This window comes from Haemorhous mexicanus, chromosome 11, assembly GCF_027477595.1.
Source record: "Haemorhous mexicanus isolate bHaeMex1 chromosome 11, bHaeMex1.pri, whole genome shotgun sequence".
In the NCBI taxonomy this organism is placed as follows: Eukaryota; Metazoa; Chordata; class Aves; order Passeriformes; family Fringillidae; genus Haemorhous; species Haemorhous mexicanus.
The window spans coordinates 12193999-12329146 of NC_082351.1; the positions used below are offsets into that span (position 1 = coordinate 12193999).

The 135148-nt window shown below is 48.6% G+C and overlaps 3 protein-coding genes and 1 long non-coding RNA gene across 11 annotated transcripts; 2 read left to right on the forward strand and 2 right to left on the reverse strand.

Moving 5' to 3' along the window:
- Nucleotides 1-1314: 1314 nt before the first annotated feature.
- FLNB (filamin B) lies at nucleotides 1315-71968 on the forward strand. Of its 5 annotated transcripts, XM_059856473.1 has the most exons (47): nucleotides 1315-1678; nucleotides 24852-25100; nucleotides 26104-26201; nucleotides 27088-27235; nucleotides 30318-30436; nucleotides 31165-31242; nucleotides 31826-31988; nucleotides 33275-33472; nucleotides 35167-35304; nucleotides 36439-36565; nucleotides 37101-37237; nucleotides 37609-37802; nucleotides 38121-38234; nucleotides 38738-38881; nucleotides 39220-39343; nucleotides 39597-39757; nucleotides 40297-40387; nucleotides 40625-40794; nucleotides 42815-42932; nucleotides 43644-43906; nucleotides 44527-45124; nucleotides 45347-45520; nucleotides 45888-46050; nucleotides 46436-46596; nucleotides 47275-47442; nucleotides 48038-48127; nucleotides 48934-49057; nucleotides 49317-49473; nucleotides 51046-51235; nucleotides 53032-53279; nucleotides 55029-55103; nucleotides 55810-55912; nucleotides 56773-56913; nucleotides 58444-58572; nucleotides 59028-59201; nucleotides 59355-59513; nucleotides 59887-60090; nucleotides 60652-60804; nucleotides 61118-61240; nucleotides 61783-62049; nucleotides 62281-62418; nucleotides 62509-62624; nucleotides 64426-64558; nucleotides 65560-65736; nucleotides 68098-68316; nucleotides 69272-69475; nucleotides 70180-71968. In XM_059856473.1, exons 1-47 carry the CDS (start codon nucleotides 1330-1332, stop codon nucleotides 70365-70367), a joined length of 7959 nt encoding a protein of 2652 aa, XP_059712456.1. In that variant the 5' UTR covers nucleotides 1315-1329; the 3' UTR covers nucleotides 70368-71968. The 5 variants fall into 5 exon arrangements, with proteins under 5 accessions (XP_059712456.1, XP_059712460.1, XP_059712457.1 ...); XM_059856477.1 differs by lacking the exon at nucleotides 68098-68316; XM_059856474.1 differs by lacking the exon at nucleotides 55029-55103.
- LOC132332313 (uncharacterized) lies at nucleotides 66439-68795 on the reverse strand. The gene is made up of 2 exons (XR_009487872.1): nucleotides 68658-68795; nucleotides 66439-66610 (listed from the first exon to the last, which is right to left on the reverse strand). It is a non-coding gene; the product is annotated as an uncharacterized LOC132332313 (long non-coding RNA).
- Nucleotides 71969-80510: 8542 nt separating the features above from the next.
- Nucleotides 80511-86187, reverse strand: DNASE1L3 (deoxyribonuclease 1 like 3). The gene is made up of 8 exons (XM_059856479.1): nucleotides 85961-86187; nucleotides 84392-84480; nucleotides 83667-83759; nucleotides 83282-83394; nucleotides 82673-82785; nucleotides 82197-82354; nucleotides 81257-81353; nucleotides 80511-81030 (listed from the first exon to the last, which is right to left on the reverse strand). The coding sequence occupies exons 1-8, from the start codon at nucleotides 86096-86098 to the stop codon at nucleotides 80902-80904; spliced, it is 930 nt and encodes a 309-aa protein (XP_059712462.1). The 5' UTR covers nucleotides 86099-86187; the 3' UTR covers nucleotides 80511-80901.
- A 7079-nt stretch (nucleotides 86188-93266) lies between these two features.
- Nucleotides 93267-108344, forward strand: ABHD6 (abhydrolase domain containing 6, acylglycerol lipase). Of its 4 annotated transcripts, none has more exons than XM_059856482.1 (10): nucleotides 93267-93348; nucleotides 96717-96786; nucleotides 98472-98619; nucleotides 101879-102035; nucleotides 102436-102549; nucleotides 102778-102910; nucleotides 104138-104295; nucleotides 105061-105115; nucleotides 105558-105658; nucleotides 106505-108344. In XM_059856482.1, the coding sequence occupies exons 3-10, from the start codon at nucleotides 98501-98503 to the stop codon at nucleotides 106679-106681; spliced, it is 1014 nt and encodes a 337-aa protein (XP_059712465.1). In that variant the 5' UTR covers nucleotides 93267-93348; nucleotides 96717-96786; nucleotides 98472-98500; the 3' UTR covers nucleotides 106682-108344. The 4 variants fall into 4 exon arrangements, with proteins under 4 accessions (XP_059712465.1, XP_059712463.1, XP_059712464.1 ...); XM_059856480.1 differs by lacking the exon at nucleotides 93267-93348 and adding an exon at nucleotides 96350-96589; XM_059856481.1 differs by lacking the exon at nucleotides 93267-93348 and having other exon boundaries at nucleotides 96621-96786.
- Nucleotides 108345-135148: the final 26804 nt, after the last annotated feature.

Genomic DNA, 135148 nt, shown 5'->3' on the forward strand with positions numbered 1-135148 from the left:
AAGAAAATAATTGGACATCTGTATTCTAATTTTCTAGCTGAGAATGACTATAGTGATTTAATTAAATAAGACTTTATTGACTGTATTTTAATGGATTTGTTTTCTCTGACAGACGCTTGCACCTTTCAGAGTGGCAGCCTTGATGTAAATTGGTACACAGGCACACACTTCGCTTCAATCAGTGGAGCAGCTCCTGGTAGAAAAGCCAAGACCGTAAGTGCGTGCTGGGTGAGCAGGTGGGCACAGCCTTCCCTCGGGATAGGAACACTAAGGGACACCTCACCGCAGCTTTCGGGGACCCTGTAAGTGTATTGAGATATCTTGGCAACGTGCAAAAATTCAGTTTGCAACAAGGCAGCTGGAGTAGTTCTATTGACTCTGCTGTCATCAAATGAGTCAGCGGCAAGTCACAGTCTCCCATGTCAGCAGGGAGTGGCGCGCCAGGAAATCAGTCACCAAAGTGGGGGAAGAGCAAAGAACCCCCCCAAGAATTCGAACCGTAATTGACTGCTTTTAGAGGTTTCTATTATTTTCAAATGGCCGATAAAATCGTGTGTGTCGGCGAAGAGGTTGCCGTCCCGTTGCCACATCGCAGCCCTTGTGAGCACCCTCAGCCTCTCCCGGCACGGGCTGTGCAGAATCGAATCCCCCAGCCCAGAGCCCCGGCTCTACTGGCCACCCTGCACAGCTCTGCAGGCCTGGAGAGATGTCACCCATCCGTGGCTGCATCCACCCACGGCCGCCACACGGCTGGCGGCCTGACCTGCGTCGCCTGAGTGGCTGTGGTGGGGTTGTGCGGGTTGCTCGGGGGCTGCGCTCTGTTCCTACTGCGGGTTTTATTTGTCTGTGGGGCGAGGGGGCTGCACCCCGATCGGGCACTAGTGCCAGGTCAGCTGCGCTCCTGCCCGTGCCTGGGGGCCGCGCCCCAGCCCCGCTCGGCACCTCGACAGGTGAGTGTCGGCCCAGGGTGGTCCCCGGTCAATCAAGGGCTCTGCCAAGCCAGGCCAGGCCAGCCGAGACGAGCCGAGCTGAGCCGCGCCCAGCCCATCCCATCCCAGGCCGGCCCCCGCGGGCCGGTGCGGCGGGGCGCGGGGTTGCTGGGGCGGAGGGCGTGCCGCTCCCCGTGGATAAAGGCCGGGTGGCGGCACGGGGCCGCGCAGACCGGGCGGTTTGGGTAGTGGGGGAGGCGGCAGCAGTGAGAGCAGGAAAAGGAGAGGGGCCTCTGCTGAGCGCGGCGCTCTTCACTCTCTCCCTCCCTCCCTCCCCGCAGGCGGCCGGGCGGGGCGCGGGCGGAGCGCAGCGGATCTAGGAGGCGGAGCGGGGCTGGCCATGAGCACGCAGGCGCGGGGTCAGGGCGCGCGGAGAGCGGCCGATCCCGACGGCGAGATGCCCGCCACCGAGAAGGACCTGGCGGAGGACGCGCCTTGGAAGCGGATCCAGCAGAACACCTTCACCCGCTGGTGTAACGAGCACCTGCGCTGCGTCAACAAGCGCATCGGCAACCTGCAGCATGACCTGAGCGACGGGCTGCGGCTGATCGCGCTGCTGGAGGTGCTCAGCCAGAAGCGCATGTACCGCAAGTACCACCAGCGGCCCACCTTCCGCCAGATGCAACTGGAGAACGTCTCGGTGGCCCTCGAGTTCCTGGAGCGGGAGAGCATCAAGCTGGTCTCCATCGGTGAGTGCGTCTCCGGCGGGCCGTTTTGTTGTTTTCTCGTTTAATTGTGTTTTCCTGCGCTGCACCTTTGCCTGGCGGAACTATGACGGGGCTCGGGGCCGTGGGGGCTGCGGGCTCGGAAGCTGAGGGGCTTCTGCTGCTTCTGTTTTTAGAGAGCTGTGTGTGCCGTGGGGCTGCCCCACAGCCCGGCTGTCGGGGCTGGCAGTGAGCTCCTGTCCTCCTCAGCGTCCCTTATGATCACTACTTCATACGTGAAGCTTTGCTTCCAGGTCTTTCCTGAAGAAACCTAGTGCCGGAGCGTGTTTTCTCCCTGTGCAGCCAGTTCCTCCAGGCACTGACCCCTCCCGCAGCCCGGCAGGGGTATGCGGCAGGACGATGCCGCTCTAGCTGTGCGGGCGTACCTGGGCTCCGGCGCGGTGCTGGAGCCAGACTCTCACGGCTGTGCAGAAATAGCTGCAGCCGTAGGTAGTACAGGAGAGTGGGGAGACTTTGCTCACCACAGCCCAGTAGATGATGCCAGTGTTCAGATTAGCATTGATGCCTAAGCACAGTTGCAGCTTTTGAATAGGATTGCACTTTCTCCTCAATCTTTCTGCTGCGATAAGTTACGTCAGGAAATGTTCAAGGAACCGTGCTAAGCCCAGGCAATGGGTGCTTTGAGCTACTGCCCCCCAGGCTGGCATAAGATTTGCCTACCCGTGCCATACTGGGGCTTGCAGTTGGTTGATAGCTGGTGGTTTGGAGACGAAGGCTGCTGGCATGCACGTCGGACTGCGGATGATCCCTCAGGAATGCATTCGGTGACCGTTTGGGGAATAGCTCAGGTGTGGCCATAACGTATTGTGTAAAGCAGTAATTTGAATGCCTGAGAGATCTCTGGGAAGGAATGTGAATGCCTTTTCTAGCTCTTTGCCAGATAACTCTAACTACTGCTTCCTGATGATTCTGGCCTCGATGAATTGCACAGCTGAATTTGGGTGAGTGTAGCTCTCCCCAGTTGTCCAAAATGCTTGGCCAAGGTAAAAGCTGTTTCTCTTCAAATGCTTTAACTACAATAGCAAGAAAATAGAAACTTCTCCAGTTTGGGGGAGACCTGACCCTCTCTGGAAACCTGTAGCTGGGTATCCTCTTCTTCCCCTGTGCTAGTATGTAAAAGAAGCTTTGGACAAGAAGTGAGGACTGTTGGTCCCGAGTGGCTGATTGTCCTCCCTGAGCAGAACAGCTAACTTGCAGCTGGGAATGAAGCTGGTGCTAATTATTTACTTAGAGATGGATTCCCTTTGCACTCTGTGGGGTTCAAATTGCAGCTGCTGATTCCTGGGCTGAGCTTTTGCTAACATCACAGCTCACCTTTCTGTGCCAGGTGTTGGACTAGCTCCAACACCAGGCCAGCATTCCCCTCCTGTTGTATTGTTTCCCTAGAGAAATGTTGTTGCTCCAGCTGCCTTCCTCTTTGTCTGTGGAACTTCCCGAGGGTGATGGGCTTGGGAGATCAAGGCTACTCCAGTCAGGTCTGGCTTTCAGTGACTTCCGTTCTAGAAATGCTGCTGCAGCAGCACAGCTCCTTTACATAGTTAGGCTGAACTGCAGGGTATCTGTAAGCATTTAAGACCTGTCGATTTGTTTTACAGCTTACTTGTTTTGTGTTGGTTATTAAAAAACCAAATAAAATTAAAAAAAACCCCAACCACGATAAGACATGAAGTTTTGAGAGAATGGAATGACTATGACTGCTAATGCTTTTGCCATATCCCAGCCTCTGCATGAAGGAGTGTACAGCTCCATCAGTGCTCTGCCACCTGAGCTGGAGCCAAGGAGTAGCACAGGAGCCCTACTGTACAGTCCTGGATAAACTGAGCCTGTCCTGAAAAAACATTCTGAATGCCCTTTCCAAAAAAGACATTCTTAGTGAGCCTTGCAGTGCTCTGCTGGGTTGAAAGGCCAAAGCCCTTGGCACCTGTCCTGTAGATGCAGTGTCCAGTGGGATCACTACCTGCTCCTGGTGTGTTTTTCCCTGCAGGTTCTGAAGAACTTGAGGCTTTTTTTTCTTCCCTACTGTTTAGTCTCTTTTGTGTTGTTGAACAAAACCAGGGCCATTGCTGACCCTGGAGCTGAAGTGAAAAAAAAAAACAACTAGTAAAGGCTCTAGGTGGAGAACTTTTATGACCAGGTTGGTCTTTAGGGCCTGGGGTGTTTAGGGCCAGCTCTGAGCCAAATCAACTGGGGAAACCTGACAGCTGCGCCTGCTGGATTTCTGGCATTAATAATGCCATCAGACCTCTGCTAAGTGGATGCAGTGCCTGTTCCAGTTATTATTTAACTTCCAGGAACATTTTGGAAGCCATGTGTTATAGCTCAGCTACTGCTGCTGTACTACAACCGCATTTCAAAACCTTTTCAGTAGCAAGGTTTTGACATTCAATGTTTGTCTATTTAAAATAAGTCTGGCTATACACAGTGTTTGACCACAACCCTTTCTGGATGCACATTAGAAGCCCAACCTTTCCTGCTGCTGTTACCCTTGGTTTAGTCTCTGCTCAAAGTCTTCTGCTAGTTTCAGGAAGCTTTTCTTGTAGGCATGAACTGTCTCTACTTCAATGCAAAATTGACTGCATGTATGATCTACTGTAAAAAATAGCATGAAGCACATAGGTGCTTTGTGCCATCCAGCAAAGATGGGAGTGAATGCTCTGAAAAAGCTGCTGTGGGAGCACGTGACTTCATGGAGTCCTCTGCTCAAAGTGAGGTGGCTGCTGTGCTGCTGAAGTGTTAACAAGTGTTAAGTCTAGCCTTTTTCAGTGTCTGCTAGACTGAGATAATTGCAGATTCCTGGGTGCTGAGTGGCATGCTGCATGACTGGCATTGGGAGTAGGATGCCAGGAATGTAGAGCATGAGGACTTTCTCTTGGTTGAAGGACCTGATCAACTCTACAGATTGCTTAGCAGAGAAGGGAGGGGAGTTGAAGCTAATTTGGCGTTGAGCTTGTCCCTAGAAACCCTGGTAACTGGTAATAGGAGTCAATTCATGTAGCTTAGAAACAGAGGCGTTTGCTGACTGAAGCCTGGCAAATGGTTTTGGGGTGAGACCTGCCAAGTAGCACCCAAGCTTGCAGCCAGCAGGTCCTAGGTGCAAACTCGGCTGCTCAGTACCTGTTGGCAGTCTTCTCATGGCCACTGCTCCTCCAGCAGCCTTGTGTCAATGGTAGAGGGAGGACGGATGCCAAGCTGCCTTGTTGAGTAAAACTGCTGTCTTGGGCTGCTACAGTCAGATTGAATAAACTGAAAAATGTGGTTTCTCTGCCAGGTTGCGCTTTCACCAGGTAAGTGAGCTGACCTGGCTTGCTTCACAACGGCAGGATGTGAAGTGGCAATGAAAGTCAATGGATGGGCAGTGCCATGGCAGTAGGATCCACTGCTGGCCGTGTTGTGTGATTTGTTTATAGATTTGTTTCTGTGATCTTCCTGTGTCCTGCTGGGAGTTCAGGGAGTACAGCTATGCCAGGAAGGAGATGGGTTAGGAGAGGATGGGGTTATAATCATGGTCTGTTGGTACTTGCCTCATGGTGAGTTTGGTGGTGGCATGTCCCAGCTGCAGAAGTACTGACCAAACCTAACCTGTGCATTGGGTGGGGTTTTGACTAATGATCAAGTACTTGATGCACACATTGTGGTCTGTAGTGTGCTTAAGGTAAAGGTATCATGACCTGTGAGTCTGAGGACCTTATAGAACTCTCATTTTAGGAAAGTGGTTGAAAACCAACTATCTTCCCTATGCTGCTGATACATTAAAGAGTGACAAAACAAACCATGCATTTCTAGAGGGAAAACTAGTTTCTTGTAAAACAGTAAATGTGTTGTCCTGTAACGCTTAGAGCTAGGTCCTTGAAAACTGAAAAAAGATGTGTATTCAGCCTGTGTACATTTAAGGGCTTTTATGTCTCACTCAGTGTTCTATTAACACATCATAAAGGCATAGTCAAAATACACTTGCATTTTGTCTGCCACTTATCTGTGACTTCCCTGGATGCTGCATTCTGGAAAGTATCCAGTGTGCCTTGGAAGCAGATTTCTGCTTCTTGGAAATATGACACTCCTTCCCCTTGAAAATAATTTTTGATAGATGCGCAGTGGACCTCTTTGCTGGAGGTGGCTTCAGCTTTGGAAGGTGCTTGGTCTCCTCAGAACCTTCTGTTTCAGTAGTTGGACTGCTGGTCTAATGAAAAAGTGTCTTTGCCTGAGCTATTGAGTTCCAAGTTACAGGAGACTTTAAGGTAGCTTACACAGACTGTTCTTGCATTCTTTTACATATGAGCGGAAACTTGTAAAGTGATCAAACTTCAGTAAAATTACTTAGGGCCAGCTAGACTAATGTGCTAAACAGCTTTTTCATTTAAGGCACTGAAGGCTATGCCAGCTATTCAGGATGGACCGAACTCTTAACTGCTCCATATTCTAATGCCACGTCCTGTATTGACTTACATGGGGATGTTTAAATCTAAATGGGTTAGGATAACTCTTTTCTAGCCTACAACTGTAACCTAAGAATGTGGTTAGCCTTAGTGTGTGGTCATGCTGTGATGTTGCCAGCATTGTTCTGTGTCTGCTCCAAGCAATGGGAAGTAAAACAATGGTCTCTGAATCCCCCAGGCTGCAGAAGAATTCTGTTTTCTTTCTGCTGCTCAGAAAAAGACTTTGACCAGCTAGTTTGGGTCCTGAACAAGGGTCTGCTAACTTTAGACCACTAATCCATGTTTAGCAAGCACACCAGAGCAAAAGCATTTTGCTGGTTATTCTGGAGTGAACAAACCTCTGCCATACTGTGATGCTTACCACCAGGTCCCTGCCACCAGCATCAAGTGGCCCTGTCTTCCTTGATTGCCTGGCATGATAGTAAGCTCATGAATATGTCACTTGAGTCATAAGTCATTACAGTATAAAAGACACAGAGCTCAGTGAACTGGTGTTTGGCTGTGTCTGGTGTGGTACCAGTGTGCCTGAAGAGCCTGTCACAGTGGCTCTTGCTTACAAAGCATTGAGCGTGACTCTGGCTGTTGGTGATGTAGCCAGGCTTCCTGTAGAAAAAATGTAGGTGCCTGTGAGATTTTCTTGCTTTTTTGGTGTTCTCTGATAGTGCTGTAGGTCCTGTTCTAGAGTACCCACCCATGGGGAGAAGGAGTGCAGCATGGTAGTGATGGTGAGTTGAAGTAGATGGGGTGGGTAGCTGCAATCAACTTGGATGTGGCAAGAAAAACGAAATTGGATATACCAAGTGTGTCTCTGCCAGAGGAAGGAAATGCTGTGTAGCTGAATGTTAACTGCTGTTAGAAGACTCAAACCCAAAATACATGTAGAAAAGACTAGGGGAAGGTACCACCTACCCTTGTTAGGAGATCTGAGCAGCGTGGTACAGCTTTCACTATATGGCACTGCTTAGCTTGCTGCAGGCTGAATTCCTGCTAATGGTCAAAAGTGGTGGGGGAACGGTATGTGTGTTTAGGTGGTGTTTGGAGGAATAAGAGTAGCAGTTTCATGAAGATACTGTGTCTGTGAAACTTGTGCTAGCTGCTTCTGTATCTTCTGGGTTGCTGTACTTGTCTATCTGTGTGCGTGGTAAAAGTGGATACTCACCGGACTCTCCTGCAATCCCCCCGCTGGGTGGGGTGAGTAGAGCTACCCTTGCTCTTCCTGGGAACTTGACCTCGGGTTCAGAGTTGAGTCAACTGAGATCTGAGGTTCTGTGCAATGGGTTAAGCAAGCTCTGCCTGTTTATTTGGATTTTTGCAATGAAACTCTAGTGAGTTTTTCCCCCTAGGTTCTGCTTCTGGGGACTTGGTGAAAATTTTCTTTCCCCACAAGGCAAAAGTTTGTGTAGTTGCACTCCTGGTTGTTTGTGATCCTCCTAAGGAAGAACTCGTGCTCTGTAATCTGTTAGGGAGGACTTTCTTCTAGGTCATCATTAGGAGATAAATCCCAGTTCAGTACTCAAAAGCCTTGCAGTAAGTGTATGCTGTATCTTAACCAGATGGTTCTCTAGGCTCTGATTGTGGTCTCTAACCTCTCTGTCAGCCTCCCTTGGCTCTCTGTCCCTCCTGCAGCTAACCTTGAATTTTGAAGATGCCTCCATAATATCTGGTACATCACAGTGAGGATTGGATCTGCTGTGGTGGGCTTTGAATTCACCTAATGGATTGCAAATCCTTGTAAGCACTATTCTGCTGTAAGCAGTTGAAGTCTAACATCCATAGTTGTGATGTATGCTATGCCTAGTTCCTACTGTGCTTGTACATGGCAACTGGGATACAACCACTGCAAAAATAAGCTGGATTTTTTGTCAGTGAATACAACCTAGGCCACTTCAAACAGCAGCCAAATGAAGCTTTGCCCAAGTTCCTGGGGAAGCAAGGGTTGCCTGGCACATCCTCCCTTGTGGTAAGTAAGGCAGCAGACTCTGCCCTGGGCTGCCTGGGAGTGGGCAGAGGGTGGAGTAGCTGAATTCTGTTTCCCCTGGTGTGATGGGTTGAATTTCTTTGAACCTCCTGCTGATATTGCCCTTGAAAGAAAACAGCCATGTCTCTCTAAAGTGTCTGAGAAGAACGGCCACACAAGTAGCTGCACTGTCTAGTTACTAGTGGGATGCTTCCTCTGAGTCAGCTGATGGCCCTTTGCTGTTCCTTACAACCTGGAGAAGTAGATAACTAAACTAATGGGAAGGAACCAGTAAATACTTTAATGTGTAAGTTCAGCAGATACGTCAGAGTTAGTTTGTGTGGGTCACTGAAATATAGCAAGTTTTACTGATCAGACTGTTGAGTTGGTAGTGGCAGAGCTTTGACCATACAGTCTGTGGCCTTTCTTGCAAAGGGACAAGCTGTTTTCATCTAACAGCAGCAGCAGGTTGCATGAACTCTCCTGCCAACGTTACCCAGTAACAGCACAAAAATGACTGTGGGCTGCAATGACATCATGGGCTGTGGCTCCCTTCTCCCTTGCTTCAGGCCATGCTGTAAATCATGACACATTTATTTGTCAGAGCATCGAATTACTCTGGCATGAGCTGGCCAGGCTGTGCGGCAGCACCATTCTCAAAGGATGGCTCCTCTGAGGGCGAGGTGGGCACAGACTGCCACGCAGACACTCAGCCTGCTGAGAGGGGCAAATTGGGCAATGCCTGTTGCAGCACATCCCACTGTCACATTGCTGCGGTTGGTTCTGGCATGGTGTGGGTGCTGTGCTGAGCAGAGGCTGTCAGCTGCCCTCTGCTCTCCCCGTGCTGCTGGGGTTGCTCTTGCTGCATCCTGCTTGCCTGGGTGCGGTGCAGGCATTTGCAACACTGGCTGCAGTCCTCTGCATGGCTGCTCTGCTGCAGAGCAGCAGCTGAAAGCACTGGAGGCAGCTGTTAGTCCACAGCTGATGTGCTTCCACACGCTTTTTGTGCTGAAACTTATGTGATGAGCTCTGGGCTGAGCTATTAAATGCTGCTCTGAAATGCCAACTCCTGTCTTTTGCATTGGTGCTGTGAGCGTGTCTGGCCCTGGGGGCTGCCCCAGCCTGACCTGGGAGTAGGAAGCTGGTGGCTGCTCTCCTCTGCATCCCACAGCCCACAGCAATTTCGGGCTACACTGTGTGCTTGTGGCTGCCTACTGGTTTTGATTAGTCTGTGGCCTCTCTTGTAAGGAGACAATGTATTCTGCATTTCTGAGCCTATATAAAATGCACTGTGTAGTTGGTGGGCCCAAAATGAGCAAGTGGTGAGCTATGTTATGTACACTATGTTTTGTCTGCTCTATGGCCCTGCAGCAGAAGACACAGCATGTAGAACTGTGCTGAGCAAACACCCATGATATGTGCATTTGAAGGTTATTTAAACACAGAAGAGGAAATGCTGTTCCCCTTGGCTAGATACTGACTTGCTCTATCTGTGTTTCCTTTAATTGGTGTAATTAACTGTTTTGCATTCCCTCTTCTCACAACAACCTTGCAGTAGTAGGTGCAGCAGTTTTAGTGGACTTTCCATAGGCAAATACTGGCAAGCCAGGTCTTGGAACTAGTTTAAATATCAGCGCTAAAACACTGCTGGGTACATCTTGGAGGTGAGCTTTAGCTTTGCACAGATCCTCCCTTTGTTGTAAGGTGAGTGATAGGAGCAGGTTTCTCTAGTCTCAGACTACAGGAACAAAGAGCCTGAGCTGCGGTGTATGTGCAGGGTCCTGCATTTGTCTTGGATGCATCTTCCACACTGGGAACCAACAGTATAAAAGATACACCTTGTATCTGTCTGTCATGGTGAGAGACACAAATCTTGGATTTATCTCTCTGCTTTTGATCCTTGCTACAGAACAGGAAATGCTGGCTTGCTAACAAAATTGGTGTATAACTGTCATCTCGATGGTGCAAGGAATCATATGTTGCCTCACCATCACAGCTAGACAGTGAATGTCTGTAGGGGTTCTCTGCAAAACTAGAAGTAATTCTGCTTGTTGGTCTCCCAAATAATCTGAAGTCCAGGCATCTTTGAGCCTCCTTCAGCACCTGGACGTTCCTGAAGGGCTGCTGTTTGCTGATGTCACTGTAGTTGCAATGGCTCTCTGAGCAGTTGTTGCTTCCTCAGACATGGTTTGTTATCAAATTCCCTTGTGGGGGACAAGCTAATGTCTGAGCAGACTTAAAATACCATCTGTGGGAAGACTTGGGATGTTAATCGTGTTGTTTCAGTTTTGTTCCGGCTGTTGATTACCAGTGTGGTTGCATGCAAATATCCTATAGCTCATGTAACCGCTAGAACAAGATCAATGATCTAATTAAAAGTCAAATAGAAACAGCTTTAATTGTCTCTGGGGATTATTTCTTTTGGTAACTCTTTTAGGCATGTAGTAAAAATGCAGCTATGAAGAAGCAGAAAATCTAGGCTGGTGACTGCCAGGAAAATTTGTGGTGATGCTTAAAAGGGCAATGACTGCTGGTGCCACAGCTGGAGCTCACCAGTGCTGGACACTGCTACTGTCAGAAGTCAGGACTAAGACATGGAGGGTTTTAAACCAGGACTGGAGGACCCTCTATGGTGGTGCTACCTTAATGCTCTCAGTATTTTGTGATCATGTCTTCCTGTGCTATTTACTGCTGACTTGCAGCATATGTGCTGGAAAACTGAACACTGACATTGAACTTGGGTGGCCAAAGTGGGGAGGGTAACTTGCCACAGCCCAATACGGCTTCTTGGGAGAAGACCCCAGCTTGAAGAGGTTGCTGCATGTTGATAAACCAGCTCCTGTACTAATAGTACTTCTCTGGCCTAACCTGAGTGCTGAGCAGGAGCAGGGATTGCCAGATCAGTCAAAGTGCCGGTGACCAAGTGAATTGTCTGCTTGGTGGGAGGCCACAGTCAGGTGACCCAGGAGTGCCTGCAGATCCCTAAGCTGCAGTGAGCCTGCAGCTCCCAGGTGGCCAGTTATGTTTTTTGCATCCAAAAAACATAGAAGAGCCTGAGATAGTTCTAATGGTCCAGATTCTCTCCAAATACATGAGTGAAGAAACAATGATTGCGTTCAGCTCACAGCCACTGTACAGCGGGGTGGCTCAGCACTGCCCTTGGTGCTGTCACACTGAATGATCTGTGGCTGCTCAGTGAGCATTGCTGAGCATGCTAATGACTTGCAGACATCTGCAGCTACAAGGATAGTAGTATGTGCTACCCCTGGACAAGGGTATTACAAAGACTTTGTCCCACAGAATTAACTGCTTTGCCATTGGGATTCTCACTTCAGTATATCTCAATCTACTGCTTTCTTGAAAGAGGCAGTTTGGAGCTACTCTGTGAGGGTTGTGTCATGGAGAAGGTTTGCTTTGCTGTGAAAGCACAACGCGCAGCAGACTTGAATGAGGAGCTGCTAGTTCAGCCCCTGTAAACAGTGGAGATGTCTGGGATTTCCTGGGTGGAAAGCTCTGTTGATTGACTCTTGACTCAAACAGGGAAGCCCTCTGAAGTTAGAGGCATAAAGCCCTACTTCAACACTTCAAATTTTGCTGTGGTTTTGTAGCCTAGCTCTGAGTTTGGAGTTTGAGTAAAGAAATATTTCTTCTGATATAGATAAATAACTGAATAAAACTATGTCCCTTTGAACGGTTTTAATTGGAAAGAGGAAAAAATTAGCTGCTTCACACATAGTGCTGCAGCTATTGGTTCAAAGCACTGCCTAAGGCAGAGGAAGTGCAAATATTTAAATTAACCAGCTTTATTACTTAAACATAGGCTTTAACAAGCTGTAGAATATTTCTTATTCTACCTGTAAGAAAAGTAACTCAGACTTCTGAAGCAGTACCTTTTTAGCAGCAGTATTTAAACTCAAATGTAAAGCTGAAAGAAGACGCTCATACTTCCTCTGGGAGTAAGATAAACACCTGTGGGACTCTGTTGTGGCTGGATGGAGGTAACAGCATGCCAGTAAACATTTTTCATGGTGAAATGGGGGAATTGCTAAAAGACAGTGTTGTCTAATGCTGCATCAAACCTGGTAGGTACCTGAAAGAGGTATGGGAGATCAGACAGAGCAATTTAGCTTGTGAAGTTGCTGCCACTATTTCTTCCAGCTCTAGAAAAATTGCCTCTAGAGCCAGTGCTCTACATTTTTAGTGTTGTGTTAAAAATGTGAAATACAATAGGCTTGCAAATGTGAACAATGTGAGACTGCAGATTAAAAATGGGATCATGCAGCTGGTGAGGATTTGGGTAATTGCTTGCACCCTTCTGGGTCAGCATGTGTGTGATGGAGTGCTGTTCCTGAAGCCTAGGGAGAGATCTGCAAGCTTGTGAAGTTTGGAAAGACTTGCGTGAAGCCTTTAGTTGGAGGATTTGAAGTCCAGCTTCTGGAGAGGAAGGGTAGTATCCCTCTGAGCGCTGGCTAGTTTGGAAACCGTTTGCAGCCGGAGCCTGTTACAGCTGAGCAGCTCCTGACTAAGTTGGGTTAGGCTGATGGTTTCAGCTGGGCAGACCTGTCTCTGTGTTTTGCTAAGAGAGTGGCAGGATGGCCCCTGAGCAGAGCCCTGGCATGGCACAGGAGGAATATTTCTGGGGCCTGGGGCTGGTGAGCCTGTGGCAGCTGGGCTGAGATGGGGACTTGGACTATTTGGGGCCATGCAGAACCCACACGTTTGAAGCAAAGCTTTGCTGTGCAGGGAGTGAGTTTGAGTGGGAGGTGCGGGTGTATGGTTTGCATGAGCGGGTGTCGCACAGCTGGGGCTAATGTGTGCTCAGGCTGTGCCATTAATCCCAGCTGGTCCTCTTTAAGGTGCTTGGAGACCACCCGTGCACACTGTGCCTCCGCAGCTTCAGCGCTGTGTTCCGGTCATGAAAGCTCCTCTCAAAAGAGGTCTGTCTGTCTGATAGTGGCTGCCACAGTTGGATGAATTATCTGGGCCTCAAGCCAAGCGTCTCTTCCTTATGTTAGCGGCTTGTAGCTGAAACTGTATAAACACAGCGCTGTCGTGTGTGGGGTGTTAAACACACAGGGCTCAAATCCACACCGTGCAGGGGAGAGCCTTGTGTGATGTGCAGATGGAAGGAAGTGTGTTTACTGTGTTACACAAGCATACAGAAATGTGTTCGAGCTTCATTGTTTCTCCAGAAAGTGGGGAGAGCATTTTTCCTTCAAGATACAGCACACAATATTGTTTACTTAAGAATTGGAATTTCAGGAAGAAAGCAACCCCATTCCTTCTTGGAGAGTACTAGTCATGGTTTCTGGTGGAGGATAGGTGTCTGTATGTGAAAGCTCATGGGGAATTAAATCTGGCTGACTTATGCACAGAAGCTTGAAGACACCTTCAAAATGGTCATGGAAAAGCAGCAATACTTTCCAGGCCATGCATGTGTTTGTAGTGACTGTGTCCTGCACATCCTTGCTCAGTGTGCAACTGCAGAAAGTAGCCTGGCTGTGTGTGTCACCCCCTCCTGCTGGACGCTCACATGGCAATGCTGTGGTGATGGCTGGAGCTTGAAGATAGGGTAAGGGCTCATTTTGGGTATTTGACATCATCACAGCAGTGCTGAAGGGCAGTGGCCTGGTGAGACAGTTCTGGTGTTGGGGTGTGTGGGTGTTGGATGACTTTTGGTGCTATGTGTTTGTGTTGAGTGAGTACTATGTCTGAATGTGAAAATAAACTGATGAAATTCAGATTTGGGAGGTAATTCTAAAGTGTCTGTTCCAATCTACACTGAAGGTATGATTGCACATGTCATAGTTTAAGCCCAGCCAGCATTTCAGCCCCACACAGCTGCTCACTCACTTCCCTGCTGTGGGATGGGGGAGAGAAGTAGAAGAGTAAAACTGGGAAAACTCGTGTGTTGAGATGAAGACAGTTTAATAAGCAAAGCAAAACAAGGCATTTATTCACCACTTCCTACAGGCAGGAAGGTGTTTAGCCATTTGTCACATGTAATAGTTACTGGGGAAGACAGGTGACATCACTCCAAATGTCCCCCCTGCTTCTTTCTTCTGGTTTTGTGCTGAGCATGGCATCATATAGTATGGGGTATCCCTTGAGTCATGGGGGATCTGCTGTCTCCTCCCAGTTTCTTCTGCATCCCCAGCCAACTCACTGGTGGGGTGAGAGGCAGAAAATGCCTTGATTCTATGTAAGTGCTGCACAGCAGCAACTAAAACATCCTTGTGTTATCAGCATGGTTTTCAGCACAAATCCAAAATCCAGCCCTGTTCCAGCTACTGTGAAGAAAATTCAGTCTATCCCAGCCAAACTGAGCAGAGTGAGTTAAAATTAATTACCTTACCTGTTACTTCTCAGGGAAATGGTTGGACAGTGATAGCTGGATTAACTCTCATTAAGCTGCAGAGGGCTGCGAAGCATCTGTAGGATGGTACTTGGGTTTATATGCTTCAGAACAAGCCCGCGTAGAGCAGTGCTGTTAGGTGCTTAGAATCAGAGATGATCAAAACTGAGAAAAACCACAAATCTTTTGTAAAGCTAAAGTAACTGGTAGGTTACTTTCTGATGTGTTACTTACCCCAAACCACAAAATGTGCTCCAATCCTCAGTGCTTTGGTGCTGCAGTGTGGAGTGGAGATGGTTTGAGCTGTGCAGGGCTGCATGAATGGGGATTTCCTTTGAGCAGCCCTGTGCACAGTGAATCACAGTCAGTGTAGCAATTCTGGTTTCAAATGGAAAAATTGAATCTTGGTTTATGTTGTGGCCAAGGATTTCCCCAAACAGTAATCAGTTCTGATAATTTCAAATGTGTTGGTTTTGGCTTCACAAAGTCCATCCCTTGCAGCTTTTGTGCCTGGCGTCTGTTACACTGGAGATGTTAGACAGCCCTATCTGAATAGGCTCATTTATCTCTGCAAGATTTTACATACTGTTTCATCTAACTATCTTGACCTACCCCCAGTGTGAATAAACAGGTTAGTAGCACAGAGGTCACTTTGGTGCCTGGAAACCTCTGCATTATTATATTGCTTCTTTGGTCTTGCTGAGGCAACTTTTTTTTTGTAGCCCTGTATTCCAATTATTTTCTCTCCAGTGCCTGAGGGTGGACCTTCCTGTTGTCCCCTGCACTGAAGATTGGTAACATTAATTCATTAATGTGAGATACAGTACAGCAGTAAAGACTCTGCCAGCCCTTGGGAGGTCTCTGCAAGAACTAGACAGGTTTTTGACCTTGATGAGACCTGAAGTAACCTGAGATTTAGGATTACCTTAATCCTACAGAGATGGTTGTTACAGCACTCTTAGACTTCAGAGACTGTAGCTTTGTTGTGTCACTTGCACTGTTCTGGTACTAGAGTTGTTTTTTTCAGTTCAGCCTTTCTGATAGAGGCTTGGCTTTCTAGTTGTGCATGCACAGGTTGTGTTGTGAGGACATGCTTTTTTTGTTTGCATATGTGAGTGAAATAACCTTGAGTTGATTGGACTCCTAGGGAAATGTTTTTTGTGAGGTGTAGACAATTATACGTTTGACTAAAATTTTAATGTCTTGCTTAATCTGAAACTCCTTTCCTGTGAATTGGCTAGCAGTGTTGTTCTCTGCTCTGATGGGAAGGTGAAGCCTTCCTGTGCCATGGCAGTAAATGTATTGACTCCTGGGGAGCGCAGACCGGGTCTAGGATCATTCTCTCATGTCTCATGACTAGAGGAGGGAGGTGTAGTTTGTGTCATGTCACTTGGTTTCAAAAGTTTCTCAGCTTCAGCCAAGTGTTTCTCAGCAGAGTGTAATGAAGGCAGGAGGATGCCTTCTTCCCCATCCCTCCATCATTTAGCAGAAGTCCAGTTCTGGCATGTTCACTCCCACTGCAGGGACTTTCCTTCTCAAGTTATTCCTGGATGATTAATTAGCACTTGGACTCCTTGTGCTGTGCTGTCGCCATGGCTTCCTGGAGCCTCCCTTCCCCCACCTCTGAACCTGGGGCTGCCATCGCTGAGTGTCCATGTGAGTGCTGTCCTGAAGCCCTTCTCTACAGCTCCATCCCATGCTGCCAGGTGTTGTCCGGGGGCTTTCCCAATCTGCCTGTTGTCTGTGAATCTGATGCAGTCTTGCCATGCTGCTGGCTGTGCTGTCCTGGAGGATGGGGCACTGCTGACTCGAGCCCATGGGGAGCAGAATTGTCCCATGCAGCCTTGGGCTCCTTTGCATAGTGAAGCATGAAGGCTGGCTGCTTTGCCACTCAGCTTCAACTCATTCCTCCCTGGAAACGTGGATCTTTGCCATCGAAGGGGTTGAATGTCACCTGCTGGTTCGGTGCAGTCTGTCCGCAGCACAGGCATGTGGGAGCTGCGGTGTCCCAGCCACTCCTGGGGCCGGTAGCAGCACCGGAGGGGCGTTGGGATGAGCTCAGCAGCAGGGAATGTGCTGTGCTGGTGCAGGGGCCGGGCTCACAGGGCCCATTGTGGGGTGGTTTTGGCAGTGATGCCGTGGGTGGTGTCGTGCTGTGGCAGGCCCAGAGCCTGCTGTGCCGCTGCCCAAGTATGGGATGGGAGCTGCAGGTGGGGCACGGGCTTTCAGGACTGGGGAATGCCCTTGTGGTGTCTCCTGTCCCCCGGCTGCCGGGGCTTGGCTGTGCCAGTTCTCGAGGTGAGCCGGGGTTTTGGGGTTAGTGTGGCGCTGGCGCTCTGCCCCCGCCAGGCTGGCGAGGGGCTCGCTGGCTGCGGACAAAGCAGCACTCATGGCAACTTGCTGCTCTACAAAGGCAGAACATTCAGACGCCTTCCTTTGTTTACCCCCCCTCAGATAATGGGCACAGCATTCCTGTATGCTGTTCAGCTCCGTATCTGTGCTGCAGTCCTGCAGCTGTGACTGGGGACCTGCTTGGACGGGAGCAGCCAGGTCTGAAATAGCCACAGTGAATGGCAGCTCTTATTGATCTGTATTGCATCCTTGCTCACTGCTAATCCCACCCCAGCAGCATGCCAGCAGTGTGGAGCCCTCCTGGTGCTCACAGACAGTATTCACAGCAAGGGTTGGATGTGCACTAACACCTGTCTGCAGCTCTTCCTGGATGTAAGAGTAATGTGTTTACCTTCTCATATCCTAACTTGGGATATGGCACTTAAGGCAGCAGAAACCTAGGTGTGTTCAGACTGAAAGTATTAAGGAATTTGATCATAAGCCACCCACAGTTTGACTATTTTCCCCAGCTGCTTAAAATTCCTAATTTTGAAATTCTTGACTTCTCATTCAAGCCCCCTTGGGTGATTTCAGTTTCTCTTGGAGAAGCTGGGTTGGTTGCTGTTGCTGTTACACTGCTGGCTTAAACTTGCTTTGTGTTATGCCTTTCTCTTCTGGATTTGAGACATGAGTGGTCTCTGGGTACCTATTAAGAAGTTGGGCAGAGCTTTTTTAATCTGTACTTTGCTCCTGAGAGTTCCATTGGTTTGATTATTTTTATTCTGTACTGTATTAAAAATCTGTGTGACTTTTTTTTTTTTGCCAAACCTACACTAAAAGGACTGGATTTGAGCTTATTTTTTCAGTTGCCAGCTCCACCTAATGAGATCCTTTCTAGAGGCCCAACATGGACCAATAGGCGGTACAGGGTGATGTATGCAACAGTGGCCTGAAGTTCTGACATAATTGGTTTCAAATCCAGTTGAAGTAAACACTACTTTAATAATTTAAAACCCTCTTTAGTGTTTAATATCTCAAATATGAAGATTTGTCTCACAAAGGAATCTTACTTTTTTTTTTTAATAACCAGTCACCCTGATAAGCCTAGAAGAAAATGGTTTCTGCCTCTTGCAAAAAAATAAAACCCTGTCTTGTTTTCCATCCTGCCCATGTCTAGATCACCACTCAGTTACTGTTCTTACAACCCTCCAGTGAAAAGTCATTCCTCCTCTGGAAAACCTACCTTGTAAAAAGCTTAGTGGCTCTCTGAGTGTACATGGTGTATCACTTAGACTTCCTGAAGATACATTTCCTCAGGTGATGGAATCCCTGAGCCTCATTAGTGAAGCTGAGGAGTGGCTGTGCCTTGGCAGGGTGTGGGTGCTCAGCTGGGAGCCAGTGAGCTGAAAGCCTAGGGAGACTCAGGTAAGCTGCTTGCTGAGGATCAGCTGTCCTGGGGGTCACAGTACCACCTGCAGATGCTGCTGAGAAGCAGAGCTGCAGTGGGACAGGAGCACTGGCAGTTAGAGGCTGGCAGTCACAGCTAGGTGTCCACAAACCGGCCCTGTGCGATAGGCGCAGGCTGTGCCTCGGTGGGGTGAGTGGCTGCACGTGGCAGGGCACAAGCCATGTGCTGGCCCTGAGGAGCTGGGATGTGGACCTGGGCTTAAGGGACACTGGAGGAAATGGTTGCAGTATGTTCTCAAAGCACAGAGGAACCCCTGTAATTGATTTAAAGACATACTATCCCTACAGAGGATGTTGCTAATGTCTTTAGCAGACATGGTAAGCCTGTGAACACATACTGTATGCTTCAGCAAAGAATTTCCTTGGGCAGCTTGCTCAGCTCCATCTCATCTGCATACTTCTGTTTGGCATGTGGCTCCACTCAGTGTGGTGTTTTCTTTGTTCCAGAAGATTAAGCCCTAATCATTGCTTAATTTTTCTGTCCCATAGCTGCTATAGCTATTTAGCAATAAGTGAGAATAACCAGAAGTGGGGAAATGCTCAGACACTTAAAGATGCTAAGATCTAAAATTCCTACAGTCTCTTCATAATTGATCCATAATTACTATGAACTTTGTGTGTGCTATACAAAATTCCTTCCATGCTTGGAAATAAGGAGTAAGGGCTGTTGGTGAGACTTCTCCTTTGTTTTGTATTGAGAACCATGGATTTGGTTTCTCCCTACATACAATGCATAGAACAAAAGTTTAAATATGGAAGACATAAAAAATGAAGAGGAAGACCACTTTTTAGAGAAGGTGGATGCAAAGATCAGTGCTGGTTGTGGTTTAACTTTTCAGCATGAAAATCAACAGCAAAGCTTCTGAGATGCCTCTGAGATAGTGAACAAGATGTGTTGACTGCAGCCTCAGCCATGAAACTATTTTAAAAAATAAAATTCACTACTCAAAAGCTGCTTTTTCAGTCCTTCGTTTGTTTTGCAATACTTCCACAGGCTGTATGACTAGCTTGATTTAGTAAGGAAGCTGTCTGCCTCGGTAGCTTGTTTCCACTAATTGTCCAGCAGAGAATGACTTGCAGCTCTGCTGTAGGGCAGAGTTCAAGGAGCACTGCCACAGTTTGGGTAGTACTTATGCTTAATCTGAATGCAGAGCAGAAGATACTAATCACAATGAGCAGAAGATACTAATCACAAACTTGTTTATAATGCTTTTTTGTTGGTTTTTTTTTTCTAAATTGTAGAATTATAGACCTAATAAAGGTCATATTGTTCAAGCCATGTGTTCCAAGTAGAATTTAAGGAGTTCTAATGGAGTAGATAAATGTGCAAGCTTCCAACCAGTGCCAAGTTTCAGTTCTTGCACTGGCTCCTGGGGCAGCTATAAGCAGAAATGTAGAGGACCAAGAACTGGCAGTTTTTCACTTGGTAGGTTGAGTTGGGAAGTTTTTTGTGGCCCAAGCCATAAAAATGACACAAATTTGTCTCAAAATGGTCACATTGCTGGCTCAGACAGGTCACACTGCTAGCTGAAGCCCTGGCACTTGGACATCTTTCTTTTTGCTTTGAGGAGTGTGATTTTAGCAGTCCAAGTGTAACATATCATATTAGTATTTTAGTATAGAGCAACCGTTATAAATCAGTTTGAGCAGTTGAAAATTGGTTCCTTTTCAAGACTGAGACTGGTGGTATGTACTGCTGGCCTATGGAATTGCCGTAATCCATATTTTGGGCTGGTTGCCACTTAGTTAATAGGATAATAAAAGTGGAAGAATTACAATCTAGACTCAGAGGTGTGATGGAAGCAAATGAGCTCTGGTTCAGCCTGTTTTCCTGTTCACCCTACTAGACAGCCGCTTAATAGCTGACTAGGAAGCAGGATACTTCTACATAAAACTTAATGTTGTAGGCTATATATAGGTGCTTTTTTTTTTAAAAAAAAAAGAAAGAGTATGCTTGCTTATTCAACACTGTTGTTGATTCTGCAGAAGAGCTTAAGTCTGGCAGGTTTTCTCCAGCAGTCAGCATGTGTGTCATGTTGAGATGCACCCTGACAGCAGGACCTCAGCAGTGGGCTGACAGCAGCTTCTGCCTGCCTGCAGCTGAGTGGGGGCTGCGTCTTGCTGATGGCTGCTGCTATTTTGTTGATGTTGGATTGTCATCAGGTACTTCTAGAGGAGGAAAGCAAGTTGGAGAGTTGAAGTTAAAATGCACATTGAACAGTGTAGGTGAGAAGGAAGGTTTGTATTAAATCCGAACTTAAACATTTCTGTGGTTTTTGCTTCTTGCTGATTTAGGACAGTATGTCTAGGTATAAGAACTTGCAGACTGTCTGAAGGTGGTCACCTTACAACATTCAAAGTTTGAGTCCACGGCAAGAGTGGCAGGAGAACTTGCATGTCACACCCACAAAATTCTTAGTTCTAATAATAATAAAAAAAAACCCAAACCCACCAAAACCAACACAAAACTCTCTTTCCAAACCCTTCATCCATTGGCTCTTCTAGATGGCATCTCTAAAGTTGCTTGTTTCCAGTTGAGCTAAAGTCCTCCCAAGTACTAGTGTTGAAGCAAGTGAGAGGGCCTGTGACATGGATTCCTGCTTCATGCCTGGGCTTCCCATAAAAATGTGCCCTTTGAAAGTAGAAGTCCAGTGACTGTCAGCAAATATGAGTCAGCTGTGCTGGGACTTTGATCTCCAAAGCACACATCTCCTGCTGGAAACCAGGGAACATTGCTCTCTGACTCACCTGTAAGGGCATCTTGCAGAGGTTAACATAAGCACTGTGACATGAATAATGCAAGTTATGCAGATGATTATGCTGTCTCCAAGAAAGGTTACATTAAAGCTGTCTGCAGTGATGCTGTAAAGAGTTGGTTCAGCCCTGCTAAATGATCTTGGCAGATGAGATCCAGCAGCTTGCCTCCTCCAAGCCACAGGAAGGCAGGGACCAGTGGCTGTCTCCTGTACAGAGAGGGCTCCTTTAATCTGCGGAAACATGGCTGGTGCTATGGAGTAAACGTGCTCTCACAGCTGAAGGCAGGCAATTTGTTTCTGTCCACCTAACTCATTGAAGCTGAAAGCCAAATGCAGCTGGGGCTGGTGGAGATGAATTGTCAAGGGGCTGGGCTGTTGGTTCAGCAGCACTGACACAAGTGTGCATCTCATGTTGTAAATTTACTATGAGTTCCAGTGGAGCAGTTGAGAGTCATGACTTTAAAGGTTCTGTAAAGCATTGACTCTCTGAGTAATAAGTATGCCTAAAAGTAATTTGTAGGAAAGGAGTGGTGGAATTCTGCTGTTTATGTAATCTGTTTTCCAGCCTGAGATGGCCAGAAAGTGTCTTGAAGCAGACCAGGGAGCAGAGGGAATTCAGTGGCAAGCCAGCTGAGCTGGGGTACAAGCAGGGCCTGCAGTAATGATTGTATGTGCTTAAGTGTCATTGGAATATATTACTGTGAATTTGGTTGTACTAAGTGTTCATGGTGCCAGCTCTGTGCTCCCTGTACAGGATCTGAATGGATGCATGTCTTCCTGGTTGCCACTTTCATCTTAAAGCCCAAGATGCACTGAATGTTTTTAGTCAATTAAAGAAAAATGCAGCACTAAAGCAGAGGCTCTTCTGGTGAGGCTGAGTGCACACTTTACAGCAGTGCATGGAAGCTAAGCCTGCTTTGAGCTGGACTTTGGTCTTCTCTTGAATGTGGAGGGTTCTTTTATATAGTGATAGGGATTGTGAGCCAATGCTGAGAGTGGTGTGCTTGTGAGAAGCACATGTGGGCAGCTCTGCAGGTGCTGATAAGGTCTCTTGTCCTGCCCAGGAGTTCTTCTCCCTGCCTACTTCCCACCCCAAATGAAAGCAGACAAGCCCTCCTCCTTAGCTTGGAAAAAATTACATCATGAGATCTCTATGCCTGTCAGGAAGCTGGGAGGCTGTGAGGGCTTGCTAACTTGCTAACAAACTGCAGTCGTGGCAGTGGCACCAACCCCAGAGAGGAAGAGCTGTCCTGTTCCTGTGATGACCTTTTCCTGTCATCAGGGCAGCAGCCCTGTGCCCAGCCTTTCTGGACGAGGCTGGTGAGATGGGATATTCGTGCTCTTGCTGTGACGCCTGTACGGGCTGTTTTTCCCCAGGTCAAGAGCCACAGCCCAGCTGTGCCTTTGGAGAGGGCAGTGGGGTGCTGGGGGCAGCTCTGAAGACACAGCTGGTTGCTGCAGTAACCACAGTGCAGCCACATATAGACATTATTTATGTGCTATAAATACAAAATGAGCCATTCTTTATCTCAAGTAATGTGTGTGTAGCATTGTACTCAAGGTGGTTCTGTCCTGCTGGCATTCCTCCCTGGAAATGCTGGATAGTTTTCTGAAATGAGCTTGCTTCTAGCATACTAAATCATGGCTGTGTCCCTCTAGTAAAAATGCCGATGTCAATATAAATCTGAAACTAAAGCTTGGAGGCATTTCTGGAGCAGAGGTGGGCTGGCCATTGGTGTGCTCCAGCACCACAGTGTGACCTGGTAGTTGTGCCATGGAGTGGGACGAAGGAGCTGCTGGCACAGGGGGAGGGAAGGCACTGACTTGTTTGTAGCTCAGCTGGAAAGAGGACAGAAAAGGGTAACAGTAGGGCCTGTTTAGTTGTTGCTAGGAGACCCGCTGTTTGTGTGATGTAGACTTTTACCTTGGAACCTGTAATTAAAACTCAGTAGGGCTTAATCACCTCATAGCTGTCTATTGTGTATCTTGGACTGGATGTGTAATCAGAAGCAAGCAGTCAAGTGGCAGACACATATCGTAATCCTGTAAGATTAGTCAAAATTGATGTTAAAAAATCCCATGCAAATAAATCTGAGTAGAAACCAGACACTAACTACCCAGAAAGTCCAAATGCCTTTCAAGGTCTTAAGTAACAGCATTATCTGTTTAGGACATATTGCTCTATTGTGAAACCATGTAAAAATTAACTGCTTTGCCTGAGCATTGGGTTAAAGGGTGATTACTATTCTTGATCACTATTCTGTATAAACATTTGTTTTGAAAGGTAGTAGATCTTTTTGCACTGATAAGATGGTGCTGGATTGCTGCTCTGATCTCTACAGCTGAAGAGGAGCAGGTAAGGCATGCCCAGTGGGTGTTGGGCACAAGGAGGGTCATCTTGGAGGACTTTGCCTGTTGAGATTCTGGATGTGAACTGGAGAATGCAATCCAGTTAGAGAACACTTTTACTTTGCTGGCTAGGACTCTGTAAGATTTCTGTACAGTAATTCTGGTGGCACAAAAGGGAGTTTATACAGCTCTAATTGTCTTTACTCTAGCATATGCTGCAGAGCTGGAGAGTAGACAGAAGTTTCCAGGTCACTTGTAACTTCTGTTGACTGAAAAGGGATTTCTGTAGCAGTTTGCACTTGAAATGGAGGAAAGAACAAAAAAATGCTGTGCTGTAACATTCTGCTGGGAATAAGAGGAATTGTCAGCTGAGAGCATCCTGAAACATTGCAGAAGAGCTCTGACTTGTGTGAGCTGGAAAAACTGGAGCTGTTAGCATTGTAATACAGCCTTGAGTAACAATTACAGGCTCAGAGGGAGGGAGGTGTAAGAAACTAAGCCCATGCCTCAAAATTTCAAGAGTTTAATAAGGGAACAAATCAATAAAGCAAAAGTAACAGTGATGATTGTAACAGTGGGCATGCAGTCTGTGACTCATTAAAGCTAAAGCAACTGGCATGTGAATTCACAGAGCTGTAGTGGTCACTTCACAAGGCCAAAGTGATGCAGAAAGGCATCCTGCCCCTGCAGACTTTGCTTAGGAAAATCTGATCTTGATATCCAGCAGCCCTAAACTAAGCTCCATAGTGTGTCTTAAAGCAGAACAGCAGCATGGCCACTCTGGTGATAAATTTTTCTTTAGCTGGAGCATGATATAGAAAAGCCAAAGCTGGCTCTTCTTTTCTGTAGCTCTGAATTTGTAGTGTGAAGAGATGATGTGTGATGGTGCAAAGGATTGTCCAGGCCGCTGCCCACTTTGCTGATCATTCACAGATTTTGATATATCCGATACAGACCAATTCCAAACTCTGTATTTGCTTGTCTTCACTACATAGCAGCACTTTATTTTATTTATCAAGGCAAGTTATTGATGTATGTGGGAGACATGTTTCTGTATATAAATGGTGTTTCCTAAATGCTGCTTTTATCTATGCCCTGGAGTGTATCATGCCTATTGGGATGCTGGTTTTGTGACCTCCATCACATGCTGTTTGGTCTTTTTCATAAGATACAAATGCCATTACAAAATATGAGATGGTACTTATCCAAATCAAAATACTAGAGATCTTAAACTGCCACTTCTCCTAAGATCATAAAGCTGAAGGGCAGGTGACAACTGGAGAGCACTGAGTCCTTTGATTCCTCTCTTTTTGCCCTGTCTAATGCTTCCTATGAGGAATGGTGTCTCTACCTGAACAAATGCCTGCTAGTGGCCTGGGTCAGTTTTCTTGTCCCTGATTACCTGCATGAGTACAGGCACACTGTTTTAAAAACACACCTCTTTTCTTTAGAATGGCAGGTAATCAGTTGCATGTATTTTGTCTTCCAGATAGTAAAGCCATAGTTGATGGAAACCTGAAGCTGATCCTTGGCCTAATATGGACCCTTATCCTTCACTACTCCATTTCTATGCCAGTGTGGGAGGATGAAGGTGATGATGATGCAAAGAAGCAGACTCCTAAGCAGAGGCTGCTGGGCTGGATCCAGAACAAAATTCCTTACTTGCCAATCACAAACTTCAATCAGAACTGGCAGGATGGCAAAGCACTGGGTGCTCTTGTTGACAGCTGTGCTCCAGGTAAGTCCTTTGTTCTGATGGCCAGTGTTTTCCTTGCTTGTTGTCCTTGTGGCTGCTCTTCCTATGGGAGGAGGTTTTCACTGCTGAGCTTGAGACTGGAATGAGGCTTTCAAGAAAACCAAAAGAGTCCAAAGAGACCAGCTGCAGGAAGCAGCAAGTTGTAAACTTCTTGGCCAAGAGATAGTCTGGCCTGTAGCAGAATGTGTGATTGCACAATGGGAGGCGCCACATCTAAGCTTTGTATTAGGTGCAAGGGACAAAGGCACAAATGCTGGCTCCTAAATGGAAGAAAGGATTGTTCCCACGGCAAGTGCCAACAGCCTTTCAACTTCAGGGTGCAGTGGGAGACTTCACGTGTTCTCTTGAAGTAGGTTTGCAGAGGGAGCACATAGCAGCCAGAAGCTGCACACTAACTGAAACTTCAGTGTTTAGCAATCTGAGACTGAGCTGCTTAAGGCAAATAATTTGATGTAGTGTGAAAAAGGCAAAATTTCCTTTTTTATAAAACACCCTCGCTAGGGATTGCAGATGCTCATCCAATGCAATCTAGGCTGCTGTGGCAAACGGTTGGAGTGTTCTTTACCAAATACACTGCAAGAGAACCAGTGAAACATAAAGGATGGTAGATGTATTTGAGCTAAATTTAGAGTGGTATCTTGCACAAGTTACCTAGAGAGATGGTAGATGTCCCATCCTGGGAAACATTCAAGGTCATGTTGCACAGAGCTCTGTTGAAATGTCACTGCTCATTGCAGGGGGGGTGTCAGTCTAGATGACTTTCAAAGATTCCTTCTAGCCTAAACCATTCTATGACTCTACACTGTTGCCTTACAGTTATTTGAATAAGCAGCCTGTGCTTGTCTTGTTTTGGCTACTTCTGCAAAACTCTGAATGTCTTTCTGCAAAGCAGTGTAATGCAAGGGGATCTGGAGTTTATACTTGATTTCTTCAGCTAGGGAAGCACCGTGGCAGATAACACACAACCACTGAAATGTGCTTGCAGGTTTGTGCCCGGACTGGGAGACCTGGGACCCAAACAAGCCCGTGGACAACGCTCGGGAAGCCATGCAGCAGGCAGATGACTGGCTGGGTGTGCCACAGGTAAGGCCACCAGCCTTGGGCTGCCTGTGAGGAGCACAGTGGCCAACTTTGGTCTTGTGACTAGCTGGAGTTTGAATTGAAGAAAGCGGGTGAAGCTGCTTGGGTGCTTTGAAAAGTTACTCTTAACTCATGAAGAGTTGCCTGAGAAAGGGTGCCCTGTAATGAAACACATGATTACGTTTCAGAGCTCTGGTTGTATTTGTGTAGGTGTCTCTGCTGAAGACAGCTGCTGTTGCAGCATGTAAGGTAGGAGGAAAGGGCCTATATGGTGGTGCCTGACATGTTAGTCCATGGAGTGAATTTGTTTTCCTGCAATGAATTCCACAGAAGAAAAACTTTACTGGCGTAGGAAATCACCTGCGATGATAGCATTCAAACAGAGAGCAATGTATTTACAAACTAGATTATTTTCATGCTGATAAAGTTGGACAGAATTCGAGAAGTCTCTGAGGCAGCTTGTATTGTGGAAGCAGGAGAAGAGACTGGTCACAAGTTTTACTTCGCAAGCCTTGCGGCTCAGAGCTGTTGCACACAGGATTATGAATTACTAACTTTTTCAGTATCGATTATCCCCATGTCACTTTCCAAGGGGAACATAACTGCTGTTCTCTTGCCTTGGTACCATTAAGCTTGTTGCAATCTCCTGAGAACCCCTAGTAATCAAGGCACAAAAATCCCCCAAACCACACTTGGATAATAATGAGCTTCTTGATTTTCTTGCCTGAGATAATAAATGATGTTGTGTGTATCAAAGGGAAAATAAGTGTAAGAAATCCCATTAGCATGTGGGAGTTTTGAAATCTAAGTCTGTGTCATAGTTCTGTTTCTGTGTTGACCTGCGGTAACCAAGCACTGGTACAATATGCTTAATTGCACTGTCTTTCAGGTTATTACCCCTGAAGAAATTATCCACCCTGATGTGGATGAGCACTCTGTGATGACTTACCTGTCCCAGTTCCCCAAAGCCAAGCTGAAACCAGGAGCTCCTTTAAAACCCAAACTGAATCCAAAGAAAGCAAGGGCTTACGGCAAAGGTAAGGACTTGGTGAGCTGAAGCTGCATGGAGCAGTAACTCTTCCGAAAGCTGGGTGGGGTTTTCTGCTTATGTTGAACTTCAGACCTACTGTAACTAACTGACTTCAAAGTTTCACTTGTATACTCTTGGTGTGGTGCCTGGTTTCAGAAATACATGGATATAGTCCAGAAGGCACTCCTAGTTCTAACATGTAAATTTCCCAGTCTGAACCTGTTCTGCAAGCTGTCAGCCTCCCATCCACAGCTGGAAGAAGTAGCCTGATATGGGGCTGAAACAACCTTGGCGTGGAATTCAGGCCAGCAGTATTGCTGCAGATGGGTGATGATCTAGCAGTGAATGCTTCTCGTGATAAAGCACTCCTTAAAAGAAGAAAAACTTCATCACCTCACTTTCTCTCTTGCAGGCTCTCTGTAGACACAGTTTTCCATTTCCCAGGCTTGATGTGTGTTAGAGTGGGGTAATTCTAAATTTCTTACTTGAATTGATTGATAATGTACAAAGATGGGTTGGTAGCCCTTGAGGCATTAAATAGTGCTGAGCTTTTGTTAGAAAGGCTGTATTTACTGATTGGAAGGACTGAAAGCTGAATTTGCTGATTATCCATAGATGCTTAAACAACTGTAGATCTATGTAGGCATTCTTATTTTTAACTGACCTTAAAAATTGATAATTCCATATAGCTATTGATGAGGTTCTATTCTAGATTGGTGCACAGTCACGACTGAATAAGTAACAGATTTCTACCTTTAATATGGTTGGCATGTTGGAAAACATCTCTTCAGCATTACAATTGGCTCTCCATTCCACCTTAATTTTTTTAAATTTACATCTCTGGGCTGCTGTTGGTAATTCAAGATTTTTAGAATGAGTGTGTTTCAGAATTGGGTGTACAGTAATGAAATGCAAAGAAGCAAAACTTTCCTTTTTTTTTTTTTTTTTCTAGTTTTCTTATTTGCCTGGGGTTTTTTAAACTTGATTTTTCATTGAAACATAACTAGTGGAATGAAGGGACATGGACTTTATTTTATACAGTTAAGAGCAGTTGCTACAGTCAGAGTCTGTTTAGCACCTATCCAGCTTGAGGTTGATGTTCTTTGTTGGTGCCTTCCACAGCAAACCACAATACACAGACACATTTTTCAGGCCCCAGATGTGTAAATGACTGATCAGCCTGCCTCAGTCTGTCAAGTCTGGCTTTAGTCATGTTTTTATTCATTCAAAAACTGGAATTACTTTGTCTGCTTTCATGTGTCTCTGGAGCCTTTGTAATGAAAATTACTTTAGAGTGAGTGGCTCTTCTTGAAAGATTGATGTATTCATTAAGTTAATTGCCAAAACAGAGTCTCTAAATATACTAATTGATAATTCTGACTGCTAAGATAGGTCAGAACTGGAAGGTGACTCCAGCAGCAAGGGGCTCAGTCCTTGACTGATCAGGGTCTTTTGGACAGGTGAGAAACAGGTTTTCAAGCTTCCAGAAAAAGATGACTGTTGAGTGCAAAGTGGGTCAGTCTTAGCTCTTTTTAATATCCTTTTTCTTGTAAGCTCTTCATAAGCTCCCAACAAGCGTCTTAGCTGTAGCACACCACCCTGAGCACCGTGAGGGTTTGTGCCGAGGGCAGCCGTGTGTAGAGCTGGTGTGAAATGAGCCTGCAGAGGGGATGTACAGAGTTGTGTAGGTCATCAGTGGTGGACTAGGAGTTCTCATTTAACCATCCAAAGCAGGCCACTGATAAGATAGTAAAATCTAGAAGATGAAGCCTAAGAAAGCGGTGTAACTAATGATGTCCTGGCTGAAATTGTCTTCAGAGGAGGATAATCAATCCTTGTGCTTGCAGAAGGCATGGTGCTTAACTTGAATGCCATATCCTAATGCTTGTGGGATGGACTGGAGAGACACAAAAAATTTGTAGCAGTTTCAGCTAGATGATAATCTAGGGCTTAGTTTGAAAGAATGAATATGTCAATTGTTAACACCTTATCAGAATGCTCAGATTTCCTAGCAAAAACATGGTCTTCCTTGCATTACTCTCAAGTTACTGTTTTCTGAAGATAAACAAGTTCAGGAATTCTGTTGTTCACAACCACTTCCTTTGTAATCTATCAGACGTTGCACTTTCCACTAATTGTGCTGTGGAGCTGTAGTGCCCACGGTTTTATGAATCAGCCAAGGAGTAATTGCCTTGGATGGAAGGGTATGGATGTGCTTGGGCTAGTCTGGAATCAGCAACTTTGGGAAATTCTTCCACCCACTCAGTCTGACACCACCATGACAGATGTCATGACCTGGGACTGTGTACAGGGAGATGATGAAACCCTGCTGGTAAATGCATGCTGTAGCAGGCCGTGTGCTGGGGAATAAGGAAATTGATTAAAATTTAAGTGGAAACCACATGGAGTGGCAAGATTTTTACTGTTTTAAGAGGTTCCTGCATGCCATTTGTACAGTGTACACTCTGGCCAGGTAGTCTGAGCAGATTTCAAAGATAGTAAATCTGAGCAGTATCTGTACTGCTGGATTTTGAAAATGGAGTAAGATGGGGCAGTGCAGGTAAAAATTGTCTTGCTTAAAGTAAGTCTTTTACTCTTGTCTCTATAGTAATGGCTTCACCTAAAGTCTTCCCAAAAAATCTCTCCTGCCTCTCTAGTCACCTGTCCTGTGGTGCAACACACTTAAACATTTAACTGTGTGAAGAGAGCAGCTCATGCACATATCCCACTTGCTGTCAGCATCAGCCCTACACTTGCCAGCAGTGGGAGTGACCCTCAGTACCTGTCAGGGTAACTGGTTTTTACCTGAATCCAGATAGCAGCTGGGTTCCTGACTTGGTCAGAGATTGTAAGATGAATTGAGTGCCGATGATTCGACCAATTTTTAAAAATACTTGTATTGTAAGAGAGGGCCTTATTGTGTGCATCATGCTCCGGGCAGAGGGTCAAGATATGATGTGCAGAAGTCTGGGGAAACTGATTCTGATGGCTTGCAAGGGAGAATGGGTTGGACAGCCTTTGGGTAGCCTCCAAACTGTCTTCCAGGTTTGTGGCAGCAGCTAACGTGCTGTTCTGTATCTGTCTCACAGGGATTGAGCCTCATGGGAACATGGTGAAGCAGCCTGCCATCTTCACAGTGGACACCATCAGTGCTGGGCAGGGTGACCTGATGGTCTTCATAGAAGATCCAGAAGGAAACAGAGAGGAGGTATGTACGTTAAGTGTCTTATATGGAAAAGTCAAATTGGTCTGAATGCTGTAGTTTTTGTGGTAACCTTCATCTTTCACAAGTGAGTTCTTAACAAATAAGTAATCTGAAAAGAAATTGCAAAATATCATTTATCTAAAGTGCAAGAAGTCTCAAGCTTTTCTTCATAATTGCCTTGAAAAACAGTCACTACCTGCAACTAAGCTCCAGTGTCCAGTAGTTGCAGAGCTTTAGCTTGACTGGCCAAGTACACTCTGACCTGCTTTTAGATAACATACATCAGTAAATCACTGTCTGCATTTACTCATTCTGCAAGAATGGCTAAAGCAACTATTTAGATGCCATGAATCATTTTGAGTTAAAATGCTGGTTTTAATGTTTATAGAAACTTCTCATCCAAGTGTTCCACTTGATCATGTTACAACATTCCAGAGAAATACAGCTGTACATTGGACTTACTGTCTCCTCACTTTTGGCCTGCCTCAATACAGCAATTAACAGCAAAGGAAAGGGCTGGGTTGGGGAGAAGGTAGCTTGCTTCCTCTCTTGTAAAGACAAAACCAATGGGATTTTTTTCCCTGTGAGAAGAGGGGGGATAGCAAGGATCCCTGCTCTCACAGCAACAAGTGTCTAACAGTGCTGAGTCTGGAAGTAGATTGCAGTATCAGTAAAGGGTTCAGCTGGTGTGCGTAGGCACAGCTTGACGAGGGATGTGTTTTCTCTCCTAGGCCAAGATAACACCGTCCAGTGACAAAAACAAGACCTACTCAGTACAGTATGTTCCAAGGGTTACTGGACCTCACAAGGTGGGTTTTGTGTCAATAAACAGTATTTTCTTGGTAGACACACTGCTCTGCTGGTTGTGCAACTTACAAAGCCAGTTTTGTGGGTTGCCACAAGAGATGCAGATGAAAACAGCAGGTTGTTTCTATGAGGTATCTCTTTGCTGATGGTACTGTACACTGTAGGGATTTTGCAGAGAAGGATTCCCTCCCTTTGTCCTTGGATGCCCATAGTCACAGGTTTATGATGGGTGATCCTGTTGCTTTGACTCTTCTTAGGGTGGCTGGTCCCCACAGCCAGCCTGAAAAGATAAAATGCAAGTTCTGCTGCCACTTTATTGCTGGATGGAGATTTACTTTATATTGGCACATCCTGATTCAAGCTTTCATGCTGGTGTGCCTGATTCTGTAACCAAGAGAACTTTAAGAAGGTGGCCAGCAGTTAGCATGGATCTGGTGAGGGTTGTGGGATGGATAGTCCCTCACCTCTGAGGGAAAGAGTCTTTGTGTTAGAAATGCAGGTGCTTGACCCTGTGCTTGGCTTTAGGGTGGTGATCTGAGCTCTGCCTCTGCCTGATGGGTCCAAGCTGATGCTGTCTGTCCCTAGGTTTCAGTCCTGTTTGCTGGGCAGCACATCTCAAAGAGCCCATTTGAAGTGAATGTTGACAAAGCCCAGGGAGATGCAAGCAAAGTGACTGCAAAGGGACCAGGACTGGAGGCAGCAGGGAACATTGCCAATAAACCTACGTACTTTGACCTCTACACAGCAGGTAAGCAGGATGAGTGATGATGGAAATCCTGCAGTTTCCTCAAATGTGAGAACCTAAGGCCTTGGAAAAATAGCTGTAAAGTGAATGTGGATTTGTAGCCCCGGATGATATAATAGCTGGGCTGCTCGGAGGGCTTCAGCTGTGTATGAAATATTTGAAGTGCAGAGCCGAGCTGGGGCATAAGGGTGCTAAGCCTGACCCAGAAATTTGCCATGAATTTGCTGAATGGCAGCAGTCAAGTTCTTGGCTGGTTTCTTTCCCCAACTCATTTTGAACAAGAATGTGACATGTTGAAAATAAATGTGAAGGATAAACTGTGAGCCAACTGTAAACGTGTAGTGTGTTCTATATTTAGCTCTACAGAAAGAACCTGCTGCAGTGCTACTTTGAGTTCATACTTCAATGATGAACTGGTTTCAACCTCTATTGTAATTATTAGAGGGTTACTATCTTCATTAGGGCATCTCCATCACATTATTTGTTACCTGCTATTAGGTCAATGCTGTAGCCTAGAGGAATGAGTCAGTAAGATGCTACAAATGTTAATTCATTTAGAACAATGTGAAACTACTTAGGGCAGTTACTTGTAGCATTTAAACACCAAAATATGCTGAGTAGCATATTTGAAATTGCCTTCTGTCTGAGGGAGTTTAGGAATAAAATTAAATGTAGTTATAGTGAGGCAAGTATTATGTTCAGCCTCTAATTGGGAGAGGGAGTGGTCTGAATCATGTAAAGACATGTCTGGACTCTGAAAGTGTATAGAAAACTGTTTTTGTTGTATGATGAGTTGAATAAGATGTGAGAGGAGCAGGTGTCTGAACAAAAATGAATACGTATAGTCCAGCAGTGAGGATCCTTGTCAGACCAGCATTCATTTGTCCAATCTCCTAATCTAAACCACTTCAAAGCTTGAGAGATTGAACTGACTGGTAAAGCTGTGGGCTGATCTGCGATAGAGATGCTGCAGGGTGGTGTCCATAGGGTAACCAGGCTGTATGTATATTCAGTAATCTGTTGTGAAACCCTGTGGTTTCTTTCCTTTCCCTCCTCTGCTGGAGCAGCAGAGCCCTGTCAGTTTGACTTCATGGAATGCCACCATGCTCTCTTGCCCACTCCCTGCTCAAATGTTTGATTGCTGTCAGCAAAAGCTGAACGTAGAGGCTGTGCCTAGAATTGGCAGCAGAGGATGGCTGGCTGAGCCCTGACAGCTGGTAGTGGTCTGAAAAAGGGTGCCTGCTGCTGGTGGGAAAGCCAAGGCTCAGCTGGGCTTGTTTCCTTTGCAGGTGCTGGTGTGGGTGACGTGATTGTGGAAGTGGAGGATCCTCAGGGAAGAAGCCTTGCTGAAGTTGTAGTGGAAGACAAAGGCAACCAGGTCTACCGTTGCACCTATAAACCTGTTCAAGCTGGTCCTCACATTGTCAAAGTGACTTTTGCTGGGGAGGCAATTCCCAAAACTCCTTGCACTGTTCTCATTGGAGAGGGTATGTTTTTTTTTAAAATGCATATAAATGTAGATGGGCACTTTTCTCCTTGGATGTGATCACAGAATATGCTTGGATCATGCCTTTTATTTTCTCTGTACCTTTCAACATCTTGGTCCTGTTTCAGTGGGTCACCTGAGTACTCTCAGGGTAAACCAGTGCTCTCTAACAGTAATATGGCTTTTGTTGCTAGTTTCCTTTCTGCCTAGACTTACAAATGTTAAGCTGCCCTTTGAGGTTTTGGTTTTTTTTTTGAGTAATTTATCCAGCTATGCAGTGTCTTGCTATTTTCCACCCTTGTTCCTCAGATGACTATATTTACTGTTTTCCTCCTTAACGGACACCTAATTTGCTTTCTGTTCCATCCTTACGTGCTCCTATGCTTTTAGATCTCTGCTCATCTCTCCTGAGCTACCCTCCATTTGTGGAATTTTGGACTTCACTGCTAATGGCTTCATAGTTGGTAAGAGGTGTGCAGGATGCTCCGTCATATTTGCTCTTTGTAAGCTTCTAACCTGCAGCTTGTCCCAGCCAAATGGATTTTTGGTTTTGTTGGGGTTGGGGAGGAAAGTTGCAAACGAACTGAAGCTTTGTGTGACCCAGTCAGTGAAACTGGCTTAACCACAAGCTGCCTGACGCAGCTGTGTAAGTGCTCTGCAAGCTGTTCCCACTCCACATCAGCCATGCTCCTGTGTGTTCCCACTGAGCTTTCAGAGCGGGCAGATGGCACACAGTCCGGCCGCTGTAGGACACGGGGCAATGTTGGCTGCTGCAGGGGTGAGAGGAAAACCTGTAAGCTGTTGTATAATGAGTGAAAACCTAGCAAGCTGCTTGGCAGACTTGTGCTCCTGCTGTAAGCACGGCATGCTTGAGGAAAATGCGTGTTTGGTTTACAGTGCTGGGAAGCTGTGGTTGTTTGTAAGTCTCTTCAAACCTCTCAGGTCTTTGGCGTTGAAAACCTCATGACAGCTGGGATTGTGTAATGAAAACTATTCCTAAGTGCGCAAAATTTCTGTAGCCACTCTGCAGGCCCAGAAGAGTGCTCGGAGTAAAGAGGCCAAGATAAGCCTAAACCATGTGTAACCTTCCTGCCCCACCCTGCTTCAGTCTGCAGAGGGCTTGGTGACTATGCTTCTGTGAAAGTGTGAACTGTGACAAGCAGGGGGGTTTGATGTGACATCTTTTAACGAAGCACAGGCAAAACTCAGCTTTGCTAATAGCACTTATCCCAGTCATGTGCTTCTGAACGACCAGCAGAATAATACTGTTCATTGGGGCTTATCTGCAAAAGGGACCCTTCACCCTACACTGCAGTGGGCCTCAATGCAAAAGGCATCTGGAAGGTTGTGTCTGTGGCAAATATCTCTCCATGATAGCTGTGTAAAAGTCTTGTATTGATAAGTGGCATTGAATTGGAAAGCAGAAGGGCTTCAGTGTTTGCAGTCATTCTAAAAAATGGTCTTGGACAGGGTAAGTGTTGCCTGGCAGCACTGACTGCTACTGCCTAAAAGCCGGGGGGCATAGACAGCAGCCGGGCAGACTCAACGTCTGTCTGCCTTAATGCTATAACCTTCTGCTGAAAGCTAAGCTGTGGTTGCCCTGAGTCAGTCTTAAACTGAAGGTTGTCCCAGGCTGGCTAGGCTACCTGTATGTTGAGATCAGAGACAGTAGTAATGCCTGAAGTTCCTTTGCAGCCTGCAACCCCAGCGCGTGTCGTGCCACTGGTCGAGGTCTGCAGCCCAAGGGCGTCCGCATCAGGGAGACGGCCGATTTCAAGGTTGATACGAGAGCAGCAGGGAGTGGAGATCTTGGAGTGACTATAAAGGGACCAAGTGAGTGCTGGGGTAAATCTGTGCTGTGCATGTGTTTTGGAGAAGGGGGAGGAGCAGAGCCTGGGAAAAGGAAGAGCAGCAAGGAGATGGTGTCCTGATGGAACTGATGGGATCTGTATAAAAAGTCAGACTTCAGAGTGGTTTATTGGTACTTTGTGTCTATTGGGGAGGTTTTGGTCTGCAGGGCTGGGTGAGATTATATCTGGTTTTAGTTCTTTCCATTTTAATGCGTCAGTTAGCAAAACTGAGCTATTCCATGCATCTGCCTGCTGTGGCCTCCAAGCTTTATGGGTACACATTGCATCTTCATCCAATCTGTGGAAGCAAGTCACATGCCATGGTCTCTGGCATGATGGAAATCCTGCTCTCATAAAGCTCGTAATGGCTCAGAGCGGTATTCCTGGTGGCACTAGCTGCTTAGACACACAAGCAGAGGAGGAAAGGAACCCACAGGCTGACAGAGACCACCTATGAGGCTCCATCCCCAGGTCCCTTGGTCCCGAGCCCTGGATGTGGCCCTCTGCCTGGGAGGATGGGAGCACAGGGGCCGCTGGCTCATGTGGCCGCCAGCAGCAGTCCCTGTGTGGTACTCTGAGCCCGCCACCTCCCCCCTCCTGGGGCGGCATTCAAAGGTGCATTGTATTGCCTTCACCTCCTCCACGCACACAGACCTCTGACTGTGTGGCTTCATGAGGCTGGGGGGGAAAAAAAGGAACAGACATATCAATGTAAATTTTAGCATATTAAGCTTTTCTTCCTAAATTCTTCATCTCGAAGAAAATGAAAAGTAGGCATTCCCTGCATACTTGTGGTTACAAAGTCTGACAAATGTTAAGCTTTTTTGTTTTAACATATGACACGCATCATACTGCAGACTAAGAAAATAAAACACAAGGGAACTTATTAAGTCTGGTAACTTAAAATACTTTCTGCTGTATTTCTTCTGGAAGTGTTTGCTGTCTTTGTCCTAGAGGGCAGCTAGAACTAACTTCCCTTATAACCTGACCTTTTTTTTTTGATGGAAGAAATTTATTCTTGCAAGCTAAAATAAATACTAGAAAACATGAACTTGTCTGAGTAATTGAAAGCAGGATGGAAACTGTTAAGTTCAATGCTGAATTGATCTTTCAACAGAGGGCTTGGAGGAGTTGGTGAAACAAAAAGGCTTTATGGATGGTATATATGCATTTGAATATTATCCAGCCACACCAGGGAAGTACGTTGTCACAATTACATGGGGTGGGCAAAACATCCCAAAAAGGTGAGTCAAAAGTAGCTTTTTGGGCATTTTTATGTCCTTCAGTGGGTTGTGTAGTTGGTGGGCTTTTAAAGCAGCGCTGACCTTTGAAGAAGCACTGGGGAGAGAAGTTAGTGGCAAATTGTTGTTTTAACTTTTTATTTTTAACAGCCTGGTTTTGGGCTGCAGCAGCTTGACAAAGCTCTGAAGGGTGATTTGCATCAGTCTTTCTAACGCAAAATCATGAATAAAAAACCTAAGAAAACATGGTGGATTATGCAGCTTGGACTTTGCTGTAAGATTTTGAAGGACTGTTATTTCAGTGTCCACAGCCATAGCAAGCAGAGCAAGTATTTGACACTCAGGATTTGTGGTGGAAGATGGTGATGGGTTGGATGACATCTCTGCTAGAAAGATGCTGCTGGGCACTGTTCCACCACATGATGGCATCTATTAATTTGGAAAATTCAATGTAGAGCCTCATTAAAATGCCTGGGGTAAAACATAGGTGCTGTATTTGTCCCCATTTCTAATACCGTGCTTTGTTTTTCTCTGGTAGCCCCTTTGAAGTTCAGGTGGGTCATGAAGCAGGTCCTCAGAAAGTGCGAGCCTGGGGGCCAGGACTGCACGAGGGAGTTGTGGGCAAGTCGGCTGACTTTGTGGTCGAGTCCATTGGCACGGAAGTTGGCTCTCTTGGTACGTTACTTGACTTAGCTTCCCTGAAATATTTGTATCTTGCAATGCTAGCAGCGAACTCATGAGAAACAACAGGTTTCCCAACAGTAAAAAACCATGTCTGTAAGACATTGTGATCTAAACACTAACATCTCTGAGTATCAGAGGCATGTCCTACAGACAGGAGTGTGCGTGATGGAGAGTGTTAATCTGTGGTTTTGTGGGATGAGATCCAGAAGGGAATGATGGATGTATTATCTCCTGTATTCCTGAAGAAGGGTGACTGAGAGACCAGGCATGTTTAAGGCTAACAAAAAGCTGTTTGTGGCAGTGGTGTTAAATTAGCGGCCACCACAAATCTAACGTGAGGAACCTACTTGTTCGTTTTTCAGGCTTTGCAATAGAAGGCCCTTCTCAGGCTAAAATTGAGTGTGATGACAAGAACGATGGCTCTTGTGATGTGAAGTATTGGCCCAAAGAGCCTGGTGAATATGCTGTGCACATCATGTGTGATGACGAGGACATAAAAGACAGCCCTTACATGGCCTTCATTCGACCGGCTTCAGGAGACTTCAACGCGGATAAGGTGAGGCACAGGAGTTCACCCATGGCACAGCATGTCTTGGATGTAACTACAGTAGAGATATTTCTAAAGGATTCTGGTAGCTGACTCTTAAACTGCCTCTGCTTAAAGCTCTGAATTTGCCAAGATATTACCCAGCCAGATACTCCCCAGCTTTTTCGAATAACACTGTTGTGGTTTTGATTTAATGTAATGAAAACTTGCTGAAGTAGTATCACATGCTTCATGGGGTTTGTGGAGGGGCGGGTCTTCATGCATAAATCACTTAGTTTTGTTTCTCTTTCTGAACTGCAAACTAATATTCTTGAGGTGCTCTTTTAGGTGAAGGCTTATGGCCCAGGCTTGGAGAGGACTGGCTGTATAGTGAACAATCCTGCTGAGTTCACAGTTGAAACCAAGGATGCTGGGAAAGCACCTCTGAAGATGTATGCCCAGGTAAAAACCCAGAGGCAGCTGTGTGAAACTGCAGCAAAAGGACTGTAATACTGTTTAGAAAAATGCCTAAAGTATTCCTACTCACTTACACACCACTTCATTCTGGGCATGTGTAATTCAAGTCAAAGCTCTGTGCTTTGATCTGTGTAATGTAGTCAGGCAACAACTGAAGACAAAGTGACTGCTCTGAAGTATATGAAGTACATGGCTTTGCTTCCTTACTTGGAAGCAAAGCAAGGTGTAATTTCCTTGAGTTGTTATTTGGACGCACTGAAGTGTCTCTGAGCCTGTGAATTTTCTACGTGTTGTAGGATGGTGTATGAATGAGCAAGTGTTAGATGAGGAAGAATTGCAGGAGTGTAAATTGCATGTTTCTTCAGTTTTTCTGAACTGCAGTTCTGGAAAAAAAAAACCTGACACATTTTGGAACAGTCTTGAGCTGTTCAAACTATGCAAACATTTTTGAAGCTCCTGAACCTTCTGCTTGTGTTACTGCTTTTTAGGATGGAGAAGGAAACCCTATTGATATCCAGATAAAGAGCAAGCCTGATGGTGTGTTTGCCTGCTCCTATGTGCCAGTTAAACCAATCAAACATACAATTTCTGTTGTCTGGGGAGGAGCCAATGTGCCCAATAGCCCATTTAGGGTAAGTACAGAGATGAATAGTTCTTAGTTCTAGCCAAGTAGGACATTGGTGCTCACAACTACTTGTTAGTACAACTAGGATGATAAACCCCTTCTGTGGACTTCAAGGTGGTGTGCCCTTCTGCTTCATTTTTTTAGAAACCTATCCACTTGTATAAATCTTTCTGTTTTTACAAGTTCACATGGTGGTCTCCTGTCAGCCCAGCTGCTTCCTGGGCGATTTGAGGCCATTCATTTGTGTCTGTTATCCTGTAGCTCCTCTCCAAGCAATGCTCTGACTTGGCTGTGATCTCAAGTGTGACAGAGATGTGTGATTCTCACCCTTGTGAATTTGTGTAGGTCCTTATAGGTCAAGGGAGTCATCCTCAGAAAGTGAAAGTGTTTGGACCTGGTGTGGAGAGAACTGGCCTGAAGGCAAGTGAACCGACCCACTTCACTGTGGACTGCACAGATGCAGGAGAAGGTAAAAGCAGGTTGGGCTATTCTGTGGTATTAGAATCACAGGTCATGCAAGGAGGGGATAGTGTACTGTTCCATGCTGGTTTTCCTTATTTAGTAGAAAAACCTTAGGAGGCAGAACATTGCAGTGAATTGTGATCTGATCTGTTACGTTAGTTAACAGGGTGACTCAGACAGCTAGAAGTGGGAATGGTCTGGCTGTTTGGCTGGCAATGTCTGTGCTGTCCAGTAGCAAAACCTCCACTTGCTTTTCCTAGGTGATGTCAGTGTTGGAATTAAGTGTGATGCTCGTGTGGTCAGCAGCGAGGAAGAGGACATAGATTTCGACATCATCCACAATGCTAATGATACATTCACAGTGAAATACTCACCACCTGCTGCCGGGCGCTACACTATTAAAGTGCTTTTTGCAGGAGAGGTTTGTAATCTTCATTTTGCAGCCTGATGTTTCAAGAATCTCTTTCTCTGCTCTTTGATCACCATGCATTTGCCAGTTCATAGCTGGCTCTTTCCACATCAGCTCACATGCACTTGGTTTGGTCGCTGTTTCTATAGCGATGTAAAAAATGGAAACTTCTTTTGTAATACTTGCATGTATGCAAGTGAGAGAAGTTGGTTGGGGACACTGAAGTTTGTGTAATATGTTGGACTGGCATAATGAGTGTGGTCTCTGTGGTAGGGTAAGGCTGCCTTCTAAAGGTAAAAAACCTAAGTGGCTTTTCAAGGAAAATGGGTGAAAATTTTTTCCTTAAAAATAAAAAACAGAGACACAAACTTCCAGCTGTTAACTTTGCCCTGTATTTTGAGTTATACTGATCAGTAAGGCAATGTTTAAGTGAGGTGAAATTTTACTCAAGATACTGGAATTAGAGCAGAATTATCTTAAAACTATTATCTGTTTAATTTTGGCTAGTGAAGAATGACCTGGTTATTTTTGGAGTTATGTTTCTGTTGCAGGAAATTCCTGCCAGCCCATTCAGAGTTAAGGTGGACCCCTCACATGATGCCAGCAAAGTGAAAGCTGAAGGACCCGGGCTGAACAAAACTGGTGAGACCTGGGTTCATGTAGTGTGACCAATACTGGATCCTGAGGAACTGTTGCAAGATGGTCACAGCCTGGCTGAGCATTGCTGGGAGGCAGCAGCAGGGTGGGGTGTCAGGCAGTTGCAAACAATGCCTCTCCCTTGATATTTTGCTTGGCTGGGCTTTATTGGTACTGAATGCTTCTTGAGGAGAGTTTTTCTGTGTGAGCTGTTTGTAAATTAGAATGAACATTTTTCTTCAGGTGTGGAAAGTGGCAAACCAACACACTTCACTGTGTTCACCAAGGGAGCTGGAAAAGCACCACTGGATGTGCAGTTCAGCTCCTCAATGCCAGGAGAGGCAGTGATGGATCTGGATATCATTGACAACTATGACTATTCCCACACTATTAGGTACACACCCATACAGCAGGTATGTCCAACTCCTGTAGTGGTACAGGAGTGAACAACTTGTGTTGCTGTAGTGCAGTGACCTCCCTCCCTAGTACCTGTGCACAGTGGAAAAAGCCGAAAAAACTTGCCAGATTCTTGTTCCCCAGAATCCCTAATGTCTGCAGTGTAGTGGGAGTTGGAAAGCAGTAATGCGGTTTTTCTGATGTAGTTATTTATAGCTTGCAATTGTTTTCTTTTCTGTGGCAAGGAGAGATACTGATGCAGTAGCACACAGCTCACATCATCATTCCATACCTTATCAGTTGAAGAAGAAAGGTGGCCAACCTTCCCAGACTCCACAGTCTAGCTGACTGCTGCCCCAGCTGCCGCTGTCCTGCAGAGCTGAGGTTGTGGTGTGCTGCCTGTCAGCAGGCTGCTGGTGTCAAAGGAGCTGGAGTGCAAACCAGAGCAGGGACAAAAAGAATAGTTTGGGTGATGCATTAGTTCCCAGTAGACAAGTGATGAAGTTGGTGCCTTTCAAGCTCCTAATAACTAGAAGTATTTTTCCTTACACTGTACTTGTATGTTTGTAAAGGGCCACTAAACACCAGAATGCACAGATCTCGTATTTCTGATGATATAGGTGCTCTGGTGCTGAGATGAAAGTGCTTTGCTACTCTTGTTCTCCTGAACAACCAAATGTACTACTAGGTCATCTGCCCCAGCTTCCTTGAGTGGAGCTATGTAAAAGTGAACTGATAAGGAAAACTGCAGTATTGTTTAACTGATAGTGCTGGTTCAGAGTTCTTGGAAGCACCATAGAGCTAACGTTTGTTTTTTGATAAAGCAGTTGCATGATCTCAGGATGTGGCTGGCGTGCCTGTTTGGAGAGGCTTTGGCTTGTTTAGTCAGGCTTGGTATGTAGAAGGGAGCACTCCTCTGTACTCCATGTGTTCATGAGCAGTACCAGATTTCTTAGCTTCACCTGAAAATCACTGGTGAAACAAGCCAGGATGCCCAAACCAGGTTTTCCACTTGGGTCTTCCATCTGGAGAAGTACCATGGGTCATGTAAGCACTGTGGGCTTATGGGAGATGCTCATGGATAGCAGTGGCAGGAGAGCAGTGGTTAAGAGATGAAAATAAACTGCTCAGTAATTAGAGTAGCCTTGTTGTCCCTCCATGCTGTGAGCACATAGGTCTTTCCTGGACCCTGTCCTTCTCAGGTTCCTAAGCAGCAGCTTATGAATGAGACTGTGGGCTCCTCAGAGCAGGGAAAGGATGGAATAGGTAGTTAAATTCCTGAGGGGCAGCGTCAGTTGCAGAGCGGCCTTGGTTTAGTGCTGTTTATTTGGTCTTATCTATCTTGTGGTGTTGCTACAGCTACCCATGTGTATGTTTTCTAAAAACAACCAAAAATAATCATGGAAGCTATTCACTAGCTTGCATGAAACATCCATGATTATTTCACTTGGGAGCAGAACTGGCCAAGAGTGAAAAGTAAGCAAACAGTGAATATAGCTGAAATATGGACTGCGGTAGGAGAGAATAAAAGGAACACACATCATGGGCTGGAGCTTGCCGTGGCTGTGCAGCATTCCAGCCAAAATACACAAGAGCATTAATCTTTCTGACTTGTAGAGCTTAAACCACTGGTATTTCAGATGCTGTAATAATATGGCCTCTTTGCAGTCTTAGCTTTGGCCTCTGCATGTGGTGGAAGGGGATACCTGGTCTGGAGCAGTGGGACATTCATTCAGCTGTCGGGTCTGAGTGCCGGGATGGGGTGGGAGCCAGCCTGAACTGGAGGCTTTGCCAGGCAGCTTGAATATAGTCTTAACTAAATGTTGGAAACAACTGTCTTTTTTACGCTTCCTGTATTAAATAAAAACTATTTAGTACTTAGAAGGGCTGCAGTGGTGTGAGCTTTAGTGTTCATAAACCAGTAAGTTTGGCTGTGGCCAGATAAAATAGATTAGTTGATGTGGTTATGTACTGCTTGGATGTTGGTGTGTCTGTGTGAAGTGGGGAACTGAGCTAACATGTAAATTCTCCACTTAGGGTCCAATGAAGGTTTTGGTAACTTATGGTGGTGATCCTATCCCTAAAAGCCCTTTCACAGTGGGCGTTGCTGCTCCTCTAGACCTAAGCAAAGTTATAGTCAACGGACTTGAAAACAGTAAGTACCTGTGGGCTGGAAGCCTCTGAAGGGTCTCAGGAGTCTGGGTGATAGCCAACATATCCTGCTGGAACAGGAGCAGGCAAAACAATCTCCTTTTTAACTTACTACAGCTGGGGATCAACTACCTCCAACTTTAAAACTTGACCACACTTATTTAGGTGGTCCTCTTGAAGGCCAAATTTCAATTTCGATTTTTTTTTTCTTTTTTGCTAAGATTACAAGGTACTGTTCAGAAAACATGTGTTTGGGCTTTGGTTATTTGTGGTGAACGGAGCTGGATGCTTCACCAGTCTGAGCACTCACTGATGAAATCTGTTTCCCTGAGGGCTAGATGGCTGTTCAAATGTATCAAACTCTTACAATGCACAGTGTCATTCATACAGTCTTTTTGTTTTCCAAAAGTGGAAGAACTTAAGGCTGTGAAGTATTGTTGCTTTCCTGAAATGAGCCTCTCTCTGATACTGTCAGACCACACCTTACAGGCTTGTTTTGCCCTGTAGCTTTGTAATGTCAATTAATCAAGGCATTTGGTTTTGGTTGGGTTTTTTTGTTGTTGTTTGGCTTGGGAGGTTTTTTTGCCTGCAGAGGAATGCAGACTGGGTATGGCTCTGCCAGTACCTGCTCCTGCAGTGATGTGTGCATGGGAGACTCTTTGGACTGCTGTCTGATGTTAAGTAAGTAATGTAATATGGGTTTTGTCTTTTTCAGGAGTGGAAGTAGGGAAGGATCAGGAATTTGTAATTGATACGAAAGGAGCTGGTGGGCAAGGTAAACTGGAGGTCAATATTTCCAGTCCTATGAGGAAAGCTGTGCCATGTCTGGTGGAGCCAGTTCTGGGTAAGGAGTGCAGCACTGCAAAATACATCCCACGGGAAGAAGGGCTGTATGTGGTGGATGTGAGTTATGATGGCAACCCAATCCCAGGGAGCCCCTACACTGTGGAGGCCACATTACCTCCAGACCCTTCCAAGGTGAGTGAACAGTATAGGGCTGTAACAGCAACTGATACCTGAAAACTGTATTGTGGGCTACTGCATGAGACTTGGCTTGGTCTTGGCCAAAACATACCCAGGAACATCCCTACTCAGAGTGCTCAGTGATTATTTTAGCAGCCTCTATGACTTGTAGAATTCAGTCCTGTAACACTGTATTTGAAAAAAGTGTCGAACTAATCAAAAATATGGCAAATATCCTGCATAATGTAGCAAATTTAGGTATCACTCCTAATGTAAGAGAAGTCTGTCTGATAAGCAACCCTGATGTATTAATATGCTCTTTTTCTAAGGAAATATATTTCAAGAAAAACGTGTACAGCCATCAAATATTTTAACATTTCCACCTTTTATTTCCCATGGCTTTATAAAAACAGCTATGGTGAGATTATAAATATCCTTGCCTAGAAACCTCTTTGGAGGAGAAGTACCAGCTTTACAGTAAAAATGTGGGGCTGAGTGGCAAAGGAGACACAGTGCCTTCTGTGTGTTTTTAAGAGCCTATTAATCGAGTCCCACATACAAGCAAGTCTAACTAGGAAATCTTCTGGCAGTAACATGTAAAAAGCCATGTGGCTCAACTGCATATTCTCTTCTAGGTAAAAGCTCATGGTCCGGGTCTTCGAGGAGGCCTTGTTGGAAAACCAGCCCAGTTTACAATAGATACCAAAGGGGCAGGAACTGGAGGTTTGGGTTTGACAGTGGAAGGCCCGTGTGAAGCTAAAATTGAATGTTCGGACAACGGCGATGGAACCTGCTCTGTGTCCTACCTGCCTACAAAGCCTGGAGAGTATTTTGTAAACATCCTCTTTGAAGAAGTTCACATTCCTGGTTCGCCCTTTAAGGCAGATATAGAAATGCCGTTTGATGTCTCTAAAGTCATTGCCACAGGCCCAGGTCTGGAGCGTGGTAAAGTCGGCGAGGCAGGGCTGCTGAATGTCGACTGCACAGAAGCAGGGCCTGGGGACCTGAGGGTGGACATGGTGTCAGATACTGGCTCCAAAGCTGAGGTCCAGATTGACGATAACAAAGACGGGACCTATGTCGTTACCTACGTGCCGCTCTCAGCTGGCATGTACACAATCAAGATGAGATACGGAGGAGAGCAAGTGCCTAAATTCCCAGCCCGGGTCAAAGTGGAGCCAGCTGTGGACACAAGCAGAGTTAAAGTGTTTGGACCAGGAGTCGAAGGAAAAGGTGAGACTAACTGTTGTTATGGGAATTTGTAGGACTTGCAGTCCTTTCCGTGTATTCTGAGCGTTGAAAGTTGTAAAAGCCGTGCATGTTTCCATGGTGATCCTTGGACAGACAGGAGTCTCTTGTTCCCATACAAGCTGTTTATCGTGCTGCTTCACCAAATGTTCTGTTGTTGCAATGTATTGCACTTCTTGAAGTGGCTCTTCAAAACGTTTCCTGTAGATGTCTTCCGAGAAGCTACAACTGAGTTCACTGTGGATGCTCGACCTCTAACGAAGGCTGGTGGTGAGCACATCAGGACACAGATCACGAGCCCCTCTGGCTCCCCCACAGACTGTCTGATCCAAGACAACGCGGATGGAACATACTCAGTGGAGTACACGCCATTTGAAAAGGGTAACCTCGGGGCTTGTTTTCTTTTACTTGAAAGGGGAAAACCAAGAGCAAGCAGCTCTTCATTTGGCAAACCCCTCAGGTCTGCCAGTAACTTGTTGGCATCTTTGCAAGAGGTCTGCCAGCAGAGGAGCTGATTCTGCAGGAAATAGCTCTATTTTAACTTGAAGAACTGGCTTTTATGGTAACTTATCTTTAGAGGAACAGTTTGTAGATGGAATCTCAGTTACAAAACATTTGTGAAGTCTTGTGAAATGCAAGAAAAAACTCTTATCCATATACTGACATTTAAGTCTGTAGCATCTTGTAGAGTTATGTTAAGTCATGAGCATTTTTAGGGAATTCAGGAGATGTTTGCCTCTTTTAACAGGTCCACACACAGTCAGTGTGACATATGACGGTGTGCCTGTGCCAAATAGTCCCTTCAGAGTGAATGTCACAGAGGGCTGCCATCCATCACGTGTGAAGGCACAAGGACCTGGACTTACAGAAGCTTTCACAAATCAGCCCAATGCCTTTTCAGTTGTCACCAGGTGATGGAGCCGGTTTGATCTTGAAGGAATATGTGGGAGGGGAGGAGTGTAGTGGTGTGTGCAATGCAGGATGCTAAACTCAGTACAAATATGTATAAAAAGGCCAAGCTGTGTCCAGCTGATGACTGTGTGTGCTACCTCATCATCTGTTCTGCTCAGCAAACATTCGACATTAGGGATTGATAGTTACTGGGAAGAAAATTCTAGGAAAACTTGAGTGAGGCAATGCTGAACAGCTTTGCATGGCAGCACATGCTGAAGGCTGAACATTGGAAGTCAGGATACCACATTGCCAAAAAGGATGAAAATGCAGCCAGAGCATGTGAAGACTACAAAGCTGATTTAGAAGCAGGTGATTCTAACAATGTGTGTTTCTGTCTTGCAGAGGGGCAGGAATTGGTGGCCTTGGAATAACTGTTGAAGGACCTTCAGAATCTAAAATTAGCTGTAAAGATAACAAAGATGGGAGCTGCAGTGCCGAGTATATTCCTTATGTTCCAGGAGATTATGATGTTAACATCACGTATGGGGGAGAGCATATTCCTGGTAAGAGCTCTTGCTCAGGTCTTTCAGAAGAGGGATGAAGTCAAACTATAGGCTCAGAGTTCTCAGTTGGCTGCATCTCCCTTGTGCTGTGGGATGTTATGTGATTTTGGCTTTCTGCTTTTCCTCTGAATTCAGGCAGAAAAGGCAGTGGCATTTGCTCAGATGGGTACAGATGAGTGGAACAGGAAAAGGGACACTAACCCTTGAGAAATAACTGGTATTACATGCAAGTGGTGTGTAATACTTAAGGTTATGAAAATAGCCCTTTGGTATGTGGATGCATTAAAGATCCTGTTCTGCAGTAAAAGGGGATGTTTCCTGTTGCACCCATTCTCTTTGTTGACATACTGAACACAGTAAGATAGAAGGAAATGTATTGCCTCCATGATGCTTCATTTGCACTTTTGGTTTCTTTCGTGTTGTTGTTTTCCTGAGGTGTGAGAAGTAGATGGGTTACAGATGGTTGACACCACTTCTGTGAAACTGTAGAAGTACCATCGTTACACTTCTGGCTTTTGCAGAAGCAGAGGGATAGTGTGGAGGCTGTGGGGTTGTAATTCCTGCCTGCAGCAGAGGGATAGTAATAAAAAAACCTAAAGAAAGGTAGAGAAAAAAGACCTATTGTTCTCTGTAACTGTTAACCTTTTGGTGTTTAACACTTACCGTGTCAACTTCCAGGCAGTCCTTTCAAGGTTCCTGTGAAGGATGTTGTGGATCCCAGCAAGGTGAAGATAGCAGGACCAGGTCTGGGTACAGCTGTTCGAGCCAAAATCCCCCAGTCCTTCACTGTAGACACCAGCAAGGCAGGAATAGCACCTCTTGAAGTGGTGGTGACAGGACCCAGAGGTAAGAACCGAAGTATTCCATCTGGCTGTGCCCATATCCGTGTTTGGGCAGGTAACATGGTTCTGGCCCAGCCTGCAGAGGTGGTGATGCCACTTGAATGAGCATTTTCCTCTGCTCCTGTTCATCTGTCGTGTGCCCCTTGGCAGCTGACCCACATCATGCTGTGACAGAGAGCTGTGTCCTAGGTAGTGCTGCTTTGGACAGAGTCTTTGATGACTTTAGCCTAATCTCCAGGGCTGGGAGAAGTGATGTGAGTAACCATCACCGGTGAACAATTGTGTGTTAAGTTTTAGATATCAAAAAGTAAATCCAAAATCTAACATGTGAGCAGTGACTTGGGAAGCCTGAGTCAGTGGATTGCAGGAGTCTCTGAATAATGGTGAAATTGCTCAGTGGTCCCCAGAGAGCAGCAAGGCCCTTCAAGTGATAGCATTAATGGCGTTTGCATTAGCCTAGAAAGCCATGTCTCAGTATCTTGTCAGTGAGCACCTGTTGGCTGCAAGTCTCACCTTGCTGGGAGGTGAGAGCTGCCCCCGCACTGGAGTGTCAGTCTGGCTGTGCAGGTGCCCTGCAGGTAACACTTCTTTAATTCTAGTGGATGGGACGGATTCCCAGGGATGGCGCTCCCCATTGAAAGCAATTTCGGATTTCTTTAAAGGTGGTCCAAAGGGTGACACTGAGACAGGTTTGAACTCTCACTAGCTACTGGCAGTTTTGGTTCTTGGAAATCCGGTTGGCAACAGCAAGAATCATCTGCAGGAGGGAGTGGGAACCAACGGTGTTGCTTTTAGGCTGTGCATGGCTGCTATATACATTTCTTTTGTGCTTGCTTTACCACTAATCCTTTCTGTGTTTTAAAGCCAACTTGTAATTGTAGACTGCTTTGTGTGTTGATCTGAACTGATATGTCACATTATCTGTTGTAGATTTAGCTTAATGCAAATTGAAATAATTGATCCTGCTTTCTTAGGTCTTTGGCAGCTTGCAGGGTGTTCTTGCCTAGGCAGCAAGCCTGCCTTTCTAAACACTTGATTGTGAAAGACTCAGCTGGTGAATGCTATACACCAGCTGGCTTTAGAGCTCAATTCTGTGCAATGAATCCCAGCAAGACGACGTAATCTTGTAAATGACAGTACAGACAATTATATGCATTACTCATTTTCTGTCTTGAAAGATCTTCAATACACCTTTAGCAATTGCTCTTGACCTAGACTGTACCAAAAGGCTGATCTCTCACCAGTATTTTCATGCTAGCTTTTGTTTACAGCAAGAAGATGGGAGCCCAGAGAGCAGTGGATAAAAAAAATCTATCTCAAGTCAATGGCTTTGAATATAAAATAAGGGAAACTGATCATTGATCCCTGCCTGTTGCTTTCATTAAAAAAAAAAAACCTGAAATTTGTTATAAATGAGCAGTCCATCTTGTAGCTTTGTGCAGTAAATGACTATTTTAATAGCATATCTGAGAAGAAAAATGTGTTGCCTTTTTAGGAGTTGTGGGACCTGTTAATGTGGTAGACAATGGAGATGGCACCCACACGGTGGTGTACACCCCTATGCAGGAGGGACCCTACATGATCACTGTCAAATATGCTGATGAAGAGATTCCTCGAAGGTAAGGTGGTAAGGGAAACTTTGCAGAAGTGAAGATTTAACAATCCATTGGTGTTCTCCCAGCACATAAGCACCATTTACAGACTGGCTGTGGTCCTTTTTACTTAACCAGTGCAGCTCCTTGCATGACTTTGGGATTCAGTGGTGTTTTGAGTCCACTGCACCTGCAGCAGACAGTGTAAGAGGGCTGTATAACATGTACTGCAGCAACTATCAGCCATTGACTTGGGAGGAGGGAAAATAATGGGTTTCTCTTAAAGTCCCTTCAAGGTGAAAGTGCTTCCTACATACGATGCCAGTAAGGTGACAGCGAGTGGTCCAGGGCTCAGTTCCTATGGCATTCTAGCCAGCCTGCCTGTGGAGTTCGCTGTGGATGCTAAGGATGCTGGGCAGGGACTTCTGGCTGTACAGATCACGGTAAGTAACAAAACCAAGCAGGACAGGAAACTTGTTTTCTAGATGAGCATGAGTCTCTCCTTTCATAAGTGTCCACAGCTTTATCCTGACATACCCAGTGTCCTGGACATTGGGCTGCTGACTGGACAGTAAGGTCTGGTACAGGAAAGTCTTGCACTCTGCATTTGTGAAGCTCTTGAAAGTGCTTTTGTGAAACTCCTGTCTTAAAGTCATCAGATATGCTCTGTTTGGCTCTTGCCTAACCTTACACTGCAAATGCCCAAAACGAGAGAAGTAATTTCTTGTAAGATTATGGAAATACTGGCATTTGAAATGGAGGCAGTTTTCTAGCAGTGTTCAGCAAGGCTGTGAGATAATGACCACTCTGAGCATCACGTTATGATAAATTAGATCACACATCTCCCTCAAAGTTGCCAGAAGTCATAAGCTGCTTAAGGAGATAACTGCAGGAATGTTTTGATTTATCTTTGTTACTACTCTTTCCAAAGTTTCTGGTGCCTGGACTCTATGGCCTCAGCAAAAAAGTGTCTGGTTAGTGGACCATAAAGCACATAGCTGAGCTCTGGCATGCCTAGGTCATGGTATGCCTGGTTGTACTTGCCCTTCTGCATTCTTGCTCCTGTCCTGTCTCAATGCCTGCTCAGGTGCACCAAAGCAGTTGCCATTAATTCTGGTGTGCAAGTGTGCTCTTAAAGGATCCAAAATGCTTATCAGGGCTCCCAGCCTGCCAGGGGCTTTGAAGATCAAGTTCCCTAAGTCCTGTGTGGTAGAAGTGCATTAGGTGATCCTTCTGGCAGCATTTGTTTGCTCCTTATTCTGAGCTGTTGAATGTCAAATGTTTCACAAGCCTTCCTGAAAGAAGTAAGCTCTTTTGTGCTGTACCTAAAATCTCAAGTCCTTTGCAGCTTATACTGTACCTCAGGTAGCATTAAGTCATAAAATACAAAATTGAGTCAACATGTGATTCCCTATAAGCAGGCTTGGAAGACTTTCTAAAATGCTTTGTGCTTTGCAGCTGATGAGAAGTGGTAGTTGCAAGGGCTGCAGAGACCTGCTTTTACTTGTAGACTTTGCAGTGTGCCAGCAGCTGGATGCTTCATGCAGGAGGGTTGACAGCAGACTCCAGTAATGCTTCCCCCGCCCTCAGACTTTTCAGCCCAAGGCTACCCAGTGCTTACTCAGGACAGAGCTGCACAGTGTGACTGCCCGTTTGTGCCTCAGGGAGCAGGGAAGTGTTCTTAATTTCCAACAGCAGTTTGACAGTGAAGCGTGAACTTCTTACAATTCATATAAAGTTCATTAAAATGGCTTGTTGGTCTTACAAACATTCTCATATCAGCCAAAGAATAGTTAATAATAGTACTGTTTATTTTGTAGTGGTCTGATATCTTTCTGCTCCTAATACTCTGTTCTTGTTACAAAGTCTTTGAGTAAAATATCTTTAAACTTCTAAAAGCTGCAGTTCTCTATCTGTTTGAGACCACGTAAGTGTGGTTTTGAACAGATTTGATGTCCAGCTAAGGAAATTCAAAACCTTCCTAGTGCTTAAATCTTCTGGTTTGCATTCCTCAGGACCAAGAGGGCAAACCCAAGAGAGTGGACATCCATGACAACAAGGATGGCACTTACACAGTCACCTATGTCCCTGACAAAACGGGCCGCTATACGATTGGCGTTAAGTATGGTGGAGATGATATCCCGGCCTCTCCCTACAGGATCCGGGCATCTCCAGCTGGGGATGCCAGCAAGTGTTTGGCCACAGGTGAGTGTTCGACTCCTCTCTTTGCTGTTGTTAGTTCTGGGTGTAAAGCTGCCTTCTGAGCATGCTACAGTAGATGTGATGGGTATAGAAGACGTGCTTGAGACCTGTGTAGTCTGGTTGCTCATAGAGAAGGGGTGTTTCTAAAGATAAAGAAGTGTCCATCCTGAGGGTGAGCAGGGATCTCTTGCAGCCTCTAGCAAAATCTATCAGACTGCCTGGGCTGTTATAAACAGCCAGATGCAACTGTCTGGTGCTTATTTTGGCAGCAATAAATCTAGCTGAGAACTTAAGTGAGGTTGATTTAAAAATAATGCATATGTGTGTGACCACTGCATCTTTTCCTTGCACAGTGAGCATTGCAAGCTACAACAGAATTAATTCTGAGGATGTAAATAGCTGGTCATGTGCAAAGCCTATTCAGGCTAGGTGTTATTAGTGGAGGCTTCTGCTGCTTTTCTGTGTGGTCAAGATTGGGCTGGGTCTGAACAGGATTTTGGGAAGAAGAGAACCTAAAGATTAGATATTACTATGACTCAAAAAATCATTGCCTTGGTGTAGGGCTCTCTACATTTTTTGCTGTAGGAGCACACAGCTTTTAAGGATGGGTGTTCATCATGTGGCTTTGGGTGGTCACTGTGGCGTGCTCCCACCTCCCAGGAGGCCATGGCAGGGAGCAGAAGTGGCAGGAACTAGTTACAAGAATACCATTGAACATTAAGTCCCTTGATTGTAGAATAAATAAATAAAGTAGGCAAGGCCAAATTGAACAGGGAAACCTAATCTGTTGTTGTAGACCTGTGAGAGCGTGTGGGCATTGTGCAGTTAGAGTGCACCTGAAGCCTGTCCATGAGCTGGCTGCTATCAAATTGTTCTAAACAGAAATACATTCCTGACACAATGGGAGAAAAAAAGAGATATAATCAAAAAAAGAAGAGATATCATCAAAGTTTGTTTAAAATATGCCTTAATGGGTAAATCTGATACTCTTCCAAGTAACTCAAGTCACTAACTATTGAAAGTAACTGAGATGGAGATTACTGCCAGATGCCAGCTAAAATTTCCCATTTCCAAGAAGTGCTTCTGATTCAGTGCTGTAAAGCTGAAATGCAGTCACTGTAGGAGTAAGTGCTGGAGTACTGCCAATGTATTAAACCAGCAGGTTCATTGCCAGTTGAAAATGAGCCATTTACCTGGTAACAAGTGAGGGTCAGAAGCAGGAGTACTCAATATGTACTACTGCAAATAAGACATAATAGTTCTCATTTAAACACAGTGTTCTTCAAGCTAGATCTGATTGCTTCAATTTTGGCATTGTTGCATGGTGTTCTTTTTTTGGGATGTGTGGCAGAACAGTAGAAAATCTGGTGTGGATAATGGTGGAGAAAGTGTGGCCATGGCTGCTATCGTGCCCTTTTATAGCTGCTTACATAGAGAGGTTTATGTTAAAGCAGTGCAGCTGAGTTGCTGGCTGAAGAAGTGCTTTTGGCTCTGCATAAAGGAGTAGGATGATAAGAGTATGGGTTTAGGCATTGCTTTCTTCAAACTTAGCTTTTTTCCTCTCTCTTCCTATCCAGCCTCTCTGATTGCAGAGGAGAAGGAGAACTGGTAGCCAGCTCTAGCATACCACTGTGCTGACCAGTTTTTCAAATGTCCCTTGTTGTACATCTGCTCCCAAAACCACATCTGTGGCTCCCTGTGACCAGTGCCTTGGTGCCATGCTCCCCAGGCACCTCACAGGCAGTCCGCCTGGGAAAACTGTCCTGTGAACACTTTCTGTAACTAAAATTGCCTTGTAGGTCCTGGAATTGCACCCACTGTGAAGACTGGTGAGGAGGTTGGTTTTGTGGTAGACGCCAAATCAGCAGGGAAGGGAAAAGTGACGTGCACGGTCCTCACGCCAGATGGGACAGAAGCTGAAGCAGATGTTGTTGAAAATGAGGATGGGACTTACGATATCTTCTACACCGCTGCCAAACCAGGAACCTATGTGATTTATGTCCGCTTTGGTGGGGTGGACATTCCCAACAGTCCTTTCACCGTCATGGTAAGCCAGTTCTGCTTCAGAAGTACCTCCCACTCAGATCCCTGCTGCCGTGTTTTATTTAGCAATAGGTTAACTCTGTGTGTAAATGTTCAGATATTTATTAGGCTAGCAGGCACTAATGAATCCTTGTTCCTTGCAGAGCTTATTTTGAGCAGGCAGAATGGTTAAATAAAGTGGGATAGAAACCATCAGAGGATGAAGACTTGGCTTTTCAGAAAAAATTGTTTTTCATTTCCTGACCATGTAGTTCTTTTCCTAAATGGTGTAAGGGTGGTTGTAATCAGCTTCTACAACTAATTATGTTGGCCATTGTCAGATACAGTGCTCTGCCTTCTCTGTCTCTCACTTTTTATTAAGATGATCCCAAAATAAGGAACGGTCTGCTGACAGATCCCATGGAAGCAGACTGTTAGCTCACACTTAAAAATGATTTGTAAGTGCTAGTTAAACTGTTATAGCCAAATTTTCCCTCCTTGTAATTATCTTCCTTCCTATGAGCAGTACTCCACGTTTAGCAAACAATACCCCAGTCCCCTAAGAAGCAGACCAGGTGCCTCTCAGGGCTTACAGAAGCCTTTCTTGTGAAGAACATCTCTCTATGTTGGCAGAGCAATTCTCAGTCTTGTAATCTCAGCCCAAGCAGCCTCTGGTGCACCTTGGTCCCTGAAATCACAGGGCTGTGCTTGTACTGAGTCCAGATGGAGCTCGCGGGCAAGTCCCTGGGGCCAGTAACTCTGGCTCTTCCTACCTGTCATCCTGGCAGATTGCTATGGGTGTCTGAAGATTTCCTTGAGAGAAATGACTCCCTCAGTCGCTGCTTAAGGTTCACCACAGGAAATGCCTCTCGAGGTCAGGGAGCCCAGTCCTGGCCAGCCAAAATTCCCACTTCCTAGCTGACTGATACATTATGTGTTTGACTTGGGTGTCTCAGCTGGGAACAGAGAACACTGAAACAGCAGCATTTCTGTTTTGCATTGGTTTTCTCAGTGGAGTCCATCCATGCAGAAGTTTCCAGTGGGTTATTTCATTAGGGTGGTTTGCAGTGGTGTAAATCGGCAGGAGGGGCTGGGATGGCTGAGCCTGGGGGAGCTGCCTGTGTGGGTGTCAGTCCCAGCCACTCGTGTTGGGTTAATGGGAGAGATGGGAATTTGCAAGTCGTGCTCTTGGCACACTTGGTGAGAAGAGCGGCTGCGCCAGAGGAAAACGCATTTGGTGCCTTGACGACGCAGTCCCAGCTATGAATCAGAAGAAAGGCTTTGCTGCTATGGCTGGATGTGGGCTGGGTCATTCACCCAAGTGCATGAACCTGAGCAGCCTTCCCACACCAGCTGGCCCCCCCCTGCCTCCCAGCTGGCATGTCATGCTGCACAGGAACTCTCATCTTAGGTTTAAACCTTTCTCTTCCCTCCCTGCATCAGTCCCATAAGAAAGCAACTCTAATACTCCCTTCCACCAGTGTTCAGGCATAGCTTTCCACTTCCCTCTCAAGCATGCAACAAGGGCACGTACTGGCTTTGTCCCTTTGCTGTGCCATTGGTGCCTTCCTCCAGTGCCTATGCATAAGGGCAGTTTCCCAGCTTCCCTGAGTGGATCTGGGTCTTTGCTATGGCAAGAGGACTGGGAGGGCTACACAGTGGGAGGAAGGTGTTGGACTGGAAGGAGCAGTGTGTTCTGAGCTGTGGAAGGTGGGAATGCCTCCATGCCAGAATAACAACTAATAACATCTAACCTGCCTCTACCCCTGCCCAGGCTGTAGATGCAGATGATGTCGCCGCACAGTCGCAGGAGCCAGTGGGCACTTCCCCCCCCGGATTCCGCCCTTGGGTACACAATTTTTACATTTTTCAGCTCCCCATCTGTGTTCCATTTCAGATGACAGCCTGCTTCTTGGGACTGCTTGATCGCTCTGGTCATTGTGTTCATTCTTTCTGTTTCATCAATTGTTCTTGGGATCCAGACCTTGTTTTTTCTTTGCTGCTTGAAGGGAGTCTCCAAATAAACTCATGTAAACATGAAGAGGATCATTGCACCCACAGCTTCCACTTCTGAAATGTCTGCTGTTGGCAAAAGCACCCTGAGTGCACTGCTTTGTTTTCCCAGTAAAATCACAGTGTCTTGAGTTCAGAGTCGCATTGTGAAACTCGTTTCTTTTGTCCATTTTGTGTTGCAATCATTCTGCCCCATTTAAAAATCACTTTCTCTTCCAGGCCTTAAGCAACTAAATCCTTTCAGATGGAGCCACTTTGGGTCTTGTGTGCACTACATTGTCTTCCATCCCTTTGTGTTCCATTTTTATCTCTTCCTTTTTTCCAGCATGTCTTCCATCCGTGCCGTGTTTGATTTGCTCTGCTCTGCGGTGTGGTGTTGTAAAGGAGAGCTTGGCCGGACACTGCTCTGGTGGAGCCCAGTCCTTGGCTGGCTGCAATAATCATTGCACACTCTCTTCTGCTTGTGCTTGCAGTGGAGTTGCTCAGTGCTCATTTGGCTCTACCAGCCCTTTTGAAGTGACCCATCTTTTTGCTTGCTTTAGGTTACAGAAGAAGCTTACGTCCCTGTTGGAGACATGAACGGCATGGGGTTCAGGCCCTTTGATATGGTTATCCCATTTGCTGTAAGGAAAGGAGAAATAACAGGTACCTGGAGTGCCTCTCAGGGAGATTCATGCTTTGTTAGTGTGTTTATCCATTTGCAGCTAACAGACTGGGTGGTCTAGACCACAGTGTGTGTGGGAGGTTTGTATCCTGCCAGCAATATAGCTGTTTAATTTCACATTGAGTGGCACCCGCTGAGGATGAGTAGGATATGCCCCTTGAATGGTTTGAGTTTAGTGAGGGGCTTCCTGGTGTGTAGCTGTGGCCTTGGTGCTAGGCTGTGAGCTACTGCACTATAGGGCCTATTGATGCTTTTTCCCTTCTGGAGCAGCTACATGCATCCTTGATAAGCTCCATTATTTGTTTTCTGCAGATGCTATAAAGCAGTTAATTCTGCAGTCCTGTTACACATGCCTTCTCCAAAGCAGGTGACCCCTCTTCTACAGGTCTGGCAGCTGAGAGCATCGCTCCAGTAGCACCCAAGGCCCGTGTCCCCTCTGCCCTCTAGCTGAGCAATCCCAACCACCCAAGCCCTGGCCTGTCCCAGCTTGAAGGAGCAGTCAAACTTTGCTTTTCAAAAGTGCAGCAGAAGAGGGAGCATCTTGCTACGAGGTAGATCAGTGCTTTTTATGCAGCTTGCTGTGAAAAGCTCTGTGGCTGCAGCAAACAGCCCTGCCTGTAGAGTTTGTAAGGTCACAGGACTGTTTGCCAGATGTCTACCATTGCTTTGTATTCATGTAGCTTAAGTAGAAAACATGTCTGGTTAGTGTTCCCATTAGTCTCCTATTTGTGCCTGTGGGTAAGGAATTTAACAATTTAAAATGGCTAGACAATTCTCTGTGGGTGGGAGAGGGGAAGCAGGCAGCTTCTCCTTCTGTAACTCCTATGGTGGCCTTTTGTAGGTGAAGTACACATGCCCTCTGGAAAGATGGATACACCAGATATCGTGGATAATAAAGATGGCACAGTAACAGTGAAATATGCTCCTACTGAGGTCGGGCTGCATGAAATGCACATAAAATACATGGGAAATCACATCCCAGGTAAGTCTGACAAAGCAAGCCATGCAAATGTGAGTGCAGAGTCCTGCTGATGCATCTGGTTCCTGGTAAGGTTCTCTAGCTAAGTCATACATGCTGTGGAAAGATCTGCCCAGGATGTTTTATCATTCAGCTGCCTTTTCCTGCAAGCAGTCCAGAAAGAACTAAAGCAAAGGAGTAAGTGCCAGCACATACAAGCTTCCATTGTGGTTTAATAGTACCAGCCAGGCTTAAAATGGATTTTGGTTTTGGAGAAACTAGGTTTTGTGGCGTTTTAATATGAAGAAGAAACATACAATTTTCTAACTTCTAGTTTTTCAGGTTGAAATTTACTGCCATGGTGCTCAACAAAACTACTGGTTACAGTGTGTGTTTATCCTTAAAACTGCACTGGCAAAAAATCTCAAAATTGTGGGGAGAACTGGTTGGTTGAAATACTATAGTTACTGTTTCCATCTGATTGCAATAAAATAAAACACACATGCATATTATGCTGTAATCTTTCTTTCTTCCTGGCTGCTGCTTAACAAACAGAAACCACTGCATTTCATTCCATTTCTCTTTTGTCCTTGCTTCACCAGCTCCCCAGTGGAAGCACTGCCTCGCCTGGAGGCTGTGGCTGCCCTGTGGTTCTCCAGGCATGCTGGCTTTGGGGGGCTGGGCAGAAAGGGGCAGACCTGTAGAGGGATGTGTAGGTATGAGACAAAATGCCTTCAGCACTCCCTGAGAGAGACTGCTGGTTCTGTTTGTACAGAAACACAGCCTAACTTAGGCTGAAGTGGGGAGCTCAGTGATGTGATGTGTGGTGCTGCTTCAGTCTCTTCAGCACTTTATGGGTATCACACCCCCATAGGTGCTGACCTGTCTGCTGTATTGGTTCACCAAGATATAACCCTGTGCTGGGATAGAAATATAATGTGCCATAATGTTTCTTTCTTGAAGGTTGTCATGAATCAAACTTTTTACTGTCTCAGCTGCAGAATCTAACTTTGGACTGAAGAGCTATCTGTGCCTTTTTTGGAAACCATTATTGGTATTTAGTGACTGTGCTTTTTGTTCTTGTGCACTAGCTTAGCTAATCTGAGGCTGGCAAATACATTCTTGGATACCCTTCAATTTGCTAGTTCAGGTTCATTGAGTCAGACAATGTGCTGTGCTAGTTCCTAATTCTGTGCTACCAAAATTCAGAATCAGTGCCTGAACTGAAAGCTTGCTTCTGAGTCATGTTCTGATTTAATGTGCTAAAAATAAATTTGCAGTGAACAAGACCCTTTACAACATCATTTAAGCTTATCTCTGGTAACTAGAGTAACACTTACTCTTCCATGACTGAATGTGGCATAAATTGTGGAAAAGTGTCTTTTGAGGATGGAAACGGAGGCTTATTTATTTTTTTTAAGTGCATTTACAGTCACAGTAAGGTTTTTCAGATAACACGTAATGAGAAGGGCATTCAGGAACATGGGTACCAGTTCTTGTAGTCCAGACCACTTATCCTCAAAAGTGCTTCTTTTTGGTTTTTTTCCCCTTTAGAGAGCCCTCTGCAGTTCTATGTCAATTACCCCAACAGCGGCAGTGTGTCTGCTTATGGGCCTGGCCTCATCTATGGGATTGCAAATAAACCAGCAACTTTCACCATTGTCACAGAAGATGCAGGAGAGGGTAAGTCAGTTCTTTAAACCCATCCTACCCTAAGCAAGGAACTTCTTGGTAGTGTAATGCACATTGGCTTTGATTTACATTCATCTGTCCAGCTATGAGTCTCTGTGATGGGACACAAATGACTTACGCAAATATCAGGCTGTCACTTGCAGTAAAAACTGCTTTATTATCCCTTCCTGAGAACAGTAGATGTACCCTGTGGTACTGGGTGCACATTATTTGTTCAATTAAAAATAAACTGAAAGCAGCTTAAATCTAAGGGACCATGACTGGGTGTGGAATCACTGTTCGGGAAATCTAAAGACTGAATAGAACTGTGGCCTTAGTGGGTTGGTCTGAGCTGGTTTTGCTGCTGTCCTTTGAAAGCTCCATTTTCAGTACCAGGTACTGGATATTTCACTTTGGACCTGGTGTTCACAAAGATTTACAGAAGTGCCACTCTACTTTTTTCCTAGGTGGGCTGGACTTGGCTATTGAAGGACCTTCTAAAGCAGAGATCAGTTGCATTGATAACAAAGATGGGACATGCACAGTCACATACCTGCCTACTCTACCTGGGAACTACAGCATCCTGGTAAAATACAATGACAAACACATTCCAGGCAGTCCATTCACAGCCAAGATCACAGGTATAAAGTTTAAACTTCTGGAAGCACTTCTTATTAAAAATTAACCTCTGGTACCATGGGGAGCCTGGTTTGTGGCAGGAATTTGAAGTCCTCTGACTTGTTCTGTGCTTCACCATGTAATGTTTTGTGACTCGTTTCTCTTTTTGTATTCAGATGATAACAGAAGACGGTCTCAGGTTAAGCTTGGTTCTGCTGCTGACTTCATGTTGGATATCAATGAGACTGATCTCAGTCTCCTAACAGCCAGCATTAAAGCCCCATCTGGTCGTGATGAGCCTTGTCTTCTGAAGAGGCTGCCCAATAACCACATTGGTAAGATCCGAGAGATTGCTGAGTCTTTACTCCAGTTTGCTTTGCTTTGTAAAATGACTGACTTCTGTGCTCCTTCCCAGAAGAGTGTTGTTGAACCAAGTAGTTGATACTGTTTGCTACAGTTGTCCAAAGACAGAAAAGTATGAAGAGTGGCCTCTTGTCTTTGCTTGCATATGTGATGTGCCAGGTTGCAGTTGAAGTGGGTTGTGTCAGCATATATGAATGGCCTTGTGGTCCACTTGGGAGCAGCCCTTCAACATGAGTAACGAGACTGCTCTTCCAGTATTTCATTCCTTGGTGTGATTAAGGCATTTAAATGAAGTATAACACAAATAAAAACTGAATAAATTTCTCACTTTTCTCTGCTTTGTAGGCATCTCATTCATTCCACGGGAAGTAGGAGAACATCTGGTTAGCATCAAGAAAAATGGGAGCCATGTACCAAACAGCCCTGTGACAATCATGGTGGTCCAGTCTGAGATCGGGGATGCCAGACGGGCCAGAGTTTTTGGACGTGGCTTGGTAGAAGGACGAACCTTTGAAATGTGTGACTTCATTGTAGACACGAGAGATGCTGGTTAGTTCCCTCACAAAGGGACCCTGAGATGCTATGAGCTATATATTGACTCTACACAAGAGCACTGCCTCCCTCATCATGCAACCACCAGGTCACAAGCTGCAAAGCAGCAGCTGCCATTAAGCACAGTCAGTTATTAACCACAGACAGTGCTGTTTTAGAATATGCTTTGTAAGGTCCTGGCTCATGTCTTTGTTACAACCAACAGGGGCTGTCACTGAGGTGGTGCTGGCTTTAGTGTCATTTGGTATTGCAAAAAGGAAATGAGGAAGATAGTTATTTCCCTGTTAGTTTAATGTGGAGCCTTGGATAACATTTTATCTTGGTTGATAACTTTTCAACATTATTGAAAGAAAAAGGGATAGAGAATTTTAGGAGCTGAATGCATGCTGTGCCTCTGACTGATTACAAGTACAGAAGTGCCATTAAGGCATTGTGCAACTCCCATGTGCCCATTATGATTCAATCCTACCAACTAGCACTTACTATGGCTTTGGGCTATTTTATGTCAGATTTAGATTAGAGCTTTGGAAATCTGAGGCTAACTTACCTATATTGTAGGTTATGGTGGGATCTCACTGGCAGTTGAAGGACCCAGCAAGGTAGAGATCCAAACTGAAGATCTAGAAGATGGAACTTGCAAAGTGTCGTATTTTCCAACTGTACCTGGTGTGTACATTGTGTCCACTAAATTTGCAGATGAACATATTCCAGGTAAGCAGAAGTGTTGGGCAAATTTTTGATTAGTACAACAGAGGTCTTATCTGGCTGACCAGTGCTCTGGAACTGTGGGTGGGCTGTGTGACCCGGCTTGGACCATAAGTCCCAAAGATTTGAGGAGGTTCTTCCCAGGCAGCCAGCATCCAAAACTGTTCTGGTTACGTGCCTGTATTTGACTTGGGCCTGACTGTTAGTTGGGTATCAAAGTTCCCCTGTGATTCCCTGCAAGTCAGAGGAAGCTTTCATTTCTGCCCTCAATGGTGTGTGTAATAAGCAGAGGAGGATTTACTTGCTGTGATACTTACAGGCAGCCCATTTAGTGTGAAGATAAGTGGTGAAGGAAGAGTTAAGGAGAGCATCACACGAACAAGACGAGCTCCTTCTGTTGCAACAGTAGGAAGCATATGTGATCTGAACCTAAAAATCCCAGGTAAGCAACAACATCCTTATCCCCAAAACCACAACTTGCTACTTGTGTAGCATGGGGTACTTGAGAAAGGGAGAATACTAGCTTAAGTTTTGTAAGTACATCCTCATAATAACATAGCTTAGGGAAGAAACACTGGTAATGTGTCTTTTCAAACATTTAAAAATAAGCATAACCATGATCAACACATGAAAAAATAAATACTGGCAAGGTCTTAATTTATTCTGTGTACAGCAGGCTGGAGAATGGGCTGCACAGCTCACTTTAGCTCCAGGGCTTTGAGATCATGTTGGCTGTTAAATGTTTGTATTGCTGTCTGGAAACTGTGAATCATGTAGGCCAGGCTTAGCTGGCTGCACTTACCCAGCCACTTCATCTGCCTCTGTAGCACCTGGGAAGCTGCAGCTGGCCAGGTTTTCTGCTCAGAAGCACACAGATAGCTGCGTGCCTCTTTTGTTATTTGTACTGGGTAATCACTTGAGCTCAGTCCTGCTTCCAAAACCCTTTGTCACTTTCTAATCTGCATTTTTTTATTCTCTTGCTAGAAATTGATTGTGCTGATATGACAGCTCAGGTAACCAGTCCCTCTGGTAGAAACTTTGATGCCGAAATTGTAGAGTGTGACAAAAACACCTACTGTGTCCGCTTTGTGCCGCAAGAAATGGGGGTCCACACTGTGGATGTCAAATACAAGGGGCAGCCAGTGCCAGGCAGCCCCTTCCAGTTCACCGTGGGGCCACTGGGCGAGGGAGGAGCCCATAAAGTGAGAGCTGGAGGCCCAGGGCTGGAGCGTGGAGAGACAGGTGTTCCAGGTGAGTCCTCTGCTCTCAGTGGGCTCCAGAATCTGCTGGGTGCAGGTCTGTAGTGCAGTATTTTGGCTAACAGGAGCCTCTGAAACTGCTAAGCAGTGTCTCCTGGGATAATGGGATGAGTTACCATTCTTCAAATATGCTCAAGTGGGGAACTGAACAGTCTGTTATGAGGAAGCTGCAACCCAGCAGCAGCAAACTTACCCTTGTGTGTGCTCTCGTGTGCTTCAACAGCTGAGTTCAGCATATGGACACGGGAAGCTGGAGCTGGAGGACTGTCTATTGCTGTAGAAGGCCCAAGTAAAGCAGAAATCACCTTTGATGACCATAAGGATGGATCTTGTGGTGCATCATATATAGTTCAAGAGCCAGGTATGTACTGAGACCAAATCACATGGAAACAGCGCTGATTGTGACTTTCAGAGAAACTAAGAACATTCACTGCTTCTCTTCTCTCTGCAGGCAACTATGAGGTGTCCATAAAGTTCAATGATGAGCACATTCCTGAAAGCCCCTACCTGGTTCCTGTCATCGCCCCCTCCGATGATGCTCGCAGGCTCACTGTCACTAGTCTTCAGGTGAGACATAAGGGAACATCTCTACAGCTTACCACAGAGACTGATTTCGTCCTTGTTCTCCAAGACCAAAATGGTTGTCCTTTCTTCTAAGTAATAGACTTGTCTTGGTTGGTGCTTGTTGTCAAGCTCAGCTTGCAGCCAGAGAGATTTTTGGCAGCTGGCCCCTGGGTAACTCTGGCTAGCCAGAGTTCTAAGGCAGAAGGCTCAGTTGGGATAACACTTGGGAATTAGGAATAAGAGGCTCCAGAAATAGCATTGGAGGAGCTAACACATGTTTCCCATGCCATTAGCTAGGGCAAGGACAAGGAGAACTGAAATTTAGAGGTGAACCATCAGTGATCGTGCTGGTACCAAGTTCCTCATTTGGTACATGCACGAAGAGCTGCATTTCCATGGGTGAGGTAGCACAGGGCTGCATGGCTGGGACATCACTGCAGCCTGGCCAGGCAGACAGAGGTGTCCCCACCATGAGGTCAGGGTACAGAGTTGCTCTGGCTGATGCCACAAAACCACAGAGTCACAGCTCAGATGATTCATGAAAGGTAGTGAACCTCAGAGTGAATCACAGCTTTGTAGCTGGTCTGGGCTCATCTGGTAACCTCACCATGTAATTTGTGTATATGTGTGGTTACAGGCATTAAAATACAAGTAACATTAAAGGCCTGACTGAAATCTCCAAAGCCAGAAGCTTGGACGTGAGACTGAGAATCTGTGTCTAAATATACTGTACCTCAGTCCTCCTTGAGTAGTGATTAGTACTTCAGTTAAAGCTTTTTTTGGTTATATCCCAGCTGTGATCCCCAGGAGTTTGCCTGGGCTGCAGGAATTCTCCACCTCGGCTGTGGAAATGAACCATGACAGCCTGATCTGGTTGTATCTTTTCTAACTAGGAGTTACAAGGGCGTTAATTAGTCACTGTGGTATTGATGTTTGCCTTGTGTTTCATTTAAAGACTCTTTGACAGGAATACTCACTTCAATTAAGTCCTGGAGAGGCAGATAAAGCTGAGTATTCTATAACAGAGTCCATTGTGCAGCATCAGCCTCCACTAAACCCACATCAGGGACTTGTTTATACATTGTACCTCAGTTCTACTCAGTTGCATTTATTTCCCTCTTCAGGATTTAGTTGAAAACTAAATGAGGTAAAGTATGTTACGTGTGAGATATTACTGCTGCGTATCTGCATGGGCTGTGCTGATCGAGGACCACTGTGGCTCAGATGTGGAGCTGTGGAGCTGTCTCACCTTCCACCAATGGCCTGACAGCACAACAACATCTGGTTTCATGTTTTAAATTACTTTCTTATGTTTGAGACATCTTGTGGTGATGTTCTAAATGCAGCCTCTTGTGGCAAATATAAACATGCATATTACTCTTTCAGACATTTGGATTATCAGAGGCTTTTCCCTGAATTAATCTGGAATGAATGAATGGGCTGAAAATGGAGCTATAGCTTAAGCATCCTTTAAATCAAATGCCTGAGTACCAAGGACTGCCCTCAGTGATAATGGGTGACTAGTATTGTAAAACTGCCTCTCTTTAATGTGGCACAATTGTCTGGCTTCCAAAAACAGTCTGTTACCATGGGAAAGTCAGCCTAGCCAGCGTGGGTGACTCCTGAATCAGCCACCCCCTAAGAGGGAGAGAGCATCTGATTTGAGAGTTAATGCAAGTCACAACTTTATGCCTTTTGTTAAAATCAAAAAACCCTCATGCTGAAGTGGTTATTTCCCTGCCACGGATCTTGTGCTGTCTGAAATGAAAGTTTGAATTTGATAATCTGACTGTTGCGTTCTCAGGAGTCTGGATTAAAAGTTAATCAGCCAGCATCCTTTGCTATAAGGCTGAATGGGGCAAAGGGCAAGATCGATGCCAAAGTCCACAGCCCCTCCGGAGCTGTCGAAGAGTGCCATGTGTCTGAGCTGGAGCCAGGTGAGCTTGGTGATGATCAGAACAATTGCATGACCTCCAGAGCACTTGCTGCCACATAGGGCATTTGGTTCCTCTGGCTTGCGAATAGTGTGTCCCAAGGATGAGCATGCTGCTTGGAAAAGGACTTTTTGGTGTCAAGAGCTGTTCAGTCAGGGTTATGTCCATGTTTTTCCGTGAACTGACTGAGCCCCAGCTTGTGTAAGATAGAGGTATTTAAGTCTTGGCTTGCCAGTGAAGGTACAGTGACATTAGTAATAAATTAAATATGATGTGGTTGTTGAATCTAACCAGGGGAGAAGTTTATTTCTCAAAGCTATGCTTCGATCGTTGACTAAGAGTTTATGTTTAACTCACAGTCACTCCTTCACATGAAATGTCAAGGAAGCTGTCTATAAGCAAACACTACAGAAAGCTCAACACCTGTTTCAGCAATGAACTTTTCTTTTTCACTTGAAGTTTGTATGAGTTATGGTCTGTACTATGAACAAACAGCAGCTGTCCAGCTGGGGGAGATCAGTCCCGCCTCTGAGTTAACATGCAATCAAAAATGTGAAATATCAGCAAATTGCTAAATTACTTCATTAGATAAAGGTGTGGTGTCAGAGCAGCGCACTCAGCTCGCTGGTAAGGTTTGGCTTGCTCTGACCAGCTGCTTTTCTTCTCCCTCAGCTGCCGACAGATTGGGCTGTGATTCAGTTCTCATGTTTAGTGTATGAGTGAGGCAAATAATCCTCAGACTAGATGACAGTTGAGATCAGGTCCTAGTGAACAAGGTGAAAACACAAGCTGTAAAACCTTCTGTGAGAAATACAGCATTTTCCTGCTTAAATACAAGCTTAGCAGCTCATGTAGCTGAGTTCACTTAAACTGGGACCAAAATATGTCAAAGGCTTTCAGAAGCTCGGATTGCTAAATCAGCCCTGTGTTGGGTCTAATTGGTGGTTTATGGTTGAGTGGTTGCCTCTGGTTTGTCAGAAGAGCCCCTTGTCTCTCTGTTGCAGATAAGTACGCCGTTCGGTTCATCCCCCACGAGAACGGCGTCCACTCCATCGATGTGAAGTTCAATGGCAGCCACGTGGTGGGCAGCCCTTTCAAAGTGCGCGTGGGCGAGCCCGGCCAGGCGGGCAACCCTGCCCTTGTCACAGCCTACGGATCCGGCCTGGAGAGCGGCACCACGGGTAACCCTTCTCCTGCAGACTGCTTGCACTTGGGCTTTGAGGTGTACAGAACCTATTTCTAGGCATACTTTTACATGACTTCACCTGCTAAGGCAGCTCAACTAACCCACATTCTCTTTTGACCTGAGTGCAGGCTAATTTTGCTTTCTAGCATGCTCCTCATATCTTATAACCATCACTCACAAGTCTGCAGCCTATACTGAGCCTTAACAAACTTAAAACTTACGTAAATCAGCAACTGCAACACGCATTCACTGAACTGCTGGTTAGCAGCTGGGCTACAGCTCTGCTGGTTAGCTTAGCTCCACGTCGGTGGTCCCTCGAGCTCCGGAGATGCTCTGGCTCCCTTCCACACATGAACACGATGTCTGAGTTGGCTGTCTAGAGATGAAGGAATCTTGTTTAACTTGTGTTAATTAAATGGATATGAGGGTGTTACCTTCCCTGTTAGCTTCCCTTTGGTGCTTGCACCTCTAAGAAATCTCAAGTGAAATGCAGTAGGATATGTACACCCTAGGGAGAAGGTGGGTTTTCTGTTGGTAGTGTGCTATTCATGCTCCAGATGCAGCGTGAACAGTCTTCTTGGAAGACTCTTGTTGTCTGCTGTGGCTGCCTCATCTGATAGTTCTCAACTCAAGAATGTAGGGTTTAGGGTTTGTTTTTTCATTTCTGTGATTTGTGGCCTTAGTAAGTATGAAAACATTCCAGGATACGCACTTTCATTTATTTGTGTTCTTGCTCAGGCCACACACACAGGTAAATAGCAGAGTAAAATGATTTTTTTTTCTCCTTTTGTAGTGTAAGGGAATAGCTAGTTTGTTTTGTCCTATCCACTGCTGTCTCCTGTGGATTCCATCTCATACCTTTTTTCTCCCTGTGAAAAAAAAAAAAAATACTGCAGTTACTCAGTCAAAGCTTCTGCTGTTCTGGAGGAACCAAGCAGTTGGTTTTGGAAACGTGTAGATACACTCTATAAAATAAAGATGTAGCTTGAGCCCCTTTAATAGGTGGAAACAAAAGCGCTCATTAATACCAGCCAGTGATGCATCAGGGACAGGGGAATATTTCTTCATCTATAAAGGTGCTTGGGGCTGGTTTTAATCTAAATAGACTGTTTAATTTCAGCAAAGCTGCTCTGTGCCCCGTTGTTGAATCCTGGCCACTGCCAAAAGCACAGTGCCCTGGGAGCTGCTGAGCAGCATTTCAGAACAATGACCCAGTGTAGGGGTTTCAGTGGCTGAGCACCTGAACCCTCCCCCTGGGAGGCCGAGCGTCTGCAGCCTCCAACAATGCGAGCCTTCATCTGGGGCACAGCAGAGAGCAGTGCCTCTGAGCAAGAGCTCTTAGTGAGAAGCTGTGAAGCTTGCTGGCTTTGAGAATTAACTTCTCTCCAGCTGAGCAGGGCATTGCAGGCTGATGCTTGGCCTCCCAGGCTGGTGGGATGGGCTGCTGGAGCTCTGGAAACTGGCATAATCCTCTGTGGGAGCTGGGCTCTTCCAGTATTGCGACACAGCAACCTCTTTTGTGGGGAGGCTAGAAACTTCTCCTGAGTTTATTCCCACGTCTTCATGCTTCCATCGCAGCAGCAGTAAACTTTCCCATGGCCATCCTGGTTTTGAGTGTGCCTGAGCACTTTATTCCTCCTCAACAGCGTCTCATGCAACAGCCCAAAGATCATAAATATTTGAGGCCAGAGTCTGACAGTAAATTATTTGGGGGCTGAAAGCCTTACTTAATTTTTTCTTGTGTTGCTGGCATTGTGTCATTGGCTTAGTATTAGCAGCAATAATTCAGCTGTGTTAACCAGATGCTGTAATTAAACAAGCTTTTGTTTCCAGAAACTGCTTGGAGTGCTGTTGCCGAGCAGTTCAAACACACATCTCCTCCAGGCCATCTCCTGCCCCTTGTCCTTCCTGCTTTCTTGTGGGCTCTTCACTGCTGATTTGCAGTCCAAGCAGCGAGACAGCTCTGAGCTCTCCCAAACTTAGCCGTGCTGGAGCTGTGTGGGTGTGGACTCTGATGCCCAGCAGAAAAGCTCTTGTTTTCTCTCTAAGCCAGTTTTTTTGATACCAAATAACTTCCATTTGAGTCCTGAAGGGCTGTCATGACCCCTTCTCCCACACAGTCACATAACCTAACTGGAGGAGGGAACCAGGATGAAGCTGGGGAGGCTGCCAGGGGTGCAGAGCTCCATTTGGGGCTGGTCTGAGCAAGGCTGCTGGGGTGGATGTGGTGCCCCTCCCTGCCTGAAGCCCTGGGAGACTGATCTTGTGCCGAATTCCCCCATATTGAATGCCTGAGGCTGCATGTGTAACATTGGGTGTGAGGAAGAGTGTGTCTCACTGTGCTACGTCTTTCTAGGACTGCAGTCGGAGTTTTTCATTAACACGACCAAGGCTGGTCCAGGTACCCTCTCTGTTACAATTGAAGGGCCATCAAAGGTGAAAATGGACTGCCAGGAAACTCCAGAAGGTTACAAAGTCATGTACACACCCATGGCTCCAGGAAACTATTTAATTGGAGTTAAATATGGTGGACCTAACCACATAGTGGGCAGCCCTTTCAAGGCAAAGGTTACAGGTAAAAAGCTAACTAGTATTTACTCTGTGCCTGAAGTAGGTCATGTCATTCAGCAAAAAAAAATCCTCCCGAGACAATGTGGTATTCTGGTCTAGATGCCCAAAACCATGAGAAGCAAAACATTTCTCCCCATCACCTCCAAAGCCTAGATGCGGGGTCTCAGGAGCAGCTACAAAAGCAGTAGTCACAGAGCTTAGCAGCTTGACTCAGTAATGGGCTATGTAACAGCTTTATGGGGTAATACTAAGTCTTGATCTTGTGCTAGGGTCTTGCATGGGTCTCAGGGAAATAGGACTTATTTACCAATTTCCCCCCACCCTCAAAGCCTGAAACCTGCTCACCTGTAGCATGTGTTGCCTCTCGTGGTCTCATTTTGGTGCAGGTATCACCTAGCCAGAGGTCAGTTATGCCTGGGAGGCTCCTAGGTGAAGTCAGGAAGGCTGGTTTAGGAAGCTTGTTCTCTCTTCAGCACTGTGTTTAAGCACAGGCTGACACTCATCTCTACTCCTCCCCCTGAGCTTGTGAAACCCTCTTGTGGTGCCCATAGTGTGGTGATGTTCTCGGGAGAGGGTGGCAAGGACTGCGCTCCCCCAGGCTGGGACACGCTCTGCTTTCAAAATGGGTTATTGCAAAATTGCACCTGCTTTTCTGCCAACTCAAGTCATTTTTGGCATTTGGTGATTGGAGCACAATTAACTCTTCTTAAGCAACCTGCTTTGCTTAATGAATCCTGTAGTTCCTGTGGTCCTTTAGCCACTTGAGGGCTCTGGGATGGGATTGTTGCCAGTGGTGCTGGAAGATGTCAGCTTAAAAATCTAAGTAGGAAATTGCTCCTCTCCAAAAATGCATTTTGGATGCAGAATGCATGCTAGTCATTAGGAAGGTTTTGAAACCTCCTTCTGAATGCCTTTCAGATGGGGCAAATCTGAATGTTAGAAACCTCTTCTGTTTCCAGGGCAGCGACTGGTTAGTCCAGGCAGTGCCAACGAAACCTCTTCCATCCTGGTAGAGTCAGTGACAAGGTCATCGACTGAAACTTGCTATAGCGCCATTCCCAAATCCACCTCGGATGCCAGCAAAGTGGTTTCCCGGGGAGCAGGACTCTCAAAGGCTTTTGTGGGTCAGAAAAGCTCCTTCTCTGTGGACTGCAGCAAAGCAGGTATGGATACAGGAACCAGATGGGTGTTCAGGATCAGTGGTTTAGCTGAGCATTTTTTTCCCTAAACCAACTGGCTGAGTTAAAATTCAGAGCTTGAGGTTATGATCTGGTACTAAAGAAAAATGCTAAATACTATATTGTGCTCACCAAGTCAGTCCTAATACAGAGGCTGTAAAGTTCCTCTCCAATGGCTTAGTCTGAGCCAGGTGCACCTGAAAGGACAGGATTATGGCATGAGAACAAACAGGTTGCTGAACTTAAGCAACCCCTGTGGTGCATTGTAGCATGTAGTGCACGGTGTTCCTGTTACCTTTTGATGCTCATCATCATCACTGTCTGGGAGCTCTGCGGTGGGTGGATTACAGGCCAGCTGTGTCCACTGGTCCCTGCTATTAACTTCTGATGAAGTACTTGTAAAGCAATACCAGCTTGTTTTCACAAGCAGCATTGGTGGCTCCTGTGCTCTACTTAGTGGTAACCTGTTAGGTCTGGCAAATAGCACAGATAAACCCTCACCTCTATGAGGTTGAAAGCTTTTTAATATAAAATTCCTTCTTATACCAAGTTAATCTGAGGTATGGCTCAGCTACCACTCTGTAAATTAAAATAGCAAAATCCATGTGTTCCAGAGCCAATATATTTTGATAGAACCACGCTGCCTTGTTTAAGCTCAGGGACACTAACATTTTTGTGTTTTGCTATAGGTTCCAACATGCTGTTAGTTGGCGTCCACGGACCTACAATACCGTGCGAAGAGGTGTCCATCAAGCATTTGGGCAGCCATCAGTACAACGTCACTTATGTTGTCAAGGAAAGGGGGGACTATGTCCTGGCAGTGAAGTGGGGTGACGAGCACATTCCTGGGAGTCCCTTCCACGTCACCGTCCCTTAGACGCGCTGTCGGGTGCTCTCTGCGTTCACAGTTCAGATGCAGAGCTGTACTGGGTGCAGTCGTGTTGCAAAATGCAGTCCCTAGATACACACGGCTCACATTTCAATAGTCAGACATAAATTCTAACTGTTTTTACAAGCATTTCACTTCTATCCTACTTACCAACCTAATGTCAATTATTTAATATCTCCTGAAATTGTACCTTTGTAGTACTGTCCGGGTCACTGTTAATGTTTGGAGAATCACGTGGATGACTAGACACTAATTTCCCTTGCGGATGTTAAAGACTTTAGATGTTAATTGAAAACTGGAATTTGTCTTTGTAATTGGGTATCTTAACTACTGATTTTATTTGACTGGAGACTTCACATTTTAGTTATGGAATATGACTTGGGCTGTCCCCAGTTCAAATTCTTTTCTGTAAAGAAATAAGGTAAAACTGGTACTATAGTAGGTGCCTTTGTATACTTGATCAATTTTAACACTTAACATTATAAAAAGCTATTAAAAGTAGCTTTACCACTCAAATTTAAAATGTTTCTGAAAATGCTTTGCCAATGGTTTACATTTAGAAAAAGTTTATAGCAAACCAAAAGCAGATTGAAAATTACTTCCTGTAAGCTTTCAGCCTCTCTATGTTAAAGCTTTGTAACTCTAGAGACAGATAGCTTTTTGGCCAAAATGCTAGTAATGCGGTTTTTAATGAGCTTGGGATGCTGGTGATGTTTCTTCAACTTTACAGGTAACCCCCCCACACTCTCTTTGATTTAAGAACAAGCCCTGGGTTGGCTGGGTTAAGTATAGCCCCTGAAGTTGCCAAGCCAGGCATGGCTGTCAGCTGTGTGGCCCAGAGTCACTGCAGTCCAGAGCACCGAGGTGTGTTGAGAAGATGCCCATTGGTTTCCCTGGAGGCTGCAGGCCAGGCCAGTGTCTGAGATGAGGCAAAGGAGCCATCCTGGGAATGGGACCCACATCTGCAGTGGGACACAGGGTAGGTCTGTGAAGTTACCAGTGATAGCAATACCAATAATAGCAATATCAATGAACAAACCCCTCTTTGGTGCAAGGTGCTTTATTGTATCTCAGTCCAAGGATATGCCTGAAGCAAAGTCATCTCTCCTGTATTCCCCTTTGTGCTGCAGCAGGCATTGCTGCTGAGGGTTAGGGCGTGGAAACTTCCTTGTAACTTGTCTGTTTGTCCCGGATTACTCCTTACTACTTCCCAGGTGCATATCTGAATTGCTGCCAGCTTCTGGGGCTTTAGTAAACTCTCCTGATGAGCTCAAACTCTGCAGTTTGGAGAAGGTAGGATTTGTGGAAAACCTGTTGACATGTCACTGTCCCTCAGGAGAAGTTCATGCTTACGGTTCTGTAATTATGTGTGGATGTACTGCTCTCCAGCACAGTTACTGGCAAAAAAAGGAAGGTTGGGTTTTTTTTTACTGTGCTTTTTTAGTGCCTTAATGTGAAATGCTTACTACATTGTAAACTAGAAAGTAAAAACAAAATAAACTGGAATAAAATGCAGGATTGTAAAATTGTATCTTATAACTTATTAAATAGAAATGTTTGCTTCATTAAAATGTGCATGTTAAAAACAACATCGGATTCTTTTCATATGTAGTCAGTAAAGTTCAGACTGAAAGTACACCACACAGCAGCTTCAGGCAGACCAAATAGCCTATGGGCTGTGCAGGTAGCCATGAAAATTTGGGCAGAACCTCAACACCATTAACTTTTTTCCCCTGAACCTTTTTTTTTCCCCAACAACAAAATGGTAGAAGTTTAAGCCATAGTTCAGGGTGCAGTGGGCACAGTGTGGCTGGAGCATTACACAGCTGTGCTGGTTTGCCCCTGTGCAGACCCCAGCACGGGGCAGTGCTGAGTCCCTGGAGCTGCTGTCTGGGCTGTAATTCCCTGGGATCCCTGGGGTTGTTTGCAGAAGGTGTCTCCCTGCACCTGGAGCCAGCACCTCCAGGCACAGCCATGGAAACCAGCAGATGTTTTCCCAAACACTCTCCTGCTGAAAGCCCCCGTGAAACCTGAGATGCAGTGGCTGCCAAGGACTTTCCTGCCCCAGCTTTATCAGATTATTTTCTTTTTATAGTTAACTCATTAGCCTTGTGGTAGGTGTGTCAGCGTGAGCCTCCTATTCAGTGTTTTTAAGCAAAACAAGCCTGGATACAGCTGTCGGTGTGAGTAAACCTTGAGAGCATCTCACCTGCATAACTCTGTCCCAGTCCACCCTGTGCTTGCCTGGCCTTCTCTTGCCTGTTGCCCCTTGTCTTGGTTTAATGACACTGGCTGAAATTAGCAGGAGTTGTCTGTGAGGCTGCTGGACCCTGGTTTCTACCATTCCTGGGGTTACCTCCAGTAACAGCTGAGCTCTTCAAGTGCCCAACTCTGCCTGGCCTGGGCACTGACAGCTGTGGAGTGGCCACAAAAATGACCTTGCTAAGGACAGCAAGCACCCAGTGGTGGTGATGAGAAGAGCTTCTTGGCAGGGTTGATTTTTGGACAACAACATTCAGCTACCTCCAGCGGATCTGCCAGCTGAGGACTGACTGTGTTGGGCACAGATCCGTGCTTTGGGGGACATTCTGCTCTGGTTTTGCCACCCTGACAAGGGTTTCTAAGTGCAGTGACTACCCTTAGCAGGCTGGGTTGTTGTGTTACTGGTGTCCCAGTGCCTCCTGCTGGGCAGACTTGCAATGGTACAAGATGCACTTTCTTTAGGATAGGAAGAGGACTAGCATCAGTTTTTTGCCTTTAGGTGTGGAAGTGCTTTTCTGTCAATTTGGTTGACCTCAAGTTCTTCTTTTTACTTCGTTGTTTATATTTCCTTCTTTGTTTATAGTCTCTCTCCTTGGTGGTTTGCAGTAGGATTTGGCCACTCAGTACCTGTGAGTCCCACTTGGAACTTCATCCTTCCTTAACTGGCCTGAGCTGTCCTGTGAGCACAGCACTAGATCTGGCAGTGTCCTGGTGGCCAACATGAGCTTTTCCTGCTGCTGGCAGTGACCCAGGGCAGGGCACTGCCACATGGGAACACATGCTGCACCCATGGCACATCTGGGAGGCTCACTGGGTATTCTGGTGGGTGCTGGAAGGTAAGTCCCTGCAGCACAGCAGTTGCCATGGGATGGTAACTCCAGAGCATTCCAGCCCCTGCCTGTGCTGGTGGGATGCGTTTGTACATCTCAGTGGCCAAAGAGAAGGGGTCTTTGGAGGTGATGTCCTGGAGCTCCTCACAACCCATACACTCAGCCTGTCCTTTTCATCCTGCAGCTCAAGTCTGCCCTGTAGCCAACCCTGAGCTGAGCTGTGCTTGTTCCTGCCATACCTTGGGATCTCTCTGTTGCCCACTGGCCTTCTCCTTTGCTTTGGGGAGCTGTTGGAGTTCCCTCTTCAGACGCATCTGGCTGTCCATGACCTTGGCTCTGTTTCTGATGTCCATCTCTGCAGCCAGCATGGCAATACCTCATATACTGGGGTGTTGCATGCAAAACTGATAATTGAATTTTGCCTTGTGCAGCTGTGAGTATCTCTAATAAATGGAATATGTGCATTTAAATGATGTTGATAACTTTAACTTTTAAATATTTAATATTATTTAAATGATTTAAAACATTCTATTTATTTAATGATGTAAATTATTTAATCTTTAAATCTTTATATAATTCTTGAATCATTATACATATGTGTATGTGTGTGTATATATATATATATATATATGTATATATATGTAATGTGTAAAGGTGTTCTAGTATACTTAATTTTTTTGGTCCATGTTGCTGCAGTGGTCAGTCTCCAGGCCTGGGCCTGTACAGAGCACTTTGTGTGTCCAAGCTGGATCTCCCTTCACCCCCCAAAAGCCCTGACCTGCTCTGACATCAGCTGGGTGCATGGACAATGTGGGTGCTAGGGCTGTTGCTTAGCAGGGCTCTGGGTTTGGTAAGATCTAATTGTCTGTTGAAATTGAGATTGTGACATTTCTAATCCAGAAACTTTTTTTTTTCCTCTACTCACTTTTAGCTTCTGTATTTATTTGTTTTAAATTTATTTGATTATTTTTTCCTAACTAATTTTTTACTCCACATTGAAATGTACTTGCAGTGCAGACAATGCACTTTTTTCACCTGAAAAAAAGGGAACTATGTATAAATCACATGGAATAGCCTATCCAAAGTGATTACAGACATTGCTTGACAGAAACTGGGAAGGAGTTGCATGAAACTTAATTCAGGGAATGGCACAATGCAGTGTTTTTATTTGTTTGAGGAAAGACTTTCCAAACCATTTGTTATTATGACAGCTGGCTGTGCCATGCTCTCCCATGAGCCAAATGAAACTGGTTGCCTGGTTGTCCTCTGCCAGGTCAGGGACAGCTCTGGCACACAAGGAATGGGGCCTTGCAAAGCTGCTGGCAGCATCCCCAGGTGTTTATCTGTGCTTTGTGCCAGCTGCCTTGGAGGATCTTCTTTTTCTTACCTTTTCTCCTTATTTATTGAATCTCCTGTCCACATCCAGAGCAGCAGAAAGGAGTATCTGGAATTTTGCTGCTGACAGCAGAACATGCACTGGAGCACCCAGCCTTGCTGGGACTAAACCCACTGGGTACCTGAACATTTCAGCATCAAACTCCTCTAAACAAATGTTTATTTTAAAAGTAGTTTTATCTTGTGTTACAGTAACAGAGATATTCCCATCTCAGGTGCCATATCTTCACAGCTCCATCCGAGCTGGAAAAGCAGCAGGGAGAGCTGCAGCATTTTTTTCCTCCACAGCCTTCAGGAATGGTTGAAATTCTCAGGTCCCTTTCACTGAAGGTTATCAAAACAGCCCTGCTGCCAGGCCCCCCCTCTTGTGTGGGGCTGCTTCCCCAGGGCCTCCTGAGAAAAGGCTTTTAAATGGCTTTTCAGAATTTCTCAGACTTTCAGAGTTAATTTTCATAGTTGTGAATTTATATTGCATGCTTAGAAGAAATATTGTCACTAAATCAGGCTGGATTTATAGCTCCTGTCTCTGTTAATTTGACTGAGATTTAAAGCACATTTTTTAAATGACATGAATGAAAGGCTAGTATATATGATTTTTAAAAAAAAAATTAATAGGAAAATATGATCTAGCAGTACCTAGAGGTATGTTTGACAGCTCTTTCCTGTGCTGAGCTCCCTTTCTGTAAGACCTTGGTACTGCAAATATTTACATCCCTGTTGAGTTGGAAGGCTGAGTCCTTTGGGCCCCATGGAGGAGCTGGCCTTGCCAGGGTGGATATTTCCTTCTGACAGTGATGTCCAGCTAGGGTGTTTTGTTTGGGGGGTGGGATTTTGCATCTGGCTTCCCCAAGAATGGCTGGGGTCAGGTTCTCCTCCCAACAGAGAGGCACAGAAGGCATTCATATCTCAATGCCAGCATTTGCAGAGCTTTTCAGGGAAGGTTTTTTGTTACTTTGCCAATATGGAAATTAATTCTTATAAATCTGTCTTCTCTCTACCAGAAAATTGCCCCTGCAAACAGTGACAGCTGAGACTCTATATTTAAAATTACACACAAAGTATTTAATCTTGTTTTTCACTCTGGCTGGAAAACCAGCCTGCAGAGAAAGGGCACTTGTGGTTTTATACCAGGTGAGAGTGCAGAGGTTGTGTCCCTGAACTGGCAGGATGATGGAGAGGAATGTGAGCTAAATTCAGCTCAGGGAGGTCAAGGTTGGATATAAGGAAAAGTTTTTTCACACAGAGGGTGGATGAGCACAGGAAAAGGCTCCCCAGGCAAGTGGTCATGGCCCCAAGCCTGTCAAGAGTTCCCAAACCTTTGGACAATATTCTCAGGCACATGATGTGAATTTTGGGGTTGTTGTGTGCAGGGTCAGGAGTTGGATTCAATGACTTCTGTGGGTCCCTTTCAACTCGGTGTCGCTATCAAACACGAAAGAACCAGACGCACACCACTGCTCCAAGGTGAAGAACAAAAGAGGAGGTTTATTTTCTGACTCCAACATTTATAGTTTTCCAAAAGTGACAGTGGATTGGAGGGTGACAGTGCCACCTCTCCAAAGCCACTGGGCAAACCAACAGTCCATCAAGTCTCTCCTCCTCCATAAAGGAATGCAAAACAATGTGTTATCTCCAGACAGTGTGTGATAAAGTTCTCCACAAGGAGGTAAACAGCAGAAGGCTTAGAAAATCCTAGAAAATAAGGGTGACACTCGGGATATTCTGTGATTCTGTGGTTGCAGAAAGAGCCTCTGATCCAAATCGATTGCAGTTTCTCCTGGCACTGGAAAAGGGATTGGTGACAAACCACCAAAGAGGAGAATCGCAGTCCCTAGGAGACATCCCAAGGGTTGGACCGGCAGGAAAGGCTGTGGTCACTGCTGGCCCCAGCCAGCTGCCCTTGTGCTCCTGCTGTAGGTATGGCAGGGACACCAAGGGGCCCCAGGGGTGGATGTGCCCTGTAACCAGCCAGCACCTGGTCCTGGGAGCTGCTGCCGCCTCGTGAGGCTCATCTCAGCACATTTCCTGGTTAAATAACTGTGGGCAGTTCATAGCCAGACCTCAAGCCAGCAAAGTGCTCCCTTCTCATTGCAAAACTCCTGTAGAAACGCGGTGGGCCCAGGGACTCCTTGGGGTCAGCCACGGGCTCTCTGCAGTGAATGGAGCCGTCTGTGTGGAGATCATGGGGTGGTGCAGATCCATGAGGAGGGTGAAATTCCCTTTCTGCTGGCCGTGCTGAGGGTCTGGGTGTGAATTCCCGGAATCCCCGGCCGGCAGGGCCGTCCAGCGGTGCCACCAGAGGGGGCCCGATGGTGTCCGTGTGTGCCCGGCTCCGCTCTCAGGGGCCCTGGGCACGGGAACCGCCCTACTCTGGGCAGGGAGCTGGGGGGAGCTTGCAGGGGCTTTTCACCATCCGTAGGTGGAGGGCGAAAAGTGGTTTTTAAAATCGTTTTTCAGACGCAGGAGAAAGGTGAGTGCTGCCCTCACCACCTCCTCCCCATCTCCCAGGCTTGCTTGGCAGAGAAAAGCCCCGGCAGGAGCAGAGAGCTCTGGGCTGCAGGGGGCTGAGAGAGGCTCCCCTAGAGAGCCACAGGAGCACTCGAGCCCCAGGAAGCCCCTGCTCCACTCCAGCTCCTATTCTGTGGCAAATGCTTGGTCAGAGAGTGCCCAGCCCCAGCCTGGGGCACGAGTGCTCCTCACAATCCCTGCAGAGGCTGAGGGAGCCTGGAACGGCCGAGCTGGGACCAGCTGCTGCTATCACACTGGGAGGCTCTTTGATTTTACTGTCAGTGCCAGCAGCCCTGCTGTGTGACAGCACAACACAGCCCTTGTGGGGGCTGCAGCTCAGTTGTTTGCTGCACATGATGTGGCCAAACATCTGTACATGTGTACACCTGGTCTGGGACACAAGTTTTATGAGGAGTAGCTGGGGGAGGTGGGGTTGTTTAGCCTAGAGACAAGGAGGCTCAGGAGGGACCTTATCACTCTACAGCACCTGACAGGAGAGTGTAGCCAGGTGGGGAATGGATGAGGAAACAGCCTCAAGATGCGCCAGGAGAAGTTTAGATTGAGTATTAGGTACAGACCCTGAAAGAAGAGTCCAGGTGGGGCCCTGTGGGGCTCTGTACCAGCTCTCCTGTGTCCCCATTGCTGCCAGTAGCTCAGAAGAGGCAAAAGGAGCTAGGCAGAGCCTGGCTCTGGGCCCTGACCCTATGGGCAGGCACAGAGGTGTGGGTTAGTGGGGAGCAGTGCCAAGGCAGGGGGGCATCATGAACCCTCTTCAGGCGAAGGTGCAGATGGATAAGACTGTCCAGCAGAGATGATTGAGGCTGTAGAGAAGAGGCAGTCCCGCTTTGGTCTGCTGCTGTGGGCTCCTGAGGGTTTTCCTGCTAAGAGACTTACACCCCCAGGGCAGTAAAAACCTTCCTTGCGTGGGTTTCTGTGGGGTGAGGAACAGAGAGACCTTCTGTAGGCTGGGCAGGGGTCTCTCTCCAGGGCAGGGGGAAGTGAGGATGCCTCCAGTACCATGCATTGGAGAAGGGCTTCCCAAGGACCCCAGCCTGAGGGATTTGGGGTCTTAGCACTTTTTGTTCAGCTGAACCCCCTCTGCTCTGTGCTCTCTGTGAACAGGGCTGCTGGGGAGGAAACAGTTTTCCCCTTCTGAAGAGCCTCTTTGTTCCTCTCCCAGCCGTGATCTGAGGTCTGTCTTGCATGAGACAAAGTCTCTCCAGGAATTTTGGATTCCCAGTGAAAAACTTCTGTTTGATCATAAATAAAGCTCAAGAAGCCTTATTCATCAAAAAGAGAAACTTTGTTCTGGCTGCAGAATATATTGAGGTTCCTGCAGGCTGGAACAACTTAAATCCCCTTTGCAGTTGGGACAGCTGGGTAATGATCCCCGGGGAGGGGGAAATCTAGAGACAACATGAACTGTTAAATATTTTAGGATGTAATTATAATATTGTCTAATGAATATCTAGAGAGACAGACTGTGCTGACAGTAGGAGTTTGGGACACCTCCCAGCCTCTATCAAATGTACAGTGTGAGTGCAGATGCCCTCTGCTGTGAATCCCACAGAACTGTGTCCCAGCTCTCCATGGAGGAGCATCATCTTGCATTAAGATGTCTCTCTGTTGGTCAGAAGCTCAGCATCTCTGCAAGATGAACCTTTCTTCTCCCCTGAGGTTTGAGTGCTGAGCAGAATTCCATTTGGAGTGGGGTGTCCCTTGAGTCAGTGCTGCTGTGGCTGCGTCCTCTCCCAGTTTCTTGTGCATCCCCAGCCAGCTGACTGGTGGGGTGAGAGGCAGAAAATGCCTTGACTCTGTGTAAGTGCTGCACAGCACCAACACAAACATCCTTGTGTTATCAGCATGGTTTTCAGCACAAACCCCAGACACAGCTCCATGCAACTGCCGTGAAGAAAATTCCCTCTATCCCAGCCAAACCCAGCACACTGCTCTGGACCAAGAGCCACTGCTTTCACTCCCCAGGCTGCTCTCTGGCCACGTCCCTTATTCCCAAGTGCTGGATAAAGGGCTATACCAAATATTGCAAGTAAGGACAAAGATTTCCAGTAAAACTTAGGATTAATTGTATATTTTTCATGACTGAATGTGTCCATTATTGCTTTTCTGGAGGGTGATTTCTTTCTTTGTGTGCTATTCCTTTCTGAAAGCCAGGAGACAGATAGAAGCAAGATGTGAGGCCAGAGACTCAGACTGATTTCAGCCTTCACATGAACCATCACTGATATCAGCCAAACAGTGGCATCTCCATAAAAATCCCAGTGTAAATATTTGTTCTAAATCAGGCTTTTTCCTTTGTGTTGTGTGAGGGAGCATATGAAATGCTGTATCATTTCAAGTTTAATTGCTACTAAAAGTTGGAGGATTTGTTGCCCTGAACACAACCTCCTGGGATAATTTTCTCTTAATTTAGTTTCTTTCCTCAAATTCTTCTCCCTGAACAGTGGGTTTCACAAAGGCCAAGCTGTTTTCCTCCCCACAAAGCCTCTCTCATTCACCTGCCCTCCCCGCCCCTTCAGCAGGCAACCTGGGTGCATTGAGAAAGGGAAATGAATATTTGTCTCTACTAACAGTTGGATTATTCCCACTCCCCAGATGCCATCTGTGTGACAGGGTTTGGTTTGCATTAAATACTGCCTGTGGGCTGAGCTAGGAAAACAGATTGCTGTACCATTACATTAAATAATCTTCATTAAAGTCTGGTTCATCAGAGGACTTTGGGCTGCCATGGAGATTTTTTTTTTTTGGAGGGGGGATGCAGTTAATTTCCATGTCAGGATGCTGAAATCAGATTTTGATGTGAATTTTATGACACTATTGGCAGCAGAGTCACCTGAGATCCCTAGGGCATCTCACCTGAGGTCTGCAGGTGCGCAGGGGTGAGAACCATCAGCTTCCAGCTGCCTGAGCTGGGGCAGTGCAGAAAGGGGGTTCTTACTGCCTGTCCCTCTGTCCCTTATGTCTTTCCCAAATCCCTGGATGCTGTGACCAATTTAAACCCCTCACTGAGAAACACTCTAAATTCAGCAATATTCTACATTGCAAACCATCAGGTACAACCTCATGTCCACTGGTTGCAGCTCTGAAGCATAAACACACACACAAAGACACAGACACATGATGCAAAAAGGTCCTTTTTAGTCCTTCTGCCCCTGCAGAGGAATGACAGAGCTCCAGAGCCCATGGGAACATGTGGAGCTCCTGCCCTTCAGGTGTGGCAGGTAAAGCACACAGAAATATTTTAGCCCTGCAGTAGCTCCTTACATTTGTGACCAGTACAGTAAGTACAGTGTGCTGCTTCTAGCTGATTCATTTCTATATACAATGAAGAAAAAACAGCATGAAGGCCTTATTTGCCTTCTCACTCAAAATATTTGAACTTTAACCAAATATTTAGGTTTTTTTAACCTGCTAGATATTGCACGTGCTGTGAGCATTTCTATACCAGACTTCTACAAGATCTCTTGGGATCTGTGTATCTCTGTGCCAGGAAGGAGGGCTTGGCATGCTCATGATCTTGATGAGCGGCTCTTCTTTGGTCTCCTCTTCCTTGAAAACTTGGATCTCAGCCAGTTGAAGAATCCTCCTTTTGCTTTTAACTCAAATTCTACTGGGAAATGGTCACTCACTCCCAGTGCCTGCAAGACAACACACAGAGGGTTGGGAGCTCTGTCCAGCCCTGCCTGGATGTGCAGTGCTTGGATGTGGGGAGGTGGCACGGTGGGCATTGCACCAGTTTGGGACTGAGGGTCACAGTGCCATGGTCTTACAGCCAGGCCTGTGTTCAGCACTGCCTGGACACTGCTGGCTCTGTGCTCCTGTGTTAGCCCTTCCCTGCTGCTGCAGGGGCTCTGCTCTGCCTACCTGCTCCTCGCTCATCTGAAACTCCTCCTGGAAATCAAAGATGTTGGCAGAGTGTGGCAGCACAGCCTGGATGAGCTTCTGTCCACTGACCACAATCCTGCAAGGGACAAGGGAAGGGGGTGCTGTGATGGGGTGCCTGACCCATGGCAGCCACAGTGCACTGAGCTGGTGGCCAGAGAGGTGGCTCTGATGAAGTCACAGCTGTGTGTGATTTGTCCTTACCCATGGACTGCCCACCCAGAGACATCAGCTCCTTTAGGTGCCTCCTTGGCAGCAAGGCACATAAATATCTTGGTGTGTACTGGCCTTGGAAGCCAGCATTAAATGACTTCTGCCTAAACCCACCCAACAATGCTGCAAATTTCACAGCCTTGCTTTGGATGCAAAAATCACAGGACAACAACTGGAGTATCAGTGAAGACCTGCTCAGACCCAGAAACTCATCCTTCAAGAGGACTCTGGGCTCCAATAGCAGATGTATTCTTGACCCTGCCGAGGGAACTGCAGTGGCAGCAGGATTGCCACATGTCCAGGGCAAGGTGAGGTGTCCCCTGTCCAAGCAGAACTTTGTTGTGCATTTGTCAATCCAAATTACAAACGTAGAGCAAAAGCCATGGTGCAAAGCTGGAGAAGGCAGCAGCACCTCCTGCCAGGTGTCTGCAGGGCTCCCTGCAGATGAGAAGTGCTGCTGGCTGTCCTGTCATCTGTCCCCCCCTGAGCCACAGCAGTGGCTGGTTCTGTGTAAATCCTGCCCAGCCAGGTCTGCACAGGGCTATGTGCTCCTGACTAGAAGCATTTGGATCACATTTCCCCTGGACGCTGTTTTGTCTTTGATGGCCTCATGAACATTTGTTTCCTCTGTTGGTCACTGACACCTCTTGATACAATTTTTCTCTCAGAGAGTCCTAGCCAGTGGGTGGTTTGGCAGTGAGCCCTTTACCTGTCATATGGGCACCTGGTGCTGTTCTTCACGGTTGTGTCATTCTTGTCACCAATTAGCCAGAGGAATTCGGAGTAAGTCCTCAGACGGATGTTCTTCCACTGCTTTTGGGGAACATAGCTGCACCCAGCATTGAAGTCCCCCATGAAGATGAAGTTCTGGAAGGCAGGAGGGTTTCTAAATGTAATCATTAGGACAGCTTTTCAAAAGAAGACCAGTGAGGATTTTTAGGGTCCATGGATGCCGTGGGGTTTCTCCTTTCTGCTGGGCACATCAGGGCATGCTGATAATAGTTTTAGTAGGTGGTCAAGTTTACAGTATAAAATGTGGAGAATTCAATGAAAATACACCAAAGTGATATTTAAAACCTGAGGCACATTGTCAATTGGTTTGAGGTTTTCAGCTCTGAAGAGTGAATAACGTGGCCAGTGACTCAGTAGCAAAGCCCAGTTAGTGACACAGATGTGGCAACCAACCTCAGTTTTCCAGCGCTGTTTGACATCTAAATACACATCATAGAGCTCATCAATCTCCCTCACTGCTGTGTCTGGTGTGGTGTGCAGAGGGATAATGGCAAACTCACTGACAGCTTCAAAACAAGGCAGAGGAACAAGAAAAATATAATGGTTAAACAGAGAATGAGTCACAAAGAAACAGAGACTGACTTGTAAGCAAGGGGATTTTTCTGAGGGAGAAACAGCTTCTGCTCTGACTGTAGGCCAGGGTGATCTCTGTGGTTGCACAGTGACCCCCTCCAGGCACTCAGCTGGGCCTGAGGAGCTGTGGCAGTGCAGGCAAATTCTGACCTGGCACACACACAGGAACTGCTCCCAGGCTATGCCAGCAGCACAGAATGCATCCACCAACCCACTGCCCATGGCAGCAGCAGAGGCTTTCCCAGCAGGGCATGAGCAGGGCTGTGGGATTTCCCAGAGGCAGCAGCTCTGAAGGGAAAAGGCTGCTCTCGGAAGGAAAAGCAGAGTGGGGTCTGGATGCAGCTCTGGAGCCTGCCCTCTGACGTGGTCCAGCCAGGGCTGCTGTGCTGGCTCACAGTGGAACAGTGACATCTTTCTGAAACACCTCACCAGTTTTGGGAGACTGCAACCAGATGATGAAGGGCTCCCTGGAGAAGACATCCTCATCCCCAGGCTGGGTGTCAGGGTACTGGTAGGTTTGTTTCACTGACAGCTGGTCTTGCCTGCAGCAGAATGAACAGGACAGGGGATGTCACACCCGTGGCTCACTGAGATGTGTCCAACACTGACTCCATGCTGGGCTGGATACAGACACACAGGTGTCTGTGCTGGGATGATCCCCACGTCCTGCACAGTCCAGCCCAGCCCACCTGCACAGCCTGCACCTCTCTGGCTCCCTCACAGCAAAGCCACGACCATGTCCAGCCCATCTCCAGGGGCTGTGCCCCGGAGAGCAGGGGAGGGGCTGGCTTGTTGGCAAAGGGGGCTCACCCACCTGTAGATGAAGGCATACTGCTCCTTGTAGCTGTTCCTTCCCAGCCTCTTGCTGGCCACGCACCTGTACTCCTCCTTTGGCCCCTTCAGCTGACTGGAAGGAAAGGGATGTTCCTGAGTTTATTTCTGCATTCACAGGGGGCTGAGAGTGAGATAATTTTGCCTCTGCCCAGGGGTTTGGGCATTGCCTACCTGACCTCAGAGGCAGGTGGGTACAGACACTAAACCCTTCTCAGGAGCTGGACCCCTGCTCAAACCTTTGCTCTTCACTCCACCCTCTCCCTGCTCATTGCAGCCTCTGTCTCTCCTTCAGCTGGCTATCATGTCCATCCAGCTGAACGCTGCTATTCCCTCTGGATGTCTGGATTGTGCAGGCAAGCAATCCCTAATCTAAAGCAGTTCCGAGTCCTGCAGGAAGGTGGCTGTCCTGCTGCAGCCTGATGCCAGCCCGGTGAGGGCACTTCCCCTCATTCTTTTTCTCCTTCGGGAACTTCTCTGTAGCAAATTGAATTTAACTTTGTTATACTGATTTAAAAATGTGTTCTACAGTGGTCTGGAACTGCCTTTGCTCCTGTCCCTCAGCAAGACTGCCAGAGTCTGGCTCCTCCTTGACACTCCTAAGCCCACATCCTTAGATTTTGCCCCAGGGAAGTGGCACCGAGCAGAGCACGGGCTCTTGCCAAGCAGCTTCCCCAATATTTGTCCATTTGCTCATGGCCACCCTACCTGGAGAGCTTCTCCACCAGGAGGGGACAAACACGGTTCTTGCTGTCCTTTATTTCCATCAGCAGCATGATGTCACAGCGGGAAACGATCTGCAGGGGGAAGGAGCAGGGGGAAGTTTGCACACGCCTGGTTTTAGAGGATTTGGAAGGGTTAGGAAGAAGTGGTTACAGTGGTTCCATGGGGGAAGTCCTTTGAGAAAGAAGTGCCATGCAGCCCGGGGTCGTGGGAGGGGAGCAGGGCTGGAACGAAGCTTTTCTGCTTTCATTGCTGCTGCACGGCCCAGCAGGAACTGGGAGAGGGAACCCGGCAGCAGAAGAGTTTCAGATTTAGTGAAAAACTTCGGCACCTGACCCTGAAGAGGAAGCGTGGAGGGGAAGGGGCAGCAAAAGCTGCTCCCTGAGCCTAATTCCAGCATCATCACCAGGGTTGGGCTGCTGCCTCTGCCCTGCCCCACTCCTTCCCCAAGGCAGCACCCACCTGTCTCAGGCTGCTGCAGATTCCTCTGGAGCAGTCCCTGGAGCCCAAAGAAACACCCTGTCTGAAAATGGGGTCCTGACACCAGGGGACTGCACACCTCAGGGGCACTGAAGGCTCAGCTCCCACAGCCACTGTTGGGGTTCCCTGTGGGAAAGCCCAGCTCACCCAAAGCCCAGCATTCTCAGGGACTTCCCTCTGCCCCAGTTTCATTGTACTTCAAACCTTGTGGGGGATTTTTGTCAGGGAAAAAGCCCCTCTTTGCCCCCTGAAACTTACCCACAATTATCTAAGTGACCCCAAAATTTAGTGTGTGTGTATATATATATATATATATATATATATATATATATGTATATAGTATATGTTGCCCACAGTGATGACAGCATAGGAAGAGCGGTCTGGGACTGCAAAGCCAAGCAAACCACTCTGCCAGTCTGCAATGAAAGGAACACAGCCCAACAGTATGGTGCCACTCCTCCTTGGTGCCATTCTGCACACACAGCCCCTCACTAGTGCCAAGCCCCTTGTCCTCCTTCACTGTGGCATCTTGGAGGGCATTGGCAAAGCTACAAGTCTTAAAGGTGGTTCTTTTTAAAACCAGAGTTATCTTCAGCTTTTGCAGAGGCAGCCTGATGGTGAGGGTTCGCTTACAGAAATTGGTTTTTCAAATTTCTACCAGACTCTAATTTGACAGGTACTATTTGCTGTCCTGAGAATAAGTTTAATTAGACAGGAATGTTTGAGAATAATTAGCACATAAAGAAGGTAAATAATGTATCACAAAACAAAGCTTTGCGGATTCAAAGTGAAAATTATTTTTACTGTGCAATGAGGTTTTCCTCCTTTTGTAACTCAATTTCCAAAGGAAACAGCAAATATTTTTTCTGTTATATTCCCATGAAGGCTAAAATAACAACATACATTCTGTTCACCCACAGGCTGGTTTTCACTTTAGGAGTACGATATTTTTTAAATAATTAGCTCCTTTTTTTTGCTAGTTATTTAACTGTGAAAGAAAACAAAGTGCAAGACTGTGCATCTAAGAAATGCTAGAAAGCTCAGTGTCTGCCTCATCCAGGCAAACCAACGTACCTTTACCACAGCATCGATGACTTCAGGTCTGGCTATTTTAGTTTCTCCAAAAGACCTCACATTGAAGGAGCAGATTTTTAGGCTCAGAGATGGGTTGAAATAGAAGAGTGAAAATAAGAAGAAGAGCAGCATCTTCATGGACCTGGGCAAAGTGAGCCGCTGCGAGCGTGCCTATAAATGTGTGTGTGTTTGTGCACCCGTCCCTCTGTGGCTGGCTGGGGTCAAACCCAGCAGCCAGCTGTGTCAGTCAGGAACAGGAATCACCATTTCCTCCTTTCCCTCGCTTCCATCTCCCACCACAAAGCAGCATGGAGACTTTGAACTTCTCCCTGAGGGGAAACCAGGCTCTTCTGAGCCAGCCTCTGAATCCTGGCAGAGCAACAGCTCCAGCAGAACCTACTGTCCCTCCCCACAGCGAGACACCAGCTGTGAGATTCTTGCCATGACTGGGACCACTCTGGACTGTGCTGGACCAGGACCAGGCTCCCTGGGCCATTCCAGGACAGCAGTCAAGACCAGGAGATGGTTGGGGTGGATGGTGAAAGGGTCTGGGAAGCAGCAGGGGGAAGACTGGGATTTCTGGAGGGCACCAGAAGCCCATTGGAAGGGACTGCCAGGCAGCCATGGTAAGATACATGATACCCCAGCACTGCCCCTCAAACTGCTGGCCAAGGGTCCCCAGCACAGGGGTCTGGCTGGTGCTGTGTGCTGGCAGGGGACACAGGAGTTTGGCTAAAACAACACCTGAGTGAGGATGCTGCAGGTGGGATGGCTTGGTCCCCTGGGGTGGCTTTTGCAGGGAAGTCACCCCCCTACCCTCTGAATCCTCCACGTCATGCCAGCCCTCAGCCAGAGACACATTTGTTGGCCCTCAATCAAGTTATAAAGGCAGGAGGTGTAACAAGAGCTCAAGCTAAATGACAGCTTTAAGTGTATTGAATTTTTCTCTCTGTGCTTACAGGATGCTTTCATGTTCTCCTTCCTTTCTCTAGGAACACCCAGCCTGCCTGCTACCTGCTGCCCGAGCAGGTCTAGAGCCAGAGGCACCAGGACATGGCTGCCAGCACTGAACCAGCTGCACAGGCTCAGGTGCAGACAGCACAAAGCACAGCACATGGAAGGGCTCCCAAAGACATGGCACAGCTGAGAGCAGTGGGATCTAGGCTTGCTGGGGAGGCAAGTTCTGCAGGGAATGTGCTGCAGGCCTTGAGCAGGCACCACCAATCCCTTTTGGCATTACTGGAATTTGGAGCACTGGGTGCCAGCAGGAGAAGGGTCACCTCATTACTGCAGTGATTGCCAGCCAACAGAGCTACCTGGGGAGTGGGCAGGCCATCCTCCAAAACAACAGGGAGTAGGTGGTGCTTCCTCTACCCTGGGTCTCCAATGAGCTGTCCCCTGGCAGCACAGGCTCTTGAAGAAACTAATAAAGAGAGAGGGGAGGGAAAGTGACAGCCTTGGAAGGGTGTAAATCTCCAGCTTAACCTTGCTAAAAGCTCAGCCTGAGCCAAGTGCTTGCGACAGCAGCTGCAGCTTCAGGGTCAGAGTCATCAAAACCCAGAGCTCTCCCCAAAATCACGCTTGTTTTGGCTACCCTGGCATCAAAGAGCAAGTGGTTTTTGTGGTGCCCATGAAGGCTTTGACCCTGAACCATGGCTGTCAGTGCTGTGTTTATCTCCAGGGCTCCTGGCATATCAGTTACCTCTCTCTCCTCCACCCCAGGCATTATCAGGGGGACAAACAGCAGCCAGTCGACCTGAGGGGGGTGACACAGAGAGCTCGTGTTCCTTTCTGCAGCACTTTACTCCCTGTTTACTGCCCTTTCTGTGCATGTCCTCTTTGCTCCTTATCAGATCATAAAACATCTTTGATGAGGGTGCATGAACACTGACAGTTCAGGGCTGCCCTGCTCTTGCACAAGAAGCTGCTGGTGAAGCCAGCACAGGCTGGGGTTCTTGTCCCCACTTGGAATGATGGCAGGTGAGGGAACCCTCTCCAGAAGAGCAGCACCTGTGGAACATTCATCAGTAAAGCCCCTCCTCAGCCTCTCCCCGATCCCAGGGGACTGGGGGCAGCTCAGGAGGCTGAGGGTAGGGCAGGAGCCAATTTGGGCAGGAGCTCCCAGCAGTGAGTAGGTGCTGCCCAGGGCCCCTTGGAGCCTGTCCTGGGTGCATGGGGGCTGTGGCTGGTGTGTCACTCCCCCTGGAGCAGCAGCTCAGCCCTCCCTCTTCTTCCCACTGCCCAGAGGCTGCTGTGGGATGGATGGGATGAGTCCCTGTATCACGTGCTTGTTTTGGGTCCCCACGGGACAGGGGGATGTGAGGGTCCTGCAGCCATGAGGGAGTTTCTCCTCTCCCCTCAGGCACAGCTTCTTCCTTTTGGCTGCCTCTAGGGAACACAGAGAACTGTTTTTGTTGGCAGAGATGGACTGAGAGGATCTCTGAGGTTTCCTGTGCCTCCCTGGGAGGGCTGGAGGGAGACACTGCGGGGTGAGCCCACATCCCCTTCTGCTCTGCAGAGGAAGCCTGCTCTGGGCTGGGAGGGCAGCGATGACTCACAGGATGCTCCATGAGGGGGAGCACCCATGGGGTGCTGGGGCTTGGCTGAAGCTTCATTTCTCCCCTGTAGGAAGGATGTGGTGGCTGTGTGCTGCTCAGGGCTTTGGCACTGCTGGGGACACCAGTGCTGCTGTGCCCTTTCAACCTCGGGTGCCAGGAGTGGCCTGGTCTGTCTGAGCCCCAGCCTGTCGGGGTGTCCCTGCTGCCCCATGTGACACCCCCTTAGCCTGTTCCCCCAAAGAGCAGATTGGCTCCAGGGACCCAGGGCCAGCATGGGCAGAGGGTGTTGGGTGTGAGGGGCAGTGTGGGGACCAACACCCCCAGGCTGGTGCTCCCCAGGAGCCGCCACAGCTCTGTTTTCTGGACAAGGGGCCTCCCCTTCCATGTAGCAGGCTTTAAAGTGTTGCATGTTTTTTAATTTTTACCATTTTCACACAAATTGCTGCTCTGACAACATCTGCTATGACAGGGGGAGGTCCAAAGGGGGCCAGCCCCAAAGATGCCATCACCATAAAAGTGGGTTCCTCTGGGCAAATGAAATGGCCTTTGGGCTCTTGGTGACCTCATCACAACCATCAGGCAGAGTATTTTATCGCAGTCTCCTGGACTTTCAAGTTAATAAGTAGCAAAGCACTTGAGCCATTGTGCATTGCCAAAGTTCACAGCAGTGCTGCAGGCCATATATGGCCATTTGGGCAGTGGCTTCAGTGCCAATACAATGGCAATATTGTCCTGCTGTGACCCTCAGGCATTTCAGTGCAATGCAGGGTAAAAGTATTTGGTGTGCAAGATATGTGGAATGTTATGAGTCAAGTCTTTGATACTCTATTTATAATTCTGGAAGGTAAGTATTCTACCTAATTAAATACTGCCAAGGCACAATTCCTTTGCTGGTCCAGGACTCTGATAGGGTTTTCTTTTTCAACTTTAATATGTCAGTATTGCTCAGTTAGTGGTTAGCAGCATGACAGCCTGCCCACTACAAGGCAGCCCAAGGAAAAATGCCTCATGATGTTTCCAGTTTCTTGAAGGAGACTGCTTAGCTGAGCTGTAGGAGAGCAGGAGGTAATCTGAAATACAGGCTTTCATGCATGATGACAAGATGAGGCTTTGAAGTTAATCCTCTATAAAGATATTGCAGCCACCAAATAAGGTTTTGTGTCAAGAAGTACACCCATATTATTAGCAGTTAAAGGCGTAATTAAAATGCACATAATGCATGCATTAATTTTGAGTAGAGTTAATAAAACATTTTTAAAAGCTGGTATTAGGCAAGCAGGTCTTGCTTTAATATGTTTTAAACAGCAGGAGCATTGTTGCTGTGTTTGTCCCAGCTTGTGCAATGAAGGCCCTGAAGAGTGACAGGGTGGCTGCTCAAGGTGTGCACAGAGGAGTTTTTTACCCCTGTGCTTGCCCAGAGCTGCTCAAGGTGTGCACAGAGGAGTTTTTTACCCCTGTGCTTGCCCAGAGCTGCTCAAGGTGTGCACAGAGGAGTTTTTTACCCCTGTGCTTGCCCAGAGCTGCTCAAGGTGTGCACAGAGGAGTTTTTTACCCCTGTGCTTGCCCAGAGCTGCTCAAGGTGTGCACAGAGGAGTTTTTTACCCCTGTGCCCACCCAGAGCTGCTGTTTGCAACGAGGTGAGCCAAGATCTTATCCCTGTCCTGGGGATGAATTTCTGTAGCTCTGTGTTATTAAAGTGGCACTGCCCAGGGCATGGCGAGGCTTTCCTCAGCAGTAGCTCCCGTGGTGGGCTCTGGGGCACCCACCTGCACTCTCCCATGCCCACAGTGCCCTGGGCATTGCTCATGGATTGTGCCACAGGGCCACCACTGTGCCAGTGGAAATAGATGGGCACAAGTCACCCTGGGAAGATGATTCAGCCCCCCAAGGCAGCGTGCAGCCACTTGTTATGATTGCAAGCAGCCTCACCACGTGCCCTGGGGATTCCTCACCCAGCAGTGGGAAATAACATGGAAACCTTTCACCTAGTGGAGCAATGCTGCTTCTCAGCTTGGTGAGGAAGAAGTCTGAGCTCTCCACAGCCATCCTGGACTGAGTCCAGCCACAGCTTCCACCTTCCTATGGAAAACAAGACTGTTTACATAAAAGTCTCGTGTCCTGGTTTCTGGGGCCATGCAACAGCTATTTCTGATTATTTTTAATGTTTTTTATAGTGTGGTTGCTCTCTTTGAGATACATTTTGTTTCTCATAAGTCACCAATGGACTTGGTCATCGTTGTGGTCACTGTCTGTCCTGCTCACAGGATCAAAGCTGTGCTCCTGTGCTGGTGGGAAGCCAAGCTCCAGACACTGACATTGGGAATGAGTAATTTTCAGCTAAGGGCCAGCCTAGCTGGTACTGGGCTCTAACATGCCAGCAGCCTCAGAGGGTGACCAAGGGGTGACTCAGTCCTTGCCAGCTGCCACAGCTGTGTGATGAGCTGTCTATGGGCTGAGAAAAGAAACAAAACTCATGGGGCAGGTCAGTGCAGGCACTGGCTTTTAATTTGGGCTTGCCACATTGCAACCATCCCCAGCATGGTCTTACAGGGTCCTGAGGAGGTGCCCCCAGAACTGCTGGGCTTTCCTCTGCAGCCTGAGGCTCATCTGCTCTCTGTGGGCACGGGGAGCCCAGCTGTGCCCTGCACTCTCCCCATTGCTCCCCCTGTGCCATCTCAAGTGCCCAAGGTCTGCTCTGCTGTGCTGGGACAGGGGAGCAGCCTCAGGCCTGCCTGGCAAAGGGATCAGGGCACTGCAAACAGCCTCCCCCAGCAGGGCTGTGACCTGCTGAAGCTGTGGCTTGTCCTGGCAGTGGCTGGATCAGGGGAGCCCATCACCTCCAAAGGAGACTCTCAATGACTCTTCCCTGTGGCTGCACACTGAGCCTGCAGGACTGGGTTCCCTGCTTAGCTCGTGCCATGTTTCGACACAAAACCACCAAAGGCCTCTGCTTCAGCTTCTCTATTTTAAGCACCATCATTTGCTATGACTGCATCCAGGGGCATTCCCACCAAACAACCACCGGCTGGGTAATCCTTCGTTGTGAGTCAGCACTGCCCTGCAGGTGTCCCACGGGAGCCCGGGCCGTGCATGAGAAAGCTGAACAAACAGCCCTGGCTGCAAACAGTGTTTGAAGGCTTGTGAAACACCTCTCGTGTCCACCTAGGTCACCTTAGCGGAAACTCAGCTTTGTTTAGCCCTGCTTGACTGAGAAAGAGAACCCAAAAGGGGCTGAGCCTTAACTTCACCAGGCCACCTAAACCCCTTGATTTTTGGTTATAAATCTCTTCTGACAATTCATGTTATCAAAAGCTTACGGTTATTGTAGTAAACTCTGACCTGGAAAGCCCTTTGCACCAATTATCTCACCTTCCCCAGCCTGCCAGACCAAAGGGACATCCTTTATCAGAGCACAGGTGGGGTGAGGATTTGACCCAGTTTGCATTTACTCAGGAGCTGATCTCATTTCTAATTTAATTAAGTTTTCTCATAATTTCTTGGCATAATTTAAAGGTACACACCAGCCTGATATGTGAGCCAGGGGGAATGAAAGTAAGTTTGCTTATAGCAAAAGATTAAATTGGCAGTTTTAGGAAAAATCGGAGCAGATTTTAAAATGCAAGTTGAAATGCACTCCTGATAGCAGTGTCATTTGTTGGGAAGGAAAAAGATTTGTAACCTGACAGACTTACTTTAACACCTGAAATAGGATTTTTATAAGTGGGATGCTCTGATTTCAACTTTGTGTCCTTCCCATGGGAACATCCCTGACCACAGCCCTCCCCCAGACCTGGGAACAGCTGTCCCCCACCCCAAGCTTGCTCCCAGGCCTCATGCAAGGGGGCTGTGGGGTTTCTCTGTGGGGTGTAGCACTGCACTCTCCTCCCTTGTAGTTCTGTGGCAATTGATTGCCATCCCCTTGACATCCCTGTTGTAATCCTCCGTTGTTCCCACCCTTGTGTCTCCTTGTTGAGACCCTGCTGCTGCCGTATCACATTCCCTTTTTTATCCCTGTTGCATCCCCATGGCAACCCCATTGTAAGAGTTCTGTAGCCTCATTACATCCTTCTTGGCTCCCTGCTGTGTGTCCCTTGCAATACCCCCTCCTTTTACACCTCGCGTGGTGAGGCTGTTTGCAATCCCAACGAATGACTCTCGCCGGGTGAATCATCTTCCCTCACCCTAACCCGGGTGTAACTGCCCACCCCCTGCAGCCCACCTGCACCCCTCCCTTACACCCCCACTAAAGTCACATCACATCCCTCTGTTGCCACTCTCTGTCCCCTCTTGCACCCCCACATTGTCCCCCGGCACCGTGCTACACCGTATATACCGCTTCCACTTCCGCCGCAGCCCAGCTGCATCCCCTGCGTTAACCCCGCTGAATTCCCATCACAGCTCCACTGAATCCCCCCTTGCATCCTCCTTTCCACTCCTGTCGCAATCCCCATGGAAGCCCCATCACTTCTCCCCTTCGTTCCTTTTGCAGCTTCATTGCATCCCCCCTTGCACATCCTGACGTCCCTCTACACCCCCCACCGTAGCCATCTTGCAGTCCTTGTCCCCCCCTTGTCTCCTTTGTCATCGGCAAGGCAGCCCTATCGCGCCCCCCCTTTCACGGCGCTGTAACCCCGCTTTGGCCCCTATCTCACCCCCCTTTCACCCCAGCTGTGTCCCGCCTTTCCCCCCGCGGCATCCCGCCCCGCGGAGCCGCATCCCCGCCTCTCGGTGCGCCCCGCGGAGCCGCACCGGCGCGGGGGGAGGCGCCGCGGAGCCGCCGCGTTCCGCCCGGCGCTGCCATTGCGGCCAGGCACGGCTCGGATCGGCACGGTGAGAGGCGGGGGGGCGGGATGCGGGGCTGACGGTGGCAGTGACAGGACCGGGGGGAAGTGAGCGGAGGGGGGGCCGTTCCGGCGTCCGGGTCTCCCCAGTCCCAACTGTGGTATCGCTGGGGGTGGGCAGATAGATCGCGAGCAAAGACGAAATTCAAGAAAAAACATTAAAATATATATTCAAAGATTTAATTATTTTGCCTTTAATTTACCCCCCCTCCTCCAACAATTAATCATTTGGTGGCGAGGGGGCTGGAACAAGATGATCTTTATGGTCCCTTCCAAAGCAAACCGTTTTATAACTCTACAGGATTCCATGGTCCCAGCTGCTGCCGTTCGGAGGATGCTGTCATTTTGCCGGAGGAGGATGCTTTGGGGGGACTGGGGGGAGGGGGGGGCTGTGTGCTGAGAAAAGGGGCCAGGATGTGGCCCCTGGATACCCCTACTTCATCCTTGCCCAACTGTTTGCTACCCCCTCCCCAGGAGCCGGCCGAGTCCGAGCGCACTCGTGACATCCGATGCGCCGTGCATGCTCGGCTGCGTGCGTGTGCGGCAGGATGAGGATGGCGACGGGCTCCGGAAGGAGGATGGGCACGTTATGAATCTCTAAAGCAGCAGCTGACTGGCAGCACAGCCTGCTTGGGTGATGCTTTGCATCCGCCTTGTGCCCAGGCTGGCTAGCAGTGATGCTGATAGCTCGTCCCTACATATTCCCAGCCTGGGGTACAGCAGCAGGGTCAGGGACCAGCCCAGACTCTCTGGCTCGTGTTGGAGCCGTCTTGCACAGATACAAATGGCTCAGAGATGTAGGTTTTGTGAAACACTGCTGCAGAAATAATGATTGCATTGCTGCCATCTATTAATGAATGAAGGTGAAAGGGCACATTTCCCACTCTGGGCTCACCAGAGGCCGGTTTAAGATAGAGAGCTGGCTGACTGACAGACAGAGATCTTTCAAATATTAATAGATATTAAATCACAACTTCTCTGTGATTAGCACCTAAAGGAGCTCATAGCAAACTATACCACTGGGGAATCATAACAGTTGTTATGTCATCATTTATAGTCAATATTATTTTTCTGGCTGCAGATGATGCAAGGGTGAGGGGGTTTCCAAGGGAAAGGGTTCACTTGCACACTTTGGGTCTTTCTTTTTACAGGGCTTCTAGGGGGCCCACCTCAGTCATCGAGGTCCCTCAAAGCCCCCTGTTTCTGCAGTGGAATCTTAAAACTGGTTGATGCTTTTTCCTTTTCAGATCTTAAAAAAAAAAAAAAACAAAACCATATGTTTTTGTGCTGCTTAGCTTTCAGTGATTCAGTGATCAGTGAGGCATGGACCGTGCTGGGTGCAGGTGGGCTGAGCAAAACCCTGGGTGCAGCAGCAGTTGTGCAGCCCAGTCCTGATGAGCACAGCCCAAGACAGCCTTTGTGCCTGATTGTTGGCAGTGACGGCATACATGTGATTCCTGTTTTGTGAAATCCCTGCCTGGCCTTTCTCAGGGCTGCCCAGTGCATCAGCTGCCAGTTTCCTTTTCCAACCCAAGGGCCTTCTGCCTTGGGGTGGGTTTTGTGCTGCTGCTGCCTCTCTTGTGGGGCTCAGAAAAAAATTAAAGATACATCTGAGCTGCATTCTTGGGTCTTCCCCAGCATCCCTGGAGTGACACACTGAGCTTGAAAGAGGAAAAATACCTTTATCCCATGGCTTTGGGAGTGTCTTCAACATGCTGATCTCTGTAGTGATCCAGAGACCCCTTCCACCTGTTGGCCCCTCTCTTTGCAGGTGTTGAGATCCTTGATTGAATCTGACACAGAGGAAGCAGCAAACAAATGGAGATGTGGAGCCTCCCCTTAGCATCTGTCCGGGGACCATCCCATTACCTGGGGTGCCTTGTTTTGGGGATCCTCCCAGGCTGTGGTGGTCAGTGCTTGTTGCCAGCATGGGAACCAGTGCTCCTGGTTTGGCATCCCATGTCCTGCAATGTGTTCAGTGTGCTCGGTGCTATCACCGCCATGATCACACATCATTTATCAGAGTTGCCTAATTGATGTTTCCAAGTTAATTTATGAAGTGTGTGGAGATCCTTGTGAGAAGTAGTAGCACCACTTGGGGCCACTTGCTGTGACTCCTGGTCACAGGGCACCTCAGAATGATGGATGAGCTGTGGTATGAAGACTTACGGCTGTTACCAGAGGGCTCGTTTTATTTTTAAACCCACAGCAGCTTAAAAAGCTACCCTCTAGCTGGTAGTAAAGGACTGTGCTGGGGCCTGGGGTGATGGTGCCTGGTCTCAGCACAGCAGGGAAGGTTATCATTGCCGGATGGGCAAAGCACCAGGGCATTGTCACCGTGGGTGCTCCCACGAGCCGGTGAGCCAGTGTCCCTGCAGCACTGACGGGTGCAGGGGTGGCTTTATTGGGCAGTGGGTGCTGGGGATGTGGTGATGGTGGCTGCCCCTGACTGCATAGCTGAGCCTGCTGACACTCTTCTCCATCGAGTTAGCCATGGAAATCAGTGACGATGCTCTGACCAGGCAGAAGGAGGTTCGGAAGCGCCATGGTGCTGCCCGCGCTCCTGCTCCCCCAGGCACCCGCGGCCAGCGGGGCCCGAGCGGGGCTCGCCGGGTGCGCAGGGCCGGCACTGGGCACCGGGCTCACCTGGGGACGGGCGGCTGCCACGGCCCTGCCGAAATGCTCCGGCGTGATGGGGACATCACTGCCCCGGGACCTGCGGCCGTGGCAGGGGCACCTCCCCGGGATTTTCTGGCTTGAAGCAGCCCCCAGGACTGATGCCGCGTGGCTCCGATGCACCTGTTGATCATCCCCCGTGAATTTCACAGCCAAAATCTGCCAGAGAGTTCAGGCCAGCGTTTTGCTGCCTCCCCAGTAATTTCCTGCGGCTGCGCTCCGCTCCAGCCTGTCTCACACAGGACAGGCTCGGGGGGGAGGGGAGGGGCACGGGGAGCGCTCGGAAAAGCACCTCTAAGACAAAGAGGAAGGGGATGAGCAGCAGCTTATCTGGCTTTGTTCTAATAGCAGTAATCACCTGAAGGGCGAGCATGAGCCCGCGGCGCTGGATCCGCGCAGCCCTGCCCGGGCTGCTGGGCCCGGCTCTCCCCGCGGCTCCCGCTCCCTCCCCGATGGCAGCTCGCACTTTGCTCCTGCTTGGAACCAGTGCGCTCAGCGGGCTTCATTGTACAAAAGACCGTATTTACGTAAACAGGGGAGAGGTTGGTCAGAAGGTGAATATGAAATGTCTTGAAGGGAAGGTGGTGGCTTAAATACCCAAACTCTCCAGGCCGCCGGGCCTGAAGGGAGGAGTGAAAGCCGAGCTGCGATTTTGACCTTGTTCTTTTCCTCTTCTGACAGCGTTTTCAGACACTGCCGCTGCCCACAGCGAGCAGGGCTTGTGCCGAGAGGAGGAGGGGATCTCTGCAAGGTAAGCCGGGCTTTTTAAAGGCATTTTCCTCGTTTAGCTTTCTAAAAGCGGTGTGGAGATGGAGGCGGAGGTGGTGATCACAGGGGTTTCCACCACCCCGCGCTTTCTGCTTCCTGCAGCCTTCTCTCCTTACGGGTCACCAGTGGGAACAATGGCGATTTCCCCTGCTGAATTTCTGCCCTGTTTTCGTGACACAGCAAAAGGCAGCGAGTGCCCTGGGGTGGGCTCCCTCGCAGCCCTGCTCGCATGGATAAGGTTTATCGGTTGCATAAAATGTTTATCTATGAACAAGCCATGCTGGGAGCAAGGATCTTTCTACAAAGTGTTAATTAAATGAATAACGACGTGTTGTTGCGGCTTGATGACGGAAACGAGGTTTAGCTTTGTAAAGGAAGTGCCTGGTGGAAATATTTACAGTATTCCTCAAATTTCAGTTATTTTTCTATTTTCCCTGGGTGAAGAGGGCTAATCTGGCTGATGTTTCGGAGGTTCTGGACACCGTTTCTCCGGGTTGTGCGTACCGTAGGGGTCCAGTGTGATCCCATATGACGGTGTCTGGGGGCGGGACGCTGTGGCTGTGGTGATTGTGTTTCTGTTTCATGGCATCACATTCCGCACACACCACCGGGAGTCTTGCAGGAAGCTGGAAAAAATCTGCCTGTCCTGACACGGAGAAATGTGGAGGTGGTGATGGGGGGTGAGTGGCTGGTGGGAGAGCAGGCATTGAGGATGTTTCGTTTTACAAATTGTAGTGCCGAGGAAAGGGGGAGCCGTGAGTTGGTTAGCAGGGGGAATTAGAGGAGATGTGTGTGTGGCAGCGTTTAATCTCTTAAAGAGAAAAATATATCCCAGCTGCCTGTGGTAGGGAGAGTTCAGGGACAAACATGACATTGTGCAAGAGCTTGCCCTTGCTCCCAGTGTCCTCCACCTGCTGTCCCTGAGACTTGTCTGGAGGATGCTGGGGAGCAGGGATGGGGACCTGTTATCCACAGGAAGTGCAAAATGTGGGGCAGAGGTGAGGATGTGGGGGTGGCGATAAATTTGTTTCTGATAAGGGCTGGACACTAAAGAGTGCTCTGCCAAGTTGTTTCCTTCTGTTTCCGAGTCCATTAATAGGCTCTGCTGCCTTGATTAGTTGGTGCCTGTGCAGAGCAGTAATGAGAGCTGGGCTCAACCCATCAGTTCTAGGTCAGTGGTTGTGTGCTGGGGATTTGGGATCAGGCAGGGGGAGAGAAGGGAGACAGAGCTGGATGCCTGCTTCCAAAAAGAAGTGTGGAGCCTGCCTGAAGCTGGCCCTGCCTGCACCCATCGGGGGAAAGGCTGCCTGCACTCATGGTGGGGGGAAAGGCTGCCTGCACCCCTCGGGGGCTGTGCTTGCTGTGTCTGCAGAGTGTCCCAAGGGCCATGCTGTGCCCAGTCACCCCAGATGTGTTCCATGCCTGGTAGGAGGCTCATTGCCCGTTTGAGATGTGCTCTCCTGAGAGGATAACATTGCAGTGATTAAATCCATTAAGGAGCCAGAAGGAATAGGTGGGCTTTAAAACTGAAGGAGATGTTGCTGTGCTCCTGAAGGATATCTGCCTCTTGCAGAGCTGCTTTCCTCCTCACCTGGCAGCAGAGTTCTCATTTAGCAATGATTTGTCATAATTTCTGGTGGTTAACCTCAGAACTTCTCCTAAATGCAGGCAGGTGAGGCTGAATAGTGAAGAGCAGCATGGACCTGGATATGCTGAACATGTTTGTCATTGCTGGTGGCACCCTGGCTATCCCCATCCTGGCCTTCGTGGCCTCATTCCTCCTCTGGCCCTCGGCGCTGATCCGCATCTACTACTGGTGAGTGTGTGCTCCCCTGCTCCCGGCGTGCTGGGGTGGAACCTGGCAGGGCCCCACACACGGGTCAGGGGGCTGTGGACAGGGCTGGGTGTTCCTGAGGCCCTCCAGGGCCATGCCAGCTGTGTGCAGCTTTAAACACATCTGGGGGAAGAAAATGGCATTTCCTATTGCATTTTTGCTGCGGAGGCCTGTGTCTGTCAGGCCTCTTGCTGTCCCAGGGGTTTGACTGTGCCAAGGGGCAGCTGGCCAGCCTGCCACTGCAGTGCCAGCTTGCAAGATCTCTCCAAACCTCTTCGGGTTGCTTTCCCCAAGGACAGTACAGAGCCTGGGAAAAGCACTGCCGTTGCAGCATCTCCACCAGCCTGGCAGCTGTGGCAGTCTGGTGACCTCCCACCCCATCAGTGTGGCTGTGCTGTGGGTGTCCCTGGGCTCACATGCTCCATCCCAGCTGACAGCCTGCTCAGCAGGCAGGGACTTGTCCCTCGTTAGTAGTTATGGATGAGGCTTTTCTCATCCTCTCTTTTTCTTCTGGAATGGAGCGTCAGAGAAGATGGAGGGATGCTTTTCCTTATCCCTTGAATCTTGTCCTTTCTGATACCAGAAGGCAAGCACTAAATCCTTCAGTCTTCCTTTGTCCCTGGAAATCAGTGATAAGCCCACTGGCAGCTTTCCTCTCTGGATTTGTTGCAAGGAAAAGCTGGAGTAACTCCCTTCAGAAGTCAGGGCAGACTCTCATCCCCCAGCATGGAGCAGGCAGCAGCAGACAGCACAGGCAGAGCAGGCAGTGTGCCAGGCTGCCCTCACGTGCTGCTGGTAGATGGTGGCTCCTACAGTGCAGCTCAGGGGTGTTTCCAAATCCAGGTAACCTCCTGTGAGAGGAATGTGCTTGTCCATCACAGCACTCAGGTGCAGCAATGGGACGAAGCCTGTTTCTAAAGGCACTTTAATTAGAAGCCATTTATTCACAGCATCTGAGAGAGGAGGGAGCATGGGATGAAAACCCCAGTGAGGGGATCAGCACTCTGCAAAGGAGAGCAGGCAGTGTCACAGCCTTCTGCTGCCCCATGGGGGCCTGGGTGGTACTGGGTTTGGCAGTCAAAGTGGTTTATTTCTTTGGATATGTGAGCGGCTGGTGGAAGCCAGGGAGGACCCTGATGGACTGAGGTTCTCAGGAGGATCCCTGCAAAGCACTGCAGGGTGAGTGTGGTCAGGGTGAAGCCTTCAGCAGCCACAGGCAGGGGTGGCAGGACAAGGCAAAGGAGGTGCAGGGTCTGTGCCAGGAGCTTGGAGGAGCCAGGCTGAGAGGAAGGTAGAGAATGCCCTGCTGCCTTTGTTCTTTTGGGGGTGCAGAAAAGGAGCTGGGTGAAAATGCACTGTGGGCAGGTTGGTCTCTGTTTGAGTGATGCAGCGAGCGTGTAAGTAGGGGTCAGAAGGACTGTCTTCTTTTGAAGGGTGTGGTCCCCCCTCTCTCTCTTCCAGCATTTCTGGCAGCAGGGAGTAATTGCAGGAGTAATTGCAATGCACTGTGTCATGGGCACCTCTTTTGTGGATGAGAAGTGTGGGTTTGCCTTTACTCTTCCTTTTCTATTGGCTTTTTTCCAAGTTTTTTGGAGGGTGATTTTTTTTTTTTTTTGGAAGGGTGTTTCCCCATCAGCAGAGGCAGGAGAGGTGCAGGAAGCATGTCATGCTGCCCTCCTCTTTCAGCCCCGTGCAGCTCCAGCTTTGCATCACTGCTCCTGGGAGGTCCCAGGGGAAGCTTCTCCCTTCTTCCCTAATTCCCTGCCCCCTCCTCCTCACTGCCAGTCTGTGTCCTCAGCTGGTGCAGTCAAGGGTCACGCTGGGCCCCCCTCACCCACGGCCTCCCTGCTTTCCCTGCTGCTAATGCGCCTTCCTGCCTGGCAGGATATCCAGGGCTGCCCCGCTGACCCCAGCCCTGGAACTGCTCTGCCTCTGCTGCCACAGGGGTTAATCAGTTTAGCTGCTGCCACTAAGTGAGTTAACACCTTGTGAGGGATCAGTTCAGCTTTGCACAGATTATTTTGCCTTCTGCTGAATTGATCCATTAGGATCAGTTGCTAAAAATGTTATCATCTTGCCCATCGGTAGTTCACACCAGTGCCTTTGAGGCAAGGACTCTTAAGACACTTATTAGGGAGAAATTCACCTCTCCTTGTAGGACCAGCACAGAGCTGAGATGCTGCTTAAGTCCCACTAATTACCTCGAAAAAGGGATTATGCTAAAAGAGGATTTCACTATGCATAAGCTTTGAGTGGGCAGAGAGGTAGGACAGTCCAGAAGCGTTGGTGACCTTGCTCTTGTGCCTTAAATAAACTCTGATACGGCATATAAAAGTACTTGCCAGTGTCTTGGCCACCAGGAGTAGCCCAGCAGTTGTCCTGGCAAGGGTTGTATCTGAGCACAGGGGAAATGCAGACAAAGGGGCCCTGTTCCCTGCCATGGGCTGCACGTACACATCATGTGTCCCAAGTGTCACCGATAATCTCTGCCCAGGTCCTTCTGGCCAGCAGTTCTGCTGCATCCTCTCAGCAGGCTGCAAGCATGTGCTGGCAGGACTGTTTGCCTCTGCTTTTAGAGAAACAGCCTTGGGGTTAGCCTGCTGTCTTCTGGGGTGCTAAACCCAGTGTAAGGATGGTCCACTCCAGTCCTTTGTGTGTATAAATACATTTCCAGAGGCTGTCTAGGTGGTCCATGGGAATTGGGTTTCTGTGGTGCTCCAGGGTGACATGGTTGTTTTGGCTGGGAACTGATGTGCTTGTCTTTGGGGTGATGTACTCCCATTGATGCAGGACTGTGTCCAAATAACCCTGTGACAGATCCACCTTATCCACGTGGGAGAACTGTCTCCCTTAGCCTGCTCATCCTGTACACAGCCTTGCCACGTGTGCTGCCCCCCTCTCTTGAGTCTCATACCAGCCTTTGGGCATTTTCTCTTTTACCATTGTTGTTTTGGCCCATTTCCATTGCTAAATGAGTTATTTAGGGTATTTTTTAAAAGTTCTTAACAGAGTGTCTCCACAAACCATCTGCACTGCAGCCAGCAGCCAGTACTACACCTGTCCAGGGACCAGATGCACAGGGTTAATCCCAGTAGTCCCATTATGGCACCAGTGAGAGCCCAACCTAACTGGCCTTAATAAGCCAAAAAATCTGTGTCTGCCTTCAGACTTGTCAGCTGCCTTATGTCATGGCTGGGCCCTGGTCCTGTCTTTCTCAGTGGTGTTTTCTCCTTGTTCGCAGGTACTGGCGCCGAGCCTTGGGCATGCAGGTTAGATATGCAAACTATGATGACTATCAGTTCTGTTATTCCTATAGAGGAAGGCCTGGATACCGCCCATCCATCCTGATGTTACATGGCTTCTCAGCCCACAAAGACATGTGGCTCTCCATAGTCAAGGTGGGATTCCGTTTCTATCATGTTGCTCCTTGCTGGGAATTGATGGTCCTGGGCTTGGGGGCAGTGTGGGGGCCCAATGATTGCATGCATGGGATGGGATGACTGCTGTAACATGCTAGGAACATGCTGCTTAGCTCCATGCCCATTGCTTGTTGCATCCCTTCACCCTATAACGTGCAGAGCTGCAGGAGAAGAGCAGCACACACCTGCTGCCTCCATGGGAACAAGTCTTGGCTGTGCTCTCTCATCATGTCATCCTTGGTACACGAGCTGACTTATTCTGGTGCACGAGCAACCAGGGCTGCCAGGAGGAGAGTGACCCCCTCTGCTCCCCACTTGCCATCCCTGGGCTTTGCAGCAGTTTCCCTGCACTGTAACCACCCCTGGTTTGTTTCTTCAGTTCCTGCCAAAGAACCTGCACTTGGTATGTGTGGACATGCCTGGGCACGAGGGTACAACCCGCTCGGACTTGGATGATTACTCCATTAGTGGGCAAGCTAAGAGAATACACCAGGTAAAGCTCCAGCATCACATCTCTTCTGCAGAGGGATGTGGGGACTTGAGGGATGTGGGGACATGAGGGATGCTAAGCCCCATGAGTCTGCCTTGTGTGGCCTCACTCTCTCCCTTCCCAGGCATCCAGAGCCACCAGCCTCAAGCTTTTGAGTTGAATTTCTCTAATGACCTGACCCCATGCTGTTGTTTCCTCTCTCCTAACAACGCTCCTTCTGCTCCCTGCCAGTTCGTGGAGTGCATCAAGCTGAACAGAAAGCCCTTTCATCTGGTTGGCACTTCCATGGGGGGAAATGTTGCTGGCGTCTATGCTGCTCAGTACCCAGAAGATATTTGCAGCCTGACCCTCATCTGTCCTGCAGGTGGGCAAGGCAAGGGAGGGGAGACAGAGAGAGGGCAAACAGAAGCCAGTGCAAAAGCCCAGGGCAGTGCTGGACACAGCATAGATGTGTAGTGCAAAGCATTTAGAAATCATTTGTGTATACACTCTGGAAATCCCTGGCAAGGCACAAGAGAAAATCAGTTTTGTTCTGGCTGCTCTTCTCCAGGAGTTTGGTGTTTGCCCCACTGTGCTTTGGTTAGAGTCAGGACTAGGGCAAATGGGACGAGTTCTGCTCTGGAGAAAAACGCTTTTTCTCTTGGGATGGCAGGCATTTTACACAGCATGTCTGCAGCCTCTCAGTTCAGGAGCAGTGAGGCAACAGGAATGGCCTCCCCATTCTGGCCTCCTGAAAGCCCTGGTGTGCTGAAGGCCTGGGGCTTTGGGAGCTGGAGAGCTCTGACCTCCCACCTTTGGGTGCCTGCAGTGAGAAGAGCACTTCAGGGCTGGGCACAGGTCAGCAGGGTGTCCCCTCTATCCCCTCCATCCCCAGCATCCCCTGGACAGGGGGCTCAGGGAGGCCTGGGCATGATATGCTGCAAGAGGCATAGCAGGCAGAGAGCTTCTCTGCCAGGGAGGCTTTGCTGCATCCCAGTTGTCATAGCAGCTCCTTTCCCCTCCCACACAAGGAAAGCAGCTTCCAAATAAGCACCAAGGAATGAAACAAAGCAAATGTTACCTAGCTACCAGGCTCTGGGGGCGTTGGGTTCCCACTCCCCTCTGGGAGAAGTGTTGACTGCCTCTCTGGCTGTTTCTGGATGTGAAACCTCTGTGTGGGGGCTGCAGAAAGGCTTAGGATTAAATTGCTGGGGAATTTTTCTTCAGTGGTGCATGCAGATGGGGCTGCTGAAATTTTCTGTCCAACCCTGTGCAGTGGCAGCCTGGGCACTAGTGTTTGCATGTGATGAGCACATAAAAATGAGCACTATAGCTTTTGCTGAAGTCGTCATGCATGTCTACACCTCGTGCCGTGCCAGCCTGTGGGGGTGCCGAGCCCTGGAGCAGGAGGGAGGCTGGGGTACCTCTGGGTGCATATTGAAGTGGCTGTATGTACAGATGCTTTCTTCCCCTCTTTTTATAATTTTTTTTAAAGAGTGAGTAGGCAGGAAGCCAGAGGCAGGGATGAGGGAGGTCAGCACAAAGATGAGTTTTTGTTTGCGCTGTTTAGGGGGCATCTCATCTGGATTTCACCCTTTCTCATTTCACCCAGGCCTGCCAAGTACCACTGACAGCAAGTTCATTAAGCAGCTCCGGGAGCTGCAGGAGTCCAAACGCATTGACAGGATCCCTTTAATCCCCTCGACCCCTGAGGAGATGGCAGACATGCTGAAGCTTTGCTCCTACGTTCGCTTCAAGGTGCCGCAGCAGGTGAGGAGCTGACACTGGTAGTGGAGGCTGGGAAAGGGGAGCCTGCGGGTAGTGAGGAGGTTTGCTTCTCTCTGAGGAAATGCTGGGAGTAGAGCTAGAGCTGCCAAACCTGCCATCACCCAGGTGAGACACACCCAGCCCCACTCCCTGCATTTTTCCAGCACTTTCCTTTCAAACCCTCTTTTCCAAGCTCCCTCTGGCAGTCCCTGCTGGAATTCCTCCTCCCGTGAAGTTTTTGGCAGCAGGCTGGGATGTAGAAGAGTTTTTTAGTAAATATGGCTGGTGGGAAGCGTTAAATAACTAAGGCAGCTGTTGTCTGATGTGGAGGGAGATTGTTCGATGCTTTTTGAGTAAAAGTAATGGAAATGTTAATTGCGTCATTGTCAAGCAAGAGGAACTTGTGAGGGGCTGGCTATTAAACTAGTTTTCCTTAGGAAGTCTGGAGTGAGTAGATTGGAGAGTAAGAAAAAAATGTAAGGTAGTGCCAAGACCTTTTGTGTTTTTGCCAAAAGAGTACAAGAAGGAAGAAAAGTGCAGTCACGGCTGAGGTGGCTGCTGGCCAGGGGCAGAAATTGGGTCTGCATCGTAACAGACAATATTGCTTGTTGCTGAAATATTTGTTGCTTAAGCGTGGTTTCAACAGCCCCACATGCTTAGGAAGAAGCTCTTGCTGGGGAGGCAAGGGCTGCTCTTGAGTGCCCTTGGGCGTGCTCAGCCCTGTGCAGGGCGGGTCCCCTCCAGCAGCTCTCCTCTGTCTCCCTGCAGATCCTCCAGGGCCTTGTTGACGTTCGCATCCCACACAATGAATTTTACCGGAAACGTGAGTGCACGGTGGCAGCCTCCTCCCCAGGCTTTCCAGCAGGATCCCCAGGGCCTGGGGACCAGCTGCTCCCAGCCCCCGTGTCCCCAGCACATGGGTGGGCCCCAGCATCCCCGTGCTGTCTTGCTGAGGGTGGGAGGGGGCAATGTCATTAACAGATTTGGGGACACACCTTGGTCACTGGTAGCAATGCACTGCCACCCCCACTGGTGACAGGGCTGTTGCTTCACCCTCACCCTTCCATCTGGGTTAACAAATACCTATGAGGCGATGGTTTGGCTCAGGGCCCCTCTGCAGCTGGGCTTGGTGGCAGGGCAAGGACAGCCCATCATCTCTGCATGGGTTTCCCAGTGAGGGGGTACTAGCAGGACCACTTGGCCCCCTTTGAGACAGGAAGGCCAAACATCTCCCTGTAGGACTGACTCTCCTCTTGTCCCACTAGTGTTTTTAGAAATCGTGGATGAAAAGTCCAGGCACTCTCTCCATGAGAACATGAGCAAGATCAAAGCACCAACACAGGTCATCTGGGGAAAGCAGGACCAGGTAGGCAGCACCTGCACATCCCCCACAGACCTGTCTCCATCTCTGCCTGTGCCCACCCACGGCGCACGGTGGGGGCTGTGCTGCTGAGCTGTGCACTGCTCTGCGGGGAGCTGGCACATGGGTCAGTCCCCAGTGGGTTTAGACACAGGGGCTCAGCAGGGTGATGGACAGAAAGCTGACAGCCAGCTTTCCAGAGGGAGGAGAGGGCAGTGCCAGGGCTGGGGAGTGCTAGGGGCAGGTGGGGGGTAGGTGCCAGCACTGAAGCAGGAAAGGGCTGGGAAGAAGAACAAAGTGTCAGTGAAGAGAGTTGTCCTGGAAACTGGGAAGAGATGTGCTGTTTGTGGGCAGGCTTTGAGGCAAAATCTTAGGGTTTGTTTCAGAGGCAGGAGTGGGAGGGAAGATGTGGGAGGAAGCAGGCTGAAGGCATGCAGAGGGCTCTATAAGTGCTAAGATGCAAGTGTTTACTTGCAATGCTCCCTTTGCACTGAGGCAGCGGCCGAAAAGCATACAAGAGAGTTGCCTGCTGCATGCTGAGACTGGCCCTTGCAGCCTCCCTGCCCTGTCCCCAGGCATCACACGGACTGTGTCTGCATCCCTGCTCCACATCTGGAGCAGGTAGAATCACCATCTCTGGATGTGTTTAAAAAAAGACTGGACATGGCACTTGGTGCTATAGTCTAGTTGAGGTGTTAGGGCATAGATTGTACTCGATGATCTTAGAGGTCTCTTCCAACCTCATTATTCTGGGATTCTGTGATCTCAGTTGGAGCCCAGCAGGGTTTCTGCAGTGTGCAGCAAACCCCCTCTCTGACTGTGGCAGTGACTGCTTTTTCCCCTGCCGTGCAGGTGCTGGATGTTTCTGGTGCCAGTGTTTTAGCAGGCGCTATCCCAGACTGCCACGTGTACATCCTGGAGAACTGCGGCCACTCGGTGGTGGTGGAGCGGCCCCGCAAGACAGCCAACCTCATCCTGGAGTTCCTGGCACTGCTGCACAGCATAGACAACAACAAGAAGCAGGCATGAGCGCGGCAGGGAGCCACGTGCCCACACCAGGTTCAATTGTGAAGTACTGCAGCTTTGATACGTTCTCAGGGATCTTGTACGAATTGGGGTCAATGTGCCAAAGTCCCTGAGGAAGGCAGAATCACTGATACCTAAACCTATAGCACCACTGGCACAGCAACCTGGGGTCATTGAGCAACCTCCATAGATGCAGGAACAGAAGCAGAGTATCTCCCTTTTCTACTTAGAGGTAAGGTAGAAATGAGCTGAAATCACCCAGTGCTCATCACACAGCCACCCATCTTACCTGGGTTACCAGCACATAGTTGTTCATGACATTTACCTAAACTATATATGAAATGTAGGAAGATATCTGGAATCCTGGACTGAGACTGAGACTTAACAATATTTTTACTACTTAGAGTCCATCGTGTTGCATGCTGCTGTGCTGTAAGAGAACCCCCAAGTGCTCCAGGCGCCTGCTTGAGTGCTTTTTGTGTAGCTCCTGATCTCATGATTTATCCAGAAAACGACAGAAAACTTCATGTGTGGAAGTCCAATGACTGTATGTGCAAAAATGTTTACACTTTGAGTGGGTTTTTCTAAATCTCTGAATAGCTCCTGTGTATTTGTAATGCCTTAACGTTGCCCAGGGCGTGGTGTCTGTGCACAGCCCACCTTGCCCGGGGTTGGTTCTACCTGAGGGTGAACGCAGCCAGTGACAACGGGGTGCAGGCAGCAGCTTTGCCACCGCTGTGCAGCTGGGGCAGGGGGAACTGCCCGGGGTGAGCCGGCCCTGAGCCCGAGTCAGCAATAAGCCCATGGCCAGGGTGGGATTCAGCCACCCAGGGTGAACTCTTGTCTCAGCTCCTCTATCACATTGTGCTGCTGAACACCTGGATGTAAATAACGATTTTCTTAATGAATTCTGTGAATTCTGCAAAAGCCAATGCCACTGGAACAGGCTGAGGGGTGGGAGGGGGCTGCGTGTGACCAGCACAGGGAATGGTGAGGAGGGGTCAGCTCGCCCACGGGCTGCTGGGCCGTGGTGGGAAAGGTACAATGTACTTCTGCACCCTCTCCATGAGTACAGCTCCTGAGCAAGTGAAGCTGTAGGTAGGTACAGGCAATAGAGGCAAGCTGCACTTTACAGGCTGCAAGGTGATGTTCAGGGATGGATCCTGCACCTCTCCAGGCGTGGTCCCTCACTGCCTGTCCCAGGGACAGAGCTCTGGTCCAGGTCTCAGGCAGGACCAGGGGGTGCTGGAGGGCAAGGCAGTGTGTGGTGCCCTCAAAGGCACAACAGGTTGCTGTCACCCCTCAGTCACCCCCAGCCCTCCTCAGGGGGTGACAGTGGGTGCTGATAGAGTGTCCCCCCCACCTGGCTGGGAACACAGCTGACAGCTTCCTGAGGTACCCAGATCTGTACATACACCTGAAACTCCCTGTCAGCTTCTTGGCTCTTTTTAAGAGAAGAAACATTGTTCTTTTAGAAAAAATAGAAATTTGCTGTTAATTGCTTGGTATTGTTTCTACTACGAGAGTTGATTTAAAGAACAAAATTGCTGGTAGTTTTATGTGGTAAAAGCCAGAAAAACTTGTTCAGTATCTATATGGTTTCTCATGCCACAGATTGCTGTATGCAAAGGATTTATATGGCTATTAAAATCTAGTGATTTAAGGAGTCCATGGTGCAATGACTATTTTTTTTCCTTTGAAGAAGAAGGTGGATGTGGTGTGGGATGACAGAGGGATCTTGCTCTGCTGCTTCTTTCCTGTCACATTTCTGGGAGATGCAGGTTTTGGCTCAAGGAATATTTTGTAATGGAAAGAGGGATGTTGAAGACACAGAAGGCTCAAGTCACATTTCTTCACTGACAACACACATTTGACTTTTTTTCATATTATTAGGAGAAGGTGGCACCAAACACTAAAGAAGAAAATAAAACCTCAAGGGGCAAGGGAATTAGGTTTTGAGCACCAAGATTCCTCTTAAAACCCTTGCAAGCATGTCAAATAGCAATTTCATCTATTATTGCAAGTCTTACTGAATTCATGCACTGCACTAGGAATAGCATTACATCAGTTTGCAGGCAAAAGTATTTGCATTTCTCCTTTCCCCAGGGGGCTCTTGAGGCTCAGCAGCTGCATTGTTTGCCAGAGGAGCTGCAGGGAGGGCTGAGGATCATCTTCCTGCCCATGCCTGCCACTGCTGCAGTGATGCATGCATCAAGGTGACCCTATTAATGATCACAGCACAAAGGTGGGAGGGGGCTTCTCCCCCACAGCTAGGGGCTGAGGTTGGGGTGGCTCTGCATCATGTGTTGCAGCCTCTTGTAGTTCAGCAATAAAAACCCTCAGGTCTATATTGGAGGGGGCCCAGACTGGCCCCACAGCAGCTGAGCCTGCTGGAGAGGCAGGGATGTAAACTGCCTGCACCTGCAAACACACCTGGCTGCTGCTCCCATTAACCCTCACTTCCTGCTGGGAGCCAGAAAAGCCCCTCACCAGCCAAGGCTCACTCCCCTGGTTCTGGCTGCTGTCCCCTTGGCACTGAGCTCCCAGGGAGCCCTCGTCACCATCAGGTACAGGGGTGGCTCTGGGCTGGCTATGGGGCTTGGGGAGGGGCAGAGGCTTGGGCTGCTCCTGGTGGGTTTTCATGTCTTGAGGGCAGAATTGATGGAACATAAGGAAACTACTGGAACCCAGTTGTGGCAAGCCCAGCTACTGGGAACCTGCACGTGGCCTGGGCATCCTGGCATGGCAGGAGGGAGGAGGTGTCCTTTTGGTTTGTTGTCCCATGGATGAGTATTGCTTTCCTTGTAGCCATGTGGCTGAACTGGGTCTGCCCTGGGTCATGAGGCTCATGGAGGTACAGGCTCACACAAAAGGTGTCTGAAGAGCAGGCCCTTGGTTGTTGTGGATCTTGATAAGGCTGTTGCACTGTATCCTGAAAAAAGGCTCCAAAACACAACAGGGCTGGCTTGAAATAAATCTAATACTGCCTCTGAGCAAGCTGAGCATCTAAGTCTGTGGTGGTACCTGCTCTTGGACTGTCACTGTGAGCTGGGAAGGAGGGAAAGAGCTGGTGGCAGCCAAATACCTGGGTGCTTGGTGTGTGTCCAGTTGATACTCAAAGGGAAAATGTGATGGCCTTGAAACATGGACCCTCAGGGACCCCTGGGCTGTGTCCTGTTCCACACAGCTGCAGACAGATGCTTGTCTGCAGTGGGAAAGTGTCTTTCTTCCCTTTTATCCCCCAGCAAAGGAGATTAATTAACATTTGCTGCCTGGTGAGAGGGTTTCTCCAGCCTGTCTGCACAGAGCACCCTCTGAAGGGCAGGGTGATGCTCAGGGGGTCTGGCACTATGGTTTGGCTGCTGTTGTGGGTGTTCCCCACTCTGGCAGGCCCCCATTCAGCTGAAACTTCCCCTGACCCATGTGTGTCACAGACCTCTTAGACACATTATTTTTCCCGTGGAAGCCTGTATGAGAGTGCCCTGGTGCACGGCTCCCCTCAGCCACGGTAGAGGGGGCACCGCAGCCCCAAACCCCAGTCCCTGTAGTGGTGGGGGGACGTGTTCCCTGCGCTGCCTGTGGCTGCCTTGTGACATGACGAGGGTCCCCTGCCAGGACCCTCCAGCTGAGACTTGCGGCCAATACAAGAGAAAACATACAGGATCGGGCAGGGGGTTCGGCTTTGGTTGTTTTTCCTTCTGGGAGGCCGTGTGCCGAGCAGGAGCCTCTTGGGGGCGGTTTGGGATTGTCCATGAAGCGCTGGCTGAGCCGCTGGCAGTCGGTGACTTCTCCGCGCCATTCCCTGCCCGACAGCGCTGCCTGTCTGCTGCCTCTGCCCGCCGCTGCAGACATGCAGCTCCGCTTTCCTTTCATACAAAGGCTCCTAGGGTGATATGAGTCTTGCTGAGGCTGTTTCACTGTATCCTGGGAAGAGGTTCCCGAACACAGCAGGGCTGGCTCGAAAGAAACGCTAATACTGCCTCTGAGCGAGCTGTTCTGCCGCTGAGCATCCAGGTCTGTGGAGGGACAGAGGTGGTGGGACAAATAGCCGTGAGCAGGGTGCTCTGACGAGGGGACAAGGGCTCCGGTGGTCGCCAGGAGTCAGGCACACAGCAGCCAGAGCCATCTCACCCTCTGGGAACCTCACTCTTTCCCAGAAACCTCTGGAGAGCAGAGCCACACCCAGCCCTGGTGTTCTGCTCCAGTGATTTTGTTTGCTCGGTTGTGTTCCGGGAAAGCAGCACGGGCTGAGCGGGCAGGTTTCTGCTAACTGCGCTGGGATTTTGCTTCCCCGTGGGTTTGCAGAGCGTTCCCTGGCCCGGGCTCTGGCTCACCTCTGCTCAGGTGACCTGCACTCCTGGATGGATAATGCAAAGTCCTCTTAAGGGACAGGCACGCTCAGATGCAGGGGAGGCTTCACTCGGCTCTGCCATGGCCTCTGCCTTTGCCACCCAGGCCCTGGGAATGCCCAGGAGAGCCTGAGTGCCAGGTCAGTGTCTGTCTGTGCACGGAAGGAGCAGCCCATGCTGCTCCAAAGCCATTTCATGGGACAGTAGTAATGTAGAGCTGGGAGAAATCTTCACTAGACTGTCCAGGCCATCCCTAGATCATTTCCTGCATGAGCCCTGAAGGTTTTGGACACTCCACCAGGAGCTGATGTGTTCAGAGGGCATCCTTATGAACAGCCTGCAACTGTTGAAATTTAAGCTTATTACTTTTGTTCCCATCAGATGCTGGCAGAGTGTTCACAGCTCCCTGCAGCTCCCTCTTTCATGTTCACAGATCTCCTGTGTCCAGAATAAAATCCTGCAGGCTTTGCCAGCTGCTGCTGTACCTGGAGGGATAATGCAGCCGCTGGGCACAAGATCTGGGTTTACGCTCGCTGGCTTCAAACAAAGGGTATCTTGCGACAGTGTTTCAAGGGCAAACAACCCAGTAAGTTTCATTTAAAATAAATAAATAGTAACAATAACAACCCCTCCACCACCCCAAATGAGGTGGCTCAGCCTATGAGTCACCCTTTTGTGCAGCCTTGATCCCCAGCCTGCTTTTGCACACGGGTAATTCATACCTGGAAGCAGAATACTCTGTAAGCCTTTCCAAAACTACATCCTCCTTTGCCCAGCCCTTTTTTTTGTCTATTTGCCAAGGTCATCAGCATTCTACCACAGCCCTCCAGTACATCCCCTTGGGGCAGACTCGGCTGAGCCACTGATGGAGCTGTGGAGAATCTCCCACTGTCTCCTCCCCTTTCCACAGGGAACCACGGCTAACTAATGAAAAGAAGTTTGCTGCATGTTTTGCAGCTATCTTGCAGGTTGAGTTAATCTTGAGCTTCTTTATTTTCTCTGTGGGAATAACAGAGTCTTGTTGAGCAAAAACCCTACTAAAGAAATACAGTCCTTGCTGCTGTCTCTGCTTCCAGGACCTGCTGTCCTATTGCAAAAGAAAATTGATTGGGGTGACATGACTAATTCTTATTGACCACCCTGACCATTTCTGGGTACTCTGTACTTCCGTTCCCAAGCTGTTCGGGGATGCCATGGGCACCAGATCCAATGCCTGCAACATATTTGCCTTAGCGTAAATAACCCTTGGTGTGTCCATGAGGTTGGGAAACGTTTGGAGTCCTGCCTTTGGCCCTATAGGCAGGAGAGGTCGTTGGCTTGTTTGCAGAGCCAGGTGAAGGCTGGAGGACATGGGGCTGCTCGGGGCCATGGCTGTTGAGAATGGGGACCTCACAGGCGCTTTTGTGCCCAGAGGGCTCCCATCCTCGATGCCCGTGGCGTCCCAAATTCCAACGACCCGGCTCCCCGGCAGTTGTGGCGACGTGGCACCAGGTGGCAGCAAGGGACCAGCTCGGGGAGCGGCTGCAGCGCTCTGAGGGGAGCAGAGAGCGCAGTAATGCTGCACCCCCTGCCCCAAGCTGCGCCCCGGTGCGCTCCAGCTCGTTGCTTGGGGCTGATGTCCGGGCAGGGTCTGGTCGCTCTCGGTAGGAGCTGGGTCCTGTGTGCGTCCCCAAGCCGTGTGTTACCCGTCCAAGGGCAAAGCCCAGCATTCCTGTCTCATGCTTGGAACTGGGTGCTCTTGGGGCCAAATTCTCTCCTTCCATAAGAGGACCAGACTTTGGAGTTTAAGGGCAAGTCACCCCTGCAAGGAGTTAAATAATTAACCTGTTTTGCAAGAGCCTCAATTTGGCCTGCAAGCAAATCCCTCTGTGCTCCTGGGGATGCTGTCACCAGCTCACAAACGTTGGTCTTGGCTCAGAGTGGGGTGATGTGAGGGATATGAAAGAAGAAGACTAGGTGGTGCTGGGCCAGGCTAGCACTGCTAGGAGGATTGTCAGTTCATGCATCCCATTCCAGGGGGCTGGAGGAGGTGGGAATGATGTATCTACTCCCTTTGTCACTGGAGAAATGATCCCCCATCCCAAATGGCTCAGGAGAGCCCCTGCAGCATTCTCCTCTCCTCTCTGCAGCTCTCTTCAGAATCCATTTCCCTGCCAGCAGTTCCTATCTGAGCAACCAGAGAACTGTAGTCAGAGGGCTCCTGCAATTTTCCCTGCAGTACTGAAGAGCTACAGACCTGGATCCAGTTAGTGGGAGACACACCTGTGCCCAGGTTCCCGGGCAGTGTTCTCTGTCAGTGTGCAGTGCTCTCTGTCAGTGCCTGACTTTGCTTTGGCTGTGTTTGAACGCGAGCAGGCAGCTCTGGGTGGAGGCCAGTGCAGCGCCAGCACACAGAAATGGGATCAACAGCTTCTTCCTGTTGTGCAACTGCTGCACAGCCCACGTAGAGAATTTTTGGGAGGTTTGTCAGGGCTTTTGTTTTTTCAGTTAATATTTATTTGCTTGTTTTGGGTCTTGCTTTCACAAACAAGGAATTTAAATAGTACAGGCTGAGAGGGGGCATGAACCTTGCCTAGCCTGCCCTGAAGTGCTGTGTCCTGCTCCAGAAGCTCCCTGTGCCCACCACAGCTGCCCTCACCTGCCCAGCCCTGGCTTCCCCTGAGCATGACTCCCCAGTCCCACTGGCTTTGGAGCTGGGATTCTGGCACAAACATCATTTACAGTTTTGCCTGGCAGCCCGCACATGTTTCTGCTCTTATGTAATAGTTCAGCCCAGGGTATGAGCCCACTGCATCCATCCCCTACACACACAGGGGCTGTGGGTACCAACACCCCTGCTCCAGACCTTGTGCTGCAGGCAAGGGACAGCTGATCTCACCCCTCTTGTGTAGAGCCCCACATGAGCCCTGCCTGTGTGGCTTCAGGCTCCTGGCCAGACAGGACTGAGATGTGAGCTCCACTTTGCTCTGAAACCTGCCTTCCCTACTCTCCACTTCATGTTAGGTCCTCTCCTTGCTGGTCTTGGGGTGAAGCTGACTTACTCTGCAGCTGGAGTAAGGCACAGCACAGTGCTCTAACCAGCATCTTTCTAGCAGGACCCATATTTACTGGATTTCAGGCATTTTCTTTGTGTGTGCCCCTGATTTCACTCTGTTTCTGCTTGTGGTTCCCAGAGCAGGCACAGGGATGTAGGGTGTGGCCATCGAGCTCCCAAGGTGAAGCTGTTTGTGATGTGTAGGGGGAAAGCAGGGAAAAGTTGCAAAACCCAGGGGCCAGAGCAAGAGATGTGTGGCTGACATGCTGTCCGTGGTTCAAAGGGCACCAGGGCATGGGTGGCATTTGGGAAAACAACTCCTGGAGAGGCTGCTAGTGCTGGCAGGAGCCTGGCATCCTGGCCCTTGAGGGGTGAAGCCCACATGTTCATGGTGCCATTGGCACATGGGCCATCCCTGGGCTGGGGTGCTCTGTCACCAGTGGGGGGTAGGGAAGCTCTCCCCATCTCCATGTGCTGGGCACCAAGAGGGGCTGTGAGAGGGGGCAGGGGCTCTCCTGGGCCTCTTGCTCTTGGTGGGTGCCATGGGGAAGGAGCACTCTCCTCTCACTGCCTCCAGCCCTTCCCACCATGCAAGGCAGCTGCTGGGAGGTGCCCGTGGCTGGGCTGGGAATGGTGGATCAGATGAGGCAGTGAGTAGCTGCCTGCAAAAAGCTTTTTCAGGCTGTAATTTAGGTCATCCCTAGGGTCCCCGGGAGCCAGGTGACTGTGCCCTCGTGCGGTGGGCATGCCACAAACCAAACACTTGTCACTTGACTTCACCCCAGGCTGGGACACTGCTCTCTCTGGGTTTGCCTTTAATTGAGGGAGTGAGGTGCCTGCCAGCGGTCAGCTCAGGGTCAGTTCCAGATCTCCTGGGTGCAATCCCGTGCCAGGCAGGCAAGCAGGGAGCCTGATATCTTGCCCTGATGACCGAGGGAGGCTGGTGTACAAAAGGCCACCAAGGGTTGACAGGCAGTGTGCCCAGGCACCACCCTCCTGCCTGCTCAGGGCTGCACAGGAAGACCATGTATTTAAAACTCTGTGTGTCAGCACTGGAGTGGTGAGTGCCTCCTACAGCCAGGAAGGTTATTGACTGTGCCAGTGGGTTCAGCTGGAGTTATTCACGTTGCTTACAGAAACTGAGGGATCCCCAGGAAAGGGAGCAAACAACTGCAGTGGCCTCAGCCAGCTCCTGGGATGGGAACATCACACTGCTCTGGAGAGCACAAACCCTTAGGTTTGTGTGAGTAGCCCTGGAAAGTGCCAGCCTCTCGAAGTGATGCTGGGAGGGACTGAAAGAGTGGCAGAAACCTTTGTACAGTCCTATCTGTGTCTTCCTCATCATAAAGAACACAGCAAGCTTTCTTGATAAGAACTGCCATAAATCAAAAGCTGAACCACAACCAGGATCTCTCCTGGGATAAGCCCTTGAGTCCCAGGCTGCAGGGATGGGATGTGACACTGGTGTTCCTCTGCAGCGTGTCTGTGGTCAAAGCTTGGTCCCACCACACACACACACCTCTCCCTGTGCTGATGACAGCTGGTGTCCTGTCCCCTTCCCTTTGTGGAGGGACAAAGGTTGGTGGGTGGTGAGAGCAGGGCGTCCCTGTTTCCCTCCCAGATTCCAGCAGCAGCGGGGTTCTCAGTGTTCTTTTGGGGAAATCAGAAGCAGTTTGTGTAAGATTTGGTCATTGGGGGTGGAGATCAGACTCCTGCAGCTGGAGTGACTCCACCAGCTTTGTCACCAGCAGGAGCTGGCTCTCCATTTCCAGGACCTGCTCCACCTCCCATCCTTAATGATCACCATGTCCTTCAGAAATCTGCCCCACAGTAATTCCAGGTCCCATGCCAAAGCTGGAAACACCCAAGACCTGGTACCAGACACCCACCCCACTGCAGTCCTGCCAGTGTGCCTTCAGCATGACCAAATTCTGACCATTAAACCTCTCCAAGCACTTGCAAAGCGATCCTGTTGCCACAGGCTGGGCTGACTGGCACCATGTGGTGTAACAATGGCCCAGAAATTGCCTTTTTGAAACTTTATTTGCAGCTGCCCATTGCTTTTCCCCATCTCAGCTGTAGGGCTGGCAGCATATGAGACAGGTCACTGCCTGAGGCAGTTGTTGCTGAAATCATTTTAGATGTGGCCAAACCCAGTCACATCATCACCTCTGCATAATCAGAAAGGAAATATAAAATCTAAAAGCAAATACAAGATATTATGGCATTACAGGCACTGGCATCCTGTAGGATGAGTCTGCCCTGACCTGTGGCATCCTCTCACTTCTCCCAGACCCTCTCCTGCTGGAACCCTGTACCCCCAGGGGTCACACAGGGACCTGAAGCAAAGGGAATATGCAGCCATAGAGAAGCTGTCTGCCTCCCCTCCAAAGCTGTGGTTTCACTGGAGCATTTTAGAGGAGAACATGGTGACTCCATGAGCTTTCCCAATGGAAAAGCCTCCCTTGCTGTTGCTTTGTTTTTTCTGGTGGCTCTCTCTGCTAAATGCTGCTTTACAGGGTGAGTTAGTATTTTTTTGATATTTTTAGATGCCTCTCAGCCTGGTGTCAGGACTCTGTAATTAAAGGAACTGTTTTGGCAGTTGGATGTTGCCAAGCTGGAGCTCTTGGTTTGGAACCTCCTTCCCAGAAGTATGTGCAGTGCCAGCATCCTGTCCCAGTGAGGGGATGGCCATGCTGGGAGGGACAGGATCCCCTTGAGCACCTGCCTACCCTGTCAGGAGGGATGGAGGGGCTTGAGGGGCACAGACATGGTGGGCTCTGATTTTTTTGAGACTTGAGGTTCTGGAGCTGTGGGGTCCCTGTGCTGCTGCTCCCTCGATGAAGGTGGCAGGCAGGGTGGCACGATGGAGACCAGGGCATCAAGGCCTCTTCTACTGCATCCTCTGTGCCCTCATTGCACCTGAGTGTGTCCCTTCTCCAACCCCGACATTGGGGTCACTTGTCCCAGAACCTGACTGTGCCTCGACAGGTTGGGCAGCGCCTGTCTGAGCCAGCAAAGCCTATTTCCCTTCACAAGCTGAGAGATAAACCTAAAAATAACCTTGTTATCTTCCACTTGATCCAAATCAACACCAGCCCCAGCTATAAATAGCCATGCATATGTCGAGGTGGGTTGCAGGGTGTGGAGCACAGTGGGGGCACTGTCCCCTGTCAGGGCTGACCCCGCTGCAAGGGGGGGTCTCTGCACCAGGCTGCAAAGCTGCTGCTTTGCCTTCCCCCCCCCAAGCTGGCCATGCTGAGAAGGGCTGTGCCCCCAAGATAGCTGCATGCCAGCAGGTGCAGAGGTTCTGTCCCATTGCAAAACATGTCCCAGAAATAGCTGGATAAACAGGACCCCCTGCACTCTTTCTGACATGGGGCCTGCCCAACGTGTTACCCAAAAATCCTCTGGCACCATTACAGCTGCAGGGCCTGGCCTGGAGGCGTTGCTGTGTGGGTCCTACCCAGCCTCCTCCTGCCCATGGTCTCACCCACACTGGTGTGCTGTGCCATGCTGTGCCATCCAGGGCTTGCTGCAGCCCCTGCAGTGCTCCACGGGCACCAAGGGTGGGCTCCCAGCACCCTGTAATTTAATACTTTCACCCCAGACTTTGCTGCTCTGCTGTGCCAGCCTTCCCCATCCCCAGGGAATTGTGTGCTCTCCCAGCTGCAAATGCAGAGGATTTTTGGGGTGGAGGCAGCAAAATAAACTTTCTGGGGGGAACATGGTAGGGCTGGGTGGGTTGGTGAAGAAAGTGATCAACTGACTGGACATTTGGAATAGGAACCTTTGCTGTTGCTTCCAGGTTAGGAAGCAATTGTTACACTGGGTAATCTGCCTTAGCCAATTGGAAGAGCCAAACTGGGACAAATCCCTTCTTTTGTGCCTGTATGTACCTGCTGGGAATGGGTGCTGTCCCCTCACAGCATGGCCATCTGTCCTCAGACACGTCACCAGGCAGTGATGTCAAGCTGGTACATTTTACACCAGCTCCAAGTGTGGTTTCCTCCAACCTACCTGGGTGATGCCTGATGGCAGTGGCAGTGGCTGCCCACCTGTGTCTCTCCCCAGCTGCCCCAGATTGTGTCTGTGGTGGCATGCTGGGTGAGGGACATGATGCAGTGATCTGCAGTGTGCCAGTGGGGAGCCTGGCCCTTGTCCTGGCACCAGCAGGCACATGCAGCAGCCGTGCTGGAGGGACAGAGCAGGCTGGTACTGCACCAGCTGCTGTGCCACTGGCCAGTAGGTTTGGAAACCAGAGGTGTAGGTGCTGCTGTTGGAGTGGTACTACAGCTTGGGGCTGTTTTGGGGCTCGGGGTCACGAGCAGCCCTTTGCAGAAGGGCTGGGCCTTTGCTGGCTTTGCAGAAGTGGCAGGGCAGGGAGCCCACGGTGTCCCCAGTGCCTCATGCTGGGCCCTGGCCAGTGCCCTTGTGCTTCTCTATGAGCAGTGAAATTAACCACCAACATCAAAGAGGACAGGGGTTAAAAAAAGAGAGAAGAGGTTTTGTTTACTTGAATCAAAAATAATTTGTGGCAACGCATCTTCTTCCAAGGCAAACAGTGCAGGAGCCTGTCCGTGCTAATTTGGGAAGCTGAAAGGGAGTTAAATAAAAACATGAACGTCTGACAGGGAAACAACTGGTCTCGTGTGCTAAAATAGAGCCAGGGACGCCAGGGAGCTGGAGCTGGAGGAGCCGGGGTAGGCCTGGGAGGGAGGGGTGAAATCCAGGGCAGCAGGAGGGAGGAAACCTGCTGGGCTCCAACATTGTGTAATAATTCACTCCATGCTGAGCCCTGTGCCAGCAGCCAGGTCCAACCTGCATCCTGGGTGGGCAGGGCTGGGGTGCTTGCAGGGAGGGATCTGCCTGTGCGCTGTACAGGGGATTTACATGTCTGTGTGCCTGCCCACTGTGCTCGAGACTGAAGGCTGGGACCCAAATGGGCCATGTGGGCAGACACACAGACCCCCCAAAACTGATGTGTGCGGCCAGAGCTGCAGGAAGGGAAGCGTCACCTCCCACCTTTCTCATGATACCCTAAATGACTGCTGTCCCCAGCATGGATGTTGGCAGTGGTAACGTGTCAGCACCCTTGGTAGCGTAACTTGGGGGTCAGCACACCCGGGGACCCCCTTGCCGAGGCTGCAGAAGGATGTGGGGTGGTGATGCCCCTGGCCATGCTGCTGCATGGCTCACAGCAGGCAGAGCTGCAGCGGAGGTGGCTCCAGCTCCCCGTGCTGCCAGGTCAGCTGGCAGAAAGTGCCACACCTCCGATGATGCTGAGCGTCACCACAATGCTACTGAAAGGCCTCCGGCGTGTCACCGTGCCACTGGCACCCGCCCACGGAGGTGTGACCACAGGGAGCCGGATAGGAAAAGCAGCCGCTTTAATGAGGGCGGCGATGTGTTTGGGCAGCGGGGAGGAGCGTGCCACATCCGTACCTGCTGCGGGAACAGCACGGGCTGTCCTGGGCTGCAAACCTGTTCTGGCAGGTTTCTATACGCTCCGAGGGGCACCTGGGAAATACCCCCAGCGTCAACTCTCCCAGGAGCTGAGGGACTCCCCAGTGCTGCAAAACACCGACAGAAGCCCCTGCAGTGTGTCGGAGAGGATGGAACCCAGTCGAGCCTGCTGGGGCAGGCAGGGATGGGGAACCAGCCAGCAGGTTTTCTGGGACTGCTTCTGTGTGGCTGCTGTGATATGCTGCATTAGGTATGGCGCTCGATCTTGCTCAGCTCCAGCCCCATTGCAGCTTTCCTGTGGTCAAAAGAAACTGAAATTTTGCCTCTGGGGTCAGCACTTAATAACACGATGGTCAGCAGGACAAAGTAACTTTGCATGGTGGGACACCAGGGTACCAGCACCAAGAGCCACAGAAGCTCCGTGTCATCAAGCCCTAGAAATTGCTGGTTCTGAGTTAATGCTGGAGCTCAGCCTTGGCTGTGCAGGGACAGGGGTCCATCTGATGAAAGGGTTTTGGGCTACAGAGGACATGTCTTGGGAAGGGACGAACTTCAACCTTGTGTTTACAGCAGAAATGTGCTGCCTTGCCAGTCAGAACCTCTCAGTCAGACCTTCCTCAGGATTTTTAATGTTGGCAGGGTTTGGCTTCACATCCTCACTGGTTTTCTGCAGAGTGGGGAATGTCCCACCTCTCAGATAGGGATTCATTTCTTGTTTATATGTTTAGCCAGTATAGTCTGAAATTATCTGAAACTGGAGCAAGGGGGAATGTGGCACCAGGGAGGTCAGAACCTCAGGGGTAGCTGGTTGAGCTGCACCCTGGTAAGCATCCAGCTGGAGCTGCAGGAGCAGATATCAAGGAATACAGGAGCAGGTACAACGCCCAAAGCAAACAGAGCTACCCACAACCCCCAGATCTGCACCTCTGCTAATGACAGGGCTGGATGGCTCTGGGGGTGGCTGGCACAGGTCAGTACTTCAAAAAAAGCACATGTACATCTGGCCATGCCAGCTGCTTAAAATAACCAGTCTGTTTAATGTAAGGAGAGTAATACCAAGGCAGTTTCTGACTTTCTCTTTGGCACAGTCCTGAAGTAGAGGCCTCCAGAAGAGCTGTGCAGACATGCCCTCCACAAGCTGCAGCAGTGCCCCTCACCAGTCTCATCACAGACAGACATTTTTCAAGGCTGAACTAACACACTGCTCTGATGGCTGTCCATGCCTGTGTCACGCCAGCCAGCTCCTCTGGGGTGAATATAGGCTGACGTCATTGTTAGTAATACAACACACGGGCATTTTCCCCGAGGGCTTTTCTTTGAGAAATTGGACTGAGGAATGACCTTCCACTAAGTACAGTTAATTGCTAACAGGAGCAGGGAGTTGAGGGGTGCCAGCCCTGATGCACAGAGGAGGGGCAGGGGGAAGGAGGGAGTCAGGGTAATTTGGGATTGCATTCACTTCCCATCCGGGTAAATTTGCAACATTTCCAAAAATAAGTGACTCAGCCCTAGCTGGCTGCCCAGGACAGAGGACCCTGGAGCAGGTGAGTTCCTGTGAGAAGCCATTGGCTGGCTCCAGCATCAGATAGCTGTGGAGGGGGAGCATTGCAGGGATTTTTCCTGGAAAATCATTATGTGTTTGACTCAAGTTGCCCTGAGAGAAGCAAGCACAGCCTGGTCCCCACTGAGCAGCACAGCAGGGAGGTGATATCACATCTGCTGGGATCACGAGCCTGTGCGGGACACCGTTGCCTCCCTCTGCATCAGCACAGTGGGATGTCTCATAAACCACAATTAAATGGTCCCTGCTTAGCTCGGGGCATGCAGGACCCCACACTGGGTGGAGCTGTGAGTGTGCTGGGACAGAGAGTTTGGGTTTTGCTCTCTGCGTCACCAGCCCAGGGGGGTGGCTTCTCTGTGGTTTCTGCCCAGAACATTGGCAATTGTCAGCCAATTTTGTGTGTGCCCCCTCCCTGCTGTGCCCTGGGTGCTGTGAGGGTGGTGGTATATGTCCTGGGGGCCCAGGCAGTGGGCCTTGCTCCTCTAGGGATTTCTTCCCCTGTGTTTTCTGCAGAGGGCTGAAGGCGTTGAATTGCTGAAACCAGCACAGTTGAACCCTGAACTTGCTCTTGTCCAGTTGTGTGTACATGAGAGTACTGGTGTGGGGACATGGGCACTTGCCTCCTCTCCCCTGCAAGAGCCCTTGTCACTGGGCTGGGAAAGGTGTATTTCCTCAGGGATATTATAACCCATTAATTAGGTAATGGACACTGTGGGTTGAGGTTTTGGTTTCACCCACTGTGATATCAAATGGAGATCAGGCTCTTGGCTTGTGCCCTGCCCTCATTTAAGGGCTGTGCTGCCTCAGGCTGCTCTAAGGGCAGAGGGGCATCTCTGCTCCATGCCCTGTGCTTGGCATGGGCAGGTGCTGGGGCATGGGACTGCCATGCATGGTGTGGCTGTCGGTGGTGCAGCAGCTGCTCCTGGGGTCTCAACAATGGTGAAAGAACACAGAGGATCTTCAGGACATCCCCCAGCATTCCAGTTCAAGGCATGGGGGACTGTACAGAGGTTGGGGTGACCCCAGCAGCAGCCCATGCTCAGGGTGTTCCCATTTTTGCCAGCTGAGGGAGGTGGCACATGCTGTTAGCTGGCACAGCAGCAGGATGGCAGCACTGGCTGCAACCCCTCCCTGATCCCAGCAGGCCTACAGCTGTTTTTGCAGCCCTGAAACATTGCAAACATTGCATTCCCTATGCCATGGGTTAGCAAAAGTTCTGGCATTAACTAGAGCATCTTCCTCATGACCTGGAAAGGTGCAAGGAGCCAAGGGCTGGTGCTCATTAGTTCTTTGGGACCCAGAGTGGGGGTGATGTGCAGCCAGACTTTAATCTGGGATGCAACCTGGTGAAATCCGTGCATAGCCACCCCAGCCTGGATGGAGGAGATCCATCTGTCCCGGGGAGGCTCATTGCATTGCTGCCAGTGTATCCACTGACCCTGCAGCTCTCCTCTCTCATTTTAACATGCTTTTCTCATCTGCTACACTGTTATTTTGTTCTGAAAGAACTTCAGGAGATTGCTTTGTGTCCATCCTGCTGGGAAGAAGCAGAGCCACTCCTCTGCTCGCCTTGCTCCCTGGTGTAAGGACGCCTTTCTTTTTTCATATTTTATTTTAGCACTTTGATGTCATCATAATTTATTTTTGCAGCAGAGTTGTTTTCATGATAAAATGGAAATGTTTCTCATGGGTGGCTTTAGAATGAAAGGCTGAGTGAGGAGGCTAAAAATAGCATCACTCTAGCTGTGTGAGTGACTAGGCTGGGCAGGGGCTGCTTGGTGAGCTGGTGAGGGGGCCTGGTGGTCCCCATGGCTGTGCCCAAGGAGACCCTTGTCGGTGGTTAACCCGTGCTTCACTGGAGCACATGGCTGGTTCACTGCCCAAGCTCAGGATTGCTTTGCTCTGGAGATAACCTTGTTTGTGCTGCATTAGGGACAGAGATCCCCTCTCCTGAAATGTGATCCTCCCTGAGATGTCCCCTCTCCTTGTGTGAGCTCTTGATGGCTGCATGAGGACACAGAATCCCCACCGGAATGTTGCAAATGGCATTGGTGCACAAGGCAGGGCTAGTCAGGGGATGCTGAAGCCCCCACCTACTCCCCACCTCCAGTAAGGAGAAAGTCAGGAGCTAATGAGCAGGATGAAGCTAAAGAACCATAACTGAATAGCTGGGTCTTCCCAGCTCCTGCCTCTCTCCCCAGAGATGCATCAAGGGCTGCCTCTGTGGGAGCTGGATGTGTCCTGAGCAGGATGTGGCTGTCAGCCTTTATCCACTGGAAGTAATGCTGCTGGGGAGAGCTCTCCCAGTAATGTCTCTCATTACATGATCTGACTGCCCCGCTAGGAGGAAAGTTCATTCCTGTTTACCCTGTTGACTCATCTTGCCTTTCATCTTCTCTCTCAGATGTAGCTTGTTATACGGTGCTATAAATAGGGTTTGCTCCTGATTACAAGTGCCCAGCTCTTACCATTTCTTGCTCAGGTGTGACGTCAGCAGAGAGCCTCCTGGCATGGTTGTGTAACATTTCGTTATGGTTCTGGGAATGGGAGTGGGTGGGTGAGCTTGTCTGGGGCTGTCTCCTCCTTTTATTTTTGATGGCAATAGCTCTGAGGGTGCCTCTGACCAAATCTCAATACAGCATCCCTTTCTGTTGCTCACTCACATCTCTTCTGACCTTCAAGTGCTGACCCCCAAAATCCTGCTGCGGTGTGTTAGGCCCCACTGCCTGGCTCCCGCTGTCCTGGAACTGCAGAGCAGAACCACTCAGACTGCTCCACAGTAGCTGAGAGCAGCTGGGCAGCATGGCAGATCCCTGTCCTGATGGACAGAGACAATGCAGTCCCTTGGTGTCTCATGCTTCAGTTGCATATTAGCAGAATCCAGCATACTTCCCAAGCGTGGCTTCAGAGCCCTGTAAGCACGTCATGGATGGCAGGAAGACCATCCCAGGAGCTTTTTTTGCTGTGTAGGTGCACCAAGTCACCCTGCAGCCATCTCTGACAAGGAGGTGCCAGGCTGGCTGGCCTGGCACAGCAACACTCCCAGGAAGCGTCAGCACATTGCTCAAAGGCGTTTGATATAAATAGATGGGCAGCTCAAAGCGAAAGCTGCAATCACGACGTGCCAGCACGAGCCAGGAGTGGGTAAACACAGGTGGCTGCTGTGTCCGCCAAATGCAGCTCAATGACACCACCAGCATCTCACAAGTGTGGCCCAGTGACATAAATATCCTCAGCATGGCTGCGAGGTGGGGAGCAGGAAGAGAAAAGCCCACAGCTCTGATAGGATGGCAGAATCAGCAGATTATTTGGGTTCCTTTTACTCCATGCAAATCCACATTTGGGAAGTTAAGGACATTGAAAATGATGGCAGGGATTGAGCTGACCTTGAGAGTGAGCACTGTGGTACCAGGGATATCTGCTTGGTAGCAGTGCCTGCAGAGTTTGGGGCTGTTGATGCAGCTCCCAGCCTGAGGCACAGTGAAGTCAGCTTTTTACTGAGAAATTACTTTCAGCTGCATACAGGCGGGGTTAAATTGCAGATGAAAGTCAAATATTTACAGCATCCAAATTAGCACAGTGATCTTCCGGGTTGGGAAACCTTGAGCACCGATTCCTATGTTGAACAGAAATGTTGACAAGCTGGTGGCTTTGCCCTGTTCTGGTCTTGCCATGGAGAGTGTGGACCAGCTAGCCTTGTTTCCCAGAGCTGTTCTTGAGGGATACCAGTTCCCTGTGGCTTTTTGATGCCAGTCTCAGTGGGTGAAAGTTCTGGGATGTGCTGCCAGGTTTTTAAGGCCAGGAAGAACAATGATCTCCATTAAGAAGATGTGTTCCATAATAGGGGCTATTGTGACTCTTGAATTCCTTGGTCACCATTTGGGTGGTTAATTACCCTTGCTCTTAAGTAAACAGATAATTGTGCCTTACTGAAAGGGAGGATGTTTAAGAGACAAAAGATGGGGTATGGACTCTGATTATCTCAACTGCAGTAGCTCCTTATGGACCTGCCAGGCATGAGGGCAGATGACTGATATACCACAATGGTGCTGCATCTCCAGGTCATGGGCCACCCCTGAAGCTCTGCCTTGAACCTCCTACCACACTTTGAGGAGCCTGTCTCTATGGACCTGGGGTGATTTTTGACGAATTTACATGACTCAGTGAATAGGGAATTAATCACTTGACAGCAGGGCGGCGTCACCAACCAGTGTGAGAGAAATTTCATGGGAACAACCAGTATTCATTGAGGTGGCAGCACTGGAAGGGAAGCACCCTGGTGGGAGCCCTGGGGAAGAGACTGGGACTGGAGAGCCTGGGTTTCCCAGCAGATTTAGGCAGCAGGATCTGGGCAGCCCCAAGCTGGTAGAAGCAGAAAACCTTATTGCCCTTATGACTGCTGTGCCATTGTTCCTAGTTTTGCTTTGCATTGATGGTCACAGATGTACTGGTTTTAATTGAGATGCTGGAAACTGCTCTGGTGATAAGGAGTCTGTCAGGGCAGAAATGTGTAAGCTCAAGCTGTGATGTCCCCACTTCGCCTTTTCCAAAGCTCTCAGTGATAAGAAAGGCAGGAAAATGAAGAACCACAAATTCACACTTTGAAGGACTTCTCTGTTCACCTAAAAGAAGGGGCAAAAAAGCCTGAGTGTGTTTTCCCATCCTCCCCAGGGCAGCCCACAAGAGTGAGGCTGCCTTGAAGCTGCCCCAGTAGAGACGCAGGATTTGGGACTCTGCAGGGGATTACGGAAAATTCTTCTGGATGGGTACCTGCACAGGTACATATGCTCTGTCTGTGATGTTGATCGGCTGTGGATTGCTTCTGTGGTACCTGCCATGGCAGGGTGGCACAAGCTGTGCTCCGAAAGCCGGGGGATATGGCAAATAGGACTGGAGCTGCTCTGAGAGGGCTGCGGCCCTGACTGAGCCCCGCAAACTGTGTCCCTGTGGGCGACAGTGATAACAGCTGACAACAATCCCTACCAGTTGTCAGCAGAGGTGTGCCACAGGCTTCACAAGCAATCATGAAGTGAGGCTCTTGTCAGCTTCCCAGGGATGGGAAAGCCAGTGCCAGCCCCTTCAGCACCCCGTGGCTCCCGCACGTGCGCACGCCACCGGCCTTGTGCCTCCCCATGGCACAGAGCCAAGCTGCTTGCAATGAGGGGACCAAAATACAGCAGCCAGGAGGATTTTGCAGGCTCTTTCATTAACCTTGGCCCAGATAGAATTTGGTTTAATAATCCCTGCACAGATTGCCCAGATCAGGGCAGCATTTGCCTCATCTCCGTGATGAGAGACAGAGAAAATCATCAGTAATGTTTTTTTCGGAAAACTTCATCATCTCCATGACCCATCTGACAGATTGGCCTAGGAAGGGGGGCAGCTGCCTTGCTCCATGCCAGACACAGCTCACATTCCTCCCATCTCCAGCGCGGCTGCTGCACTCACTCAGCTTATGAAGCCTGGCCTACTTTGGATCAGCCCACAGCATCTTTGATTTTGAGGTCAGTGACAGCTGCTGGCTCGCCTGCACGCCCTTACGCCGTGTTTACTTTTTAAGCAGCTCAATGTAAATTCAGAACTACCAGCTTCCTTGGGCTGCTTTAACTGTTTCAGTATTCCTGCAGAGGAACTCAGTATGAATTGGGATGGGGTTCAAGCCTTCACATAGCTGTGGTTTTGCACTGAATGAGGCTTCAGTTCTTCTGCTTAATTCTGGGTTTGATTATTGATCTCTCACTAATAACTGAAGAGAACACTGGGGGGACTTCATCGTGATCTACAGCTTCCTCTCAAGGGGAAGCAGAGGGGCAGGCACTGATCTCTTCTCTGTGATGACCAGTGACAGAACTCAAGGGAATGGCATGGAACTGTGTCAGGTGAGGTTTAGGTTGGATATTAGGAAAAGGTTCTTCGTCCAGAGGGTGGTTGGGCACTGCAACAGGCTCCCCAGGGAAGTGGTAATGGCACCACAGCTGCCAGAGATCACAAAATTCCCAATGCTCTCAGGCACATGGTGTGACTTTCTGGAATTGTCTTGCGCAGGATCAGGAGTTGGACTCAATGATCCTTGTGGGTCCCTTCCTCAGGGATATTCTATTATTCTATGAATTTGTGATAATTGCTTTATGTTGGGCTCACACAAAATCTGTAATCTCCTATTACTCCTTCTCCTTTGGGAGATGATCTTTGCAATTCTCTGATGACCTTCTACAGCCTCTTCCCTTTGGGGAATGCTGAGCTTTTCTGGTGAGGTGTTTGCCCCATGCTGCCGAGAATGCACCCCCTGCCAGCCCTTCCCTGGGCAGAGGCACCAGGATACACCCTCCAGTCCTTCTCCATCGGCCAAGCCCTCCTGCTGCCTCACTGGGAGAGCCTTAGCCCCGTGGTGACAGGCAGCTGGAGAGCAGCAGGACGCCAGCAAGTTGTCATCTCTGTTCTGGGAGAACATGCTGTTCCCTTCTGTGAATGACTCGGGAGGAAGGAATTTAACTCAGAATTTCCTCCTTAAGAGCTCCAGCCCTTGTTCTGGCCAGATGCTTCTGGGAAAGGGATTTTGGCCAGCTGGGATGCAGAAGGAGGGCAGAGAGTGACTTTAGGGACGGGATGTCCCTGGGTAAGACTGCTGAGAGCTTGGATCCCCTTATTTCCTAATTTCTGCTGATGGCTCTGGCACAGATTTCTGTAGCTGGCTACCAGGGAAGTTCTGAGATGGGGAGGAGAGAGGTTAAAACACGTTGTGGCTCAGGCAGCCCCTGCAGGGCCCCAGAGGTGCTGGTACACACGATGACAGCGTCAGCATGCCTGGGAAGGCACGCCAAGCATTTGCAGCCACTCTGGCATGCCGAGGGCTCATGGAGATCCCCTGCCCCTCCTTGCTGCCCCAGGCCTGTATCACTTGATCTGGGCAAGCTGCCCACAGCTGTCCACCCAGGGGCTGCAGGGACTTCCATGTCCTCTTTGCAAAGAGGTGCCAGCTGAAGCTTCCTCTGTGCTATGTGGCTGCTTGTGCCACCTTACAAGCTGAGGCACCCTTCCACGTGGCTGGTCAGCACGTGAACTGCTCTTGCCCAAAAACCCGAGCCAGCTGCCAGGCTGCAAATCATGACTTTGCTGCCATAGCAGCTCTCTCTTTTACTTGCTCCAGCGCCATGATGTTCTTGTTTTGGCTCAGCAGTGGTCTGGGTTCTGTGAGCAGCTGGCATAATTAGTGCTTTTGGTGCCACTTGCTCATCATGGGCATTGAAACCCTTTGCAAATTTCTCTATAAGAAGTAGGTCAACATAAACGCTCTCTTTGGAAAGAGGAGAAGCACAGAGGATTAATTAACTTGCTTGGTGTTGCAGAGCTAGGCAATGGCAGTGCTGTCAGAAAGCATCCCCTGGTCCTGAGGTAAGCGGGGGCTCTTGTGGCAGGGTGCTCCTCCTACCTGCTGGACACGATTGAGAGACTCCATCCAGCAGCTGGCTGGTGCAGTCTGCAGTCACTCAGTCTGCTGCCCAAGTGATAAAGCTCCCATCCTTACAACCTTACAGCTCACGGTTGCTGATTCCTGGATGTTTGCAGCCGCTGCCTGTTTCAAAGCAGCAGATGCTGGCAGTGATGTAACCAGGTACTAAAAATAGCCTGAGGAAGAGCTCCTGAAGCAGCATGAGAAACTGCAGGGAAGGGATAGATGGGAGGATTGAATTCATGAGAAATTACGTTCCCAATTGGTGCTGATTCAGTCTATCCACTTGGCATTGCCTGGAGTGCTGCTGCAGCAGGGGCGATGGGCCAGGAGCACTTGCTGCTGCCGGCTCCCTGGGTCCTGCAGACCTGATGGAGCTTGTTCATCTCAGCTGGGAAACAGCTCTGCTCATCCCCATCCTTCTCAACTCTCATGAGGGTCTTCTGGCAAGCATTCTTATCCATGGAGAGCTGATGGGGAAAGCTGGTGAAGAAAACCATAGCTGGGTGGTAGGGAAGGACTGAGAGTCTTCAGCAAGTGTCAGGAAGTTGTGAGTCACAGCCATGGGCACACACTTTACAGCATTTTTTTGGGACCGGTCTGCAAGTGAGTGAACCAATCTGCTTGGGAAGCCCCCGTGAACTAACTGTGGAACCTGCAGTAGTTCAGCCCATTCTTCCATGAGGCTGAGCTTCCCTCCATGGCCATGGCCCCAAGGGGACTCGTAGTCCTGGAGCTCACAGCACTGCCAGCCTGCCCTGCAGTACTGGGGGCTCTGCCTTTGGCACCATCAGCTCTTCAGGGAGAACAAATCCATTGAAGGGAAGGATTTTGCTCTTCCATGACTAAAGAGATTTGGTTGTATATTTTTTTTATATGAGCTAGACCTCCTTGTTTAGGACATCTTGGCAGAATTTTCCCCTTTAAGGTGGGATGATGCTTATCTGCAAAGTTAAAAGGAACATGGGGTTATGTTCTGACTTCAACAGCATCATCTCCTTGATGGCTGCAGTAACATGCATGACTGCTCAGGGGGAAACCAACAGGAGAAGCAGGCAAGGGGAAGGAACAGGAGGAAACCCACATCCAAGGTCCTCCATGGGAGACAAAATGTGAGAGCAATGTGGGGAGTGTCTCTGGGGCACACTGAGGGGTGGAAGGGAAGAGGAGGGAGGCTTTGGCTCCTGCAGTGGGGCATTAGTGCCTGACTGTCTGCAGCCTGAGCCTGTGGTTATTTGGTTCTGTGGACTTGGTGGGCACGGGACAGAGCTGCTGGTGAGTCTGTGCTGTCATAAGCTGGAGCCACACTTGATTTCTGTGAGGAAGGAGGCATTGCAGACAACACCTGGCCCATCTGCAGCAAGATAGATTGTGGTGAGTGAGGCATCAGAAGCACCTTTCTTCCTGCACAAAAAGCACCCTGTGATCTGTGAAATACAGACAGTACCCCCTCAATTGCTATTTCTGCCAGCTTTTATTTCTCTCATTTGACTTACTGGTCTAAAATCTTGCAAGCATTAAGTCTGTCGAATGGGGATGAGAAGTTGTAATCAGTTCTTAACCTGAGGAACTCAATGAGCCATGTCTGCAGCTGCTAAGACAAAGCTTTTGACCTTCTCTTGCCTGCAGACACCTCCCAAAAGGTCTGTTGAGACCAGCCCTGATCCCACAAAAGTGGGAGCAGGATTTGTGGTGTATGTCTGGGCAAAACCAGACTGTGCAAAGTGGCTGCAGAAGTGAAAATGGCATTCAAAGGCCAGGGGTGGCAGGTTTAAAGCAGCTAAAGGACAAGCTTATCTTGATTGATGTTTATATCTGAACTAATTTACCCCTGCCCTAAATAGTCTGCACTGCTGTGCTGCTCTGAGCAGTGCTGGTGACATTTTGGCAGTACCAGGTGGGGTAGGTGTGGTGGGGCGTGTGTCTGCGGGACACCAGCCAAAGCCCAGTATCACCCAGCTTGGGAAGTTCCCAAAATGTTCACTGGAGGAGTTTCAGCTCATAGTCATGCTGCTGTGCATGCTGGGGAGGTGGGCCTGCTTTGCTGAAGGCAAAATCATGAAATTGTGACCGTATAGAGGGCAGGGAGCAGGGCTGCAGTGCAAGGTTTGGGTGCCCCAACAAAGACTGAGGTCTCTGGCCAAAGCCTGGAGCAGAAAGTGCAATCCCAGACACAGGGATCTGTCCTTAAGCACCCCCATAATAAATTTTAGTATTCCACAAATAATAATACAAATGGAGATAATTAGTCTGGCCTGCTGGAACAGTCCTTACACCACTGCCTGGCCCTGTGGGATGGAGAAAGGAGCAGAGGGACTTATTCACCAAGTGAGTAAGTCTGCCTAAGAGAGGCTCAAAAGAAGGAGAATCAGCCAGTGAAGCTGCAGGAGATCAGGCACTGGGGGACAGGGCTGCTGCAGCCTATGAGCACTAGAGGAAACTGAAACTGCCAGCTCTTTCTGGCTTCAGCTGAGATGGTCACCCACAGAGCACTGTAGCACTGACATGGGAGGCAGGTATAAGGAGCTGACCCAAACCTTTGTGTATTTGGGTTTTCACTCTGGCTGCAGTCTGCTGCCCCAAACACAGCCCCCCAGCCTGACAGATTCCCAGTACAGCCTCCCAATAGTGCTGGAAGACCATGTGTGGACGATGTCACTGTGCCAGGGTGGCCATGGCTGTGTACCTCCAGTGTTACAAGTGTTCACCAGGAGCTGGGGTCCTGTCTGTGCATTTAAAAGCTTTGCCTTGCCCAGTAGGAAAACTTAGAAAAGATTGTATGGAAAAAACCCTCTGCCCCCTCCTAACCTTTGGGAACTTGCTATCTCTGTATTGTTCTTTTCATGTGTTTTTTGGCAAGTTGTTTTATCCTACAATAGCACATGAATTCTGCCGTGACAGCAGATCACTAGGTAGGAGTCCCACTGGAGAGTTACAGCCTGGGCAGACAGGACTGGTGAAGGGAGGGCAGTGAGGGGGCACAGCTGTAACTGGCATTTTGCTGTCAGGAGACCAAGACAGATCTCTGTTGGCAGCCCATGGACACTGTTTCCAGAGTGCTGTATGGCAGATGGGCAAGACAAGCTTTCTGAGCTGGGGATCTCATCTGAAACTCACAGGAGTGGATTTGGGAGTGGGTCTGTCAAGAGTCCTTGTTCTCTGAAGAGGGTGAAGATCTCCTGTGCCAGGCCAGGCAGTCTCTTGCGTGTGTTGCTGGCTCAGAGGCAGCTCTTTGTTGCTGCCCTCTTTTCTGATTGCACTCCTTCCTCTTCCCCAGGCAGCAGAGCAGGCTGCAGCAGGACATGGGCACAAACAGCCAGTTCAGACTCCTGCAGAAACCCAACAAGCACAGGCACCTGGGCTGTGACACTCAGTCCCTTCCCAGCAGTGCACTGCTGCTGGCCCCATTACCAACACAGGTGGCTCACAGGTGCTCCCTGCTTGCCTGAAACACAGCCAACAAATTAAACCTTAAACCATAAATTACAGATGGTTTTGGCCTGTGGTTCCTGGGTCTGGTCAGATCAGCTGAAAGGAACTTGGGGTGGAGAAAACCCTTTGCATTAATCATAGCCTTTTTCAGGAAAGCACTGATCCTTTGCCTGCAATCCCTCACACCTTGCCTGGTGGAGCAGCTGCTGTCAGCTCTCCATCTCTGTAGCTCTTGAGAAACTGCAGAGCTGTGCTCTGTGCCAGTAAACAAAGTCCAGTTGTGTTTTTCTTACATGACCCATCCATCAACATGTAACTGCTCGGGAGTAACAGAAAGTGCCTGGCAAAGGACAGGGTTGCCCAGAGAATGACTGAACTGCTGGGGCTTTGCTGGCTTTGCTGCTCTCCATGCCAAAAAACCCAACCCACTGCTACCCTTCTTCTCCTAGCTCCATTCTCGTAATTACTATTTTTGACCTTGGGAGGACTGAGGACTGAGCATGGAATCTATTTCCGTGCAAGACACCTTTAAAGCATGATGTTTCCCTGCTACTTCATTAAGCACTGTCCTCCTTTAGTGGCCTGGCTTTTTCAGTCCTGAATCAGACACATCCTCTGATGAAATGTTTTGCAAGTAAATAATAACTAGAACCATGTGCATTAATTTGAGCTACCACAGGCATGTAAAAAGGGCACAGACCCCACCATGCAGACAAAACATGGGATTAAGATTGTTGGTGAGGAATATGCAGTTAGAACATTGTATTGGGTTGAAACCAGGTTGGTAAGAAGTGGTTGAATTTTGGGAGGTTTAAAATTATTTGATTCAGGGTCTCGGTTTTCATATAAATGAATTTTTGCAATCCCTCAAATGGTAAGAATAATACTGAATTAGGGAATTTTACACCAGTCCACTGCTCCCTGTAAAAAGTTCAATTCTTAAATCCTTAGCAAGAGAGATGAAAAACTAAAAATGCATTAACTTTATGCTTGAAGGTATGTCCTCTGGATTGTGACTTTGACAACCCAAGGAGAAGCTTACTCTGCTGCTTCCTGTACTGTACCAGTTCGGTAAATAACAGGAAGTGCTTGTTCTTTTAAACTGTCTGTCTGGCACTTAATTGTACATATGTGTATACATACACAGTGTACACAAGGGAGAGGAAGGTGTTTGCAGAACGGGAACATTTGTTGCCTATTTGTTTTGTGGATGCTTTAGGCAGTGGGAGAAACTGCCTGCATGAGCAGATCCTCACAGGCTTAAGTGCATCTCCTTTGTCCCGGGGATGAGGAGGAGGGCTGAGTTGCATTGTTATTGCAGTGACTCCTGCAGCTAAAGCTCCCTTTGCTGGCCTCACGCCATTGCTCAGGAGAAAATGCTTCAAAAAGTGCTGTGGGGGAACGTGGACTGCCATGCAGCCAAAGGATCAGCCCTCCTTGTGTGTCCAGGAGCACAGCTAGCTGGAGGTTCAACCTGGACCTGATAGGATGGGGGGCTGGAAGTTTAGGAGGTGATTCTAGGACGTGTGCAGGCAAGAGCAGTGTGGGAAGGAAAGGCTTGCCAAGCTAAACTCAATGCTGACATCTTATTACAGGCATGAACTGTATCAGGGAAGCTGATCATGGAGGAGGTAGGAGATGCCAAGTAACTCGAATAGCCTGGAATTACTCCCCCGCTAATTAAGAGGAACGCAAAGTGCAGCAAGGAGTGAGGCTTGAGGAAACCTATTGCTGCTGCTGATGTGAGCATGGGGGAGTGTTCCCAGCCTCTGGAGGGCTCATGCAGCCACCCCCAGTGGAAGGGTCCCACGGTCACCTCAGATCCCCTCTCCCTGTGGTAAGGGAACATAAATCAGATGTGAGCCTGGGCTAGCTCTGGACTTGCAAACACAGATTAAAACTAGTAGCATGTGTCAATACCCTCCAGTCATAACTGCCAGTCAGATTTCTTCAGTAAATTACAGACCTGCCCTCTCAAGACCAGCTTCAGCCCAAAGAAGCGTAGACTTGAAAAAAAAAATTAAATATCCAAGGGAAGTCATCAGGTTTAAATGGCAAGGGACACACACAAAACCAGATTTTTATATTAAGGTAATCACGATGGCACCAGCCAGATAAATGAGAACACTCTCACCGAGCAGGCCTGCTTGGCTTTGACTGTCAGCCTGATGAAGAAGAGGCATATTTTATGCAGTGAGAACCAAGGGGTATAATTGTCTCTTACACAAGACTCTAGTCATGCTTTTACTTCAGAACAATTGGAAACCAGAGATCTCTTGCCCTCTAAACCTCTTTGGTGAACCAGTGCTCACCTCTCCAAGCCAAGGAGCCATTCCTGAAACAGAGAAGCCCGAGGCCCACACACAGGCAGGCAGTTAAGAAGCAGAAGTGGGAGGTTTGAGCAAGATGCCCTGCCTTGGCAGCTCGGAGCCAGAAAGGCTGGGTCCCCTCCAGAAAAAAAGGATGCCTGTTGCTGGGTGTGTTGTGCAGCAGAAGTGCGGTGGCTTGTGTGGCTTCTAGCTCTCTGACCTTTATTTAAATGAAATGCAGAGTAATTTGTATCTAAGTGGAGTTGTTCTGTCTCATTAGTGTGATTAAATAGACGGCAGAGCGTTACTAAGTTCATTGTCAGAGCGACTGTTGCTTAGTAATTTAAACTGCAATTATCTCATTATTCTTTTTTCCTTACAATGATGGTGGCTGTTGTTACCCGCAGTTCACTTTGCAGTCAAACCTTGACGAATGTGATTGCATTTTGAGCATCAGCCACTGGCCCGAAAAAGTCATCCAGGGTAAAGCTGAGTGGGGAGAGCCTCCAGGACCTTCAGCTGCGTTTGCCTGAGATGTTTGGTGTATAGAAACAGAAGCACGGGATGTGCAGCGAGCTCAAGCCCACAGCCCTCTGAGGCTCCTCTGCCTCAAGGGCTCGGCAGAGGTTCTGCCTCTCCAGCGGGCGAGCTGTGCTGGAGCCCCGCAGCCGTGCCCTGGGCCCGTCCCAACTGACGGCACACCAGAGGACAAATGGGGACAAATGGTTTCCAAGCAGGTACTGAGAGCAAGTTAGGGAGAGCCCTGTCCATGGCTGCGGAGGTGGAATCGACAGGTCAGGGAGGCGAACGGGACAGACCCCAGCCTGTGCGTGCCTGGCTGCTGCCTCCCAGCTCGGGGCCACGGCCGG

Bases quoted from the DNA above. Each gene is read 5' to 3' on its own strand.
- FLNB (XM_059856473.1), top strand. From the start codon at position 1,330: ATGAGCACGCAGGCGCGGGGTCAGGGCGCGCGGAGAGCGGCCGATCCC. The intron at 1,679-24,851 runs GTGAGTGCGTCT...TTTGTCTTCCAG, and splicing joins CATCAAGCTGGTCTCCATCG to ATAGTAAAGCCATAGTTGAT. The intron at 55,104-55,809 runs GTACACAATTTT...TGCTTGCTTTAG, and splicing joins CCCCCGGATTCCGCCCTTGG to GTTACAGAAGAAGCTTACGT.
- DNASE1L3 (XM_059856479.1), bottom strand. From the start codon at position 86,098: ATGAAGATGCTGCTCTTCTTCTTATTTTCACTCTTCTATTTCAACCCA. The intron at 83,760-84,391 runs GTAGGGTGGCCA...CTTTCCTTCCAG, and splicing joins CTGGTGGAGAAGCTCTCCAG to TCAGCTGAAGGGGCCAAAGG. The intron at 83,395-83,666 runs GTGGGTGAGCCC...ATTCTGCTGCAG, and splicing joins CAGTATGCCTTCATCTACAG to GCAAGACCAGCTGTCAGTGA.
- ABHD6 (XM_059856482.1), top strand. From the start codon at position 98,501: ATGGACCTGGATATGCTGAACATGTTTGTCATTGCTGGTGGCACCCTG. The intron at 102,036-102,435 runs GTGGGATTCCGT...TTGTTTCTTCAG, and splicing joins TGTGGCTCTCCATAGTCAAG to TTCCTGCCAAAGAACCTGCA. The intron at 102,550-102,777 runs GTAAAGCTCCAG...GCTCCCTGCCAG, and splicing joins AAGCTAAGAGAATACACCAG to TTCGTGGAGTGCATCAAGCT.